We start from the raw sequence: 136188 nt of genomic DNA on the forward strand, positions 1-136188 counted from the left end.
TCTTAAAATGAAGTGGTAATCCTAACTGACCTAAGACAGGGCATTTTTACTAGGATTAAATGTCAGGAATTGTGAAAAACTGAGTTTAAATGTAGTTGGCTGAGGTGTATCTAAACTTCCGTCTTCGACTGTATGTTAAAATGAACAACTGCAAAGCACACTGGGTATTGTCATTGGCCTTGTTTTGAGTTCTTTAGAGTAATACTCAGCATGCTTTGCAATTGTAAATGTTTCCATCACATACAGGTTCAATTAGCAGACGCTCTTATTACACCACAGTGCCATCAGACTTTTTATACCAATTCAGAGTGAAAGGAAGACACAAAATTGTCAACCGCTTTAAAGAAACAGTATAGAAAGTAATGTTGAAGATACAAATGACAGCTTTCAAAAGTATCTTGTTACAAAATACATTGGAGTGTAGTTCAGCCCAGTGTAATACAAAATACAAAATACTCTGACGTAATTAAAACAAGTATTTCAAATACATGTAACAGAAATGCTGCCCATCTTTAGAAATACTGCCCATCTTTGTGCATGTGCACGGTGACTCTGCACTTCTTCCAAACAGCATGTCATTTCCAATATTCTCTAGTGTGACATTGACATAGTTTTTCATTCAGTTGCAATTTAGATAGATGAATACGTAAAAACCCTGTTTTATTTAGCAATAGCAGGCTAGCCTACCTTATGTGCCCTTCCACGAGGCTGGCTCATTTGAAAAATCAAATTCTGCTAGCCTATGCATAGCCTATTCTGCAACATGATTCATTTATGATTTATGTATAGTAAGTCCATACATTGTGGGCTAAGACTTTATTTATAGAGCACGTTACACTGTAAAACCATGTAACGTGTAACACGTTTGTAACCTAAATGTCAGTATTTACAAGTGAAAAATGTGACATTTAGATTTGCCAATAAGTGCTCGAGGCATTTAGAATTAAAGATTAAATATGCTAGTCAGATTTTTCCAGTCAGGTTCCAACCAGGAGAACACCAATATCTCCTTAAACCTTCAGATTTTAAACACTAGTGTTTATGTTCCCATCGTCTTGTTTAGAGTGAATTTAGTCATTAGAAATGTATGACTTTCCATTCCTTTTATTCAGATCAGTGTTTGGAATATCTGTCACCTTTAACTACATTTTAGCACAACTGAAAAGGATATTTGATTCATGACATCTTTTAATCTCGTGGTGTTGTTGTTACTCAAGTCTTGAGTTCATTTCCATTAACTCTCTTAGAGTGAAAATGACTTTCCCAGCATGCTTTGTTACAGGTAGATATTTTTTGAATAGTTTGTTTGGATTTTTAAAAAACAATGTTTTTGAATAGTTTGTTTCTCTGTTTCCTCATGCACATGGATGGATTAATTGATGTAATACTATGCAAAGGATTATTACTTGAATTTGTCTAAAACTAATCCAATCTGTAAGGGGTTGGATTTATTGCACCAGTTACTGATAGTTAAATCCTTCACCATAGCAGTCACGCTAAGTGCAGGTTATGGTTGATACATTTTTTAAACTTTTTTGAATATTTCCTCCTTCTGTCCTGATTTCCTCCCTCTGTTTGGATTCCGATAGGAATTACTAATAACTTCACAAACCAGCGTAGCGTGACTTGAGGGTCGGATGTTGCCAATGAGACAGGATTTCAGACCACAATATTGGGAATAACTAGGTCATAAGTAAGGGCCTTATGAAATGTGTAATATGTGGCCATAAAGGGTTTAATTAAGCAATAAGGCCTGAAGAGGTGTGGTATATGGCCAATATACCACGGCTAAGGGCTGTTCTTATGCATGAAGCAACGCGGAGTGCCTGGGTAATAGCTGTACCCAGGCACTCCACATTGCATCGTGCATAAGAACAGACCTTAGCTGTGGAATATTGGCCATACACCACAAACAACCGAGTTAATGTATTGCTATTATATACTGACTACCAACGTAATTAGAAGAATAAAAATAAGACATTTGTCATACCTGTGATACAGGGTCTGATAGACCACACCGTTCAGCCAATCAGCATTCAGGGCTCTAATTACCCAGTTTATAATTTTAATTAAAACACATTCAGTTCGGCAGTCACTTGGTGAAAGTTTCAGGAAAAGGTTACTTTAAATGCAACACCCATGTCTCCTTCACTAACAAGCACAGTCATGGGTGGGTATTGCTCACATTCATGTGAAAGGCATGTGAATGAAATATGCAAATACATCTTTACAACCTGTTAAAAAAATACCCTCAGTGTTTAAAAGTACACTATGTTTCTTAATGTGCATGCCAATGTGCATGCCAATGTGCATGCACGTACCCTGCTGCTACCGGTTTGTGAAATGTATATATTTGAAATGGGCTATATACTCCCTGTTTGCGACCGTTCCAATGTGTCAGAACGGCTCTTACTCACACCATATAAAGTTGTCACGCGCGCACATCCGCAACAGGCATGAGCACGGGATGACTCACGAGACCCGACAGGAGCCTATTTCTGGACGGTATATATAGAGCGATGCGCACATTGGGAGGCACAAACTTGAATTTAGCTTAGTTGACAGACAATAGTCAAAGTATATCTTCACTAATACTAGTACAGAAAGAGAGCCCCGTGTTCCGATTCTGGAACAGTAATTTATGTGTGTTCTTAACTAGACTGTTCTTGTTCATTCCAGTGTTGACTGTTTGTTTCTATTTCGAAAAACAATGGCAATGCGAAAATGCATTATAACACCTTTGCTATGTGAACTAATATATACTATATACTATAGGCCTAGTGAAAGTTGGATAATGCAATTAAGAAAACTGCCATTTTCAAAATAATTCAAAGAGGGGGAAACATACCTAAATATTTAATCAGTGCATACAACGACTAGGGAAACAGTCTAAACAAGTCATATTTTACGAGGCAAGTCAGTTAAGAACACAATCTTATTTTCAATGATGGCCTAGGACTGTCTGTTCAGGGGCAGAATGACAGATTTGTACCTTGTCAGCTCGGGGATTTGAACTTGCAACCTTTCGGTTACTAGTCTAACGCTCTAACCACTAGGCTACCATGCCGCCTAGCTAGGCTACCCTGTTGTCAAAGCATGAGCAGAATGTGACTACAGTACCAGTCAAAAGTTTGGACACACCTACTCATCCTACTCAAGGGTATTTCTTTATTTTGAAAACTATTTTCTACATTGTACAATAATAGTGAAGACATCAAAACTATGAAATAACACATATGGAGTCATGTAGTAACCAAAAAAGTGTTAACAATTCAAACCATATTTTAGATTTTAGATTATTCAAAGAAGCCACGCGTTGCCTTGATGACAGCCTTGCACACTCTTGACATTCTCTCAAACATTTCACAAAGACACAGCGGATGGAACCAAAAATCTCAAATTTGGACTCATCAGACCAAAGGACAGATTTCTACTGGACTAACTTCCATTGTTCACTTTTCTTGGCCCAAGCAAGTCTCTTCTTATTATTAGTGTCCTTTAGTAGTTTTTTCTTTGCAGCAATTTGACCATGAAGGTCTGATTCACGCAGTCTCCTCTGAACAGTTGATGTTGAGATGTGTCTGTTACTTGAACTCTGTGAAACATTTATTTGGGCAGCAATCTGAGGTGCAGTTAACTCTAATACATTTTTCCTCTGCAGCAGAGGTAACTCTGGGTCTTCCTTTCCTGTGGCGGTCCTCATGAGAGCCGGTTTCATCATAGCGCTTGATGGTTTTTGCGACTTCACTTGAAGAAACTTTTTAAAGTTCTTGACATTTTCCGGATTGACTGACCTTCATGTCTTAAAGTTATGACCGACTGTCGTTTTTCTTTGCTTATTGGAGCTTTTCTTGCCCTAATATGGACTTGGTCTTTTACCTAGTAGGGCTATCTTCTGTATACCCACCTTGTCACAGCACAACTGATTAGGTCAAACACATTAAGAAGGAAGGAAAATCCACAAATTCACTTTTAAGAAGGCAAACCTGTTAATTGAATTGCATTCCAGGTGACTACCTCATGAAGATGGTTGAGAGAATGCCAAGAGTGTGCAAAGCTGTCATCAAGGCAAAGGGTGGCTACTTTGAATAATCTAAAATCTATTTTGATTTGTTTAACACTTTTGTTGTTACTACATGATTCAATGTGTTATTTTATAGTTTTGATGTCTTCACTATTATTCAACAATGTAGAAAATAGTACAAATAAAGAAAAACCCTTGAATGAGTAGGTGTGTCCAAACTCCCGAGTGGTGCAGCGGTCTAAGGCACTGCATCTCAGTGCTGGAGGTGTCACTACAGATACCCTGTTTTGATTCCAGGCTGTATCACAACCAGCTGTGATTGGGAGTCCCATAAGGCGGTACACAATCGGCCGGGGTAAGCTGTCATTGTTTATAAGAATTTGTTCTTAACTGACTTGCCTAGTTAAATACATTATTTGTTTTAAAATCTGTGTGCACTGTGGTGGTCCTGATGGTGCATAGCAGAAGTGATAAAGACTGCTGATCATCAACCAAAGATGCAGCCTCTGCATTGCATGAAGCGTTATAATATACATAATATATATAATATACACTTATTAGCTTATTCTGGTTGAGAAACAGAATATCCTACATGACACCAATTCTTGCTCTCTCTCCATCAATCCAATGAGCTTCTAACCAAACAAAACTTGTCCGTCACATTTTTCACCAAACCATCACCTCCACTAATTACTGTGGTTCCATCTGGGCTGGTGTAAATAGAGATTTTTTGAGCCAGTTTACTACAGCAGGAAAATAATCCTGCAGCAACGGGAAATGTGGACTATAATTAATGGGCATTTTTTTCTGTATCGGCAAATCAACTCTGGAAATTACAAGTTTTTAAAAAATCCTTGAATACACTACAAGATTTCATTTTCTGCTGCACAACAAAAATTTCAGCAACAAGGGACTGATCAAATGAAGATCTTACATCTGTACTTGAGCTCAGAAATATAATGCTACCCCCCTGTACATCCCATTTCCTCTCCCAAAACATTGACATGTGTGTTATGTGCCGAAGTGTGTGTGACTCACGGGATATAAGATTTAAAACAAAGTGGAATGGAACGCACACCAGCTGAGTCACTTTGTGAGTAACACACTTGGAATACACCTTCAGCATTTAATAACAGCTTTGAACTAAGGATCTGTGCTTTCTTGAATGGGTGGTGGGTGTGTGTGTGGGTGTGTCTGTGGGTGGGTGTCACCACATCAGACTCACCATTGGGCGACCTCTCTCAAGCTTAGCTAGAGTGACACCTTCTGGTTATGCATTGGTTCTGCAGGCTACAACTAAGCCAAGGATGTTCATACTTAATTAAAGGTTCATTTTAATATCCAATATCTACAAGTACAGCAATATAACAGCGTGGACCTAAGTGAACCTGGGCTGCAACACTATAGAATTTTCAGATAGAAATAGATTGTGTAAAACAGATAAGACTGTTGGCCATGCATAATAAGGAATTGTAATGGTTCACCTCTGTGAGCGCTATGCAGTAGAAGCCTCCAGACCACTGGATTTCTAGGCTGGTCCCAGATCTGTTGGTACTATCTTGGCCATTGTTAACACTCAGTGCATCTCACCCACTTAGGTGAGTGAGGCTACAAGGCCTCCGGGTGTCAGGTTTGGACTGCCAACATTATGGAGGTAAGAGTGGTATGGGTGGGGTTAGGGGTCACGTGTTACAGGCTAGCTCAGGGTTGTGGCCAAGGTTGGAGGAAGCGCATCCACGGCAACAGGGCTATCTGCATCCTCCATGTGTTTCCTGTTGAGGTACTGCTATTCAGGGTGGGTCGGAGAGAAAGAAAGAGAGAAAAAGAGAGGGACATAGAGAGAGCAAGGAGAGAGAAAGAAAAGACTGACGAGGCCAAAACTGAGTTGTTTGTATTAAGTTTCTGTCTGAGAATGTATCAGTGTGAGTGTGTGTCAGTATGTCTATGCATGTGTGAACGTATTTGTGATACGTGTATGAGGGTGTGCATGCAGTGCGTGGTCCTTCTCTCCATTCATCCCATCATGCCCCTAAAGCGATGTGATCCGAGTGCCGTGGGTTTTGTGAGGTTGACCGTGTGTGTGTTGAGTTGGCTGCTATGTGTGTGTTGGGCTCCAACAGTAGTGGAGGCTGCTGGTACTCCCCCTGCTCCCCAGCAGAAAGCCCTCAGCCTGCAGAGAGCCTTCCTGGGGCTAGACAAGTGCAATGCCTGCGTGGGGACGTCCATCTGCAAGAAGCTCTTGAAGGACCAGATAAGGTAGGTATGTCTGTCTGTCTTACTAAGAATCAATAGCTGGGTACAATAGTGCTGATTTTGCTCTTGCCTCTCAACTATTAAATACTTGTAAGTCCCTTTACAGTGAGCTCAGAACACAAGGGATTGCATGTATGAATGTCACAGTCTTAGTGAATTGACGGTGTTATGACATAGACATCTGTAATAGTCTGCTGTCCCAGCTGAATGGTTGTCAGTCAACACCGGCGGTCATGATTCTGGGGGAAATCACACACAAACATATTTCCTGTGTGCGTAGTACTGTATATTCCTAACACACTTCAATGTTACAGTGTGGCAAGAGTCCCTGAGTGTAACGTCGTAAGGAATATTATGACAAAACATTTTCCACATACAGTAGTAAATGTTGATACACCCAAAACACACGGCACGCAATGTCCCAAGTCACCTGTCAAACTTCTGCCATCTGCCAGAGAAAATGGTTCAACTTCCATTGTTTCCAACGGATGTCGTGCAATGGCCAGGAAAGATCAACTGAGCCTCAACTGTGATCCAAGACTAACATAGACTAACAAGACGAACATAGAAAATATCAGGGTAATACATTTGTTTTCTGATTATGATTTTTACCTTATTCTTATGACAAGCCACCATATCGGCAACTGTTCAAGTGTCCAACTCAAGGTTTGGTTACATTCTACACACTGCTTTTCCTCTAACATACAGTATTTCAAAGTATACTTTGGGTGCATCTCAAATTGTCTTGAGTAGCTTCCCCACCGCAGCTTGAATCACCCCCTCATCTCCCCGCCTCAGGTTTGATTGGTGGATGTCCCCGGATACCACACTCCCATTGGCTGAGAAGCAGAGTTTCCCGGGGAACCTTACAGATGATTCATTAAGCTGGCGTCCTGTGGTCTTGTCGTTCCTCTCCTCCCCCCGTCTGCACTCGTCCTCCGACCGGTCAATCTGTCGCTCGGTGGGACGGCAGGGTCCCTGCAGCATTGAGGCCGTCCTCAGGGTCACACCCAGATTCCAGAGCTTGAACCAATCACATCTTTTGCTGCCCCATATTGTGAAGGTACGCATAGGTAGAGCAATATATATAGAGATATGTACACTATATATACAAAAGTATGTGGACACCCCTTCAAATTAGTGGATTTGGCTATTTCAGCCACAGCAGTTGGTGACAGGTGTATAAAATCGAGCACACCGCCATGCTATCTCCATAGACAAACATTGACAGTAGAATGGCTCTCTGAAGAGCTCCGTGACTTTCAACGTGGAACCATCATAGGATGCCACCTGTCCAACAAGTCCATTTGTCAAATTTCAACAAAGTGCTGTTATTGTGATGTGGATCGTCTACGAGCAACAATGGCTCAGCCGCGAAGCGGTAGGCCACACAAGCTCACAGAACGGGACCGTGCTGTCCTTGAGTTCCAAACTGCCTCAACATCAGCACAATAACTTTTAGTCAGGAGCATGAAATGGGTTTCAATGGCCAAGCAGCCACACACAAGCCTAAGATCCTCATGCGTAATACCAAACGTTGGCTGGAGTGGTGTAAAGCCATTGGACTCATTGGAAACGCGGTCTCTGGAGTGATGAATCACACCTCACAATCTGGCAGTGTGACGGATGAAGCCGGGTTTGGCCGATGCCAGGAGAACGTTACCTGACCCAATGTCTAGTGCCGACTGTAAAGTTTGGTGGAGGAGGAATAATGGTCTGGGGCTGTTTTTCATGGTTCGGGCTAGGCCCCTTAGTTCCAATGAAAGGAAATATTAACGCACAGCATACGATGACATTCTAGACGATTCTGTGCTTCCAAATTTATGGCAGCAGTTTGGAGAAGGCCCTTTCCTGTATTAGCATGACAATGCTCCCATGCACAAAGCAAGGCCCATACAGAAATGGTTTGTCGAGTTCAGTGTGGAAGAACTTGACTGGCCTGCACAGAGCCATGACCTCAACCCCATTGAACACCTTTGGGATGAATTGGAATGCCGACTGCGAGCCTGCCCAACATCAGTGCCCAACCTCTCTAATGCTCTTATGGCTGAATGGAAGCACATCCCCGCAGCAATGTTCCAACATTTAGTGGAAAGCCTTCCAAGAAGAGTTGAGGCTGTTATAGCAGCAAAGGGGGGGACCGACTCCATATTAATGCCCATTATTTTGGCATGAGATGTTCGACGAGCAAATGTCCACATACTTTTGGTCATGTAGTGTATACTGTAAATGACTTAGGGACTGGTAGGGGTGTGAATAGATGTTAACAGGTAGAGGTGTGGATGGGTACAGATGTGCAAACAGGTGAGTAAACTTCAATATTCTGTAACGTGGCACCCTCCTGAAACCTTGTACCTTGTGCTGTACCCCATCCAGGGTTTGGCACCTCCCCTGCTGCGCTGTCCCTCCCAGAGACTGCTGGACCGCGTTGTGCGCCGCTATGCTGAGGTGGTGGACGTGGGCAGTGTTCAGATGAAGCACTTCTCAGAGAGAGACAAACTACGGCTGCTCTACACGCTAGCTGTCAATCAACAGCCTCTCATACTGCAGGTGGTCCAGAGACATATATAGATACTCACAGCCAGTTTCCCTGACACAGATAAATCCTAGGACTAAAAAGCATGTTAAAATGTAGATTCTCAATTGAAAGTGTTTATTTTTGCAAGAACTAGGAATAATCTGTTTCCAGGAAACCAGCCCTTGAGTGCAGGCATAAATTCACTCTAGCATTCTAAGTGCAAAACCAGGAAACTTGTGGACATCGTTCTGTAATGGCTTTGGACGGATTTGGATGACTGATGTAATCAAGGTTGTTGGTTCACCAGTTACTGTATATAGCTTTACTTGAACAATACTGACAATAGAAAGGTTATAGCTATTGGTATCCTATAAATACACAGACCATGGAGATTCTGATACACAATAAAAGCAGCAAAGACCTCAGATGACTGTGTCTGAGAACAGAAGGAACAGTTCCCCCTGTAGGTGTAACCAAAACAAACAACCCAGCCCATGTTCCCCTCCTCATCACCAGATGTTCCCAGGCACCGAGGGCTGGCCATTCCCCCGCTACCAGGGCTCGTGTGGCAGGCTGATGGTGTGGGCAAGCTCCAGGCCTCTGTGGGGCCTTTATGGTTCCTCCAGGGAGTTAATCCAGAGGGTAGACGTGGCCTACCAGCTACTCCAGATCACCCAGGGCCTGGGCCACAACAGTCTGGGTTTCCTGCTCTACTACACCAGGCTAGAGGAGGATATGTTCGGCCTGCTGGATGACCAGCGAGTGTTCATCACAGATGCCAGCAGCATAGGGGTCATTGACCTGGAGCAGGGTGAGTGGAACAAATGGGTACTGGCTCTGTCGTTATCAGAGGATAGGGGGACTCCGCAAATATGGATGTGGATGATGAGGATTGTGTTGATGACGACGACAAGGGGTTTCACTTTCCCAAAGAACTCAAAGCTCTTTTACATGGGGTTGGGCTCACCTCATCCATAACAGTGAAAATACAGTATATGTTCATAACTGGGAGACAGAGATGTGATCAGAATAAATATTAATTTGAATATTCCTTAAAAGTATCTATCGTTATGAGCTTATTGTGTGGCTTACACAAGCATGTCTGTCTGATCCACTGCATTGAAACAAATCAAATCAAAGTTTATTTGTCACGTGTGCCAAATACAACAGGTAGAACTTACAGTGAAATACTTACTTACAGGATCTAACCAATAGTGCAAAAAGGTATTAGGTGAGCAACAGGTAAGTAAAGAAATAAACAACAGTGAAAAACAGTAGCGAGGCTATAAAAGTAGCGAGGCTATAAAAGTAGCGAGAGGCTATAAAAGTAGCGAGGCTACATACAGACACCGGTTAGTCAGGCTGATTGAGGTAGTATGTACATGTAGATATTGTTAAAGTGACTATGCATATATGATGAACTGAGAGTAACAGTAGCGTAAAGGGGGGTTGGCGGGACACAATGCAGATAGCCCGATTAGCCAACACACAAGCAGAGGGAGTTTTCCAGAAACATCACTGTACTATCAAGGTTCAGTCGTTTAATCATTACCAGCCAGATGTAGCTGATACAGGAAGGATATTTTTTACCCTGTTCCTCTTTTTAGAAACGGTCAATTAACACACTTCCTTTTTTTCCTGTTCTGCAAATCATTATATTGGGGTCACAAACAACAGTGCTCTTATCGGACAAGTTTAGGTAGAACCTCCGTTTCAAAACATTTTCCCCCTATTGAACACAACCCAGGTTTCTTTTGTGTGCTAGTAATCAGAGGCAATGGTGTCTCTTTTAGCTCTTCTACTGAGATGCTGTGTGCTGTAACAGAATTGTAATTACCTACAACAGACAAAAAAGCTCCCTGATAATGAGAGTAGTGGAGTTCCTTTCTTTATGAAACAAAGACAATATATTCCACTGTATCAGATATACAGATGCTCAGTGGGGACATTTAATGATGTCAGTTATCTTTGTATTGGTCAGGATCCTTGCTGTGGCATCATATAAAAGACTGGATTGGAATAACGTGGGCAATAGGCCCACACAGACTAGGGAAGTTTATCTCTATAACGACTGTCATTTTAGCAGTAAGAGGACTCAGTGGCAAACCTTGTTTGTTGATATTACAAACTAGGAAATGGATGCAGAGAAATTATACAGTATATGTATTAAAACGTATACACGGAGTATACCAAACATTAGGAACACTTTCCTAATATTGAGCTGCACTCCAACACTCTCCTCATCTAAAACATTTGATTTTGCACCTTCTTTAACTCTGCGTTGTTGGAAAAGGTCCCATAGGTTAACATTTCACTGTTAAGCCATGTTCATATTGGCAGTTTGAAGAGACTCAAATACAATTTTTGGCATATCTGATATAATTTGTTCTTTATCCTGCAGTCTGAACCGACAGGTTTGAAAAACAAAACTTATTTGAGCATTAAGGCCTGCAGTGTGAACAAGGCTTTAGTCTACATCCGTATGTGACTAATAACATTTGATATCACCTACACTTATCCAGTGTTTTTAGTAAGGGTCAAAGCATTTGGATACAGTCACACATACCCTCTCTCTTCCAGGGTTCCCCCCAGACCCTCCCTCCCAAACAGGCTCTGGCGGGGACATCTTCTCCTGCCTGGGTCAGGGTGCATCCCCCTGCCATCGCTCTCCTCCCTGCAGCTCTGTCCGCCCTACCCAGAGCCTCACTCTGCTCTGCACAGCACTCCTGCCCAGACTGCTGCTCACAGAGAGGGGGGCCCAGCCAACCAGGCTACCCATGGAGGGTGAGGCAGAGGCGGGGAGGTTGGCAAGAGACGTGCCCCTGTTGCTGGGTGTGTGTGCAGACCCTAGCCAGCCTGACTGGAGGATCATGGCAGCAGTAGGATCTCTGATGGACCTGCTAAAACCCATGAGGCCCTGCAACCCACGCTACACCTACAGGTACCCAGAGTGCAGATACAACCAAGACTACTGAGAGCTGACAGGACTACAATAACCATACTACCCTGCTACAGCCATAGACAATGTTAAGTCCACAGGTGCCCAGAGTGCACATATGAACTGTGATCCAGACAGTTGGTGGGACTGCAGAGCTTTGATATTAGACTGACAAAGGGACTCTGTGGAGTGTTGTGTGCTGGAATGACTATGCACTGAGCTGAATTGACTACGCACACAAAGGGGTTGGTGGTTCTGCATGGGCAGTGTATGTGAAGTCTGTAGTACTTAGCAGCTTGTAGTGCTTGCCTGCTGCTTGCCTGCTTTAGACCATTCAGGTAGTGAACCGGTCACAGCAGCTCTGTGCATCATAGGAGAGATGAACATGTAAAGAAGAAACATGAGAAGTTCCACATGTAAATAAATAACTTCTGTTAAATGATGCATAAAACATCTTTCAAACAATAAAAGCATGTCAAGGAGGGTCTCTGCACAATGCTTTGCTAAAGCAATTTTATTCATTTAGAAAACAGGAGGGGCCGTGTATAAAATGACATGACTCCTTCAAATTTAATGGCAGGAACTCTGAAGAAAAAAATTACAGCATTCCAACAAAGATTTTCAAGCAATAAATATGCATTTTATAAATAAGGTAAATTTACAACAAGATTAGAAATAAAATGAAAATCACAAATTAAAGTGTATTCCTTAAAAGTCTATGTGCAACTCATTTCTCTTGGTGACTTGGCTGTTTTTATCTCTCATTTTATTCCTTTCTTTACCTACAGAACCAAAACATTATTATGGTTCCAAAATAACAATAAAAGCTGTAAAAAATAATAATACATCGCTCTAACTCTTCACATTACAAAATGTTGTTTTCTTATTATTTTCTTGCCCAAAGTAGTATCTATCCTAACATACAAAAGACCAGCTATGCTAGGACTCATCTCAAGGGAAACAAACTTAGAGAAGGTGTATATCAGCCCACAAACAGAATTAAAAAAGGAACAATTCTGCAAGTCAGTAGTCTGTGTGACGTTGTTGCCAGTTATAACATAATATATACAAAAAGTCGCCAGTCACTATTTTTTGTCCATTTTTGTGGGTTTTTCTAGAGAAGTTACAGCTGAGCCAGGCAGCATTGGAACAGTCTGGTGGCAGTAGCTGGCAGGAGCAATGCCCTCCCCCTCCAGTCCTCTAGGGGGAGGACACCTCTGCTCTGGGCAGGTTGCATAGACACACAGCTTTTCACACAGCTGCCTTGTGGGATAGCTACAGAGAGCAGTGGAGGACTGCTGGCTTACTTCCTGAATATCAGAAAAGGGTATTCTGGTAGGTTTCGGGAGTCCAGGGAGGATTCTTATTGTCCTCAGAACAACAGAATGTTACCGTCAAGAGGAGGAAGGCAGAGGAGCGGCCTGTGGAGGGAGAGAGAGGGACGAGATTCATTTTGGCTATGTAAACAGTTAAACTCCTAAAGCCTTACTAGTACACTTTTACAAAGTGTGCATGATCATATACTCTTACTTGAATTAATGTGAATTCTGACTCACGAGTGTGTAGACTTACTACTTTCAATACTATCACATTTTAAGAGTGAGTCTTCTCTTCAATGATACCATATGGCAGTGACTGCAGACATTATGCAAGGAGGAATGATAGCCTAAGTGAATGTTGGCTCCTTGCACAATGCACATCTTCCTCGGTCCCTCTGGCTTGTCAATATGTTGTTTATGTCCATTTATTTTTCCACTTGTTTATGCCTCCATCCTTGGTACAGTAGCTAGTTAGCTAGCATGATTTGTACTGTTTCAGCATTTCTAAGCACACCACTTGACCAGCTATTAGATTAGAGGAAGAGAGAAGCAACATTAAATACTCCTCCTTGGTGGACTTTTAGGGAGATTAATGTAGAAAAATGTCATAATACCCGAACACTTCCCCTCTACATGCCTGTCACAGACTCAATGGCAAGGGAAACTTTGTGGGCTGGACCCAGAATTGATATAATGTTGCAAATTTGCTAGTGAGATCTCAAGACAGGTAGAGTAGAAGCAGAGTAGAGAAACAATGCGATTGAACGACAACCTGAACAAACCTTCATGCATGATTTATATAGGACATGTATTTATCAGGATATTTTCTGCTGGACAATTTATCCAGCCGTTTTTATTTGTCTGCTTCTATATATTTTAATGAGCCAAGAGTCGGCAATTACCAGCTAATGGAAACACCGGTGTAAACTATTTATGTGACGTGGTCATTAGCCTATTGGTCATCATAAAATCACTAGTGTCCTTGCTGACTTACGAGTGTGAACTGGTCGTAGACCTGTGTGAGGTCGTCCATCTTGTACTGCTCCAGCACCACAAAGTTGTCCAGGTTAGAGCTCCCCCTACGGGCACAGTCCTGACAGTGCACCACGTATGTCTTCCTGCTGTTGCTCTCACTGGTTACAAACAGCAGGTCAAACACCTCCACCTGCAGATGGAGGGAGAGGTGAGATTGTGAAAGGAGGTAGGTGTGCACGCGTTCACATGTGTGTATGTGAACGTTTAAAGGTTGATATGTTAAATCACTAACCAAATAATTTTTTTCTCCAAAATATGTTTAAATCACAGTGCAGTTATCACAAAACTACCACTAACAGCTCCCGATCATCATCACAAAGGGATTCTTTTTTTTACAAATAGGCCTACCTAACGCAACAATGGGAGTCTGGGTGCGCAGCACACGTGTTTAGATGGAGCGGTCGGATAGAAATTGAGTGAGACACGTAACGGAGAGAAATTAGAATGTAGGGAGAAGAAATGTGATTACGTGGCTAGGTTTCTTTTTTTTTGTGAGTCGCTAATGCTCATACAAGAGGCTTTTTGCTCCTTGCCAGATAGTCGCTATGAATAAAAATGCATTCTTAATTGACTTGCCTGGTTAAATAAAAGGTTAAATCAAAATAACAAATGGAAAGAACACTAGAGTCAATATGAATTAAAGGTTGCTTTCGGGACAACATTACAGCTGCCTGAAGCAGATTCCAGATGGCGCCTACTGTATGACTGCGGTAGAACTTCATTGCCCCAGAGAGGTCATACCACACAATACGAATTGACGTGGAATTTTAATTAAACGTTCTAACGGAAAAACACTTTTTATTGTTCCAGTTTTAATTTGAAGAAAAATTGTCTCTGTCACATCCCTAGTGTGTGTACCTCACAGATGCTGCAATAATGTGCGGGCTCGTCCCTGGTCCTGCCATGCCACACCAGCTCCTTGCCTGCCGCCTGCAGCAGCTCCCGCAGCATCTGACACTGCTTCAATGTCCGCAGCAGACAGTACCTAGCAGACAGACAGGCGCGTACAGGGGTGAGCTGTGTGTGTGGTGAGAAAGTGAGTGAGTCTGTGAGCGAGAGAGAACGAATGACGTGTGTGTGCGCATGTGTGACTCACTTGATCATCTGGAAGAGCTTGCTGTCGGACACTTTGATGTTCCTGGCCATGTTCCAGGAGAGGTGTATCATGGGGACGATGGACTTCACGCTTTGCAGCTTATTCCACTCATATCGCTCTACCGCCAGCTTATACTGGTATGCTGGAGAGAGGGAGACATGGAAGGAGAGGGAATGAGAGAAAATGGGATAAATGGGAAAGAGGAGCAGGAAGAAGAGAATCAAATGACAATTCAATTTCAAACTTCACTATGTCATTGCCACAAGTTGACACTGTCATACGCCTAGATTCCTGAAACAAGTCACGTGTCGCGAATCCCTACCTCACAGGAGAGGCAGAAATACCTTCTGGAACATGTGAACTTTCATATACCTTAATAAACGACTTGTATGGCATCTATAAATATGAATACAATTGTTATATTACGAGCCTAGTTTGTTTAGCCACGGAAAAGGGTCATGGATGGGCTAGACATGCCGAGAGATGAGTTCAGATTGGTCTGCCATGCAACATGCTTCTGTCTATAACATGAGCTGCTCAGTATGTGGAGGTAATCCTTTCTAACATGGCTTTTTTTAAAGATATCACAAAGAACTGTGATAATGTTGCCAATGCTCTCCACTTTTCACTTTCTGGAGGACTGAGTTTTGAAATCAGTGGAATGCCCATTGGAAGTAGAGTTTGATAGCTAAGGAGATCTAAAACACCTGTCTCTGGATTACATCTTCAAACTCCAACCATGGCATCCGTGACAGAGAGGGAGAAGCGTTCATCCATGAATACGGGTAAGAGAGTCTAGCTACATTTTCAGATATATTTACGTATATATACACGTTTCTAATTTTGCCAAATTAGTTTTCATTGCAAGTTAAAGCGTACTGTTAGCTAGCTTAACGTTTGCTGACTGGCTCGCTAGCTAACGTGTCTGATCTGTGTAGTGATCGCTGTCTACGTGTCTGATCTGTGTAGTAATATTAGTCATATCTCAGAGCCATTTGCATTGCTAGCTAGCTAACATTGAACCTATTTGGTTAGCTTTAGCTACCTGTAGATTCATGCAGGGTAGTAACGTTATGAGTTGGATTTATGGTTAATTGTTTAGCTAGCTAGCTACATGTCTAAACAAAAGACTCCACTATATAAGTAACCATTTCACTGTACCATTTACACCTTCTGTGTCCTGTTCATGTGACAAATAAACAGATTTTATTTGATTTGATATAGTGTGTGTTTAGAAGAGGCAGTAATGTGAAGAACAACATGACCAGCAATAAAGTCAAATTATGATATAACATTGGGCCAACGAGACAATGTCCTAGTTAAAAAGAATTATCCGGTAGAATACCTTGCTTTTATTTTGTCACACTCACAACCGCAAGCTATTTTCTGTAATTAGCTCAACCATTAACTTGTAATTAATGATCTTGTTTTGGATTTATTTTCCTGTAATAATTAATACAAATTAGCTAAAGTTAAGATGTTGTCAGCTATATATGGTCAGTATTTGAACTAGATAACTTGTTAGCTAACAAGTTTCAAACTAACCAAAACATTGTTTAGAAAGCCTCCTTGCCTCAATCCTGACTAGTCTCCCAGTCCCTGCCACTGAAAAACATTCCCACAGCATGATGCTGCCACCACCATGCTTCACCGTAGGGATGGTGCCAGGTTTCCTCCAGATGTGACGCTTGCCATTCAGGCCAAATAGTTTATTGGTTTCATCAGACCAGAGAATCTTGTTTCTCATGGTCTGAGTCCTTTAGGTGCGGGCTGTCATGTGCCTTTTTACTGAGGAATGGCTTCCGTCTGGCCACTCTACCATAAAGGCCTGATTGGTGGAGTGCTGCAGAGATGGTTGTCTTTCTAGAGCGTTCTCCATCGCAGCAGAGAAACTCTGGAGCGCTGTCAGAGTGACCATCGGTTTCTTAGTCACCTCCCTGACCAAAGCCCTTTTCCCTTGATTGCTCAGTTTGGCTTCCTGCCCAGCCCTAGGAAGAGTCTTGGTGGTTCCAAATTTCTCCCATTTTAAGAATGATGGAGTCAACTTATTTCTTGGGGACCTTCAATGCTAGATACATTTTTTGGTACCCTTCCCCAGATCTGTACCGTGACACAATCCTGTCTCGGAGCTCTATGGACAATTCCTTCAACCTCATGGCTTGTTTTTTTCTCTGACATGCACTGTCAACTGTGGGATCTTATGTAGGCAGGTGTGTGCCTTTGCAAATCATGTCCAGTCAATTGAAATTACCATAGGAGGTCTCCAATCAACTTGTTAAAACATCAAGGATGATCAATGGAAACAGGATGCACCTGAGCTCAATTTTGAGTCTCATAGCAAAGGGTCTGAATACTTATGTAAATAAGGTATCTTGTTTATTTTAAATTTGCAAACATTTCTAAAAAACAGTTTTTGCTTTGTCATTATTGGGTACTGTGTGTAGATTGATGAGGAAAAAGGTAATTTAATCCATGTATTTTTTGAATAATGTGAGAAACGGGGAGGGGTCTGAATACTTTCCAAATGACATTGGATGACAATAGAATGTTTGATGTCACTGCAACAACTGTATACAGACATGTCAATCGTAGTATAAACCAGCCTTTAGTCTAGAAATCTTTGGTTGTTTAGTACATGGCCTCACATGAATCCTTAAAGAGATTGGTGGGGCTAAGGCTTAAGAGGGTGTGAATGATGCTGAATAGGTGTAGACAAAGAAGAGCGCTCCAGTTGGTGTACCAAAACATTCAAGGTCCATTTTTCTCAAAAGTGGGGTTACAAGTTTATCAACTTTCAAAGCAGAATGACTTTCCCATTGTTTCTCAACTTGAGTGAATGATATATAATTTTCTAGATTGGAGTTTCTACTTTTATCCAATGTAAAAAAACAAACATTAAAAACGTTGCTACATAAGACCGAATCGAGCCGGTCGGTCATAGATCTCAATGTGTCAGTCCACGCCTATCAGCATCCATCCTTCATCTTTTAATGATGTCCCAACAAATTCTACGTAAAACCCATAAAATAACCGTGTATTCCCATATTAAACATATCCCTTTGTTCTCCATGTCCCTTCCTGGTCTTACCGGTGAGAGGTCCTACGTTCCAGGCGATATTGTTGCACCAGCCGATGGCCTGGACCCAGTGGACGGTGCCCGTGTTGAGCCACACCAGGTCTCCGGGACGCTGGATGAAGCGGTAGACGGGGACATCTGCCTCGTACAGGTCCTCCAGGTTGGGCCACCATGACCCCATCAGGAAGTTGATGTTGTTCCTGCAGGAGACACACACACGTCCGATATTAGAAACAGAGGATGCACATGGACACTCGCTCATTCTCTGAAGACCCCTACTTATACTCTGGGTAGTTCATGAATACAAAAATAAAAAATATATATTTTTACATCTGCAATGAATGAAAAGTCGGGATATTCCCTTTCCTTTAATTAGTACCAAGTGTACCACTTAAATCTGAGTTAAACTTGAGTTAAGACATCTCTAACCTTAGACTACACTGGCTATAAAGAGACAGAGGTAGAATATGAACTTTGTGTTGGGTTAGATGTAGGAGATTTTTGTTGACATACTTTTCACAGAAGTCGTTGATGATTCCCCAGTAATGTTCGGGCACTGCGAACCACTCACAGTCCCCCGGGCCAATGTTGATGTTCACTGAACAGAAATTATTGTTCTCCTGGTGACCTAGAAGACAAGACACAAATACCTTGTTAAACAAAACACGCGACAGTTACCACTAACAAACAGCATTATGTGTGTGGACCCGTGTGTGTGTGTCTCTGCGGCATGTGTGGCTCTCGCTGTGTGTGTCTAACCCGGAGTCCTGCTCCCAGGGACCTTCATGTAGAGCTGGACAGTGTTCATGCCCAGGATGGTGTGTCCTACGTGGCTGAGCAGGTTGCCAGCAGACACCACTCTGGCAAATGCTGGCAGCTTACTGAGCTCCTGCAGCTGCAGCTTCCACCTGAAAGGAGGTCACAGAGCAAGGGTCAGAGGTCAACACTACAGCACAGACACACACCGCTCCCAAACTGAGGGACCCTCTTTATGATACCAATGCACAGTCCTACCTAGGCCATACCCTTTCTGTGTTTGTAAATCTGAAGGGACTGGATAGGGGAAAGGACAAGGGTTGTTTTGGGACCAGGCCATAATCTGGTTCATATAAAAATTGTCACAATACAAAACATCAGTGATCTGTTTCATGAACAAAACCATAGTATTGGGTGGAACACTTACTTCCTCTCGTCAGACAGGTCGATGTTGGTGCCAAACTTGATGTGTTTGAAGGGCCCTTTCCTCCGCCGTGTCGCACTGTGGGATCATGGGAGATGTAGTTTAGACAGAGCAGAGAGATATCACACAATGCATGCCTACAGACAGACAGACAGACATAGAGAAAGACCGACAGAGACAGACATCTTACCTCTCTGCATTGGCTGCCTCTGCCTCCTGCTCCTTCTTCTTCTCATTCTCCTCCTGGATAATGCATTTAATATAGGTATATTTTGAGCATATCTGTTCATTGAGTTCAGTAAATGGAGTGCAACAAACATTCTAAGCTGGGAAGATATTCTCTTTAAGTGACAACTATGTCTGGAGTGACCATGTGAATATTCAGTGACAACATACCACTTAAAACTGTGTTTCTATTCAACAAGGCCTTGTACTGACTTTGTTTGGAGATGGTGGTGGTGGATTTGTGTATGTACGTGCATCTCCCTCTACTAACCCGTAGTGACTCCTGGAAGGACGAGGCCTGGTACTGGGCATACTTGGCAATGGTGGTGTGTGATTGGCTGCTCTGGCAGCGCCACATCTTCCTTGTGCCACTCAGGTCCCAGTTCTCGTCAGTGGGCTGAGACAGCTGGGTCCGTACCTCCACCAGGTGTTCTGGGTTAGCCTCTACCAGGGTCTTAGTGGAGAACAGACCCAGGTCTGAGAGAGGCAGGGGGGTGAAGGATGGGATGGAGGAAGGAGTGGAGGGAGAGAAAGAAGGGTGTAGGGAGAAGGGACAGAGTAAGAGAGGAAAGAAAATAGGGAGACCGAGGATGGGGATTGAGGGAAAGGGAGAAAAAGTGGAGTGGAAAAATGTTCAGAAGAACTAGCTTAATGAACTAAAAGTCATCCATCCAGTTATTAAGAGTGAGTTTCTAGTCTGTGAGTGGTGTGCTACAGTACAGTGATGCAGTTGCGAGCTAGCTGATGAAGTGAGGGAGCCAATAGCTTTCCTTGGCAGCCGTTGGCTACTTTACTTCGGATGCTATACATGTAATGACACTCTCTGCTTGCAGGTGGTGCTGTTGTCATACATGTTAAGTTGTTCAACACACAAACACACACATCCCCACCCACCCAAGCCTGTGAGAGAGTGAATGAGTGCAAGCACACACACCCTCACACAAGCAAATGAGTGCGTACAGACACACAAAGCTTTTCTGTCCTTAGGGGAGAAACATTCAAGTAAAATTCAAATAAGATCCCAATCAGGACTAGAACGATGACTAATGTTTGTTTTGCTAGAATGTGTAAGCAAAGTGTAATTCCTCCAGCAGGACTACCATCAGTGTGTAACTCACCCAGTTTGAGCGCCCCGGCCAGCCCTCTGATGACGGTGACAGGGTTGGAGGGGTTGGTGCAGAACTGATGGAGCGGAGGGAAGAACGCATCCCTCTTATTCTCCAGCTACACACCACGGGAGAGCAACACACACACATTAGACGTTTGACTTGCAAACTAGACCGTTCTGATGAAGTCTAAGACCTTTACCACTGGGGTTTTCCTGGGACAGCGATGGACGCAACTAAAAACTTCAGGATGAAAACCACATTTACTGTTGCAAGTAAAAAGTACAAAGCAATGAAATCTCAACAAAAACCCTTGTGGCTGTATACTCACATAGATGCTGGGTGTGGGGGGGTTGAGTTTGTCCTTTGGCAGTGAGGGCGAGGGGGGCGGAGGGGGTCTGGGAGGGGGACACTTTTCTAGGAGGACACTGCTGTTGGACAGGCCGTTCTTCCCCAGGTTCCTAAAGACGTAGGGGGGACAGAGAGAGAGAACACGTCTGGCTGCTCAATGACACTGAGATGAACAATGTTTCAGCTAATAGCAGCAGCACACGCCAACATAATGAGTCTGGAATCTAGACAGACATGCATGCATTGTGCAGCACAATTAAAACAGACCAGTGTTAGAACAGAACTGGAACCTGTACTTTGAGGCTCAGTAAGAGAAAGAACACTAGAGTAGCGGTTCACCAAAGCTATAGTCATACACAGAGCAGTATATGTGCTGTAGAATAACACCTATGGCTCAGGTTGTGTATACGTGGCTTACTGGTCAGGATCTCTACAGCCCTGTCAGTTACGCTCCTTGTACACACCATATATACCTCTTTCGGAAACATTCGCCACCTACCTAGTCATCAGCACCTCTCCAACCCACTGATAGCGTGACCTACAACAGAGCACACTCCCCACACTCAGTGGGCCCCAAATGAAGTATTTGGCTGCCCAGACCAGAACTGAAACAGGCCAGGCTAAGGGCTAACTGGCCAATACGGCCAGGCTGGGCTGCTACAGCACCAAGACCTTCAAGTTGCAACTCAAACCAAACAGTCAGCAGTGTCCCCCACAGTAAACTCTAAATGACACAGACGGTGAGTGAACTCTAGTTGACTCTAGTTCAGGGTATTCAAGTTGGGGTCACGGGGGAATTGCAGTGGGGTCGCCAAAATTGGAACAAAACATTAAGAGTACAGATTATTGTATGGGACAATATACAAGAACGCTAATTTGGAGAAAAAAAAAAAATGTAAATGTTTTTTTTTGTTTTTTTAATGTATTATCTTGATAGATGAAAAAAATAAATGGAAGGTTATTTGTTGATATGCAGATTTTAAGGTTGCGTCATTAGATTTGGAGTCAAAGGAAAAAAACGAGGTCCCTGCTGAAAAAGTTTGAACACCACTGCTGTAGTTGGTAAAAACACTACATTGCATTAGAACATGCAGCATTTGAAACATCCATCCCATAGCCATTGACTTCTTTCAAAAAAGCACACCAAAGGTTACAAATTAAACGTGACTGATGTGATAGAAGGATATGATGTCCTACCTGCATGCTTTGAGCACCTGGCTGGAGCTGGGGTAGATGGAAACTGAGGACCATGGGGCCAGGGCCGGCCTGCTGTGAGACACCCCAGTGGGCTCTACTCTCACTGGGCTCCGAGAGTCCTCTAGCCCCTTACCGTTGACCTGTGGGGTAGTGGTAGCGGTACCGGTGGTTCCGCTGTTGGACGGGCTGCTGATAAGGCTGGTAAGGCTGTTGGCTGTGAAGGGGTGGGGGTCGGCGCAGCGCGGGGGGGGGGTGGAGGCGGACATGGCTGAGAGGGGCGAGGAGGCCACAGAGCGTTCCGACAGGGGTTTGGGACGTCCGTGGTGGACACCCGGGTGGATGTTGTTGACCTTGATGTTATTGTCCATGGTGGCTCCTTGATTAACACCACCGTGATTATTATTATTATCATCATCGTGGTTAGTAACATCCTTATTACTGGCTTTTCCCATGAGCAAGGCTGAGAGCTGAGGATTGTCTGAACTGAGCGTGCCCGGAGAAGGAGAGCCGGGCTGGGATTGGCTCCACGAGCTGTCTGTGGTCACCGCCCCCTGCTGGATGTGATTAGCCAATCCCTGCATAGGGGCAGTGGTACCGGGACTAAGCGGTGTCCCTGTGGTGGTAGCCAATCCACTGCTGCTTCCTGAAGGCGTGGTCTCTTTGGTTTGGGCCACTGAGGTAGTGGTGGCGGAGTGGAGGGGCAAGGAGGGGAGGTGGTTGGGGGCACCGGCCCTCTGTGGCAAAGAGGAGAAGGAGGAAGAGGAGGCAGGGCAGGGCCCGGTAGAATGTCCGACCTGATTTAGAATTTGAGCACCGGATCCAGCGGCCTGGGAGGAGGATGAAGAGAAAGGGTGTTCTCCATTGGGACCTGCCGAATGTGAACCTGGACCTTTGTGAAGCCCCTGGATAGAGGGGGACAAAAACAGACTGATCAGTGATGAGGGAGTGACAGACCAAGTCAGAGCAAAATAAATGATACGTTTCAGTTTTAAATGATCCGGTATGAATTAGTAAAAGAATCGACGCGATTTGATTTGATAACGGCTTGATCCCCCCCCCCCCCCATCTCAAAATGTAATGGTTTTGACCGTTTGGAAGTTTAGTGAGCTTCTTTTCTCCTCCCGCTTTGCCATGCAGTGCGCCTCGCAAAAGTGATTGCTCTTAATGAAACTATCAACTTTACCCTGTATGTCAAAAAATTACCATATACACCTGCTCTTTCCATGACAGACTGACCAGGTGAATCCTGGTGAAAGCTATGATCCCTTGATGTCACTTGTTAAGTCCACTTCAGTCAGTGTAGATGAAGGGGAGGATACAGGTTAAAGAAGTATTTTTAAGCCCAGAAACAATTGAGAAATGGATTGTGTAGGTGTGCCATTCAGAGGGTGAATGGACAAGACAAAAGATTTAAGTGCCTTTGAACAGGGTATGGTGGTACGTCCCAGGCACACTGGTTTGAGTGTGTCAAGAACTGCAATGCTGCTGGGTTTTTAACACTCAACTGTTTCCCGTGTATATCAAGAATGGTCCACCACCCAAAGGACATCCAGCCAACTTAGCACAACTGTGGGAAGCATGAGTTGACATGTGCCAGCATCCATATGGCATCCCAAGGTGTTCCTAATGTTTGGTGTACACTGATTGTTTAAAGCAAAACAATCAAAACTATTGCGGATGCTGAACCTGAACAATCAAAATCAAATCATTTGTAAGCCCCGTTCAGCAGGTATCGCCAGATGAAAGTTGTGCCTCCGGTAGCTTACTTTTATAACACCATTTTCAATTGAGCAACAAGGTCCGAGCAGGTGTGGTATATGGTCAATATACCACGGCTAAGGGCTGTTCTTATGAACGACGCAACGTGTAGTACCTGGACACAGCCCTTAGCCATGGTATATTGGCCATATACCACAAACCCCCAAGGTGCCCTATTACTATTATAAACTGGTTACCAGTAATATTAGATCAGTAAAAATAAATGTGTTGTCATATCCATGGAATACAGTCTGATATACCACAGCTATCAGCATTCAGGGCTCAAACCACACAGTTTATAATAATCCATTGCTAACAATAACCTAGCAAATTACATTAGCTGTCACTCAACTAATTAAGCTTAATATCAAGCTAACCATTTCAGCATTTGAATGCTTAAGGTGCCGCACAGATGTGCAAGATCAGGAAGAGGATGCCTACCTCGCGTTGGTCAGTGCACGAAGCTGGGAACAGTGAGCAGTTTGACTAGGCTACTGATATTACCTATGGTTATTTGGCATGCAAAGAAATGACTTGTAGATCAATGACTGTTAACAGTTATATGCTTAGTTTAAGACTGAAGAGGAGGCTGCATAAATTGTCACAAAAGATGAGATATTTTCAAAACAATTTAATGAATCGGTAATTAGTAACATTTGAATAGATTTTCGACCGATGCATACTACATTTGGATCGGTTTGGTGTCAGTGGACCGATGCGGTATTATCTTCAACATTTGAACTGAGGGCCAATGTATTATGGTGAAATGTTACATCCTTACAAGATAGATACAAACAGTTAGCAAACAATATAGAACAAGAGTGAAAGTGAGAGAGAGACAAAGAACTCGTCAGAATTAAAGAGAGACCGAAACAAAAAGATATGTACCTGAGTGGAGTTGGTACGTTGCTGGCTCTTCCAGGCCTCCTCTACATTACTGGTACTATTACTGCTGTGACTGGTGTTGTTGCTGGTTGGGGTACTGGGGTTACTGGTACTAGTGGCATTGCAGTTGTGAGGTAGACAGTTCTGCTGTAGGTAAGGCACGTTTCCATTACTCCCGCCACCTCCCGGTAAAGTCCCTGCACCCGGTAGACCGGGAGTGCGATTATTGCCCACAGTTCCCCCCTCTGGATTGCCTAGCTGCCCAAGGGGACTTGAAGATAAAGGTGTGTTGGCCATTGGCTGAGCAGTACAGGGGGGACGGATTGTGGTTTGACTGACGGGTGAAGTCCGGGAGAGGGGGTGAGGGGAGGGGAGGGAGTTTGGGGACAGCGAGGGGCCGTTGGGTAGGGTGGGCCGCAACTGTCCTGCTGCCTGCTGTCTCACCTAGCCAATTAAAGGGGTGATGGGAGAGAGACAACAGTTTGAATACGGTTTATTATAAAATGTGTGGCGTTTGCTTATATGTGTGTGTGTGTGTGTGTGTCTGTACCTGATGTTGATGCTGCTGCATGAGGGAGAACTGTTTTTCCAGCTGGTCCAGAATCTGCATCTGTGGTGGTTTCAGACTGGCCCGGTTGGTCCGGAGCTGATCCAGGAGCTAGAAGAGAATGGAAAGGTGCAGGCATTTAGAACCATTGATAACTATTTACATTCTGAAGTGTTTTGCTTATGGCTTTTTATGCTTACTATTCAGTACGCAAGTTGCTTTATACTGCAAAGTTGCTTTGGAGAAGGGCTGTAGAGTCTGTAAAATGACTCACATGTAACAAATACAGTTCAGGTCTGACTCATTTGATTAGAATCAGACACTGGTATGGTTTGATTGGAAGAGCAGAACCCACCTGTAATTTCTGTGGTGTTAGGTACCAGCTGGGGATCTGGTGTTGTACCGGGTGGTTTGTCCACAGGTCCACAGCACCCTGTGGGATCAGAGAGAGAGATACTTGGCAATAAAGCTTGTAACAATTTAGGCATAATTCCTATTTGCGTTCATAAAGCTGGTATAGGGTCAGTTGGTGTGACAGAGATTTGGTTCTTGGTTCTAACATTAGGCTAGGTTAAGGACCAATGTTACCTCTAAGCTGTACGCAGCTGCCCCAGAACTGCCACGCAGAAGAAAAATCAGCCCGCGCAGAGAAGCACAAGATTGAACGTTCTAGTTTCCCCCCTTAGTTAACACCTTCAACGTTTCCCTTTACTGTGAAAATTGTGATCGAATCAACACAATGTTAGCCACGTTCAATGCAACATACCGAAGCAGAACAAACTATACAAGAGATTTTCTTGTAGCCAGAGCGCATTGGAGTACGATTATATTACATTGACTCAGGCCCATACACAGACCGGTGCGCCATAACCAAACAGAGCTGCAGAATCCCTATATGCAAATAGACCATTGCCACATATGGATCTGTGCCATTTACTTTGAACTGGACTGTGTTTACAGCATGAGTGGTCATGAATAAATGTGCTTAAATGCACTTGTTTCGAGATCAAAGCAATTGCTGCATGTAGCTAGGTGTGTACATTTGTTCATATTCTTTGCTAGTAAGCAAGTTATTAGCCCAGATATAGCTAATTTCTAGACAGCAATGGGGGAGTGGTTGCTTGCTACAAGAGCACAAAACATGTGCATTTCTAGCCATCTTTGAAAAGCAAGTCAGGTAAAGAGCTTTTTTACTGTAAGGGGCAGTGTTGTATTTTGGGGCAGGCTTGAATAAGCTAAGTAGCCAAAAGTCAAAGGTTAGCATCATTTGTCAGATTATCTAATAATAATATGGGAATAATAATGTATTTTATTTTGAAAAGTGGTTTCAACAACATTTTCAGTCACCGCCTTGTCTGAATGACAAGTGGATAAACAGGTTCATGTCTATCCCTACATGTTTTCCCCCCAAAAGTCTCATGGAATGTAGGCCAAGATTGAACACCACATATTGGCTGCTACTGTAGACTGAATGATAGAACAGCTATTTCCATGTTAATATGTTATGGGATGCATTTTCGCCATAGTTTTTTAATGGTAGGCCAGTGATAGGCCTACATTATGATCAAATAGCCACAATGGCCTTCACTGTTTTAACTATAACTTAAAGCGGGTACAGCCTCAGTGTTCACAGTAAACGTGCCAGAAGTTGCACAGAATTTTCACAACGTTCAAGTTTGCGCTCAGCAGACCTGGAATTTGCTCAGTGGCAAAAACTGTTTGAGGGAACATTGTTAAGGACTGAACCATACCTTAGCCGGGCTGGCGGTGCGTTTTCTCTTGGCGGGGCTGGCCTGACCGTCTGTGTGGCTGGGATGGGGGGAGACGTGCGTTTGGCCCTGGCCTCCCTCACCACTCTGGTGGGACTTAGACGCCTGGGGGAGAGGCAGGAGAGGAGGGTTATGGGGCCGAGAGGGAGAGGCAGGAAAGGAGGGGGAGGATGGTTCTGTTACTATGTGTAGAGGGTTTGGTCTAAGAACAGACACCAAAACCCCGACGACAACCTTATTGATACGTCTAATCAGAAATCTCAGAGCCAACAGTGTGTGTGACAGTCTTGTCTTTTTTTCGTGGCAGGAGGAATGAGATGAATTTGATATGGAACGTAAGGAACTTAAATATTTGGGTTACCACCGTTTGCCATCAAACCTTTGGTGCCAAGGTAGTTTAAAAGTCAAACGGTCGTCCAAGAAAAACAAGACATGGCAGGCAAGTTGAGAATTCATCAGATATCATTCAGTCACTAACATATAACAATTCCATATCAGAAGTTTCCATTCATTCTGTGCATGTGATATCAAACAGAGTTGATGGGTGAGTGAGAGTAGCATTGACTGATGACTTGTATTGTTGTATTAGGAACCACACAGAGAATTTCATCTACTAGATCTACTATATGTGAGGTTAGTGTTAGTGAGGGCGATTCTCGTCTCAACTCCTTCGCTTTTTCTGCACTGATGCAAACGCTTCTAGACAGATGAATGCAAATATTGTCTGTGGGCATCCACTGTTTTTCACCTATTCTGAGTTTTCCAATCAGTGCCAATGAGAGGAGAGAAAAGGAGGAAAGGAGAAGACTATTGAGATGCACCAGGACAGGACAGGCAGTAGCAGTAGTAGTAGTAAGGATTTGTTAGCTGGGTGTTATCGGTCTCTAGTGGTCTCACCTGCTGCTGCTGTGTCTGTGACCCTGGGCTGCCTGCTGCAGTGTTCAGGCCCCCCTGTCTGGAGGTGAGCTCAGCGGGGATGGGCAGGCTCCACGCCTCCTCAATACTAGGAAGCATTTTAGTACCCTTCCCCCCCGCAAGACTACCTGGCTGAGGGTTACACAACTGAGCCTATAGGAGGAGGAAATGGCGTAAAGACACATTTCAGTACTGGTTTACGGTATGGTAGGACAATCCAGTGGCACTACGTACTGAGCACTTTGTGGAGTATAGTACTTTAATACTTTCTACTAAGTCAATCAGTTATAGTATAGGTACTCTTCAATACAGCCTCTTCAGAGATGATATAAAGTCAAATGAAAATAATCACTCAAAGAATGGTCAATGCCATGAGATTGTCTTTACGATTACTGATGAGAATGTGTAGTATCGCATCAATATGAATCAGTGTTCATATATCAATGAGTCAAACCAAAAATCACAGAATTACGTCACAGTCCATAAAATCAACAATAAATAATTGTACAAAATAGAGCTCTTAAAACACTTGCATGATACACCACAACACAACAAAGCACAAAACAACCCAACACACACCACAACATTTAACAGAAAAGGGCCAGCTGAAATCTTTGGTTACTGGTTGGTTGGTGTGTGCATGTGTGTACATCTCTGCATGTGTATCCCTCCCTCCCTGCCTGCCTACCTGCAGCAGCTTAATGCGGTGTGTGAGGGCGGCGGTGTTAGTGCAGGACTTGCTGCGGGTGGCGTTGATGTAACACTTGATGGCGTCGTGCGGCTGCCCGCAGGATTCATAGAGCGTGCCCAGGTCCATCCAGGCGGCTGCGTGGCTGTGGTCCAGCTGCACTGCACAAATGTAGGCCTGCAGTGCATCCATAGGCTGGTTCTGCTGCTGGTACAGCACACTAGGGGAGAGAGGGAGGGAGAGAGAAAGTGAGAAAGAATGAGTGACTGGGGAGAAGGGGGCAGGGTTTTTAGTGTACCCTCTCCCTCGGGTGGCCACACCCAAACTCTATCCATACTTCACTTGCTAAGGACCTCTAACTCCCTCTCTGCCTCTCCTGTTGCAGTGTGGAGCTGCAGGGTCCCCTAGGGTCCAAACCAGCCCCTTAGAGGGCCCCTGAGCTGCAGTTTCCCTTGAGACGGTACAGAACCAAGACTGTAGATATAGGCTAATACTGCTGTTACAATCCTATTGCTATGGCCAACACCCACATCCACTCCAGTGTTTCCCCTATATGCATTTAGCATATAGGGGATGGTAAAAAGTTTCAGTGTAAACTTCAACGATTAAAACCTTGACAGACAGGAAGAATCTAAAATTCCATAAATGTCATGGCATGGGGCCCCCAGTGATTTATTTATACTGCTTGAAATCACTCAGATAACATAAGAACACAGCATAAGCCATGGGAAAATGTGTAGAATTTTAGGAAACTAGCTTTAAAACGGCAAAATTGGGTCTCTGCATCCAAGAGGGCTTTTAAAACTGTGCCATTGGCCACGCCCACAGCCGGCAAGCCCCCTCCCCAACTTTGCCACCGCTGCTGAAAAAACAACCTGTGAAACACTACACTCCATCAGATTATCCTTCATGACTTCTCCAAGGGTCCTACAGCCAGACAGTTGAGTATACGCTGGCTGCAGTGAGTCAGGTCTTACCCTAAGGAGCACCAGGTATCAGCGCTGGCTGCAGTGAGTCAGGTCTTACCCTATGGAGCACCAGGTATCAGCGCTGGCTGCAGTGAGTCAGGTCTTACCCTATGGAGCACCAGGTATCAGCGCTAGCTGCAGTGAGTCAGGTCTTACCCTATGGAGCACCAGGTATCAGCGCTGGCCTCAGACTTGTCAATGGACTGTCTGTAGGAGATGAAGGCATCCTGGACTTTCCCAATACTGGAGTAGCACCTGGAGAGAAACACACAACATGCTTGGTTACTTATCAACATGAGCATGAATACAAAGATACAGTCAGAGAGACATCATGGCAGAGACATTTCTACGTTGGCTGGGTAACACAACCACAAAGTGGCCGCTCCGGTGGGAGAAATCAATATGAGAATATCACAACACTGGCAGGTAAGTAATACTGTGAAACCTTATCATTCCACGACTGCTGCATATATTATGGACATTTTCAGAAATTCCAATGAAAAAAAAATATAGATACAATTTCTATATGTAGCATCCTCCACATGTATTGGTTTGGTTAAGCAGTGCTGAAGAGAACCTCCCCCGACAGTTTTTTGTATTCTCGTCAAGACCAGTATGTAGGGGATCGAGGCATTTCTTCCACACATGCTACTTTAGGTTAGCACTAGCCCAACCATGTCAACTGTACCCTAATGATTCATAATCAAATGGATCAAATAAGTCTAAGTCATAATACAATTATGTAGATTAGCAGAAAGGCAAACTGAAATAAAAAAATAAATACAATTAGAGCTATTCATCTGTAGGTTTCTGTGTAACAAAAATGAGCTTCCCAGTGAGAAGTGAGACTGATCAATAATCAATAATCAGTGTGATCAGAAAAGTAGACAACGAAGCTCTGAAACGGCTACTGTCTAGGCCTGTAGAATGTAGAGAAACAGGTGAGACTGGGGCTGAACCCAGTAGGAGAGAACAGACAAGTCTGGTGAGCTTTGCTGTCTTATGGGCAGAGTACTACTCAATACACTGCTGTTGAACCTTACACACCTACTGGAGGGTAACTAGAGCCAGTAGAAATTCACTATGAAAGAAAATGTCAACAAAAGAAAAGGAAAGCCTCTTACCTGCCGAGGAAGTACCAGGACTGTCCAGAATTGGGGTCTGCTTCTAGCGACTTCTGCAGACACTGGATGGCATAGCTGTCCTTGGAGCCTTTGTCCCCTAACAGCTCCACTGTGTGATGCATCCAGCCTGGAGGAGACCAGACGAGTTAGGAGGATCCAACAACTGCCACCACTAGTCTGGGTGCAGGGCTAGCCTTCTGCTAGCTGGTCAACAGCACCACTAGCTAGCAGCACCCTACACTTCACTGTCTGCAATAGTAACTCTCACCACCACTGATCCAGCAGGTCTTTCTGCTAGTCTATTACCAAGGCTAGCTAGATCGGATAACAATGGTACAGCTGGAGTGACTAATATTACACTAATATTCACTATACACTGGTATAGTACTACACTGTCAGGCTCAGAGATACTGCTCTGTCTGTCTGGTGTGTAAAAGCTCCAGTCTCATAAACGGACCAAATGGCTTGTCTGTCTAGAGCTTTCTAAAGAAGAGGGAGGGAGAGAGCAGAAAGTGGGAGGGAGGGAGAGAGAGGGAGATTCCTCCTCCATACACACACCAGCCATGTCTTCAAAGGCCTAAACAAGTCCCCAGGGGCTCCCTCCCCTCTCCACACACACACACACTTCCCTAAGGACGGGCATACACACACTTCCCTAAGGACGGGCATACACAGAGACATACACACACTTCCCACTCGCTCCCCTCAACACCTGTGGCGAGCCTTGCTGGGAGGTCACCATGACAACCCTGGCAGAGCCGCCGTCAGGGCAGAAAGAGAGAATGGCCGTCAGGGCAGAAAGAGAGAATGGCTTTACGACCGAGGGAACATTCTTAACCAGGGAGGATGGCAAGAAAAAAGACTGTGTGTTTGGAGAGGACGACATTGGAGAGGTGTGTGTCTGTGGTTGTGTGTAGCATGGGGGTTGGGGTACACAAACTAACACCTCCATAATGAGCTGTTGCATCGGACACTGGAGGATTGGGAGAGACTTGGGAAAACAGGGAAGGGAGCAGAGAAGAAGTGGAGATCTGGGAAAACTGTCCAGCTGGGAATACCGTGCACAACATATCCCAGAACACAATGCATGATGCAACCCTGTGTTATCAACCTTATACACCTAGTTCATATTAGTACCATCAACAACAAATACAAAGTACTATATCTTTAGCAATGCATTGTACATGGTATTTAACCTAGACTATTTTGAAGGGGCACAAATGTGGTCAGTAACTAACAACTAAATATATAAAAACACACCACCTATAGACACTGCTCTACAAAATTCTAGCAACCAATTTATATAGCTTGAAAAAGATGAGTGTTGCACTTTCCCTTTTGACTATAAAATGTAAAAGACAGCACTTTTCATATCAAAACCTTCCAAAAACAAACTAGGATACGTTTTTCAACATATTCAACAAAACCAAAGGAAATGATAGGTTGTTATGAAAATGACATGGGAACAAGTAACGCATTTTCTTTCAACAAATGACAGTCTGACAAAGTAGTATATACGAGAGAGACTGAAGGACTTACCCAGTTGTTGCAGTGTAGTAGCCTTCACCTGTGCAGGAATATTCTCTGTCTGTAGTAAACTCTCATATGCTTCTTTTGCTGCTCTGAATTTCTTCTGCAGAATGACAAGGGGGGAAAGAGAGAGAGAGAGAGAGAGAGAGAGAGAGAGAGAGAGAGAGAGAGAGAGAAGAGAGAGAAGAGAGAGAGAAGAGAGAGAGAGAAGGGTTGATTTAGCCAGAAAGAAGGGTCAGTATGTTTTATGGTCTCACTGGTCAGACACAAAGAAGTCTGGACACCTCCTCAGACCAATCCAACAATGTGAGGCCTTTCAGACTGACCACACACACACACACGACAGGGGGAGGGTCAGTCTGGGACAGGACAGGCCAGACTTAACACGTCGGACAGGTTTTAAGTGGTGTGTGTGTATGCGTTAATCATCCCACCTTCAGTTTTTATCTGGGGAAACCTGAGAAGCCACACTGGACAAAGATGTGTTTATTTTTCTAACTGACCTCGAGTCTGATCTAGTTGTGTGTGTGTGTAGTTTGGAGGTCTCTGTTCTTATCTTCTTTTACTCCATCACTAGAGCGACCTGCCTCCATGTCTGCAGCCTCGAAAGCCCTCGACACACACACACGCACAGCAGTCTGGCCCTGGGCTCTTCCTGTCTGGCCACCATAAAACCCATGTCAGGGTAAACAAAGTTACTATAGGGCAATACACCCAGCACCAGGTTCTAATCCACCAACCATTACCAACTCAACACGAGAGATACTGTGTACCCTTTAAGGATGAAACAGTTACCGGTATCACAAACCACGGTAAATTTACCCACGATTAGTATTACAGTCACAAATTGTAATTATTATTAAAACCGTGTTTGGTTACCACGGGTTTGAAATGCGCACAGTAAATACTGTCCAGCATCAACCACAGTCAGCAACAGTCTGACGCAGGCGCAGCATGCAACGTGGGTTTTGTTTCGTGTGAAAACATGGCGGAAGGCAGTGACATCGGCTCGGGAGATTCTTCAGCCTTCTACGAGGACCAAATCTGAAGTGTGGTCGTATTTTGGGTTTTACAAGAGTGCTGAGGGAAACATAATCGAAGATGGTCACCCTGTCTGCAGAACATGCAAAAAATATATATTGCTGCGAAGGGGGCAAAACTTCTAATCTCTTGACTCATCTTCGTGATCACCACCCACTACTTTATAGCGAATCCACGGTAAGTTAACTTTTAGCTCAATGCATGATGTGGGAACTTTGAAACGGCAGAAAATGTCATGGTTAGTCTGTCTAACTTGCTAATAGCTTGTCTATAATGTAAACTGAAGCTTTCAGTGTCACCTACTGTTGTAAAAACACTACACGTTGTTCTGCTGCTGTATGGGTCGTGTGTCTGCAGACTCTATTCTCCCATTGCACACAATAACACCTTATGTAGTTTAGTTACCCAACCAACATATTTTGTTAATTTAAAATCCATCAGACGTCGACTTGGTTGTAAAAGTGTTCCAACAGGAGAAACACTATGGACTCCTCCTCCTATACAAGACTCATGTTTTTATGTTGATTGTTGGGATCATTGCAAATACTATCACTGTCTTCTTAAGACTCATTTGTATTTATGTAAATTGTGCATGGGGTCATTGCATATACTCAAATGCAACACAGAAGAATAATAATAATAAAACACCAATAATAATAATAAATTTGCTATTCCCTTGTTTACAGAGTGGGTATGCAGCAGGCAAACCCAGTGACGCTACTGGTCCCTCATCATCTACAGTTGTGACACAGACACTCAAGCAAGTATTTAAAAAGGCAGGCTGCTTAGGCACCCACATCAAAAAAATGCTCAAGACCTTAGTGCAGCCCTTTCATATTACATTGCAAAGGACATGATGCCATTTCAAATTGTTGAGAGAGCTGGCTTTCTGAGGCTGATGAAGATTGCCGTGCCTGACTACAATGTGAATGCTGCTAATTTTCCTTTTTTATTTGACTTGCTTACTTAAACTATGTGAAATTCGAATTCATTTTTTTTTAGCCTCATCTATTCTGTGGCTGCATGAAATAAAAAACATAACGTTAATTCAGCAATTTACGTTTGTTTACTTAATTTTTGTTCCCCGATGAAACAGTAACATCCATTACTGTAGGTAGTTAGTGTTGTCACGATACCAGAATTTTGACTTCGATACCAGGTTTAGTATCACAATAGTCTATCATGATACTCGATACCAAAATGATACCATGGGAAAAAATAAGGCATATTAGCCAGTCACACAATGGCACTTGATCCAGACAGATTATATATATATATATATATATATATATATATATATATATATTTACATCCAACATTTTTCAGGTGCTGCTATGTATGTGTTAATGAATCAATTATACAATCGAATTACAGAAATTACCATTATTTGAATAGTAAATCTCTATTGATTAACTGGGTAAATCAAGATGTAGCCTTATCCACAATACAGTTGAATGCATATTCAATAGGAGTGTGAACATGCATTTAGTTATTGAGCTTGTCTTGGCTGATTTCATGGGGCTACATATGACAAACAATCAGTTTCCCTTCCATTTGTGACTTATTTTGTACTGTTGAACATTTGCAAAGAAGTAGCTTATTCATTGCGCAGCCTGTTATTCATGAGGCAGTCAGTTTGCTGAGGCAATAAATAATCTTTGGGAGAGACATGAGAGAGAGAGACCAAATTAGCATATTTTGCATTATGGATTGCATATTATAACAAATAAACTACTAGGGTGGATTGATGTTAGCTTTAGCTTTCAGCTAGCAAGGAAAGTTAGCCTACAAAAGCTGGAAGCTACCGGTATCTTCTTCTATTGTAAAGTGTTCTAACCTGTAAGGTTATTTTTTTGTTGCAAACAATAATTAACAGTTTCGACATTTGTACACAGCATTCGTACATGCTGTGTTGCATTATTTAAGTGTGTTAACTTGTGTGCAGCATGACTGCAGCCCAGACTCCCAGTGCAGGCTAGCAATGAGTAAAGGCGTCCGCATGCTTCCCAGCCGAAACATTTCGTTAGAGTTTGTGTATATATTATGATGACATTTTGTGACGTTTTGTTCGTTTTGAACTTTGAGGGTTTTTTCGGCTGTTCGGGCATACAATTATTTTTCTGGAGGCAAACCGAATTCTACACCCCTTCGTTGGTGATTGGTTAACAGTAGGGATTCTTCAATAAAGTTGTGTTGTCATTCAATGAGAGACGACTAACATCTTAGTTAGTTGTAAAATTGTGTGACTAAGATCTCTTCGCCAAAAACAGCAAAATGAATGACAGATTTCGTGAGTTATCTTGCTACGGCATCTCAAAATGGACAAACCGTATTATTGCTGCTTTTTTTCTTGTTTTTCAAGTGAAAGTCTTTTAAGGGAGTTTACGAGCATACTCGTTCGGCTAGGCGCCAGACAAACTGAATCATGCTGACGCCTTAAGTGGATCAGGCATAGTGTAGCTATGGCGAACCGGACATAGCTCACTGGCGAACCGGACATCCCCACAGCCCCCTCAAGGGGTGGGGGGTACGAGCTCTGGAGGCTCATGCGCCTGTCACCAATGTATATTTTAAAATGTAGCAAATAATTTTGACAGTAACCCTGTAAAAGTAATTTTATTCATAAACATCTTTAATTTCCATATGTACTAGAAAGCTAAGAGTTTGCTTCAGGAATGTGACTGAAAAACTGCCCCGGGCCTTGAAAAATAAATAATTAAACTGATAGAAATTATAAGGGGGATATCAGCGAACAAATGCTATGGTCAAGGTTACGACGGCGCCAGTGCAATGAGTGGAGCTTACTCAGGTTTTCAAAAGCTCATATCAGACCTAGAGCCTAATGCATCCTATGTAGTTCTTTATGAGTTTTAGTTTAGAAAACAATCACTCCACACAAGTGATAGTTTCAGGGATGGAAAGAAACAGCTTGATTGCCATAGCAACAACAAGGAAGCTGGGCAGAAGCGAAGAGTGCTTCAAATACAGCAGTACTGCAACATCTGTAATTAAGCCTCGTTCTCCTTAATTGCTGGCCTCAACACATTAAGAAAATAGATTAACTGTATAGGAAGCTCTGGGGACAGGTCGTCTTGATACTGGACCACCAATAAGATGTAGATGCAAACAGATTATCATATTTAGCGGACAGTTCTGGTTTGCTTGAACCTAAAAGCGATTTGGGATTTTTGTTCATCCTGGTGAATCGGCGTTTGAGTTGTGTGGTTGCAATATCAACAGTCCATTATCTCTGGTGTATCTTGGCATGCATCATTCAAGACAAAGTTTAAAATGTGTGCAGCGCAATGGACGTATAATGCACAATGTCTCAGGAAAGACTGTCTGGGTTGGCAATACTCAGTATAATAAACAGTTGGGCCTGCAACCTGGACCCACAGGCTGTGGTGAAAACATTTGCACAAAAAAAAGAGGACTTCAGGAGACCCGGGGAGTCTGGAGTTAAATCAAATTAAACTTGTTTCCCTCATTGTTAGGCTATTTGATGTGTAATGTTTATAAAACGTTTATAAATAACGCCTACATCGTAGCTGAAGTATAAATTTGGGTGGTATCGAGATTTTCATATCATCATACCTTCTCTCATCCCGGGATTTATGGTATTACAGGTTTAGTACTCAAGGGGCGTCAGAAAACGAAGAAAAAAATCCCAATTGGGTGTCTATTACCAGAATGCTAACCATATTGGCAAAAGTAATCGCGTATTTCCATGGAGGCTGCTAGCTAAATATGCTAACGAGCGCAAATGTAAATTTAAAATGGCAAAGAAAGGCAATTCAGCTCACATATATAGGTAGGAGCTACTGAATGTCATTTTTGGTGAGTTTTGATGTTTTACAAGCAAATATTGTGCAAATGAACAAAGTTTTGACGTATGCTTGTCTGAAGGAAGAACAGTACTGGCTCTGGAGCAGCATGTGTACAGGCTGTGTCTGTGTGGAGTCTGGAGGAGAATGGGGGGGAAGGAGCAGACTGGCGAAGAACAGAGAGGAGACAAAAGGATAGCAGTGGCAGCTGTGAACAGAGAACTCATCCAAAGCGCGTTGACTTCTCAAACACGGCAGAAGGGTAATACAATATGATGCTGCATCACCTTATGAATTCATCCACTTTGATAACACAACCCCTAAGTTTAACCTGCTAGTTAACGCAGAAGTCTGCGTTTTTTTAAGCAGGAAAAAAAAAGATCATCCATATGATACCGCTTTGTAAACGCAGATCTAAAATGCTTCTGACAGTGCTCTGGCTGAAGTGTAGCTACTTTTATACAGTACTTATCTAGGTGTAGCCAGCCTACTTTTCTCGGATGAATTGCAAGATTAACTTTAAGCAAAACATTAGGAAATGTAGCTGGCTACATTCTTTATATGATAAAAATAAGAAATATGATGGTCATGCATTGTTTTCGCAAAAAAGACCTTGCTCCCAAAAAAAAGATTCCAGGTCGCACAGTTAAATATTTAGGAACATATGCAAGGAAAATGTAAAGCCCTGTATGAGTAAAAAACTATAGTGAACCAGCAATCGTAATGTTTTAATTCGTTTTCTTACCGCTAACATTTGAATACGTTTTTCTATGAATTTTAAGATGGGTTTAGGCCAGAGTTGCAAAGCTTGGTGACCCTGGTGATATTTCAGATGTTTTTATGGGTGAGCTGGTTGGTCATTGTATCCAGCTGCACCCCGATAATTCCTGGCCTAAATGGATGTGGACATTGTGACCACGCTCCAGTCTAGATACATCTTTCCTTGTTGTTATTATTATGAAACATGAGCAGCATCTGATGCAGCTTCATATGAAATGTAATCTCCTTGGTGTCCGCATCATAAAAATTACAGCAGAGGAGATGTAGCATGTACACAGCCATCCCTGTTTGTTTTTTTATCACATATGTACACAGGTGAATTCAGAAGTTAGCTGATTTCTTTTGATTTTCCCATGATTTCAAGCAAAGAGGCACTGAGTTTGAAGGTAGGCCTTGAAATACATCCACAGGTACACCTCCAATTGACTCAAATTATGTTAATTAGCCTATCATTTTCTGGAATTTTCCAAGCGATTTAAAGTCAACTTAGTGTATGTAAACTTCTGACCTACTGGAATTGTGAAATAATCTGTCTGTAAACAATTGTTGGAAGAATTACTTGTGTCCTGCGCAAAGTAGATGTCCTAACCGACTTGCCAAAACTATAATTTGATATATATTTTTTTAATTTTACCTTTTATATTTAACCAGGCAAGTCAGTTAAGAACATATTCTTATTTTCAATGACAGCCTGGGAACAGTGGGTTAACTGCCTGTTCAGGGGCAGAACAGATTTGTACCTTGTCAGCTCGGGGGTTTGAACTTGCAACCTTCCGGTTACTAGTCCAACGCTCTAACCACTAGGCTACCCTGCCGCCACAATGATCCCAAACACACCGCCCGGGCAACAAAGGAGTGGCTTCGTAAGAAGCATTTCAAGGTCCTGGAGTGGCCTAGCCAGTCTCCAGATCTCAACCCCATAGAAAATCTTTGGAGGGAGTTGAAAGTCCGTGTTGCCCAGCAACAGCCCCAAAACATCACTGCTCTAGAGGAGATCTGCATGGAGGAATGGGCCAAAATACCAGCAACAGTGTGTGAAAACCTTGTGAAGACTTACAGAAAACGTTTGACCTCTGTCATTGCCAACAAAGGGTATATAACAAAGTATTGAGATAAACTTTTGTTATTGACCAAATACTTATTTTCCACCATAATTTGCAAATAAATTCATTCAAAATCCTACATGTGATTTTCTGGATTTTTTTTCTCATTTTGTCTGTCATAGTTGAAGTGTACCTATGATGAAAATTACAGGCCTCTCATCTTTTTAAGTGGGAGAACTTGCACAATTGGTGGCTGACTAAATACTTTTTTGCCCCACTGTAAACAACAACACTCAATGGCTCAGAGTGGAAGTGAGAGGTTACGTAATTGACTGCTGACACATGTCACTTGTATCAATAAATCACTATCAGAAAATGTTTTGTGTGGTAATTATTTATACATTTACTGTTTTATTCACATGTTTTAAAGTTCTATTGACAAATCATGCATTCTGATTTTTGCATAGATTATAATGGGCACATGTAATTTTTTGTTGTTGAAGTTTGTACTGATTATGATGAGCTACAAAGCATTCTTGGTTTCACGTAATCGTCTGTGGGACCAAAGATGTTATAACAAAATGAGGTGAGTAAAGGTTCACTCATTTTTTGAGAACTTCCGGATATGAATGGTGGGATGTGAACGATGGTAGACGACACACCCAACATACATACTATAAACAGACCAAACGCATCTTGTCTTCTCTTATTATATTTGGTTACCGTGAGAGAGAAAAAAGCATGGCAGCACGCAGAAACTACCCATCGCAGGATTACTTTCCATTTCCAGAGAGTGTTTTACTCAATTGTGTTTTACATTCTACAGGGACCACTGTAGAATGATCACACCCGTGTGATGGTACGTGTGAATAGGTTAACACCAAGAATGGAATTCATTGCCCTTGACAATCAACCGTTCCCTATCGAGCACCTTGAGCACAGGCACACACTACCAAGTAGGCACTATTTTTCAGATGTTGCCCTACCGAAACGCACATCTATGAGCTACTTGCTATGGGCGTCACTGCTATTAGCTTCACGGCTAACATTTGGACCAGCGATGTCAGCCCCGTGAGCATGCCGAGTCTGACAGCACAGTGGGGCGACACGGATTTTGTACTGAGGAAAGCCGTATTGCAACTTGAAAACACAAACACACTCCTAGCGCCATTCGAACAACCGCGTATGCAGCAGACGTGATACCCTCTGTCATGGCATTGATACGCCTGCTCAACATAACTGCAAACACAGACTGTGGGGTTAAAACTTAGAAAAGTACTCAAGGCTGTGAACAAGCGATTCGGTGGCATTCTCTCTGAGCCTCTTTAATTACTGTGTCGCCAGCATGCTCAATGCTAGGTACAAGGACCGCTACTTCGATGCAGACCAGAAACAGGGTTCATGTGAAATGTTACAGACACAGCTGGACAAGATGTACACCGAGGAAGAGAGACCACAGATAGACAGAGCGGAAACTTCACTCCTTGACATGTATGATGAAATCCTGGTTGAGAATGAACAATGAAACAGCACAGTAGAGGTCGACCGATTAACCGGCATAGCCGATTTGTCTTGTTTTTCGAAATTATAGTTTCCAGATTTGACCATATTAAGGACCAAAGGCTCCTATTTCTGTTTTTTTAAATAATTAATTCTATGATTTGATATAGCAGTCTGACTAAGCGGTGGTAGGCAGCCGAAGGCTTGTAAGCATTCATTCAAACAGCACTTTACTGCGTTTGCCAGCAGCTCTTAGCAATGCTTGAAGCACAGCGCTGTTTAGGACTTCAAACCTATCAACTCCCGAGATTAGGCTGGCAATACTAAAGTGCCTATAAGAACATCCAATATTCAAAGGTATATGAAATACAAATGGTATAGAGAGAACGAGTCAATGCGTCATAATTCCTATAATAACTACAACCTAAAACTTCTTACCTGGGAAAATTGAAGACTTGTGTTAAAAGGAACCCCCAGCTTTCTTATGTTCTCATGTTCTGAGCAAGGAACTTAAACATTAGCTTTTTTACATGGCACACATTGCACTTTAACTTTCTTCTCCAACACTGTTTTTGCATTATTTAAACCAAATTGAACATGTTTCATTGTTTATTTGAGACTAAATTGATTTTATTAAGTTAAAATAAGTGTTCATTGTTCATTCAGTATTGTTGTAATTGTCATTATTAAAAGTATATATATTAATCCTTCTGTAGCTCAGTTGGCATTTTTAGTGGTCCTCCAAATGTATGCACACATGACTGTAAGTCGATAAAAGCGTCTGCTAAATGGAAAAATCATAATCGGTATCGACATGGAAAAATCATAATAGGTCGACCTCTACAGCACAGCAAGTAAGTGAAATAAATAGGTTTCGATTATTTTTACTGGTAATGGGGACATAGGTAAATGCCAACAAAATTACTTTTTGGTCCGTGTGTGTGTGTGAACTATTTAACTGTACTAGAATGCTTAAAAGCGCAACATTTTAAAATATCAGTATAGTTTTTTTGGGCAAGGAAAATATTGGGTATTGGTATCGGCCAAAAATGTAATATCGGTGCATCCCTAATAGAAATATATAGAGATGTATATTTACTAAGGAGAAAGAAGCCATTCATTTTATGGGGCATACTCAACCGACCCACCACCAATATGTAGCACCCACTTGAGGTAAAAACCTGGCTGCTACAGCAGTGCAGCCTTTACTACCAGCACTAGAGAAGAGGAGGGAATAAGGATGGATTTCTTACCTGAATCTCATATAAATGAGCGATGTGGAACTGAACTGTGAATAGAAAAAGAGAGAGCAAGAGATATAAACTGATACACAGGACAGGAGAATAATCACTTACATAGGGTGCTCTCTCACATTTCCCCTAGTGATGCAACCAAAACAGAAGCTACAGCAACAACTGGTAGAAATTAATGATTGAAGAAAAACATGTTTTTACAGAGAGCTATAGCAAATGAATCCATGTACTGTTTTCTGTATCCCTGTGGGGAAAAGATGGGTGCAGACCAAAGTAGTCTGCATGGTGTGTGGTTACAGATGGGAGAGGGGGAGGTTAGGTCCCCTGTGTGTGTGTGTGTGTGTGTGTGTGTGTGTGTGTGTGTGTGTGTGTGTGTGTGTGTGTGTGTGTGTGTGTGTGTGTGTGTGTGTGTGTGTGTGTGTGTGTGTGTGTGTGTGTGTGTGTGTGTGTGTGTGTGTGTGTGTGTGTGTGTGTGTGTGTGTGTAGATGAAACTGCTCACATGTAAGTGTGTGTCAGAGTCTCAGCTCTGCCGATGTACTTTATGCCGATCCCCCCTAATGCTGTCTCCTAGGCAACCCAGTCTTAGGCAGGCGTTCGGAGTGTGTGTGTGTGTGTGTGTGTGTGTGTGTGTGTGTGTGTGTGTGTGTGTGTGTGTGTGTGTGTGTGTGTGTGTGTGTGTGTGTGTGTGTGTGTGTGTGTGTGTGTGTGTGTGTGTGTGTGTGTGTGTGTGTGTGTGTGTGTGTGTGTGTGTGTGTGTGTGCGTCTCCTTGACAACCCCCGTCTCAGGCAAACGGGCTGTGGGGAAATGGCATGACAACTGGGAGGAAATAATCAAATTATAAAAATATCCAGCCGGCATTCTGTGGCCTTTTCTTTTTGTGGTTAATACTGAGAAATGGTCAACTTGACAATGTCATATTTAATAATCCAGCAACACATCAGCTCGCCTACCTAAATCAACATGCTGGGAGAGAAAAGGAGAGAGAGGTAAAGAATTGGGGTTTCAGTGATGGTACCAAACAGGAGAGGAATGCTGTTTGTGCATGCAGAGAGAGAAATGGGGGTGTAATGTTACTTACTTTCAGCTTTGGACAAAGTGCAGGGGTTGGAGTCAATCAAAGCCAGTTGAAAATGCTGGAGACAGAGAGAGAGAGAGAGAGAGAGAGAGAGAGACAGAGAGACAGAGAGACAGAGAGACAGAGAGACAGAGAGACAGAGAGAGAGAGAGAGAGAGAGAGAGAGAGAGAGAGAGAGAGAGAGAGAGAGAGAGAGAGACAGAGAGAGAGACAGAGAGAGAGACAGAGAGAGAGACAGAGAGAGAGACAGAGAGAGAGACAGAGAGAGACAGAGAGAGAGAGACAGAGAGACAGAGAGAGAGAGAGACAGAGAGAGAGAGAGAGAAAGTCATCGTTGGAGGGTTTCCATGCAACTTTGTTCCTATATGACGGTTAGGAAGGTTCAGCATTTTACACGAAAGACACACACGTCTGGTTCCTCCAGGCTGACAAACGTCTGCTTAAAAAGTATAACGTGAAACTGATCCAATGGATGGTCTAACGGGGCAACAGACAGAGTGCATACACAAAGACAGGGTTGCCAATGGCAGTGGTTGTCAAACCTCTCCATGGGGACCCGCAGACAATTCACGATTTTGTTGAATCCCTGAACTAATCAGCTTCACCTAGTCAAGGGCTTGATGATTAGTTGTGCTATACAAAAAAATCAGGTGTGCTATAGCTGTGGAATAGTTCAAATACATAGAACGGCTGAGGGTCCCACAAGGAGAGGTTTGAGAACCCCTGGCCTATGGGACTAGCCTCCAGGATCCTGCTGCAACGTCTCCTCAACTCTCTGTGGGTGATATCATTTTCCCAACTCCCCCTAGTCTAGCGTTTGTAAATCTGAATGAGACTGGATAGGTGTAATCAATATTGCGATAGCCTCACCTAACCTTCCAGAGGGCTCCTTGACATATAATTTTTTACCTATCCAGTCTCTTCAGATGTGCACCCACCAGGTGAAGGGGAGGCTAGTCACTCAGACAGACACACCAGCAGCAGACATAGCGGAGCAGCAGCTTTTCACTGCAGCAGAAAGCAGCCCTTTAAACACACACCACACATACCTCAACGACCCCATTACACTGCAGCAACATGACAGAGAGGGCGAGAGAAACAGGGAAGGGGGGGGATAACAGAGGCGACCTGCAGAATGTCCTCATCCTCCTCCAATCCTTCATCTCACCGCATCATATGTCCATTCATTTTCTCCAAGCGGACATTCCTTCTGTTCATCCTTGGAAGGACAGACTTAATCCTCCCTCTACCCACACTAGTAACTCTCTGTCTGTCACAGATGACAGGACTCAGGAGCAGCCTGGACACTAATGCTCACGCTTGGCGGATGAGAGTTTAGCCTGGATGCTACTGCAAATGTTAACTTGTGGCTAACCGTTAACCCCACCCAGGGTTCACAGAGAGATTAACCCAGAACACAGAGCCAGGTGGTAGGTCAGGGCCACCAAGCTTTCCAGTAGGGAAGCCAAGTCTACACTCATTGCTTTGGGACAGGATGGAGATCTGAATCACTTTGATCCTCATCCTGCACTGTCGGGTGACACCTCAGCAACAAACGGCCCAATCCCAACTAATAATCCCTGCTAGTCAGCCAAGCAGAAAGCCATCTGCAGCAGACAGTCTAGTCAACCAGTCAGTTAGTCCAGCCAGCTGGATAAGAGCAGTAGTTCCCCCTCCTGTACTTGTGGCAGGCAGCAGGCTCCAGTCTCAACATGTAGTCTCTACTGGTTTCAGTTGCTTGTTCTGGTGGCTGCAGCTCTTAGAGAATTTTGCTAACCCTGATGTCCTTGCCGTGTCTGAATCCTGGCTCAGGAAGGCCACCAAAAATTCTGAGATTTCCATACGCAACTATAACATTTTCCGTCAAGATAGAACTGCCAAAGGGGAAGGAGTTGCAGTCTACTGCAGAGATAGCCTGCAAAGTAATGTCATACATTCCAGGTCCATACCCAAACAGTTCGAACTACTAATTTTTTTAAATTACTCTCTCCAGAAATAAGTCTCTCACTGTTGCCGCCTGCTACCGACCCCCCTTAGCTCCCAGCTGTGCCCTGGACACCATTTGTGAATTGATCGCCTCCCATCTAGCTTCAGAGTTTGTTCTGTTAGGTGACCTAAACTGTGGTATGCTTAACACCCCGGCAGTCCTACAATCTAAGATAGATGCCCTCAAGCTCACACAAATCATCAAGGACCCCACCAGGTACAACCCTAAATCTGTAAACAAGGGCACCCTGGTAGACGTCATCCTGACCAAATGGCCCTCCAAATACACCTCCGCTGTCTTCAACCAGGATCTCAGCGATCACTGCCTCATTGCCTGTATCCGCTACGGATCCGCAGTCAAACGACCGATCACTGTCAAACGCTCTCTAAAACATTTCTGTGAGCAGGCCTTTCTAATTGACCTGGCCCGGGTATCCTGGAAGGATATTGACCTCATCCCGTCAGTTGAGGATGCCTGGTCATTCTTTAAAAGTAACTTCCTCACCATTTTAGATAAGCATGCTCCGTTCAAAAAATGCAGAACTAAGAACAGATATAGCCCTTGGTTCACTCCAGACCTGACTGCCCTCGACCAGCACAAAAACATCCTGTGGCGGACTGCAATAGCATCGAATAGTCCCCGCGATATGCAACTGTTCAGGGAAGTCAGGAACCAATACACGCAGTCAGTCAGGAAAGCAAAGGCCAGCTTCTTCAGGCAGACATTTGCACCCTGTAGCTCTAACTCCATAAGGTTCTGGGACACTGTAAAGCCCATGGAGAACAAGAGCACCTCCTCCCAGCTGCCCACTGCACTGAGGCTAGGTAACACGGTCACCACCGATAAATCCATGATTATCGAAAACTTCAACAAGCATTTCTCAACGGCTGGCCATGCCTTCCTCCTTGCTACTCCAACCTCGGCCAACAGCCCTCTCCAGGTTCTCCTTTACCCAAATCGAGATAGCAGATGTTCTGAAAGAGCTGCAAAACCTGGACCCGTACAAATCAGCTGGGCTTGACAATCTGGACCCTCTATTTCTGAAACTATCTGCCGCCATTGTCGCAACCCCTATTACCAGCCTGTTCAACCTCCCTTTCATATCGTCTGAGATCGGAAAGGATTGGAAAGCTGCCGCAGTCATCCCCCTCTTCAAAGGGGGAGACACCCTGGACCCAAACTGTTACAGACCTATATCCACCCCGCCTATCTAAGGTCTTCGAAAGCCAAGTCAACAAACAGATCCCACCGTACCTTCTCCGCTGTGCAATCTGGTTTCCAAACCGGTCACGGGTGCACCTCAGCCACGCTCAAGGTACTAAACGATATCATAACCGCCATCTATAAAAGACAGTACTGTGCAGCTGTCTTCATCGACCTTGCCAAGGCTTGACTCTGTCAATCACCATATTCTTATCGGCAGACTCAGTAGCCTTGTTTTTTTTGATGACTGCCTTGCCTGGTTTACCAACTACTTTGCAGACAGAGTTCAGTGTGTCAAATCGGAGGGCATGCTGTCCGGTCCTCTGGCAGTCTCTATGGGGGTGCCACAGGGTTCAATTCTCGGGCCGACTCTTTTCTCTGTATATATTAATGATGTTGCTCTTGCTGCGGGCGATTCCCTGATCCACCTCTACGCAGAGGACACCATTCTATATACTTCCGGCCCGTCCTTGGACACTGTGCTATCTAACCTCCAAACGAGTTTCAATGCCATACAACACTCCTTCCGTGGCCTCAAACTGCTCTTAAATGCTAGTAAAACCAAATGCATGCTTTTCAACAGTTCGCTGCCTGCACCCGCACGCCCGACTAGCATCACCACCCTGGATGGTTCCGACCTAGAATATGTGGACATCTATAAGTACATAAGTGTCTGGCTAGACTGTAAACTCTCCTTCCAGACATATCAAACATCTCCAATCTAAAATCAAATCTAGTCGGCTTTCTATTCCGCAACAACGCCTCCTTCACTCACGCCGCCAAACTTACCCTAGTAAAACTGACTATCCTACCGATCCTCGACTTCGGCGATGTCATCTACGAAATAGATTCCAATACTCTACTCAGCAAACTGGATGCAGTTTATCACAGTGCCATCCGTTTTGTTAATAAAGCACCTTGTACCACCCACCACTGCGACCTATATGCTCTAGCCGGCTGGCCCTCGCTACATATTCGTCGCCAGACGCACTGGCTCCAGGGCATCTACAAGCCCATGCTAGGTAAAGCTCCGCCTTATCTCAGTTTACTGGTCACGATGGCAATACCCACCCGTAGCACGCGCTCCAGCAGGTGTATCTCACTGATCATCCCTAAAGCAAACACCTCATTTGGCCGCCTTTCGTTCCAGTTCTCTGCTGCCTGTGACTGGAACGAATTGCAAAAATCACTGAAGTTGGAGACTTTTATCACCCTCACCAACTTCAAACATCTGCTATCTGAGCAGCTAACCGATCGCTGCAGCTGTACACAGTCTATCGGTAAATAGCCCACCCAATTTTACCTACCTTATCCCCATACTGTTTACATTTATTTACTTTTCTGCTCTTTTGCACACCAATATCTCTACCTGTACATGACCATCTGATCATTTATCACTCCAGTGTTAATCTGCAAAATTGTAATTATTCGCCTACCTCCTCATGCCTTTTGCACACAATGTATATAGACTCTTTTTTCCGCTACTGTGTTATTGACTTGTTAATTGTTTACTCCATGTGTAACTCTGTGTTGTCTGTTCACACTGCTATGCTTTATCTTGGCCAGGTCGCAGTTGCAAATGAGAACTTGTTCTCAACTAGCCTACCTGGTTAAATAAAGGTGAAATAAATAAAAATAAAAATACAAATTTAGGAAGCATGTGAAGGAAGACATGATCTGGACCTCAAGCCATCAACCCTGGTCTTGGGAGAGCTACAGGCTTTTGTTCCAGCCCAGCTTTAACTAACACACCTGATTCATCACAACGTTCATTAGGCATCAGGTGTTAGTTCTGGGTCCCCAACCGATTGTGTTTCTTTGTTCGTGTATTTGCATTATTTTTTTAACTTATTTTGTACAACTTTGCTGCTCCCGTCTTTTATGACTGATAATAACTTCTGGACATCAGGACTGCGATTACTCACCACAGACTGGCAGAATCCTTTTTTTCCTTTAACGAGTCTGACGAGCCCGACGCAAACGATATACAATGTACTGCTTTCTCTAGAACAGGCCCAGATCCCTGTGATTTGCGTGAAGAGGAGGCAGAGAAAAGGGGGCCAAAGGGTGGGCTGCCTTCTGAGAATTCGTAGGTAATCGAATAAATGCCCACTTCCTTCCATTCTGCTAGAAAACGTGCAATCTTTGGAGAATAAAATAGATGACCTACGTGTAAGATTAAGCTACCAATGTGACATTCAAAATGGTAACATCTTATGCTTCACGGAGTCGTGGCTGACCAAAGACACTATCAACATACAGCTGGGTGGTTATACGCTCTACAGGCAGGATAGAACAACGGCGTCTGGTAAGAAAAGGGGCGGTGGATGATGTATTTTTTGTAAATGACAACTGGTGCACTATATCGAAGGAAGTCTTGAGCTGCTGACAATTTTGTATTTTTTATTTATTTCACCTTTATTTAACCAGGCAAGCTAAATAAGAACAAGTTCTCATTTGCAACTGCGACCTGGCCAAGATGAAACATACCAGTTCGACACATACAACAACACAGAGTTACACATGGAATGAATGAACAAAACATAGTCAATAATACAGTAGAACAAAAAGTTTTTAAAAAGTATATATACAGTGAGTGCAAATAAGGTCAAAGGGAGTTAAGGAAATAAATAGGCCATGGTGGCGAAGTAATTACAATATGGCAATTAAACACTGGAATGGTAGATGTGCAAAAGATGGATGTGCAAGTAGAGATACTGTGGTGCAAAAGGAGCTACAGTGCCTTGCGAAAGTATTCGGCCCCCTTGAACTTTGCAACCTTTTGCCACAGGCTTCAAACATAAAGATATAAAACTGTATTTTTTTGTGAAGAATCAACAACAAGTGGGACACAATCATGAAGTGGAACGACATTTATTGGATATTTCAAACTTTTTTAACAAATCAAAAACTGAAAAATTGGGCGTGCAAAATTATTCAGCCCCTTTACTTTCAGTGCAGCAAACTCTCTCCAGAAGTTCAGTGAGGATCTCTGAATGATCCAATGTTGACCTAAATGACTAATGATGATAAATACAATCCACCTGTGTGTAATCAAGTCTCCGTATAAATGCACCTGCACTGTGATAGTCTCAGAGGTCCATTAAAAGCGCAGAGAGCATCATGAAGAACAAGGAAGGTCCGAGATACTGTTGTGAAGAAGTTTAAAGCCGGATTTGGATACAAACAGATTTCCCAAGCTTTAAACATCCCAAGGAGCACTGTGCAATTGATAATATTGAAATGGAAGGAGTATCAGACCACTGCAAATCTACCAAGACCTGGCCGTCCCTCTAAACTTTCAGCTCATACAAGGAGAAGACTGATCAGAGATGCAGCCAAGAGGCCCATGATCACTCTGGATGAACTGCAGAGATCTACAGCTGAGGTGGGAGACTCTGTCCATAGGACAACAATCAGTCGTATATTGCACAAATCTGGCCTTTATGGAAGAGTGGCAAGAAGAAAGCCATTTCTTAAAGATATCCTAAAAAGTGTCGTTTAAAGTTTGCCACAAGCCACCTGGGAGACACACCAAACATGTGGAAGAAGGTGCTCTGGTCAGATGAAACCAAAATTGAACTTTATGGCAACAATGCAAAACGAAAACGTTATGTTTGGCGTAAAAGCAAAACAGCTCATCACCCTGAACACACCATCCCCACTGTCAAACATGGTGGTGGCAGCATTATGGTTTGGGCCCTGCTTTTCTTCAGCAGGGACAGGGAAGATGGTTTAAATTGATAGGAAGATGGATGGAGCCAAATACAGGACCATTCTGGAAGAAAACCTGATGGAGTCTGGGGTCTATATCACGGGGTCTATTCGATGCTAATGCAGAACACCACAGGATGTTTTTGTGCTGGTCAAGGGCAGACAAGTCTGGAGTGAACCAAGGGCTATATCTATTCCTGGTTCTAATTTTTTTTTTTTAATGGGGCATGCCTATTTAAGATGGTGAGGAAGGCACTTTTAAAGAATAACCAGGCATCCTCTACTGTCGGGATGAGGTCAATGTCGTTCCAGGATACCCCGGCCAGGTTGATTAGAAAGGCCTGCTCACAGAAGTGTTTTAGGGAGCGTTTGACAGTGATGAGTGGAGGTCGTTTGCTCGCAGACCCATTACGGATGCAGGCAATGAGGCAGTGATCACTGAGCTCTTGGTTGAAAACAGCAGAGGTGTATTTGGAGGGTGAGTTAGTTAGGATGATATCTATGAGGGTGCTCGTGTTTACGGATTTGGGGTTATATCTGGTAGGTTCATTGATTAATTGTGTGAGATTGAGGGCATCAAGCTTAGATTGAAGGATGGATGGGGTGTTAAGCATGTCCCAGTTTAGGTCACCTAGCAGCACGAGCTCAGAAGATAGATGGGGGGCAATCAAATCACATATGGTGTCGAGGGCACAGCTGGGGGCAGAGGGTGGTCTATAACAAGCGGCAACGGTGAGAGACTTGTTTCTGGAAAGATTCATTTTTAGAAATAGAAGCTCAAATTGTTTGGGTACAGACCTGGATAGTAAGACAGAACTCTGCAGGTTATCTTTGCAGTAAATTGCAACACTGCCCCCTTTGGCAGTTATAGCTTGTCGGAAAATGTTATAGTTAGGAATGGAAATTTCAAGGTTTTTGGTGGTCTTCCTAAACCAGGATTCAGACATGGCTAGGACAGTGAATAAAACAAACTTAGGGAGGAGGCTTCTAATGCTAACATGCATGAAACCAAGGCTTTTACAGTCAACAAATGAGAGAGCCTGGGGGAAGGAGTGGAGGTAGACAATGCAGGGCCTGGATTAACCTCTACATCACCGGAGGAACAGAGGAGGAGTAGGATAAGGGGACGGCTAAAGGCTAACAGAACTGGACGCCTAGTACATTCAGAACAGAGAGTAAAAGGAGCAGATGTCTGGGCACGGTAGAATATATTCAATGCATAATGTACAGACAAAGATATAGTAGGATGTGAATACAGTGGGGGTAAACCTGTGCATATAGTGATATTGAAAGAGATATTGTCTCTAGAAATAGCATTTAAACCAGGTGATGTCACTGCGTGTGTGGGGGGTGGAACTAAATTGTTAGCCGAGGCGTGTTGAGCAGTGCTAGAGGCTCTACAGTGAAATAAAACAATAGTTACAAACCAGAACAGTAATCGACACGGCATGGTGACGTTAGGGAAAGGCATGCGTAGCCAGGTGATCATACAAGCCCAGTGCGTGACTTCAAGCAGCACGGGGCCAGCAGGCTAACAGAAAGGCCTTCGAGGGATGACGCGACGGAGGGAAGTCTGTTGTGGCCCCCTCGTGCAGTTACATCAGTGGATGGATCAGCAGGGCTCGTGTGGTAACCAGGCCAATTGGCAAAATATGTATAGAGGCCGAAGAAATATGTCCGAAGGGCCTCTTAAGTCAGCAGTCCAATGTGCTTAAGATAGCTAGCAGACTGCAGATTAGCGGCTGTGCGTTCAGGGGTCGTTAGCTGTTATAATTCCAGGTGGAAAAAAATATGAAAAAATATCGTAATAAAAATGTTTATAACAAAGAAAATAGGTTCAGAGCTTGCGGTAGGAATCCGGAGATATCGAGAAGAATAAGGCTGACTAGCTCTGGTTTGAGTCATGCTGTACAGACTGGCGAGAGTTGTCCGGGATAAAGGTAGCTGATGACCGCTAGCAAAGGATAGCTGACTGCTAGCTAGTGCTCTAGACAGCTAGCATTCAGGGGACGTTGGCTGCGAAGGTCGGAAGGTGAGAAGGTTCAGAGCTTGTGATAGGAATCCGGGGATATGGAGAGAAAAAATAGGTCCGGTATGCTCTGGTTGAATCGCATTGTACAAACTGGCGAGAGCTTTCCGAGCTAAGGTTAGCTGATGACCGTTAGCTGGCTAGTTAGCTGGCTAGTTCATGTTGGAGAGATTCCAGTAAGAGGGGAAGAAAAACTTTAGAGAAAAAGCAGGTCCAAATCACATTGGGTGAGGCGGGTTGCAGGAGAGTATTTTGAAATAAGGGTTTAGAAAAATATAAAAAGATATGCGAAGAAAAATATATAAAAATATATATACATGGGACACGACAAGATAAAGCACAAATACGCCTGACTGCTACAATATCTTGGATATTTAACAATTACAACAAATGACAATTACAACAATACTGAATGAACACTTATTTTAACTTAATATAATACATCAATAAAAGCAATTTAGCCTCAAATAAATAATGAAACATGTTCAATTTGGTTTAAATAATGCAAAAACAAAGTGTTGGAGAAGAAAGTAAAAGTGCAATATGTGCCATGTAAGAAAACTAACGTTTAAGTTCCTTGCTCAGAACATGAGAACATATGAAAGTTGGTGGTTCCTTTTAACATGAATCTTCAATATTCCCAGGTAAGACGTTTAGGTAGTAGTTATTATAGGAATTCTTGGACTATTTCTCTCTATACCCTTTGTATTTCATATACCTTTGACTATTGGATGTTCTTATAGGGACTTTAGTATTGCCAGTGTAACAGTATAGCTTCTATCCCTCTCCTCGCCGCTACCTGGGCTCGAACCAGGAACACATTGACAACAGCCACCCTCGAAGCAGCGTTACCCATGCAGAGCAGGGGGAACAACTACTCCAAGTCTCAGAGCGAGTGACGTTTGAAACGCTATTAACGTGCACCCCGCAAATTAGGTAGCGATTTCACATCGGTTACACCAGCCTAATCTCAGGAGTTAATAAGCCTTTGGTCATTAATATGGTCGAATCGGGAAACTATCATTTAGAAAACAAAACATTTATTCTTTCAGTGAAATACGGAACCGTTCCGTATTTTATCTAACGGATGGTATCCCTAAGTCTAAATATTGCTGTTACATTACACAACCTTCAATGTTATGTCATAATTACGTAAAACTTATTAGTTCGCAATGAGCCAGGTGGCCCAAACTGTTGCATATACCCTGACTGCGTGCAATGACCGCAAGAGAAGTGACACAATTTTACATGGTTAATATTGCCTGCTAACCTTTCTTTTAGCTAAATATGCAGGTTTAAAAATATATACTTCTGTGTATTGCTTTTAAGAAAGGAATGGATGTTTTTGGTTAGGTACACGTTGGAGCAACGACAGTCCTTTTTCACAAAAGCGCACCGCATCGATTTATGCAACGCAGGACACGCTAGATAAACAAGTAATATCATCAACCATGTGCAGTTATAACTAGTGATTATGATTGATTGATTGTTTTTTATAAGATAAGTTTAGTGCTAGCTAGCACTAAAGGTGGTTAAAGCATTGGACTAGATTGAATCCCTGAGCTGACAAGGTAAAAATCTGTCATTCTGCCCCTGAACAAGGCAGTTAAACCACCGTTTCTAGGCAGTCATTGAAAATAAGAATGTGTTCTTAACTGACTTGCCTCATTAAATAAAGTTGTAAATAATAATACAAATAAAATCGGCGTACAAAAATACATATTTCCGATTGTTGTGAAAACTTGAAATGGGCCCTAATTAATCGTCCATTCCGATTAAATCGGTCGACCTCTACTACAGAGGGTAGTGCAAACGGCCCAGTACATCCAGGACCTCTATACCAGTGGGTGTCAGAGGAAGGCCCTAGAAATTGTCGAAGACTCCATCCACCCTAGTCATAGACTGTTCTCTCTGCTACCGCACAGCAAGCGGCACCGGAGCACCAAGTTTAGGTCCAAGAGGCTTATAAACAGCTTCTAACCCCAAGCCATAAGACTCCTGAACATCTAGTCAAATGGCTACCCAGAATATTTGCATTGCCTCCCCTCTTTTACACCACTGATACTCTCTGTTGTTATCATCTATACATAGCCACTTTAATAAATCTACCTACATGTACATATAACCTCAAATAACCATTGCCCCCGAACATTGATCCTGTACCCCCTGTGTATTGTCTCGCTATTGTTATTTTACTGCTGCTCTTTAATGATATGTTACTTTTATTTCTTATTCTTATCTGTATTTTTTAAAGCTGCTTGTTGGTTGTTGGTTAGGGGCTACTAAGTAAGCATTTCACTGTAAGGTCTACACCGGTTGTATTCAGCACGTGACTACTATTTGATTTGCATCCTGTGATTTGTGTCCTGTCTTCTACAATGTCTTCTCGCCATCTCATCAGCCTGTGACTTGGACACACGTACAGAGCATAGCTTACTGCATTAGAAAGGACATACTGTACCATACGCAGACACGGACTTTTAGTCTCTACGGGTAACGCAACACTGGAAAATGGAGGCAAGAGAATGTAACCCAAATCAAAGCTCCTGCAGCAAGACCAGGCACAACACCTCATCATAACATGCTGCTGCAGACAGAGGTGGCAGTCTTAAAATAAACATAAGGTATCACACACAGTTAAGAACCATCGGCCTTGCAGCAGAAGCGGTCAATGTCAGACATAAAAATCAGGGCAGCTCAGCCAACCTCCCTCCCTCTCGCTCTCTCACGCCTCAGATAGCAGTGGCTCACTCCCTGCCAGCCCTAACACACACAGTCATTACTGTCACACACACACACCAACCGAGAAGTGGGAGATTTAACTGGGTCAAACACACACATATCTTCAAAGCCACACACACCTAATCAATAACATACACACTGGTCATCGAGAATATATCACCACATCAAACACAAATGCAATACATTACCTACCATACATGCCAAGCCTTTTGTGCGGTTACAGGAACTCCCTTAAACGCCATTACATCCTCCAGTAGCCCTCTTCTTCTCTCCCTTTCCCTCCCTCTATAGCTCTATCGCTCCACTACCAGGCAGATAATGCAGCAGGATTGTCAGCTTGCCTTTCCTCCCCCCTCTCTCTCTCTCTCCACTCTCTCCGTTCTCTGTGTCACTGATTCCTATTGAGCAGACGGCAGCACTAGAGAGGAGAGAGATGACAATAACTCCAGGCAGGCAGGCAGACACCCTCTCTCCTCTTCCTCCCCCTCTCTCTCGCTCTCCTCCAGCTGAGAATCTGCTCTATGGTCACACAGGAAGGAGGATTCTCATCACCTGACTAATATGCACCAGTCAATTACTCTCATCCTCCCTCTCACTCTCTGGGTTCTGCCTTTCTCACAGCTTACATTGTGGGGTAGGTGTGAGTTGTAGGTACAGTAACAGCTGTTGGTAACTGGCAAGACATAAATTCTATGCAAAATGGCTGAGTGTTTCCATAGGTTGGCTCATTGATTTCTTTTACATGAAAATACTAACAGCATTTCTAAACTGTTACTATGGCTAAGCCTTTTCTCCATCCAGAAAACGCCACTGCCTTCCTCCCTCGTCCCCCCGCTCTGTCTTGAAGGAGGAAAAGCAATTGTCGCTAAGGCCGTATGCTTTGAGGTCTCCACCCCTCCCTTCTCTCTCTCCTCCTTTACACGCTCATCACTCAGCCTCCCTTCTCATTCCTCTTTTCCCTCTACCCATACCCTCTCCATCTCTCCTCCCTACCCTATTATTTTCTCTCTCCCTCTCTCTGCTCACACCTCCTCCTCCTTCTCTCCATAGATAACTGGGCCAGTGTGTGTGTGTGCACGCCTGTGTGGCTGGCAGGGTGCCGTAGAGCTCAGTGGGGAGTGTATGTGACTAAGGCAAGGGAGGACGTGCAGCACGTGTAAAGCCTGTTCAGTTGAATACGGCTTCTTGTACACACACACAGTCAGCAGCCAATCAAGGGCAAACCAGGGCAGGACCAAAAACACTAGACACCTGGCTCTTTCCCCTCCTCTCCCAGGGAAGGGTGTCCATCCTGGTCCATCTCACCAGTCTGAGAGAACCCATCCTGTGTACAATCTCCCCATGGCTCTTAGTCTCTCAAGACAAAAAGGGTTGCCTCCCACAATGTAGGAGCTTAACATGTCTGTATGTATACAACATTACTTTGGAATAGAGGAAAGGGCACAAATAGGAGCTAGCAAGATTGAGATCACAGATGTTATATTTAATGAGTGCCTTTCGCAAGAGTCTCATTTGCATGAGCTTCAGCAATATACCGTATAACAACAGTATGATTTTAGATATATAGATGTTATTGTGAAGTGTAAACGTCTAGGAGTAACAACGGCTCAGCCGCGAAGTGGTAGGCCACACAAGCTCACAGAATGGGACTTCCAAATGCTGAAGTGCATAACGTGTACAAATTGCCTGTCCTCAGTTGCAACACTCACTACAGAGTTCCAAACTGCATCTGGAGAGCACGTCCGCAAAATAACTGTTCGTCGGGAGTTTCATGAAATGGGTTTCCATGGCCGAGCAGCCGCACACAAGCCTAAGATCACCATGCTCAATGCCAAGCGACAGCTGGAGTCTTGTAAAGCTCGCGGCCATTGGACTCTGGAGCAGTGGAAACGCGTTCTCTGGAGTGATGAATCACACTTCTCCATCTGTCAGTCTGATGATGATGCCAACTGTAATGTTTGGCGGAGGAGGAATAATGGTCTGGGGCTGTTTTTCCATGGGTCGGGATACACCCCTTAGTTCCATTGTTGGAAAATCTTAATGCCACAGCATACAAGCATTTCGCTACACTCGCATTAACATCTGCTAACCATGTGTATGTGACCAATACAATGACATTCTAGATGATTCTGTGCTTCCAACTTTGTGGCAACAGTTTGGGGAAGGCCCTTTCCTTTTTCAGCATGACGTTGCTCCCGTGCACAAAGCGAGAACCATACAGAAATAGTTTGTTGAGATCCGTGTGGAAGGACTTGACTGGCCTGCACAGAGCCCTGACCTCAACCCCATCGAACACCTTTGAGATGAATTGGAACGTTGACTGCGAGCCATGCCTAAATCGGACAACATCAAACCGACCCTTAAATAATTAGCGTAAACAATAAATCAATCATTCCATTTTGGCAATTGCATTCACAAATTCATGCAATTGTTTTTAGTCTTTGCTGTAATAATAATGTTTTTAGTCTTTGCTTCCCGCTCAGCCCAGTCAAAACTGTTCGCTGCTCTGGCCCCCCAATGGTGGAACAAACTCCCTCACGACGCCAGGACAGCGGAGTCAATCACCACCTTCCGGAGACACCTGAAACCCCACCTCTTTAAGGAATACCTAGGATAGGATAAGTAATCCTTCTCACCCCCCCCCCCCCTTAAGATTTAGATGCACTATTGTAAAGTGACTGTTCCACTGGATGTCATAAGGTGAATGCACCAATTTGTAAGTCGCTCTGGATAAGAGCGTCTGCTAAATGACTTAAATGTAAATGTAATATAGGTTTAACCAAAACAAAAAAACTCTTGTACGCTAAATGTATTTAAATGTTGTTTACATTGTTCCAAATGGTCAGATAAATTATATTGTAATCTAACAGCACCTGTTTGGGACACAATATGCAAGCAGCTCCTTATCTTCTCTTACTTGATCTCCAGTATTTTCCACAACTAGTCAAATTTATTCCACACATCTGACTCTCCCTTTAACTCCTGAGAAACCAGTAAACAAGCCCCGTTTCATGTTAAATGTTCATGTTAATCCATTTTGCTGTCACGTGTTACGGTGTTCAGAGCTTGTTATAACCAATTTTTTAATGTGATTGTGATATGCTATAGGTCCGGCCCTATCGATGCATACACGTGTCACGTAGTAAAGAGAGCAAAGGTCAAGGGAAAAGGGAATGTTTTTCCTTAACAAACAAGGCATTTTGGTAACAGAACTTTTCAGTCAGAAATTATTGTAATTGTGTTGCAGCTTCAGCAACACGATAAACATAATGTTCTGTGGTGGTCGCTGCAGCAGGTATGAGAGAGGGAGAGGGTGATAAACACTGTTGATGTTCTGTGGTGGTCGCTGCAGTAGGTATGAGAGTACGGGTGCTAGTCACAGTCACTCGCTGGTCATTTATTTTATTTTTCATTATTCTTTTTTTTACACAACACAGCAAGTCTGTGATCGGCACAACCAAATCAATTGCAGTAGGACTCCATCTAGTCATTTGTGTCTCTTAATTATTTAATCAAACAGTGTGCTTACAGCATCAGACAAGCTCAGTGCATATAGTTGATTTGATTAAAACACATAGGATGCATATATATGGAAAAATACCCGTTTAAAATGTTCAATCAATCATTTGGTCGAGAGAACAGACCGTCACCAAAGATGATTTTTTAGTAAGGGACAGCTTAGTCCCCGAATAAATAAATAAAATCAATGTCAACTGAGTTGTCTGTTCTTTCGAAAAATCGATTGGTCTGCATTTTAAGACGTGTATTTTATATATACTGAACAAAAATATAAACGCAACATGTAAAGTGTTGGACCCATGTTTCATGAGCTGAAAAAAAAAAGATTACAGAAATGTTTCACACACACAAAAAGCTTATTTCACTGAACTTATGTGTACACATTTGTTTACATCCATGTTACTGAACATTTCTCATTTTCCAAGATAATCCATCCACTTGACAGGTGTGGCATATCAAGAAACTGAATAAACATTAGATTAACCTGTTGAGTGTAGGGGGCAGTATTTTGATGTTTGGATTAAAAAAACGCACCTAAATTAAACTGGCCCAGAATCTAGAATATGCATATATTATTGTCAGATTAGGATAGAAAACACTCTAAAGTTTCCAAAACTGTTAAAATATTATCTGTGACTATAACAGAACCGATATTGCAGGAAATCCAAACCGGAAGTGCTGTTTTTCCTGAAATCTCTCTGTTCCAATGCCTACTGTCGCTCCATTTCAAGGGATATCAACCAGATTCATTTTCCCATGGCTTCCCCATGGTGTGAACAGTCCATAGACATAGTTTCAGGCTTTTATTTAGAAAAATGGGCGAGAAAGATCAGATTGAGTCATTGGATGGCTGGGTGCCAGCAGCGTTTGCATGCTCGAGCAGCTTGGAGCAGACATTTTCTCGCTCTCTCCTATTGAAGAAGCTACAGTCCCAGTTGAAATATTATCGATGATATATTGTAAAAACAACCTGAGGATTGATTATAGAAAACCTTGACATGTTTCTACGAACTTTACGGATACTATTTGGAATTTTCGTCTGCCCGGTCTTGATCTCTCGAGCCTGTGGATTTCTGAACATTACCTCCATTTGGTTGGCGTGTTTTTGGATATAAAAATAATCTTTATGGAACAAAAGGAACATTTATTGTGTAACTGGGAGTCTCGTGAGTGCAAACATCCGAAGATCATCAAAAGTAAGCGATTAATTTTATTGCTTTTCTGACTTTCGTGACCAATCTACTTGGCTGCTAGCTGTTTGTAAAGTTTTGTCTACTGAGAGAGATGTCCTTACATAAACGCTTGGTATGCTTTCGCCAAAAAGCTTTTTTGAAATCTGACACGCCAGGTGGATTAACAACAGGCTAAGCTGTGTTTTGCTATATTGCACTTGTGATTTCATGAAAATTTAATATTTTTAGTAATTTAATTAGAATTTGGCGCTCTGCAATTCAGCGGATGTTAACGAAAATGATCCCGGTAACGGGATGGGTGCATCAAGAAGTTAAACAGCATGATAAAACACAGGTGCATCTTGTGCTGAGGTCAATAAAAGGACTCTAAAATCTGTCATTTTGTCACACAACACAATGTCACAGTTGTCTCAAGTTGAGGGAGCGTGCAATTGGCAGGAATGTCCACCAGAGTTTTAGCCAGAGAATTTAATGTTAATTTCCCTACCAACATCATTTTAGATAAGTTGTTCTGTCTGTAAAAAAGCCTTTTTGTGGGGGGGCTCATTCTGATTGGCTGGGCCTGGCTCCCAAGTGGGTGGGCCTATGGCTGCACCCCTGCCCAGTTATGTGAAATACATAGGGCCTAATTTATTTATTTCAATTGACTGATTTCCTTATATAAACTATAATTCAGTAAAAATGGTTGCATTTATATTTTTATCCAGTACACATAGTTACATAGAACTATAAGAAATTTAAGATTTGTCCAATTCTATCCAGCTCATGGCTCCAGCTATGCATGTGGTTTGCTAACTTGCGATATGTCAAGATCAAGGTTCTTTGGTTACAGCAGAGATATTCAGTCTCGTCCTGGATCAAGATCCCTGTTGCGTAAACAGTTTTGTGCATAAAAAAATTGAAATTATATATTTTGGGAAATAGCGCCCCTTGTGTGCACATTCAGTTATACAGCATACCCCTGTATGGTACAAAAAAGTTATGACTATCAAAATCTGGACAACACCCAACCCTATTGTGGATACCATTTTTATGTCTCGGTGTCCAGTATAAGGAAGTTAGAGGTAGTTTTGCGAGCCAATGCTAGTCTATGGATATTTGCTAGCATGCTAACTTCCTTCATACTGGACACAGAGACATAACATTTTTATACACAAGTCGGACTTTGGGAAAGTAATATCCCAAAGTATTCCTTTACTCCCAGACATAGTGCTGTTGCTGCCCTAGGTCTGGGACTTCAGAGAGAACATGGCTCCTCTGACCACTTTCAGTAGCACATGAATCAGACGCAAACATGTGTATCCATCCACAGCCAACCCAGCTATGTAGTGAAGCTACAACAGGTATTTACAGTAAGTCACAATCTAGTACTGGGAAGTATGGGAGCAAAGGAAACAAAACATGAGGCGGACTGTATTTCTTCACATTTGTTTCACTTGCAAGCTATAGCACATAATATTTTACAAAAGTACGCTAAAGGGCCATAGAGAAAAGTCTGCTTCTTGTTTTCTTTATTGCCAAGGAAAATAATCTGGTATTGTAGTATCGCGATATGGGTATTGTGACAACACTACTGTCTAGGGTGATGGAATTCAACATGCTGGGAGGGAAAGCTGCAGCTGAAGCGGCCTTATTTGGACAGATCCCTCAGGACTATGACCATTAGCAAATATACTGCATGCAAACCATAGTTACAGCCTTGGCTGGCTGTAAAAGACTACTCAGAAACAGTCAAAAGCAGACAGACTACTACAGCTAACCCTTCTATGAGCTCTACTGGGAATAAGAGCACACCTATCAAATGCACATGCACATGCACACAGCTAACACCTATCAAATGTATGGCAGCTCCGACACTGTCTGGGTCAGAAGCCCTCAGGTTGGTGTGTGCATTTCTCTGTCTGGTCTGGACAAAACAAAAGTATACATTCACAAGGGAATAGAAACAGAGAGCCACCCTGGCTTATAGTGTCAATGGCACAACACAGGTCTACACACCCGCCAAACAACACACTATTCTTACACTTAATCCAGCAGGGAAGATAGCCTGTCTCATATTTTACCATAGGGTCATAGAGGACCTGTTTTGAACAGGTAGAAGAGAGGCTGCTCACCCCATTAGTTACCGAGGGCGGGGCCTGTTGATATTTACATGACATTTCAGTCATTTAGCAGACGCTCTTATCCAGAGTGACTTACAGTAGTGAGTGCAATGATTTTCATACTTTATTCATACTGGTCCCACATGGGAATCAAAACCACAACCCTGGCATTGCAAAGGCCATGCTCTACCAACTGAGCCACGAGGGACTGGGGCACTAGGTCACTCCTGGTCTGGGAGGGCTGCTGTGTGTGCAGGCGATGTCTATAGGGGTGTGTACAGTGCTAGCTATGCTACATACCTAGGCTTATACTGTGCTGTAGCAGTTATAGTAGTAGCAGCAGTAGTACCAATAGTAGAAGTAGAAGCAGTTGTACTAATAATAGTAGTACTAATAGTAGTAGTATTAGCAGTACATACCTTTAGACTTGACTCATAATCGGTGTTGCCTTTAAACATGAGGCCCAGTCTCATGTGGATCTCCGTGGCTCGGGAGAAACTGGGGTCAACATAGAGCACTTCCTGAAACGCTTTTATCGCCCTGCACACACACAGAGACACAGGAGGAGAGGGTTAAACATAGGGTGGAACAAAACATGACACATTAAAAAAAAGACTTTCATTCACAAAAGCAAAAATGTGTGGAAATAACCTAAGGGTGCTTTTTTTCATGGGATAAAAATAGAGCGAGTAGCTATGGCAAAGAACTAAAGGACTGTTGATTCTGAATGCTAGAGCATCCCTGAATTGTGTGGGTGTGTGTGAGTGAAAGAGCAAGCACCGCTGTCACCAAAATTACCCCCACCCACAACCACCCCGATATAAACCAAAAAAAATAAGACACCCCATATAGACTACAAAACAAACATACTCCACTCTACTACTCCACCCCTCTCCTATACAAATACACACGTTACAAATAAACACCAACTATAACAACGTACACAAATAAATACACTCACAGTGCGGTTGTGAAAACAAAGGCTATCGTATGTCACCACGGAGGTCTGCCACAGCAAGAGAGACTACAGTAGAAACACTGATCTCACTGCTGAGGCTGCCTGTGCACTGCTCGCTCGACACGCACGCACACACGCACGCACGCACACACACGCTGCTGTGCTGAAGCAAAGCACTCTGAACCCATTGGCCTCTCTCCCCCTCCTATCCCTGTTCCAATCCTTCCTTCCTCCCGCTCTCGTTCATTTGTTCCCTCCAGAGAGCTAGGCGCTCCAGCTTCTCTAGGCTGGAACAGATTGGCAGAGACACAGAGCAAACGGCAGACAAGCTAACAGAGAATACCTTCTACAGGACAGACAGATAAGAAGCAGAACACTAAACAATACCAAGTGTTCTCTGACTGAACCCCAATTATACCAGAGTTAAGCTATTAGTGACAAAGTGGTGTTATTTTATGAATCTGACGTAGGCCATATCACCCACTGCTCTAGCCCTGTAGCTCTCCAGGAACAATGTTGGTGACTAGGACTGGGAATTCCCAGGGAACTAACGATAGATTATAACTATACTTTGGTGCCGATACGGCATGTATTGCCATACACGGGGCTGCGCACAATTGACCCAGCGTCGTCTGGGTTTGGCAGGGGTAGGACATCATTGTAAAAAAACATTTGTTCTTAACTGACTTGCCTAGTTTTTAAAAAAGAATAATAATTGCAATTCGATACTGTGATTCTATTGCGATTTGATGTTCCAAACATATTGCTCACCATGTCTGCTGCAGAGAGATAAGAGAGAGAGAGAACCAAAATGGTGCAGGTAGTCAACTAGCGCAAAAATAATATCCCGATATATAACTGTCAATTCCCCCCCCCATCTCTATTGGTGACCACTTCTCTGGCCCTATGAGGTAACATTACATCTTTCAGCTCTGAATTCCTCGGATGTCTCTAGCTGGTGATGTAACATGTCCTACATTGAGGGAGAAACCCAAATGACCCGCTTCTCTGTATCCCCCTCCTCCCCAATGTGGAACTCCCTTCCCCTGGGAGAGAGAAGGGCTATACTATATACAGTACCAGTCAAAAGTTTGGACACACCTACTCATTCAAGTGTTTTTCTTTCTTTTTAGTACTTTCTACATTGTAGAACAATAGTGAAGACATCAAAACTATGAAATAACACAAAAAGTATTTTAGATTCTTCAAAGTAGCCACCCTATGCCTCTTGGCATTCTCTCAACCAGCTTCATGATGTCGTCACCTGGAACGCATTTCAATTAACAGGTTTGCCTTCTTAAAAGTCCATTTGTGGAATTTCATTCCTTCTTAATGCATTTGAGCCATTCAGTTGTGTTGTGACAAAGTGGGTATACAGAAGATATCCCTATTTGTTAATAGACTAAGTCCGTATTATGGCAAGAACAGCTCAGATAAGCATAGAGAAATGACAGTCCATCACTATTTTCAGACATGAAGGTCAGTCAATCCGGAAAATTCAATAACTTTTAAAGTTTCTTCAAATGCAGTCGAAAAAACCATCAAGCGCCATGATGAAACTGGCTCTCATGCGGACCGCCACAGGACAGGAAAACCCAGAGTTACCTCTGCTACAGAGGATAAGTTCATTAGAGTTACCAGCCTCAGATTGCAGCCCCAAAAAAGCTCCAGAGTTCTCCACATCAACTGTTCAGAAGAGACTGCGTGAATCAGGTCTTCATAGTCGAATTGCTACAAAAAAAACACTACTAAAAGGACACCAATAAGAAGAAGAGACTTGCTTGGGCCAAGAAACACAAGCAATGGGCATTAGAACGGTGGAAATCTGTCCTTTGGTCTGATGAGTCGAAATTTGCGACTTTTGGTTCCAACCGCCGTGTCTTTGTGAGACGCAGAGAGGTGAATGGATGATCTCTGCATGCGTGGTTCCCACCATGAAGGATGGAGGTGGTAGTGTGATGGTGTAGGGGTGATTTGTTGGTGACACCATCAGTGATTTATTTAGAATTCAAGGCACACTTAACCAGCATGGCTACCACAGCATTCTGCAGTAATACGCCATCCCATCTGGTTAGCGCTAAGTGGGACTGTCATTTGTTTTTCAACAGGACAATGACCCAAAACACACCTCCAGGTTGTGTAAGGGCTATTGACAAAGGAGAGTGATGGCATGCTGCAACAGATGACCTGGCCTCCACAATCCCCCGACCTCAACCAATTTGAGATGGTTTGGGATGAGTCGGACCGCAGAGTGAAGGAAAAGCAGTGCTCAGCATGTGGGAACTCCTTCAAGACTGTTGGAAAAGCATTCCTCTTGAAGCTGGATGAGAGAATGCCAATTGTGTGCAAAGCTGTTATCAAGGCAAACTGTGGCTACTTTGAAAAATTGTAAATATATTTGGATGTTTTTAACCACTTTGATTACTAAATGATTTTTTTTTTTACCTTTATTTAACCAGGCAAGTCAGTTAAGAACAAATTCTTATTTTCAATGACGGCCTGGGAACAGTGGGTTAACTGCATGTTCAGGGGCAGAACGGCAGACTTGTACCTTGTCAGCTGGGGGGGTTTGAACTCACAACCTTCCGGTTACTAGTCCAACGCTCTAACCACTAGGCTACCCTGCCGATTCAATGTAGAAAATAGTAAAAATAAAGTAAAACCCTTGAATGAGTGTGACCAAATGTTTGACTGGTACTGCTCAGTGATTTCTAACAAGTCAATTCATAATTCATAATTTCTCCCTGCTAGAGCAGCTGGTCAACTGTAAGTGCCGTTATTGTTAAGTGAAAATGTCTAGGAGCAACAACGGCTCAGACACGAAGTGGTAGGCCACACAAGCTCATGGAACGGTACCGCCAAATGCTGAAGCACGTAGCTCGTAAAAATCGTCTGTCCTCGGTTGCAACACTGGAAGCAACGTCAGTACAACTGTTTGTCGGGAGCTTCATAAGAACAAATTCTTATTTTCAATGACGGCCTAGGAACAGTGGGTTAACTGCCTGTTCAGGGGCAGAACGACAGATTTATACCTTGTACAATGTTCCAATATCTACTGGAAAGCCTTCCAAGAAGGAATGGAGGCTGTTATAGCAGCAAAGGAGGGAACCAACTCTATATTAATGACCATGATTTTGGAATGTGATGTTTGACGAGCAGGTGTCCACATACTTTTGGTCATGCCGTGTATGTAAACTTGGCAGGCTGACAGCACTGGAGGCACTCAAGGTCAAGGCAGGGGAGAAGAAAGGGGGGGGGCAAGGACCAGAACTAGGGTTGGTGTTGGCTAGCTCGTGTACACCTATCCAAACTGAAAAAGATCTCCTGGTCAAAAAAGTTGCACTTAAAACAATGGAGCACTCAAAAGTGTGCAAATATCTACTTACTGTTATAGATGAATGCCTCACAAGCTAATGGAATGGCTGGAGTTGACCGATGCAAAACACATTTCTTTTTAATAAGGCCTAAGCATCTCATCATGCTCGTGGTATACATTGCTAATGGATGGGCTCCCCAATGAAATCATCAAATCAAGCTATATTTATATAGCACACTTCAGATGTAGAATGCAAATGCAATGTGCTTTACAGGGGAAAAAAACATTTAAATAATGAAAATAAATGACATTTTTACTACGCAACAAACATCAGGGGAAAAAAAGAAGAAGGACAAACGAAAAAACACGAAGGAAAAGTAAAGCTAAAAAGATGTGTTTTAAGATCAGTTTCAGCCCTGCTCAGGTTCTCTGGCAGGCTATGCCTCTCCATGCCTCTTAGTCCTAGGCTTTGGGATAGTTAAAAGGCCAGTGCCAGAGGACTTGAGGGACCTACTGGGTACATAACTTAAAAGCATGTCTGACTTGTATTTAAAAACCCAATAGAAGAACCTTAGATCTAAAACTCAGGCAGCCAGTGCATTACCCATTACCAATAACACTTTTTGGAGAAAAGCAAAACAAAAATAGCCTGATCGGATGGCTTGACTGTTGGCTTTATAACATTTAGATCCAATATGGCTCCTAATCATGGCAGTAACATTAGCTGCATTATTCTTGATAAAACAACAAACATGTAGATGCATAATGACTGCCTAGACAACATTTAGATTCAAGATGACAGCCAGTTGCATGAAAGACACATCCTCGCAGTATTACTCCCTATGGAAACTAATAGAGGGGGCCTACCTTCTCTGTCCTGCCTGGGCCTCTGAGGAGGGGGGCTGCACTGGCCTAGACAGGGAGAAAGGGGACCTACAGTAGTCAATATCAGGCAATGCCACAGACACCTAGCAGCACTACACAGCCTCAGCAAAGCACTTACTCAACAAGGACCCAAGTACAGTAATACATACCCCATCACAGGTATATGGGGGAGGGAGGGTATTTAGTTACTACTCCTCTGGTGCAATGTAGGAAATCACTTTTGAGATTTGAATTATTCAGTTAGTAATTTATATAGTAGCACCTCTCCTACTAGCTGCTTGAAAATGGAAAAACAGTGTATATTCTCTCGCTCCAAAACCATCGTTTTAATTCCTTAGTCTAAGACGTTGGGGAGTTTTATTTAACTAGGCAATTCGGTTAAAAGAACAAATTCTTATTTACATTGACGGCCTACCCCGGCCTAACCCAGATGACGCTGGGCAAATTGTGCCCGCCCTATTTGAGTCTCAATCACGGCCGGATGTGATTGTGATACAGAACCAGGGACTGTAGTGATGGTCAGTGCGTGAGTTGGAGTGGGCATTCTATGTTGTGTATTCTTGGTTTTGTATTTCTGTGTTTGGCCTGGTATGGTTCCCAGTCAGATGCAGCTGTCGATTGTTGTCTCTGATTGAGAACCATACTTAGGCAACCTGTTTTCCCAATATGGTTTGTGGGTAGTTGTTTTCTGTGTCTTACCATACAGAATTGTTTTGGTTTTCATTTATTTCTCGTTCTTTTGTGTTCGGTTATATTTCATTAAAATATGGACACTTACCATGTTGCGCATTGGTCTGATCTTTCCTACTCCTCCTCAGAGGAGGAAAACCGTTACACACACACTACAGTTACGTTTTAGAACACCTACCCATTCAAGAGTTTATTTGTACTATTTTCTACATTGTATAATAGTGAAGACATCAAAACTATGAAATAACACATGGAATCATGTAGTAAACAAAAGTGTTAAATCAAAATATATTTCAGATTCTTCAAAGTAGCCACCCTTTGCCTTGATCATAGCTTTGCACTATCTTGGCATTCTCTCAATTTCTGTAACTCCTTCAAGACTGTTGGAAAAGCATCCAGGTGAAGCTGGTTGAGAAAATGCCAAGAGTGTGCAAAGCTGTCATCAAGGCAAAGGGTGGCTATTTGAAGAATCTCAAATATAAAATATATATTTTCATTTGTTTAACACTTTTTTGTTTACTACATGATACCATATGTGTTATTTCATAGTTTTGATGTTTTCACTATCATTCTACAATGTAGAAAATAGTACAAATAAAGAGAACCCCTTCGGTAGGTGTCCAAATATTTGACCACACACACACACACACACACACACACACACACACACACACACACACACACACACACACACACACACACACACACACACACACACACACACACACACACACACACACACACACACACACACACACACACACACACACACACACACACACACACACACACACACACACACAGATAGAGAATGCATTCGTTAAGAATTCAGACCCCTTGACTTTTCCCACATTTTGCTACGTTACAGCCTTCTTCTAAAATTGACTAAATGTTTTTTTCCCTAATCAATCTACACACAATACTAATAATAATTTATTCAAAACAAAACGACTGAAATCACATTTCCATAAGTATTCAGAGCCTTTATTTAGTACTTTGTCGAAGCACCTTTGGCAGCAATTACAGCCTTGAGTCTTCTTGGATAGAACGCTACAAGCTTGGCACACCTGTATTTGGGGAGTTTCTCTCATTCTTCTCTGCAGATCCTCTCAAGCCCTGGCAGGTTGGATGGAGACCGTCTCTGCACAGCTATTTTCAGGTCTCTCCAAAGATGTCCGGGTTCTGGCTTGGCCACTCAAGAACATTCAGAGATTTGTCCCGAAGCCACTCCTGCGTCGTCTTGGCTATGTGCTTAGGGTTGTTGTACTGTTGGAAGGTGAACCTTCACCCATGTCTGAGATCCTGAGAGCTTTAGAGCAAGTTTTTATCAAGGATCTCTCTGTACTTTGCTCCATTCATCTTTGCCTCAATTCTGACTAGTCTCCCAGTCCCTGCCGCTGAAAAACATCCCCAAACCATGATGCTGCCACCATGTTTCACTGTAGGGATGGTGCCAGATTTCCTCCAGACGTGAAGCTTGGCATTCAGACCAAAGTGTTCAATCTTGCTTTTATCAGACCAGAGAATCTTGTTTCTCATGGTCTGAGAGTCTTTAGGTGCCCTTTGGCAAACTCCAAGCGTCTGTCATGTGCCTTTTACTGAGGATTGGCTTCTGTCTGGCCACTCTACAATAAATGCCTGATTGGTGGAGTGCTGCAGAGATGGTTGTCCTTCTGGAAGGTTCTCTCATCTCCACAGAGGTACTCTGGAGCTCTGTCAGAGAGACCATCAGGTTCTTGGTCACCTCCCTGACAAAGGCCCTTCTCCCCCGATTACTCAGTTTGGCCGGGCGGCCAGCTATAAGAAGAGTCTAAGTGGTGCCAAACTTCTTCCATTTAAGAATGATGGAGGCCACTGTGTTCTTGGGGTCCTTCAATGCTGCAGAAATGTTTGGGTACCCTTCCCCAGATCTGTGCCTCGACACAGTCCTGTCTCAAGAGCTCTACGGATAAATCCTTCGACCTCATGACCTGGTTTTTGCTGACATGCAATGTCAACTGTGGGACCTTACATAGACAGGTGTGTGCCTTTCCAAATCATGTCCAATCAATTGAATTTACCACAGGTGTAGAAACATCAAGGATAATAGAAACAGGATACACCGGAGGTCAACTTCAAGTTTCATAGCAAAGGGTCTGAATACTTATGGAAATCTTTTTATTAAAAAAAAATATTTCTAAAAACATGTTTTCGCTTTGTCATTATGGGGTTTGCGTGTAGATTTATGAGGAATTTGTTTTATTTAATCAATTTAAGAATAAGGATGTAATGTAACAAAATGTGGAAAAATTCAAGGGATTTGAATACTTTCCGAATGTACTGTATGTATTTTACACACACACACACACACACACACACACACACACACACACACACACACACACACACACACACACACACACACACACACACACACACACACACACACACACACACACACACACACACACACACACACACACACACACACACCTCTTTTTTGGGGGTAGGCACAAAACTACATTCATACTTTCATTATTTTATTTTACCGGTAACCTTCAGACAAGTCCCGTGACTTCTGGACGCAATAGAACAAAACGGAGAACACCATCATGTTTGTGTGTATCGCCCCATTCCATAGAGTGGTTGTTCGTAGGTCAAACCATTTGGACGCTACAGACGTTTTCGTGAAAAGACCGTTCACCCGCAGATGCGAAGTGCGACACTGGCGGATTGAGACGCATCCAATGCCAAACTGATATCTCTAGCTTAAACTGAAAGAATTTTATGGACATTTTCTTGTTATGAAACTTATATTCAAATCGACTTTGGGGGGTTAAATACCAGCTTTAGCAGTGGGCGAAAACAGTGAGAGACAACGATGGCCGTGAACTGGATTACACACACAGAGCACCCACTGCAGTGTCGACAGCATCAAAACAAAGCCACCCCTGTCAAGACTGTGTGCACATGTGAGTGTGTTAGTTTGCAGAGAAATACATCCCGCCACACACAACAGAGCATATCATACTACATCCTCTTCCTCTCCCCACACTTTAACCTTTCATGACTATAACCTGAGCATGTACAGTCGTGGCCAAAAGTTTTATGAATGACACAAATATTAATTTCCACAACATTTGCTGCTTCAGTGTATTTAGATATTTTTGTCAGATGTTACTATGGAATACTGAAGTATAATTACAAGCATTTCATAAAGTGTCAAAAGTTTTGATTAACAATTACATGAAGTTGATTCAAAGAGTCAATATTTGCAATATTTTTCAAGACCTCTGCAATCCGCCCTGGCATCCTGTCAATTAACTTCTGGGCCACATCCTGACTGATGGCAGCCCATTCTTGCATAATCAATGCTTGGAGTTTGTCAGAATTGGTGGGTTTTTGTTTGTCCATCTGCCTCTTGAGGATTGAACACAAGTTCTCACTGGGATTAAGGTCTGGGGAGTTTCCTGGCCATGGACCCAAAATATCGATGTTTTGTTCCCCGAGCCACTTAGTTATCACTTTTGCCTTATGGCAAGGTGCTCCATCATGCTGTAAAGGCGTTGTTCATCACCAAACTATTCCTGGATGGTTGGGAGAAGTTGCTCTCGGAGGATGTGTTGGTACCATTCATTATTCATGGCTGTGTTCTTAGGCAAAATTGTGAGTGAGCCCACTTCCTTGGCTGAGAAACAACCCCACACATGAATGATCTCAGGATGCTTTACTGTTGGCATGACACAGGACTGATGGTAGCGCTCACCTTGTCTTCTCTGGATGCCCCAAACAATCGGAAAGGGGATACATCAGAGAAAATTGCTTTACCCCAGTCCTCAGCGGTCCAATCCCTGTACCTTTTGCAGAATATCAGTCTGTCCCTGATGTTTTTTCTGGGGAGAAGTGGCTTCTTTGCTGCCCTTCTTGACACCAGGCCGTCCTCCAAAAGTATTCGCATCACTGTGTGTGCAGATGCACTCACACCTGCCTGCTGCTATTCCTGAGCAAGCTCTGTACTGGTGGTGCCCCGATCCCGCAGCTGAATCAACTTCAGGAGACGGTCCTGGCTCTTGCTGGACTTTCTTGGATGCCGTGAAGCTTTCTTCACAACGATTGAACCGCTCTCCATGAAGTTCTTGATGATCCGATAAATGGTTGATGTTGGTGCAATCTTACTATCAGCAATATCCTTGCCTGTGAAGCCCTTTTTGTGGAAAGCAATGATGATGGCACGTGCTTCCCTTGCAGGTAACCATGGTTGACAAAGGAAGAACAATGATTCCAAGCACCACCCTCCTTTTGAAGCTTCCAGTCTGTTATTCAAACTCAATCAGCATGACAGAGTGATCTCCAGCCTTGTCCTCGTCACCACTCACACCTGTGTTAACGAGAGAATCTCTGACATGATGTCAGCTGGTCCTTTTGTGGCAGGGCTGAAATGCAGTTGAAAGTTTTTTGGGATTCAGTTCATTTGCAAAGAGGGACTTTGCAATTAATCTGATCACTCTTCATAACATTCTGGAGTATATGCAAATTGTCATCATACAAACTGAGGCAGCAGACTTTGTGAAAATGTATATTTGTGTCATTCTCAAAACCTTTGGCAACGACTGTATACAGTGAAGGATTTCCTTTCCCTGAACTGTCACCAAAGTTCATCATCCCAAATCCCCTGAAGCACCAACAGGCTCTTGTCTCGCTGCATATAACATTTTCAAAGTTGGCTCATTCTATTTTTGCTGTCAGCAGTGTTCTAGGCTATATTTGCTGTCAGCAGTGTTCTAGGCTATATTTGCTATAAGCAGTGTTCTAGGCCATATTTGCTATAAGCACTGTTCTAGGCCATATTTGCTATAAGCACTGTTCTAGGCCATATTTGCTATAAGCACTGTTCTAGGCCATATTTGCTATAAGCACTGTTCTAGGCTATATTTGCTATAAGCACTGTTCTAGGCTATATTTGCTATAAGCACTGTTCTAGGCTATATTTGCTATAAGCACTGTTCTAGGCTATATTTGCTATAAGCACTGTTCTAGGCTATATTTGCTATAAGCACTGTTCTAGGCTATATTTGGCCTAAAAGTGGCAGAAGCAGTAAATGGCAACATTCTTCGAAAAACAAAACGTCATATAAAAACCATGACAGTACTGATAGGCTGAATGCTTGACTGACACAGTAATTCCGACAAGATAACAGGTAGCCTATTCCTCAACAGTCACTCACACCAGTCAGGTAAGGGTTAAATGCAAACACACAGTAAAGAACATACAACAGCTAGACAAATGTATTGTATTACCACACAATTTCAGGACTAATTTCAAAGCCCATGAGGTCATTACATGCTGAAATAGTGAAGCAAATATAAGTCTCTGGTCTCTAGCCAAAACAATGCACTAGAGTGCAATGGAAAATACTCAGGATGTGCAGCTACTTACCACTGAAATGCGTTGTAATGGAAGTAAACCATACCAAGGCCATATAAAAAGGCAGCATTCTGAAAGAGGGGGAGAAAACAATGAGTGGCAGAAACAGCACCAGAGCACTTATTTCTCAAACATCAATGTTTTTTTGTTTTTTTAAAGATGCCGTGACTGAACAACACTAATTACTCACTCAAGTTTAAACAACATAGACCATGAAACCAACCAGATCCCTAATAACATTAAGTCCTGGTTGAGCAATCTCACTGGAAAGTATCAGAGGTTCAAAGGTCAATGGCTAACACGTAAACATCTCTCTGTGCCAGTTCCCTGTGGGGAGTCTGCGGGGGGTTAATCTGCTGCTCCAGTCACACCTGCCCAGGTAGAGAAACATACCTGGTGAAACAAACCTACACACCTCAACACTGTCACTATATTACTGCACCAGATATGGTTTAGTTAACATAGACAGAAACAGTAGCCCCCTCATCCCTGAAAGGATTCAAGTGTATTCTACTGTATGTCCATAGGGTAACTGGTAGAGTAGAAGCCCAAATACATACTTCGGTTCATTTCAAATGAGTCTGAAATTCACCTTTCAGGGGTAACTGTTGTGGCCCAGTTTCATATAACAAACTGTAGTAATAGTCAGAACTGAAACCGGTAGAGATGTTAAATCTCTAACCACATCACCTCCTACTCAGACAAACACACAAATCAAGTGAAAAACCAATTGCACGTTCAATATCAATCAGAGGTAAATACTGCACATAACAACGCCATTCAGAGCGCTTCACTACCAAAATACGAGAGAGAGCATGAGAAGACTCACTGCACCGTCTATGAAGCTTGGACTGAGGAGAGAGCAGGACAGGAAGGAAGGAACAAACTAATTCTGCTTCCACCAGCCATCAAAAGTGTTAAGTCTAGAAAAATCTGAGTTTTAGAAAACCCCGTTCTCTAAAACGCAGCTATTCTCAGCTCTTTCTAGACTTAAAGGGTGAGAGTGAGACAATCAGTGAGTTGAGAAACAGAGAGGAAGCATAAGTCAGAGTAAGGATGTTTCTGAAATCCTGTTAGTCTATGCTACATATTCATTCATCTCATGTGCATTTTGAAGTCGGTAGTTTACGTACACTTAGGTTGGAGTCATTAAAACTCGTTTTTCAACCACTCCACAAATTTCTTGATAACAAACTATAGTTTTGGGAAGTCGGTTAGGACATCTACTTTGTGCATGACACAAGTCATTTTTCCAAAAATTGTTTACAGACAGAATATTTCACTTATAATTCGCTGTATCACAATTCCAGTGGGTCAGAAGTTTACAGAAGTTGGCTGCCTTTAAACAGCCTGGATAATTCAAGAAAATTATGTCATGACTTTAGAAGCTTCTGATATCATTTGAGTCAATTGGAGGTGTACCTGTGGATGTATTTCAATTAATACCTTCAAACGCAGTGCCTCTATGCTTGACATCATTTGAAAATAAAAAGAAATCAGCCCAGACATCAGAAAAAAATTGAAGACTCCACAAGTCTGGTTCATCTTTTGGAGCAATTTCCAAATGACAAAAAGGTACCACGTTCATCTGTACAAACAATAGTACGCCAGTATAAACACCATGGGACCATGCAGCCACCATACCACTGAGGAAGGAGATGCATTCTGTCTCCTAGAGATGAACATACTTTGATGCGAAAAGTGCAAATCAATCCCAGAACAGCAGCAAAGGACCTTGTGAAGATGCTGGCGGAAACAGGTACACAAAGTATCTATATCCACAGCAAGGAAGAAGCCACTGCTCCAAACCCGCCATAAAAAAGCCAGACTATGGTTTGCAACTGCACATGGGGACAAAGATCGTACTTTTGAAGAAATGTCCTCTGGTCTGATGAAACAAAAATAGAACTGTTTGGCCATAATGACCATCGTTACATTTGGAGGAAAAAGGGGGAGGCTTGCAAGCTGAAGAACACCATCCCAACTGTGAAGGACAGGGTGGCAGCATCATATTGTGGGGCTGCTTTGCTGTAGGAGTGACTGGTACACTTCACAAAATAGATGACATCATGAGGAAGTAAAATTATGTGGATATATTGAAGCAACATCTCAAGACATTAGTCAGGAAGTTAAAGCTTGGTCGCAAATGGGTCTTCCAAATGGACAATGACCCCAAGCATACTTCCAAGGTTGTGGCAAAATGGCTTAGGACAACAAAGTCACGGTGTTAGAGTGGCCATCACAAAGCCCTGACATCAATCCCATAGAAAAGTGGTGGGCAGAACTGAAAAAGCATGTGCGAGCAAGGAGGCCTACAAACCTGGCTCAGTTACACCAGCTCTGTCAGGAGGATTGGGCCAAAATTAACCCAACTTACCGTGGGAAGCTTGTGGAAGGCTACTCGAAGCGTTTGACCCAAGTTAAACAATTTAAAGGCAATGCTACCAAATACTAATTGAGTGTATATAAACTTCTGGCCAACTGGGAATGTGATGAAAGAAATAAAAGCTGAAATAAATCATTCTCTACTATTATTATTGTGACAGTTCACATTCTTAAAATAAAAGTGGTGGTCCTAACTGTCCTAAGACAGGGAGTTTTTACTAGGATTAAATGTCAGGAATTGTGAAAAACTGAGTTTAAATGTGTGTGGCTAAGGTGTATGTAAACTTCCGACTACAACTGTATCTATCCCATGAGAGACAGAGAGACCCAGTTAAGTTCAGTCAATGTTTTAACCATTTCTTCCAGAATGCTCTCCCTCTTAGTTCAACCTGCCATCCTGCTCCGGTTTCAGCCCTTCCTTATGCTGGTCTCAAGCCCCAGCCCTCTCTCCGAGGCAGCTCCCTAACCCCAGCCCTCTCTCACAGGCAGCCCCTGCCCCAGCTCCCTAACCCCAGCCCTCTCTCCCAGGCAGCCCCTGTCCCAGTTCCCTAACCCCAGCCCTCTCTCCCAGGCAGCCCCTGCCCCAGCTCCCTAACCCCAGCCCTCTCTCCCAGGCAGCCCCTGCCCCAGCTCCCTAACCCCAGCCCTCTCTCCCAGGCAGCCCCTGCCCCAGCTCCCCTAACCCCAGCCCTCTCTCCCAGGCAGCCCCTGTCCCAGCTCCCCCCAACCCCTCTCCAAGGCCCAGCCCCTAACCCCAGCCCTCTCTCCCAGGCAGCCCCTGTCCCAGCTCTCTAACCCCAGCCCTCTCTCCCAGGCAGCCCCTGTCCAAGCTCCCTAACCCCAGTCCTCTCTCCCAGGCAGCCCCTGTCCCAGCTCCCTAACCCCAGCCCTCTCTCCCAGGCAGCCCCTGTCCCAGCTCCCTAACCCCAGCCCTCTCTCCCAGGCAGCCCCTGCCCCAGCTCCCTAACCCCAGCCCTCTCTCCCAGGCAGCCCCTGTCCCAGCTCCCTAACCCCAGCCCTCTCTCCCAGGCAGCCCCTGTCCCAGCTCCCTAACCCCAGCCCTCTCTCCCAGGCAGCCCCTGTCCCAGCTCCCTAACCCCAGCCCTCTCTCCCAGGCAGCCCCTGCCCCAGCTCCCTAACCCCAGCCCTCTCTCCCAGGCAACCCCTGTCCCAGCTCCCTAACCCCAGCCCTCTCTCCCAGGCAGCCCCTGTCCCAGCTCCCTAATCCCAGCCCTCTCTCCCAGGCAGCCCCTGTCCCAGCTCCCTAACCCCAGCCCTCTCTCCCAGGCAGCACCTGTCCCAGCTCCCTAACCCCAGCCCTCTCTCCCAGGCAGCCCCTGCCCCAGCTCCCTAACCCCAGCCCAGGATAGATCCCCCAACTCTCACCCAACTCTGCAGCAGTGAAACCCAACACTCTCTGCCCCCGTCACTGTCAAACCCCCAACACATAATTTCACCCTCCAATGGGTACCACTGCAGACTGAAACTTTAACATCCATCCATCTCTTATCCACCCACACTGGGAACAGGGAGAAGCCACACCACCAGAGAACTGGTGGCTGGCCTGGCTAGGTCAAAATGTCTAACCAAGTTTGACCTATGAGGTGACCCAGCTACTGGAGAACAGCTGCCCTTGTCTAACTCCATTCTTTATTATCATCACAGTTGTTTTATGCCAAGAGAACCAGGGGTCATCAGCAGTCAACAGCTAGACGTACTTGGATACATGCTGTTTAAGTAGCAACTCACCTTCCAGTAGTCCGACTGTAAACTGTAGTATCTCTGGTATGCAGATAATGCTGAGAGAGAAAGAGAACAGTTACTGAAGACAAATACAATGGGGTTACAATAAGTTTACATTTCACCATAACACAGATTATTTCCATTCAATCTTGTGGTGCCACTACCTCAAGCAATATTGGACTGAATTTACATTTACATTTCTGCTCAGGGCATTAAAATAAACTGTTATTTGAAGTTAACACTCCCAATAAACACGCATTCCAAAAAACACACAAATGAAATGTTAAGAATACTAGAGAGACATCTTCAGGCAACTCCGTCAGACTTTTAGTCATAGAAAGCCTCGAGCCATCTACAGACAATGGCAGTGGAATTGCATAACGGCAGAGGAGAGAATGCTCAGACGATCAAGTGTGACAACAGAGAGAGCAGACCACGCCACATTAGGGGTGTGAACATTTAAATGAAATTGAGATCTTTAACGCTAAGAAAAACCCATAACTGAAGAAAAAAAATAGTGTTTGTTTTTTCACAAAATTAAAATCACAGTGCACTGGTCACAAAACATATTTCCTGTGTTAGAACCTAACTAGACGATAGGCTATGAAGGCCTGGAGTCAACACCGGGAGTCGACGTGCCAGGAGTAGAGGAATCTATTTTATTGGAGTCGACGCTCCGAGTCTTCGTTAAAAGTTGGAAAAATAGAAAAGAAAGGCAAGCAACAGCAGCAAAGTCCTGTATGGCAATACTTTGAGAAGTTAAATGAAAAGGAAATGAAAACTTTGAGATGTGGAAGTGAGGTACAGTAAAGGTAGTACATGTGCAATGCTTAACCATCTGAAAGGGACACACCGTGAGACCTAAACCGTTGCTGACAGCAGTGCAGAAGCATTGTGAATTCACGTGGAATTTCATGGATTTCTCTTATCGTTTTAACCAGAAAACCAATAAGTAAACGGCTGTTTAAACGTTAAAAACATTTTTACATTTCTTACATCAATACTCCACATGCAAACATGACAGTCTAGTATATCAGTCTTTTTGTACATAGTTTGTGGAGATTAAAGAGCGAAGGCGTGTAGTCTGGCTGGCGGATGCTGCTGCTTTAAATCCCAATGTCAAAACACTACATTCTGCCAAACATACAATTACAAAAGCATTGCTGTTACATTAAAGACAAAACTAAAAGGGCTGCAGTAGCCTAAATTGATTCGCTGAATGTCAGCTGCAATTCAGACATTTACAGCAAATTGGTACAGCTTAAATTCAGGATGTGATCAGTCAATCAACTCAAATGTCTGGTGTGGACCCTGTGTGTGTGTGTGTGTGTGTGTGTGTGTGTGTGTGTGTGTGTGTGTGTGTGTGTGTGTGTGTGTGTGTGTGTGTGTGTGTGTGTGTGTGTGTGTGTGTGTGTGTGTGTGTGTGTGTGTGTGTGTGTGTGTGTGTGTGTGTGTGTGTGTACCTTTTGGATAGTCCTGCAGGAGGAGGTTGAAGTGGCCCAGCTGGCAGAACATCTCTGGCTCTACCTTCCCTTCTGCCTTCAGGATGGCAGAGTCATAGCAGCTTACAGCCTGGAGAGATGGGAGAGGAAGGTTACATTTGAATCATTTCAACACCCCTTAGCCTATTAGACGGTGGCCTGAGGAAGGTCCACAACTTTCAGAAATCCACACCTAAATCTAGGCCTAAGTCTCCACAAAAAAAAAAAAAACTTCTGTAATGCCAAGAAATAGTGATGATTGCAAGAGGAACTTCAAAACAATAACAGCCATCCAATCATTTACAAAGAGCAACACGCAAGTCCATCGCCTAGCTTGAATATCACTGAACCATATGATTGATCCTCTCATAGAATAGATACAGGTATATGGCAGAGGATGACCCAGACACACATAGCAAACGGATGTCTTTTTCAGCGGCCACACAAATCGTCCAGATAGTTAGAACCACAGAAAATCAAAAGAGGGAAGTGAGTGTGTTTGTTTGTACCCAGTTTTGCTAAGTGAGTAACTCCTAGAAAACAGCCAGTGTGCTAGAGGCTGGAGACTCACTGGGTGAATAGGAAGGACGCGCAACATAAGCTTATCATCATCACCAGGACATAGCCTCGCCACTCAGCCCAAAGCATGTCATAGAACGAGAGCAGTCTGCCTAAGCCATTTCAAATCATTCAAATCCTACAACTTGATATGAAAACGACATTTGCATTCATTAGATTTGTTATCCCAGTGCAGCAGCAATTGTATTCCAGGAACATAGAGTAAAGCTGTGGTTATGTGCTCCTCCTTTAACCCAACATGTCCAGCGTCTACTGACACTGCAGAGCAGGTACTGTATTGACTAGGGAGTAGAGGTTGACCGATTAACCTGTTGAGTGTAGGTGGCAGTATTTTGATGTTTGGATGAAAAATGAAACTACCTATTTCTCAGGCCCAGAATATAGAATATGCATATAATTGTCAGATTAAGATAGAAAACACTCAAGTTTCCAAAACTGTCAAAATATTGTCTGTGAGTATAACAGAACTGATATTGCAGGCGAAAAACTGAGGAAGATCCAACCAGGAAGTGCTGTTTTTCCTGAAACCTCTTCCATTGCATGCCTTCCCTCCATTTAAAAGGGATATCAACCAGACTCCTTTCCCTATGTCTTCCACATGGTGTGAACAGTCTTGAGACATAGTTTTAGGCTTTTATTCTGAAAGATGAGCGAGAACGATCACATTGCGTCAGTGGATGGCTGAGTGCCAGCAGAGTTTTGCATGCGCAACAGCTTGGAGCAGACATTTTCTCTCTCCCTCCTATTGAAAAAGCTACGGTCCGGTTGAAATATTATCGATTATTTATTGTAAAAACAACCTGAGGATTGATTATAAAAAACAGTTTGACATGTTTCTACAAATTTTACAGATACTATTTGGAATTTTCGTCTGCCCGTCATGACCTGCACGAGCCTGTGGATTTCTGAACAAAACGCACCAACCAAATGCAGGTTTTTGGATATAAAAATAATCTTTATCGAACAAAAGGAACATTTATTGTGTAACTGGGAGTCTTGTGAGTGCAAACATCCGAAGATCAAAGGTAAGCGATTCCTTTTATTGCTTTTCTGACTTTCGTGACAAATCTACTTTGCTGCTAGCTGTTTGTAATGTTTTGTCTGCTGAGAGAGATGTCCTAACATAAACGCTTGGATAGCTTTTGCTGTAAAGCTTTTTTGAAATCTGATACGCCAGGTGGATTAACAACAGGCTAAACTGTGTTTTGCTATATTGCACTTGTAATTTCATGAAAATGTAATATTTTTAGAAATTTCATTTGGCGCTCTACAACTCAGCGGATGTTGACGAAAATGATCCCGCTAACGGGATGGGTGCGCCAAGAAATTAATCAGAATGGCCGATTAATTAGGGCCGATTTCAAGTTTTCATAACAATCGGAAATCAATATTTTTGGACGGCGATTTTGCAGATTGCTTATTATTATATTTACACCTTTATTTAACTAGGCAAGTCAGTTAAGAACACATTCTTATTTTCAATAACGGCCTAGGAACGGTGGGTTAATTGCCTTGTTCAGGGGCAGAACGACAGATTTTTACCTTGTCAGCTCTGGGTTTCAATCTTGCAAACTTACGGTTAACTAGTCCAACGCTCTAAGCACCTGCCTCTCATTGCACTCCACGAGGAGCTTGCCTGTTAAGCAAATGCAGTAGAAGCCAAGGTAAGTTGCTAGCTAGCATTAAACTTATCTTATAAAAAACAATCAATCAATCTTAATCACTAGTTATAACACATGGTTGATGATATTACTGGTTTATCTAGCGTGTCATGCGTTGCATATAATCAATGCAACGCAGGGAGATGATTTAACAAAAGTGCATTTGCGAAAAAAGCACAATCGTTGCACGACTGTACCTAACCATAAACACCAATGCCTTTCTTAAAATCAATACACAGAGGTATATATTTTTAAATCTGCATATTTTGGCTAAAATAAATCCAGGTTACAGGCATTATTAACCAGGTGAAATTGTGTCACTTCTCTTTCGTTCATTCCACGCAGAGTCAGGGTATATGCAACAGTTTGGGCAGCCTGGCTCATTGCGAACTAATTTGCCAGAATTTTACGTAATTATGACATAACATTGAAGTTTGTACAATGTAACAGGAATATTTAGACTTACGGATGCCACCCGTTAGATAAAATACAGAACGTTTCCCTATTTCACTGAAATAATAAATGTTATGTTTTGAAATTATAGTTTCCGGATTCGACCCTATTAATGACCAAATGGCTCGTATTTCTGTGTGTTATTATGCTATAAATAAGTCTATGATTTGATAGAGCAGTCTGACTGAGCGATGGTAGGCACCAGCAGGCTCGTAAGCATTCATTCAAACAGCACTTTCGTGTGTTTTGCCAGCAGCTCTTTGCAAGCACAGCGCCGTTTATGACTTCATGCCTATCACCCTAATGGCTGGTGTAACCGATGTGAAATGGCTAGCTAGTTAGCAGGGTGCGCACTAATAGCGTTTCAAACGTCACTCGGTCTGAGACTTGGAGTGGTTGTTCCCCTTGCTCTGCATGGGTAACGCTGCTTCGAGTGTGGCTGTTGTCGGTGTGTTCCTGTTTCGAGCCCAGGTAGAGGCGAGGAGAGGGATGGAAGCTACACTGTTACACTGGCAATACTAAAGTGCCTATAAGAACATCCAATAGTCAAAGGTACAGTGGGGAGAACAAGTATTTGTTACACTGCCGATTTTGCAGGTTTTCCTACTTACAAAGCATGTAGAGGTCTGTAATTTTTATCATTGGTACACTTCAACTGTGAGAGACGGAATCTAAAACAAAAAGCCAGAAAATCACATTGTATGATTTTTTTGTAATTAATAGAATTCTGTGAATAACACTTGTATCTTTTATCAATGTTTATTATGAGTATTTCTGCAAAATCACCGGATGAGTTGGAATCAAAACATTACTGAACATAACGCGCCAATGAACACTGAGATTTTTAGATATAAATACGCACATTATCGAACAAAACATACATGATGTCCTGAGTGTCATCTGATAAAGATCACCAAAGGTTAGTGATTAATTTTATTGTAACGGTTTTCGACGTCTGAAGAGGAATTGGACCAAAGCGCAGCGTCGTAAGTGTTCATGATTTTTATTTACACTGAACACTAAACAAAAATAACAAAGCGAATTATCGAAACTGAAACAGTCCTGTAAGGTGCAAAACACCTGGCTCTAAGGTCAGGGCGTGACATTTATCTCTATTTCTGTACTTTTGTGACTTATCTTTGGCTGGAAAAATGGCTGTTTTTTTTACTTGGCGGTGACCTAATCATATGTTGTGCTTTCGCTGTAAAGCATTTTTTAAATCGGATACGATGGGTAGATTAACAAGAATTTTATCTTTCATTTGCTGTTTTGGACTTGTTAACGTGTGAAAGTTACATATTTCAAAAAAATATTTTTGAATTTCACACGCTGCCTTTTCAGCGGAATGTTTCGAGGGGTTCCGCTAGCGGAACACCTGCCCTAGAAAGGTTCAAAGTAGAGGTCGACCGATTAAGATTTTTCAGCGCCAATAGCGATTATTGAAGGATCAAAAAATCTGATACCGATTAATCGGACAATTTTTTAAAATGTATTTGTAATATGACAATTTCAACAATACTGAACACTTATTTTAACTTAATATAATACATCAATAAAATCAATTTAGCCTCAAGTAAATAATGAAACATGTTCAATTTGGTTTAAATAATGCAAAAACAAAGTGTTGGAGAAGAAAGTAAAAGTGCAATATGTGCTATGTAAGAAAGCTAACGTTTCAGTTCCTTGCTCAGAACATGAGAACATATGAAAGCTGGTGGTTCCTTTTAACAGGAGTCTTCAATATTCCCAGGTAAGAAGTTTTAGGTTGTAGGAATTATAGGACTATTTCCCTCTATACCATTTGTATTTCATTAACCTTTTGACTATTGGATGTTCTTATAGGCACTTTAGTATTTCCAGTGGAACAGTATAGCTTCCGTCCCTCTCCTTGCCCTTACCTGGGCTCGAACCAGCAACACAACGACAATTAGCGTGCGCTAACTAGCTAGCCATTTCACTTCGGTTACGAGCCTCATCTCGGGAGTTGATCGGCTTGAAGTCATAAACAGCGCAATGCTTGACGCACAACTAAGAGCAGCTGTCAAAAACGCACGAAAGTGCTGATGGAATTCATATTTACGCACCTGCTTCTGCCTCCCACTGCTCAGTCAGATACTTGTATGCTCAGTCGGATTATATGCAACGCAGGACATGCTAGATAATATCTAGTAATATCATCAACCATGTGTAGTTAACTAGTGATTATGATAGATTGTTTTTTATAAGATAAATGTAATGCTAGCTAGCAACTTACCTTGGCTTACTGCATTCGCTTAACAGGCAGTCTCCTTGTGGAGTGCAACGAGAGAGAGGCAGGTCGTTATTGCGTTGGACGAGTTAACTGTAAGGTTGCAAGATTGAATCCCCCGAGCTGACAAGGTTAAAATCTGTCGTTCTGCCCCTGAACAAGGCAGTTAACCCACCATTCCTATAAACTACAGGTATAATATTCACACAATCAATGTCTCAATTGTTTCAAGGTTTAAAAACCTGTATCCTCCACTTAATCTACACTGATTGAAGTGGATTTAACAAGTGACATGATTAAGGGATCATAGCTTTCACCTGGATTCACCTGGTGAGTCTGACATGGAAAGAGCTTGTTTTTTTTTACACTACATGTATATTGTTTTTGCATTGCCCCTTTCAACTTAAATATGTTAAAAAAAGAACAACTAATTCGTGCTTGTCTTATGTCTATAAATATGGGTGTGGTAAACTTCCTGTGAAATGACCTGACAAGGATCCTAGCAGGGTGGAAACGTCTGTTTATTAATAAAAGGTACGTGGTGGAGCTTATGAGTGTGCAGGCTTCATTTCTTTTACACTGAACAAAAATATAGATATGCAACAATTTCAAATATTTTACTGAGTTACAATTCATAGGAAATCAGTCAAATTAAATTAATTCATTAGGCCCTCATCTATGGATTTCACATGACTGGGAATACAGATATGCATCTATTGGTCACAGATACCTTAATAAAAAGGTAGGGGCGTGGATCAGAAAACCAGTCAGTATCTGGTGTGACCACCATTTACCTCATACAGCGCGACATCTCCTTCGCATAGAGTTGATCAGGCTGTTGATTGTGGCCTCTGGAATGTTGTCCCACACAATGGCTGTGCGAAGTTGCTGGATATTGGAGGGAACTGGAGCAGTCTGTCGTAAACGTTGATCCAGAGAATCCCAAACAGGCTCAAGGGGTGACATGTCTGGTCAGTAAGAACTGGGACATTTTCAGCTTCCAGGAATTGTGTACAGATCCTTGCGACATGGGGCTGTGCATTATCATGAAACATGAGGTGATGGCGGCAGATGAATGGCACGACAATGGGCCTCGGGATCTCGTCACGGTATCTCTGTGCATTCAAATTTCCATCGATAAAATGCAATTGTGTACGTTGTCCCGTAATGCCTGCTATACCATAACCCCACCATGGGGCACTCTGTTCACAATGTTGACATCTGCAAACCGCTGATTATTTTGACCACGTGTCTGCCTGCAAGCGGAACATCTTTGCAAGTGTGTCAGTGTTTAGGCTACCTGCCCCTTCCAAGCATAGGATACTGTACTGACGTTACAAAGTGATTCAGAAGACGGGGAGAGAGATTTTTTAATTAGCTAGAGAAGAATGAACTTATTCAGTGCTAATTAATGATACTGTAGGCCTAGTTGTCACACATGTCACTTTAGATTCATTAACTACAAAAACCTTGTTATCTAGCTAGCTCAAAGGACATTCAAAGTTCTTCCATAGAAGTTGCTCCTCCTAGGTATAATTATGTGGACCTAATTCAGATAATCTGTCAGAACAAAATGCCCAGTGCTTCAAGCCTCTTCCTCAACCCTCGCTCGCCCTCTTCCCACCTGCAACATTTTTGTCACATTTTGCGCAATAGGCTAGTGTAGCGTATCACGCATGTAAACAACCAGCTTGCCTACTTTATCCACACTGATTGGTGAAGTAATTCAATTAGCTAAATATATATATATATATATATATATTTAAATTCAAAACCTGGTGGATTTCACAGGTTAAAAAAGGAACCGAAAGAAGAAAAAAGTTGTTTTATATTTTGGGGGTTCGAACCGGTTCAGCACTTTAATTTGCTGGTACGAACAGTGGAGTGGAACAAAACAAAAAACAATTACTGGTTATGTTAAGATCTAAACCATTGTGAAATAATTTAGGTTCCAACCTCTGCTTTAAACACAGTGGTCCCCCAGCCAACCCTGGTCCTGGAGAGCTATGTGGTGGCAGGATTTTGTTCGAGCCCAATAATAAACACACACCCAGGTTTAGTATTCAAACATCTGCCAAATGTCCAAACAAAGAGAGTGTTAGTACAGTACTAGGGTTGAATGGCGGGAACCCGGTTACCGAGATTTACCGCCCAAAACGACTCCCTTTACCCAGGATAAATAACAGCGAGAAACTGGTCAATTATAATAAATTATTTATATGAACAGCATTGCGTGAAATAGAACTGTTAAATTACATCTAAATCTGGCTTCTCTATGGCCTTTGCATGATGAATCACCACTCAGGGTGGGGACAAAGAGACCATCTCAGAATGGAGCGCAATTCACACTTCATGTGTAGACCTAGCATCTTATCATGGCAACTTTTTCTTGTGACAGGTAACATAGTCTACTATACAGTAATATAAAGACTGAATAAGCGTCTAATTTACCCATCTCCATCTGGCATTTGGGGGTCACCTTGTTTTGTAATTAAGGAATGATATTTTTTTGTATTGCAACTGCAGTTTTAGAAAAGCATGTGACTTGAATATCGTTACTTTAATATCAGTACACGCGCGAGCACTCTCTCACAGCCTGTCTCTCCATCAACTCCTTTGAAATTTCATCCAGAGTTTCAAGTTCCTTAACAAACTATCATTGTCCAAACACACCAAGACAGTCATGAAGAGGGCACAACGCATTTTACCCCTCAGGAGAGGGGTAAAGGAGATGTGTCAGGGGTCCCAGATCCTCAAAACGTTCTACAGCTGCACCATCGATACTATACTGACCAGTTGCATCACCGCCTGATATGGCAACTGCATCTGACCGTAAGGCGCTACAGAGGGAAGTGCATACAAGCCCAACACATTACCGGGGCCAAGCCTCTTGCCACCCAGGACCTATATACTGGGCGGTGTCAGAGGAAGGTCCAAAAAAAAAGTCTCCAGTCGACCAAGTCATATACCGTTCTCTCTGCTACCGCACGGCAAGCGATATCGGAGTTCCAAGTCTAGGTCCAAAAGGCTCCTTATCTTCTACCCCCAAGCCATAGGACTGCTTAACAATTAATTAAATGGCCACCTGGACTATTTACATTGATGACACCCTCTTTGTTTTTACACTGCTGCTACTCGCTGTTTATTATATATGCATAGTCACTTTACCCCTACCAACATGTACAAATTACCTCAACTACTAACCTGTACCCCCGCACACTGACTCAGTACCAGTACCCCCTGTTTATAGCCTCATTATTGTTATTTTATTGTGTTAATTTTTCTTTATTACTTTAGTTTATTTAGTAAATATTTTTTTAACTCTATTTCTTGAACTGTATTGTTGGTTGTTTCTTGTGCAATACACTGGACTCTCCTTAAAAAAAACGCTCCTTAGATATTGGAGTCCCATGCAGTAAAAGCGAGACAGGAATAGCTTGTTGGACATAATTTTCTTACCATTTCTAATAGAAATAGACTATTCAAAGTTAAATACAGAAGCCAATAGATCTCACAGGTAGTTTGAATGAAGGCCTGGGAGGGGCTTAGGGGCCATAGGTGCCGTGTACCGTACTGGCCTGAAGTCCTCGGAGAGAGAACAAAGAAATACAAAAATATACACACACACACACACACACGTCACAGTTTGGATATACCTACTCATTCAAGGGTTATTCTATATTTTTACTATTTTATACATTGTAGAATAATAGTGAATCAAATCAAACTTTATTTGTCACATGCTCCGTATCCAAGAAGTGGATACTTTTATTTTATTTATTTCACCAGGTAGGCCAGTTGAGAACAAGTTCTCATTTACAACTGTGATCTGGCCAAGATAAAGCAAAGTAGTGCAACAAAAACAACACAGAGTTACACATGGGATAAATAAGTGTAGGCTTCACTGTGAAATGCTTACTTACAAGCCCTTAACCAACATTGCAGTTCAAGAAGAAAATATTTACCAAGCAGGCTAAAATAAAAAGTAATAGTAAAAGGTAACACAATAAGAATAACGAGGCTATATACAGGGGGCACCGGTATCGAGTCAGTGAGCAGGGCAGGGGTACAGGCTAGTTGAGGTAATCTGTACATGTAGGCGGGGGCGAAGTGACTGCATAGGTAACAAACAAACAGGGTTCTAAGCTGCCGGCTTGGGGGTAGATGCTGCCGTCTCTGAAAATTGTGTGGGCTTTCCTCAGACACCGCCTATTATATAGGTCCTGGATGGCAGGATGCTTGGCCCCAGTGATGTACTGGGCCGTTCACACTACCCTCTGTAGCGCCTTACGGTCAGATGCCGAGCAGTTGCCAAACCAGGCAGTGATGCAACCGGTCAGGATACTCTGGATGGTGCAGCTGTAGAACCTTTTGAGGATCTGGGGGCCCATGCCAAATCTTTTCAGTCTCCTGAGGGGGAAAAGGTTTTGTCGTCCCCTCTTCATGACTGTCTTGGTATGTTTGGACCATGATAGTTTGTTGGTGATGTGGACACCAAGGAACTTGAAACTCTCAACCCACTCCACTACAGCCCCGCCGATGTTAACGGGGGCCTGTTCGGCCCACCTTTTCCTGTAGTCCACGATCAGCTCCTTTGTCTTGCTCACATTGAGGGAGAGGTTGTTATTCTGGCACCACACTTGACAGTTCTCTGACCTCCTCCCTATAGGCCGTCTCATCGTTGTCAGTGATCAGGACTACCACTGTTGTGTCGTCAGCAAACTTAATGACGGTGTTGGAGTCGTGTTTGGCCACCGCTGTGAGTGAACAGGGAATACAGGAGGGGACTAAGTACACACCCCTGAGGGGTCCCAGTGTTGAGGATCAGCATGGCAGACGTGTTTTTGCCTACTCTTACCACCTGGGGCAGCCCGTCAGGAAGTCCAGGATCCAGTTGCAGAGGGAGGTGTTTAGTCCCAGGGTCTTAGTTTAGTGATGAGCTTCGTGGGCACTACAGTACCTCCAACCACCTCCCCAAATATGCCCTAATAAAGGCTAGCCTACATGAAGCTTACCCTTTCTGCCTGTCCATCCATTGGCATGAAGAACCTAAAAAAATTAAAGAGTTCCTCTCTATAATAGGAACTTGTGCATACATGGTACGGTTCAGTAACCAAACAAATCTTTCCAATTTAAGGCAACCCTTTTCTTCTCTACCTCTCTTTATGGAGCGGGTCCAGAGCAAACACTAGCGCTTTGTTTTCTCTCCTTAATTATCAGCTAAAAGCATGCCATGTGTCGAAGCCAAGAGGAGAGGGTTTAAATAAAAGGGGAAAAGGAGGAAGGTTCCGTGTCGCGCTGGCTGGATCCCCAGTGGTCCGAATCCCCGTAAGTGACATGTTTTTAGTTTCAGCAGCAGCAGAAGCATAGCTCTCTCTGCTCTGCATCAGCAACATTTATACTCATTATATCAGGCATTATTCATAACATCAAAGTCTCACAGAGTGACTCATTACCTAACCAGTCAAATAAATATGAATGTACCAGTGTTGCATTATGAAGATGACAGAGTTAGGTTAATGGTTTTCAACTTGGTTAATTGACTAAACAAAATCTCAGAATACATATACAAAAAGGAGAAGTACACCAGAAAGTAACAGGCCTGTGTCTTTCATCAGCCATGCGTCTATACATAGTAGTGTGGGGTAAATCGGTGGTCCACAAACCTCCCTTCCCCCGTGACCACACTGGATATTATTTGAGCTTTTCGCAGTTATATGATGGTGCAAGTCCAAAGTGAATGGGACATGTTCATATATATATCACAAACACAACACAAACATGACTGCAAAGAGTAGTTCATATAAAGACGCCTCTTTTAAAAACAAAGTGCTTAGCGCGTGTATAGTCGGTGCGTGAGCTAGCTGGCCCCAAGTGTCCCACCAACAAGAGCCCGAGCTCTGACATAATACTCGTCTGCTGCAGAACTAATCTTGGATTTGTTTCTTAAAATGTATGACATAATATGGTGGCGACTGGAGAATCAAAAGGGTAAAAAAATTACTAGACAATCGGCAAACTACTTTGGTTGGGGTTGTGGTGATAGCCACATGTTGATGACACACTGGAGACATAGCTAGCTACAACCTTAGCTAGCTACAACCTTATCTAGCCAATTTAGCCAGATACCTACTAATCCCTAGTGTTGTGGTGTAAAGTACTTAAGTAAAAATAATTGGAAGTACTATTTAAGTAGTTTTTGGGGTTGTTGGTATCTGTACTTTACTATTCCTTTACTACATTCCTAAAGAAAATAAATTTACTTTCTACTCCATCCATTTTCCCTGACACCCAAAAGTATGTTACATTTTGAATGCTTAGCAGGACAGGAAAATTGTCCAATTCACACACTTATCAAGAGAACATCCCTGGTCGTCCCTACTGCCGCTGATCAGGCAGACTCACTAAACATAAATGCTTCATTTGAAAATTATGCCTGAGTGTCTAAGTGTGTCCTTTGGTACCTGTAAATAAAAATGGTGCCGTCTGGCTTGCTTAATGTAAGGAATTTGAAATGTATACTTACGTATATTTTAGCAATTACATTTACTTTTGATACTTAAGTATATTTTAAACCGAATATTTTTTAGACTTTTACTCAAGTAACGTTAGTATATTACTGGGTGACTTTCACTTTTACGTGAACCATTTTCTATTAAGTTAACGTTATCTTTACTTTTACTCAAGTATGACAATTGGTACTTTTTCCACCACTGGTGGCTAACGTTAGTTAATGTTACATTACACAAACTACCGACGGATAATCAAAACAGCAGCGAAAAACAAAACGTTGTTTGTTACTCATCTTGCTTCAATGCTTAGCAGTTAAATAATATCATGCTAATATATTAAATTTAGTTATATATATATATATATAGTAGACAACGTAGCTTGTTAGCTTTATATGGACTAGCTAGCTAACGTTAGTTAGCCAACTCCTCTCCCACCGACCCCGCCATCTTGGGCTGATCCGCAGCTATTACTAGTGACTTATTACGTTAAATAAACAAAACAACATACCATTCGAGCAAACCTGACACCAATGACCTGCCAATATATGAGACAGGACATGTACGGTATGCTAACAGCAGCTAGCTAAGTATACACGGGTTATTCAGCTACACCGGACAGGACGCTCCAAACTTGGGCCGTGAAAACGTTCATGGTCGCGAGCTGTCCATCGTTGATTGCAGCGCGTGCATAATGTTACAACTTGCCAGGGCCACTATTTCAGCACCAAGTGAAGTTGGTGACATTGGGACGGACATTAGAATGATGATTTCCTGACCAACTCATTGCCTTCCAGTTAGAACCAGTCTTGCTTGTTCAGCTGTCAAAAGTGTGCAGCCACCGGCCAGCAATTCCCCCCAAGAATTAACATAGCCAGCAACATAAATTGTGGTAATAATATTAACTGGCTTGCTACCATGTAATTCCAATGCCAGATCTATCCTATTGTGATATACTATAAGTGCATGACTGGTGATAGTCAACATAAAACTATTCACACTGGATAGGGCATGATGTAATCTTCACTCACTTGCTAAATCCGCTTGGCCCCTTGCTAATGGAATGGGATTTTAGTTAAGTTTAGTAAATATCCAGCTTTCAAGCAGGGTTTTGTGAGGTCCCTGGCACTTATTCCAGATGATATGCAGGGATCAAGAGTGCTAGCGGAGACGGGCGAACTGGTCCTATCTGTGACATACCTTTAACAGTAAGGCCTTCGTTCTGGCGCCATCTTCATGAAGCCTCTGAAATCCAAACAGTGAACTGCAAAGTATAGGACAACACAGGCGGTTCCGTATTACTTTGGGGATATATACGTCGTTTTTTAAGAATTGAATGCACGAAAACTCACCACAGAAAAACATATACAAAAGAAGTGCATTGTTAATTCGCGAACCTGTCAATTTTGACCAAGCTTTCTCTCTCCTGCGATGTTAGCTTCGGAAAGTCCTCTTCTATTTCATTCGCTTTTCCCGCCGCCATTTTATTTTCCTCATCACCAGCAGCGCCGAGACTTCGAGCAGTAGCAGAGGCAGCAACGTCGAGCGACACTCCGCACGATTTCATGAAAAAGCAACAGGGAAGCGGCGACAAACTCCACCAAAATATAATAAGAACGAAAGTACACCACCTTATCCAGCACTGAAATCGTAGCTTAGCCGAGTGATTGCCAAATCCTCAAGAAAAACAAGACCCGTCCAAAAAAGCCTTCTTCTCGCATGGTTGTACACACAATACTACATGTATTAATTGCCAATTAATGCATGGAGTAGAGTTGATGCCGGATTTTACGATATGGCGTTATTTGGTAATATCATAAACTTCCCCCCACAGAACAGCTCAAAGTTGTTGTAATTGTCACACAGGCGAACGCACGCCGCCACCGTAAGAACGCCCTCTCCTCTCCGTAACCAATGAATGTATCTGTGTGTTGTCATGTGACCTGATCAGACACACTTTTATAACAAACCATCAACTTCACGCATCTCCTCAGCTTCTTTGGATTGGTTTCCCGTGTTGTATTATGATTTACTTTATATGTACTTTGAAGTATATTATTGGTTAAGGTATCTGAGTGTTTCTAGTACGAGACGGGGTACAGGTCAGCAAATTCAGTTTCCAAGGATCACTAAAGTGTTGCTATTTGATGGGATTGAGTTGTTATCAGCTTGTTATAACAGTGTAATAAGTGATTTACAAAATTATAGCACTATTCACTATTAGTATGGCTGTCATAGTTGTATCTCATTGTCTATTATCACTGTATGTATGGGTTCTGTTCCTATATTTATATCAAACATCCCTAATATATAGACTTACACTAAAATGTGTTATACTCACGTATAAACCTCTTATCTTAAAGTGTAATATACATTTTTATAAACATACCTATCCTATTCACTATGACTGCTTGATGCTAATAGGTTCACATTAGTTTACCTTAACTGACAGCAAGCAATCTCTCATAATCAGCCCAAGACTGTCCTGTCCTCAACAACATTCCCCACTATCCGTTACCTAAAGTGTTTATGCATAGACATGTATGTCTTCGCAAAATGCCATTGTAGGAAAGATATCTTCAGACATATGCCAATGGCCTAATGCTGGAATACTCATATGGGAGCTGACAAAACATGCCCATCACAACACAACAGGCCTTGGGGATTTCGGGCTGTTTTCAATGTTCAACTCATATGGCATAAGGTGAAGGATTGGGTATTGGAGGAAGAGCTGATCTTTGATCTGGTATATGGGGAGCCTTGATCCTGCTGGATGTTGTTCTTGTCTCCTCCAGAAGATATGGCTTCGTCAATCAGACATGATAACTCAGAGCATAGGTCACTTTCCTGTTTGATTGGAATATCCACAACTCTGCTGCCACAGATTGGCTGGGCTGTAAATATGTCATCACTGTCATAGTGGCTGAGATAGATGGCCACCTGTCACTGTGTTGGAACAGGAAGCAGTGAATTATGAGGGACAAAGGAAGGGGTCAAATCAAACTCCTGGTTTCAATTAAGCATAGTGGTTATCAAACACATAGGCAGCAAGCCCAATATTCATAAGCCTACCAAATCTGAGTATTATTTTACCCAAGATTCAACTTTACATAATTTAGCATTGTAGAAATACTGTAGAAACACAAGATAACTTTTGTACTTGGAGTCAGTCTGATAAAATGTGTCAGTTAAATTGTTTGTTTGCCGAAGGGATGAAACACAGACTCTGGATTTTGGCTTTTAATAAAAAATGAAATAATAACCGATCATGCAGTCATAGAATAGGCCTAGTTACATAAAGCTCACCCTTACAGAAAATCACATGATTTCAAGCGAAATTCCTCATGTGAAATTGTATTTTTGGATTACAACATGTGATGACGTTTTCACATGTGTAGTTTAATGTTATCACATTAAATTTACATTAAGTACCAAAGGCTATATTATTTATAAATGACTTAGATGATTGTAAATGTGAATTACAAAAAATAAACATTAAAACATTCATCAGAGTAATTTAGGCTACAGACATTACTCAGCTATTATAGCTAGGGAACCGAATCTGCTCCTCAATCGCAGACTGAAGTAGCCTATTCTGTGCATATGTATAATTTGTATACAAATGGGCACATTTTTGGTTAAAAGTTACACTTTTTTTTTAAAGTCAGTTTTGTTTTGTGAGGAAACCTAAATTCATGACAATTGCATTGAATGATAAACTGCATTGAGACTTTCCAATAAGGTTATTTAAATAAGCATGATATTTTTATAATCAATGCATGAACTTAAAATGTTTGACTGTCTGACAAACTATGCAAACGACGTATCCCATGACCATCCTATCATGCCTGGGACAGCATTTGTCAACATTACATGTCAGAGCACTCCAAAATGGCGGATCGTGAAAAGGGTAAGTGGCCGCACTCAAACCAAAAACGACCTTTATGTTTCGATGTTTGGACAAATGATTGCATCTTAAATGTACTTAATCGTGCATTAAATCATATTCAAACGTACTCGCAAAACAACTGTTTGACCTATTCTCTCGGTCTCTGATCGCACTCCAGCGGTGTGTTTCCATGTATCAACGTCATAGGTTCTATGAAGATGATTATGATTGGCTAGTGGCTACAATAACGCTTTGCTACTTTACATTTTAGAATTATATTTCCCCACATACGCAGATTGATTCTTATGTCCAAATATGTCTAGAAATGTTAGATTCTATCCTCTTTTCCTCCTACATGATTTACATTAGGCGACTTTTTTGTAGACTCCCACTTACGAAAACGAAACAGAATTGGCAATGGCATATGGCCAAATTAACCACATTTCTGATAAGGATTACAAAAAAATACTTGTACAGCTGCTAATTATTTTCCCTTTGTACATCAAGCTCAACTTTGTTTGTCTCCCAAGACCCAGAGAATGAAGACGACACATGCGAGGTGATCTACCTGACAGAATATGCCAGACGTCAACAATGGTGGGGCCGCCTATTTGGTGGGAACAATTCGGGTCCTATGTCTGAGAAGTATTCGGTGGCCACACAAATAGCACTGGGGGGAGTGAGTGGCTGGTATGTCATGCAGGCCCTGCCAGGGTTTATTGATTATGCTAAGCATCCTCAGGACTGTTCTTTAGTATCATGTGATTTCTCTCACACATGTTATTCAATGCTACTGTGCTTTCTGCATGGTATGGTCAAAATACAAAGGCTTCTTCTGTAGATTATGATTTTTTCCATGTATAGTGCAGAGCACTTTTGGGGGATAGGGTGTCATTTGAGTTTTGCATTGTCTCTCACTGGCAGGTGTGCAGGATATCTTTTCCAGAAGGTGGGGAAGATTGCAGCCACCGCTGTAGGTGGAGGTTTCCTGTTATTACAGGTAGGAACTCAACACAAGGTTTTGATTTATAGTGTAAAAGTCTAAATGAGTTCTGTCAGCTGGCCACCCACTGCAAATAGGAGCTTGGACATGGATGCATCAATGAATAACACATCTGAATGTTTCATAAACACATTTTATAGGACTGTCTGAATATCATTATTAGCCACAATACTTATTGTCATGGATTACAGTACATTATGTTTTTGTTCTGGGTCTTTGTCATCCTGAAAATATAAACTTTCTATTCCTATTCTAATCTCCAGATAGCCAACCACAGTGGCTATGTGCAGGTGGACTGGAAGAGAGTGGAAAAGGATGTCAACAAAGCCAAGAGACACCTGAAGAAGAATGCTGACAGGGCTGTACCAGAGTTTAACTCACTTATTGACCAGGTAGCCCACTGTAGCTGGTAATCATAACATGTCTAACATTTAATAATGCAGAATTGTATTCATCCTACAAGGGGCAAAGCAATGTGATTTTAACTACACCTACCAACATAATATTGACTCTGCTTAATTGTACATACTACTAATTCAATTGATGAAATGTGCATATTTATTTTTTCTTTCTCTCTTGCAGTCCACAGAGTTTGTGAAGACAAATGTAATCATCACCAGTGGATTCTTTGGAGGCTTTTTGCTTGGTCTGGCATCCTAAGATATAAAAATAGAGACCTGCAGTTTATTAAGACTTTTTTTTGAGAGGTCTTGTCTGTCGTGCCCTTCTTAAATGGTGGTGGGAAAAACAAGAACAGATGCACAATATATCAAAATGAGCCAAAGTGTAATTACACAAACCACAAAAGGGTAGTGCACTTGTAAATACTCTGTTATGTGTACCTACAGTTACACAATACCTACCCATGTATGTACCATGTAAATGCTAAATGCTTGGTTTTAGTGCCACTTGAAACTGTAACCAAGATTTTCTGCTTCTCCACCGAATAAACAAAACCATGTTTCTTGTCAGGCTTCAGCTCTGATTCAAGAAAATCGGGCGTGACCTAAAAGGAATCAGTGGGTCTTGTGGGAAATACTGGTCTACAAAACAGTCCATCAACACTCTGTAAGAGCACACAGGTGTTGTGATCCTGTACATGGGATCTAGTGGTCCTGTCCCACTCAGACTCATGTATTCATCATATGAAAAGATAGAAACATACACTCATTCAATTGCTTTGAGCGGGTGCTGGAGATCAAAGTGTGTACGTACATGTATGTAAAACGGATAGGAAGACGCCACAAGTCGCTCTGGATAAGAGCGTCTGCTAAATGACTTAAATGTAATGTAACATTGCAATCTAAGCTGTATTTATTGAGATCGACCTTTGGGGTCCATCAGACTCCCATGCATCCCGTAGAAGTATACGTACAGTGTACTGTTGCATTGATTACAGGTACACACCTTATTGGGTTGTAATTCTGGACCTTATTGATTACATTTGGGTCCAGTTCTTTTCCAGTTCATTTGTTTATATTGTTATTTTTGTCAATAGTCCTACACCGCTAGTATACTCAAGTCATGCAGTGCATCATGTTGCTCAGGAAACTATGCATGACATGTCATTTTCATTGTATGCATTAATTCTTCAGTCACGTTATATTGAGTGATTTAGGATTACTATGACAATATATTATTTTGTCTTTACAAGCAGTGCAATATTTGCTTAGAGGTAGTGTAGCCTCTTCTCTTTCACAGAAAAGCTATTTACCTTTGTTATTGAATGACAGTGTTGTTGTACTTTGTGTATATATCCTTAATAAAGGACAATGCAGCAATCATGGTTTTCACTTTTAATTTCAGATGAAAGAATGTCTGTGTCCTTCCTACAGCTATGAATTTAGGGTGCAGTTAATTGCCTGTCCTACTATTTGAGTAAAATTACCTTAATCTGCCAGATTTCATCTTTCAAGTTAGTCATCATTATTATGTCTAGCTTGTGTATTATTCATAAAATGTTACAATGTAGCAAAATGTTTCTGCAATATTAAAATTTTCTTAGAATGTTGCTAAAATGTTGCAACCCTGGATTCTGACGCTGCACTGTTGCCGGGCAACGCAAGATAACAGCACGCTCCATGGCAACCTCAAACGGGAAGGACGAAAGAACTTCTCACGAGTTGGACGGAGGGAAAAGTATATTTATATCCCAATTTATGCCACTATGGCACTGCCGATGCTGCCTGGAAATTCTCTCAACAAAAACGTAAGTTTTGTGCAATGTTTCCTGTTAAATTAGTGGATACATTTGAGATGATTTGGATTATTGACCCCAGTTAGCCCATTTTGCGAATTGAGACGAATAGAACAATGCATAGCTATGCTAGCATGCTACCTAGCAGCATCGTCCATAGATTGTGCAAGTTCATTGCATTAAAATGCATTCCTGTTTGCTGCAAGAACCTTAAGAAAACACATTGAATATGACGAATTCCTGCTTTTCTGACATTATCCTCTAAACTTAAAGGTTAAATAAATAAAAATAAAATGTCTCTGCATATGGCTCTAGTCTTTACTTGACTGACTTGTGACATCCTTTCATCCAGTTTGGGAAAGACAAATTCCACAAGTCCCAGCATTTTGACTATTCCAACGGGGTCCGTATGATGGTGGGCTCAGGGAAGCCAGGCATTGGAGGGGAGTTGCTGTTGGGCCAGAAGTCTCAACCAAACTATTCTGTCTTCCCCAATGGAGAGGGCAGTGACACGCCATCATGGGTGGCCTTTGACAAGCAGGTCTGTCATTGAATGTTTGTTGTGCTTTCCAAATAATCTTTGAAAGGTGCAGTAGATTACAGACACACAGACTGACAGACAGACAGATAGACAGACTGAGTTGGACAGACTGCTCCGTTCTCACCCTCCCTCTCCCTCAGGTGCTGAGCTTCAATGCTTTCTTCCAGGAGGCTGTGCCTCAGAAGCGAGAGGAGAAATACCGCGTCAGGAAGTGTAAGATCTATTTCTACCTGGAAGACGACACCATCCAGGTGGTAGAGCCTGAATTAAAGAACAGCGGAATACCACAAGGTGAGGTATTTTAACCTAGGTCTTGAGCAGGTAAATTGCTGATTGAGATCTACCTGAATTTCTACCCCCTATTCAAACAGAAACCAGTACTTGCAAAAAGACGGATGATTACAGGAAAAGCCTTCTATGTTAAAGAGGTTTAACTATGACAAGATCAAAAAAAAAAATAATGTAATCGTTTTTTTCCAATTTTCAGGAACGCTGATTCGCCGGCACCGCATCCCACTGCCCCCTCCAGATGATGAGTGCTTCTACACGGTGCACGACTTCAACATCAACCAGCAGATGGTGCTGTACTCACGCACTTTCATGGTCACCGACTGTGACCCCTTCACCAGAAACTTCCTCAGGAAGATGGGGGTACGGCTCAACCCCCCCACCTCCACTCCCCTGGACCCCTACAGCAACCTACGACAAGAGGTGGGATTAGAGAGGAGGGGGAATGAGGGAGGAAAAGAGGGATAACAGAGAAGGTGACATTATGGATTTAGTGGTACCATCTTCTGTGTTGAACATAGTGCTTTGCTATTGATCTAATGCCAAGGTGCCAGCCTGAGAAACATGTCACACTGAGCAGTGTAACGGCGTTCTTCGTTTGTCAAAAGAGAGTCGGACCGAAATGCAGCATGGTTGTTACTCATGATCTTTAATGAAGGAAAGTGACACGATACATGAAATAACTATTACAAAATACAAAACAACAAACGGAACGTGAAATCTAATTACAGCCTATCTGGTGAAACTACACAGAGACAGGAACAATCACCCACGAAATACAAAGCGAAACCAGGCTACCTATATACGGTTCCCAATCAGAGACAACGAGAATCACCTGACTCTGATTGAGAACCGCCTCAGGCAGCCAAGCCTATACAACACCCCTAATCAGTCGCAATCCCAATAATACAAAAACCCCAATACGAAATACAACAACATAAACCCATGTCACACCCTGGCCTGACCAAATAATAAAGAAAACACAAAATACTAAGACCAAGGCGTGACAAACAGAAACTACTCAGAAACTACAGCTCGCTGCACAGATGCCACCTGTCAGAAAACAATGACTGACGTCTATTTATCGGATATTATCACAATTACATGACGTCTATACATACAGACACTATCTGTAGCTACCAAGCTGTATACTGTAGACTTTATGTATTGATAAAGTATACAGTATTATCAATAATCTGTCTGTGTATCCACAGATGGAGAAGAGTATGAAGCCTCTTCGTCCATACGAGAGGCTGGACACGCTCAAGCAGTTCCTGGACCACGACCGCAATGTGCTGCGGTTCTTCTGCCACTGGGACGACTCAGAGAACATGTTTGGGGACCCGCGCGAGCTTACCCTGCACTACTTCTTGGCCGATGACACCATAGAGATCAGGGAGGTCATCTACCCCAACTCAGGCCGGGATGCCACCCCCAAGTTTCTGCACCGTAGCAAGCTACCCAAGGTTAGATGGGAAATGTGTGTACAAAGCAATGGTTCCCAAACTTTTTCACTCGGGTTACCTTTTCCATAATTGGGGTGCATCCAGCACGAGGTGTTTTTTGTTGTTGCCATTTTAAAGCAAAGTTCCTGCTTTCTACACATTTTGTCATATCCTATGTGTGTTCATGTGATATCTGAGTGACTCAGACATTACAACAAAATCAATGGGCTACAAAACCTAACTACAAAATGTTACTTGACATGGGATAGTTGATCTGAACATTCCTGATAACTGACTGTATAAATAGCTCTCTAACGTCTGCAATGACAAGAGGAAAACTGTTGATGCACTGCCGAATTTCGAAATTGCACCTTTAGCATTCTACTATTACAACTTTCAAGAGTAAGTCAAATCCATGATTGAGTTTAAAATAAAACATTAAAATAAAAATAAATGATTTTTTAAATTTTTAATAGTGCTCCCCACAGTTTGGGAACCACTGCCTTATGTGAGCAGAAAGCTTACAGACACTTTCCGCTCCCACTCTGTCAGCAGAATTTACTTTCAGTGTCAGGTTTCACACCCCTCATTTGCATAGGGAGTGACGTGTCACATTTTCTGGCCTATCCAGACAAATCATTGATTTGCTCTGCCTCTGAGCAATGGAACTCAGCCTGGGAGACTGCATAGGAGAGGGGACAGTCTAGCGAATCCAGCAGCTGAGTTTTTATCTTGCTGTGATATTCTCAGCCGGATTTAGAACTCTCAACATGAAAAAAGACTTAATAATTTTGTAGAATTGAAACATGACCACTTTGTTTTGGTCACAGAGGTACGAAATCACTTTGTGAAAGCTGAAGTTGTAACGAGTCTTCAAATATTTGAATGTTGTCTCTGTGTCGCTCAGAGGATGCTTGGCAGAAAATGCTCTGTTGTCAGTTATATGAAATTGGGCCAAATTTGTAGTCACTTAATATTCTAATATTTATTTTACAGTTATAATAAAGGTGAAATATTATATTAAGTTGTTTATAATTTGATTGTTACTCTTTTTAGAAAACGTGTCAGTAATTTCAAGCCTTATATTCATATGATTTTCTATATTTTTATAATATTTGTACTATGTACTTGAGCTTGTGTCCTCAAAAGTGATTACTTTTCAACTATTTATACCATAAAGGTTCGTTCCAAACCTTTCTAAAACTATGCAGCATTACAAGTTAGTGTGTATGGCCATCCCATTAAAAATGATTACTTTTGGGGATGTCTATTTAGGCGGAAATCTACATTTTGCCTTAACGTTCAAGGGGAAATTAAAGGAAGGGCAGAAGATAGGAAATCTAAACTACCATTGTTTCGCTGCTTTGAAGCATTTGTATCAGGGGAGTGATGTGTTTTGGTTGAAGTATAGTCAAAAGAGGAAAGGTGCCTCTCTTCCTCTTCTGCTTGAATGGCTTTGGCCTCCACCCCTCACAGAGCTCTCCTCCACTCTGACAGGTCTGCAGTAACATCTAGCCTCCCTGAAGCATCTTTCCTCATCTCTTCTCTAGTCACTGTTCAGACACTAACTCATCGTTCCTTTCCAGTTGTTTTATTTTTGATTGTCATGCTGTTTGCCTTTCTATAAATGTCATCCTGAAAGGTTGCATCTGAACCTCCTAGCCAGTTGGACATAACGATTCTCCCCAGATACAAATTAAATCTGTCCCTCAAGACAAATGATGATGTTTTGGTCAGTCTATGTTCTTTCTCTTTCTCCCTGTTATGTTGCTTCCATGACCAAGAACCAGGAGGCAAGTACCAGCCAATCTGTGTGCTGTGGTTATGGTGGTGGTTTGGTGTAGTGTGGTTTGGTTTGGTGTAGCGTGGTGTGGTTTGGTGTAGTGTGGTGTGGTTGGTGTAGTGTTTGGTGTTGTGTCGTTTGGTGTAGTGCGTGTGTGGTTGGTGTAGTGTTTGGTGTTGTGTGGTTTGGTGTAGTGTGGTGTGGTTTGGTGTAGTGCGGTGTGGTTGGTGTAGTGTTCGGTGTTGTGTGGTTTGGTGTAGTGTTTGGTGTTATGCGTTTTGGTGTTGTGTGGTTTGGTGTGGTTGGTGTAGTGAGGTGAGGTTGGTGATTGTGTTTGTGTGTTGGTGTAGTGTTTGGTGTTGTGTGGTTTGGTGTAGTGCGTGTGTGGTTGGTGTAGTGTTTGGTGTTGTGTGGTTTGGTGTAGTGTGGTGTGGTTTGGTGTAGTGTGGTGTGGTTGGTGTAGTGTTTGGTGTTGTGTGGTTTGGTGTAGTGCGTGTGTGGTTGGTGTAGTGTTTGGTGTTGTGTGGTTTGGTGTAGTGTGGTGTGGTTGGTGTAGTGTGGTTTGGTGTAGTGCGGTGTGGTTGGTGTAGTGTTCGGTGTTGTGTGGTTTGGTGTAGTGTGGTGAGGTGAGGTTGGTGTAGTGTTTGGTGTTATGCGTTTTGGTGTTGTGTGGTTTGGTGTGGTTGGTGTAGTGTGGTGAGGTTGGTGTAGTGTTTGGTGTTGTGTGGTGTGGTTGGTGTAGTGTGGTGTGGTTTGGTGTAGTGTGGTGTGGTTTGGTATAGTGTGGTGTGGTTGGTGTAGTGTTTGGTGTTGTGTGATTTGCTGTAGTGCGTGTGTATGTGTGTTTTAGCTTGGCATGCGTGTTTCTATACCATGTAAGTGTGTGTGTGCGTGTGTGTTTCTGACTCTTCTCCATTGGTGTGTTTTCTCCTCTGTTCTCTCCTGCAGCATGCTCCCAACCCCAAGCATCAGCCCGGAGATATCATAGACCGTACGGTGCTCAATGTCTTTGGTCCAATGGGCCAGGGAGGACGCTACATCCTGGACAGCCTCAAAGTAGGTGCTGTTGCGGAGTCTTTTTAGAGACAAAAATGGACAAATTTGTCCATATTGAATGCTATACGGAAAATAAGCCTAGGGTTTATGTGACTGTAAGGGATGTTGTAGAAACAGCCGTTTGTTTCCAAAGGTTTTAACTCTGTTTCTTTGAGTGTGTACAGGATCAGTTTGATCCAGCATATTTTACTGCAAGATGGGAGCTTACTCTCTGCTCTCTCTCTTCTCTCTCTCTCTCTCTCTCTCTCTCTCTCTCTCTCTCTCTCTCTCTCTCTCTCTCTCTCTCTCTCTCTCTCTCTCTCTCTCTCTCTCTCTCTCTCTCTCTCTCTCTCTCTCTCTCTCTCTCTCTCTCTCTCTCTCTCTCATCTCAGACAGGTGCGGTCCATGAGCAGTTCTATAAGGACAGTGACCTGACTCTGGGGGGCATGGTCAATGTGTGGGGACGCAGGGTGGTCATCTGTGACTGTGACAACTTCACCAAAGAGTTCTACCGCTCCAAATACGGCATTGGTGAGACACACACACACACACACACACACACACACACACACACACACACACACACACACACACACACACACACACACACACACACACACACACACACACACACACACACACACACACACACACACACACACACACACACACACACACACACACACACACACACACACACACGATGCCATATCCCACACCCAAGTCCATCACCTGCGGTTCTGGTGTATAACCACAGGGTGTCAGTATAACTATAATAAACTGTAAGTTTCACTACCTTGATCATTCAAACTCAAGTACCCCTGTTTTGCAATGTCAATGTTATTTAGCTGTTTTCAGTGCCACTGTCAAGTATTTCCCATAATCTGAAAATGTTGTACATTTACCCTTAAATGCTCTCCATATCCCTAATTCAGATTGTGTCATTCAGATTTAGTGAAGGCTCCATTTGTGACCTGTTGGAGATTAATATAACATCATTATAATCATTTTATTATTTTTATTATTATTACATTTTTTTATGCAATTCTCTCCATTGTATCAAAACCATGTGAGCCCTACAATAATCCATGACAATCAATCAAATTGTGTTTATATACTGTATGAAACACAACATTTACAACATTTGTCTCAAAGTGCTTTACAGTAACCAGGCCTGGATCAACAATGGTGGACTTGGGTGATAGAGTGGCATTTGCAGCACTGACATTATAGTTAACAAAGTTTTGGAATTATAGATTTCAGATGTATAATATTTTCCATGTGCTCAAAGTGAGGATAACAGCCCCAGGCCTAACTGTCTCTCTGGCCCTGACCAACACTAGATACCAGTGATCGCCCCGCCGCCAGCCATTTGGCCTCCTTGAGCGAGAAGCTTTCAAATGAAGCCGATATCAGCATGATTCATGCACTTGTGTTTTCGGCAACATATCTGACGCTTTGCGCCATCATGTCCGCTATCTGTAGATGGGAGGGTTTTGGGGGGGGTTCAACCAGTCTGCAGTAACCAAACTCTTGTCTGTGGGCGTTAGACTGCCAGTCCCCCCCCCCCATGTGTTTTTAGGCTAGGTTAGGTTAGGCTGGCTATGGGGGGGTTCTCTGTATTAGTCACAGCCGATCAATGATGGAGAGGCCTGTTGGGGACCTCAGGGGGTCAAAGGTTATATAGGTTACTGTTACCCCTGTTGCCTTCTCTTTACATCTCTATTCTTTCTCCTTCTTGCTCTTCTCTTCCTTCAACTGTTGTTGTCTCTCTTTATTGATCTATTTATCTGCCCCCCCCCCCCCCCCGTCTCTCCTTGTCTATATACTGTATATATATATTTATACACTACCGGTCTAAAGTTTTAGAACACCTACTCATTCAAATATTTTTCTTTATTTTTACTATTTTCTACACTGTAGAATAATAGTGAAGACATCAAAACTATAAAGCAACACACATGGAATCATGTAGTAACCAAAAAAGTGTTAAACAAATCAAAATATATTTTATATTTGAGATTCTTCAAAGTAGCCACCCTTTGCCTTGATGACAGTTTTGCACACTCTTGGCATTCTCTCAACCAGCTTCATGAGGTAGTCACCTGGAATGCATTTCAATTAACAGGTGTGCCTTCTTTTTTATGTGGAATTTCTTTCCATCTTAATGCGTTTCAGCCAATCAGTTGTGTTGTGACAAGGTAGGGATGGTACAGAGAATATAGCCCTATTTGGTAAAAGATCAAATCCAAATTATGACAAGAAAAGCTCAAAAAGCAAAGAGATACGATAGTCCATCATTACTTTAAGACTTGAAGCTCAGTCAATACGGAAAATTTCAAGAACTTTGAAGTAGCCATTCTATTTCCAACAGTCTTGAAGGAGTTCCCACAGTTTCAACTGTTCTGCCTTATTATTATACGACCATGCTGGTCATTTATGAACATTTGAACATCTTGGCCATGTTCTGTTATAATCTCCACCCGGCACAGCCAGAAGAGGACTGGTCACCCCACATAGCCTGGTTCCTCTCTAGGTTTCTTCCTAGGTTTTGGCCTTTCTAGGGAGTTTTTCCTAGCCACTGTGCTTCTACACCTGCATTGCTTGCTGTTTGGGGTTTTAGGCTGGGTTTCTGTACAGCACTTTGAGATATCAGCTGATGTACGAAGGGCTATATAAATACATTTGATTTGATTTGATATGCTGAACACTTGTTGGCTGCTTTAACTTCACTCAGCGCCTCATCCCAAACCATCTCAATTGAGTTGAGGTCGGGTGATTGTGGAGGCCAGGTCATCTGATGCAGCACCGTCACTCACCTTACACAGCCTGGAGGTGTGTTGGGTCATTGTCCTGTTGAAAAACAAATGATTGTCCCACTAAGCGCAAACCAGATGGGATGGCATATGGCTGCAGAATGCAGTGGTTGCCATGCTGGTTAAGTGCGCCTTGAATTCTCAATAAATCACAGTGTCACCAGAAAAGCAACCCCACACCATCACACCTCCTCCTCCATGCTTCATGGTGGGAACCACACATGCAGAGATAATCCATTCACTTACTCTGCGTCTCACAAAGACACGGTGGTTGGAACCAAAAATCTCAAATTTGGACTCATCAGACCAAAGGAAAGATTTCCACCGGTCTAATGTCCATTGTTCATGTTTCTTGGCCCAAGCAAGTCTCTTCTTATTATTGTTGTCTTTTAGTAGTGGTTTCTTTGCAGCAATTCGACCATTGAAAGCCTGATTCATGCAGTCTCCTCTGAACAGTTGATGTTGAGATGTGTCTGTTACTTGAACTCTGTGAAGCATTTATTTGGGCTGCAATTTCTGAGGTGCAGTTAACTCTAATGAGCTTATCCTCTGCAGCAGAGGTAACTCTGGGTCTTCCTTTCCTGTGGCGGTCCTCATTAGAGCCAGTTTCATCATGATGGTTTTTGCAACTGCACTTGAAAAAACTTTCAAGCTTCTTGAAATTTTCTGGATTGACTGACCTTCATGTCTTAAAGTGATGATGGACTATCATTTCTCTTTATTTATTTGAGTTGTTCTTGTCATAATATGGACTTGGTCTTTTACCAAATAGGGCTATCTTCTGTATACCAACCCTACTTTGTCACAACACAAATGATTGGCTCAAATGCATTAAGAAGGAAAGACATTCCACAAATTAACTTTTAACAAGGCATACCTGTTAATTGAAACGCATTCCAGTTGACTACATAATGAAGCTGGTTGAGAGAATGCCAAGAGTGTGCAAAGCTGTCATCAAGGCAAAGGGTGGCTATTTGAAGAATCTCAAATATAAAACATATTTTCATTTGTTTAACACTTTTTTGTTTACTACATGATTCCATATGTGTTATTTCATACTTTTGATGTTTTCACTATCATTCTACAATCTAGAAAATAGTACATATAAAGAAAAACCATTGGATGAGTAGGTGTGTCCAAACTTTTGACTGGTACTGTATATACATACACTACCGTTCAAAAGTTTGGGGTCACTTTGAAATGTTCTTGTTTTTGAAAGAAAAGCAAAAAAATTGTCTGTTAGAATACCATCAAATTGATCAGAAATACAGTGTAGACATTAATGTTGTAAATGACTATTGTAGCTGGAAACGGCAGATTCTTTATGGAATATCTACATAGCCATACAGAGGCCCATTATCAGCAACCATCACTCCTGTGTTCCAATGGCACGTTGTGTTATCCAATCCAAGTTTAGCATTTGAGAAGGCTAATTGAGCGTTAGAAACCCCTTTTGCAATTATGTTAGCACAGCTGAAAACTGTTGTGATGATTTAAAGAAGCAATAAAACTAGCCTTCTTTAGACTAGTTGAGTATCTGGAGCATCAGCATTTGTTGGTTCGATTACAGGCTCAAAATGACCAGAAACAAATAACTTTCTTCTGGAACTTGTCAGTCTATTCTTGTTCTGAGAAATGAAGGCTATTCCATGTGAGAAATTGCAATGAAACTGACAATTTCATACAACGCTGTGTACTTCTCCCTTCACAGAACAGCGCAAACTGTCTCTAACCAGAATAGAAAGAGGAGTGGGAGGCCCCGGTGCACAACTGAGCAAGACGACAAGTACATTAGACTGTCTAGTTTGAGAAACAGACGCCTCACAAGTCCTCAACTGGCAGCTTCATTAAATAGTACCCGCAAAACATGTCTCAACGTCAACAGTGAAGAGGCGACTCCGGGATGCTGGCCTTGTATATATAGTGTATATATATCTCTTTATCCATTTCTTTGTCCTCTCTCTCAGAGGACTTCAGCCCAGTACAATACAAGGCACCTCTGGCCCCTAAGCCCCCCAGGCCTGTACCTCCCTACAATGGCTTTGGCTCTGAAGAGGACTCTCTGTGCTCCTGCCAGGGCCTGCTGCCCAAACCCCCACAGAAAGACTTCCGCAAGCTCATGGAGAAAGACAGGTGAGAGTCAAGAAAGCACCACTCAGGAGATACTACTTAGGATAGGTCACTACAGTTCAAGTCAAAGCGCCGTAAGACATTGTCGTTTGTAACTTATCTCTCATAAGTTTTACTCTTTAAAAAAAAAACTTGATTCATTCCCCTCTGTACTTTATTTGGAAAATGATGCTAAAATGTATAAATTAGGCTCTATACTCCAGCATTTTGGATTTGATATCAAATGTTTTATGAGGTGACAGTACATATCTGTTTTACCATTTAGAAAGGAATGCACTTTATGTGTCTAGTCCCCCCATTTGAAGAAGTCAGTATTTTGACAAATTCACTAATAGTGTATTAATATTGTCCAAAGCTCAGTATTTGCTCCCATATTCCTAGCACACAATGATTACATCAAGCTTGTGACTCCAAACCTTTTGCAAATAAGAATAGAGGATGCTTCTGAACACCTCTACATTAATGTGGATGCTGCCATGATGATGGACAATTGTGAATAATGATGAGTGAGAAAGATCATACCACACCAAAAAATGCTAACCTCCCCTGTTATTGGTAATGGTGAGAGGTAAGCTTTTTCCCTGTAACTTTCTCACTCATTATAGAGTCAAATTGACAGATTACAAAACCAAATTTACACATTTTAGCTTCACTTCACTGCCTTACAGCCTAAATGGGAGAGTTACATTGTAGACACTTGACAGTAATATGTATGCTTCTTAGATGCTGTATCTACTGTAAGTGTCTAAATATATGTTAACTCCTCCCGCTGTGTGTGTGTGTGTGTGTGTGTGTGTGTGTGTGTGTGTGTGTGTGTGTGTGTGTGTGTGTGTGTGTGTGTGTGTGTGTGTGTGTGTGTGTGTGTGTGTGTGTGTGTGTGTGTGTGTGTGTGTGTGTGTGTGTGTGTTGTGCGTGCGTGCGTGTGTGTGTGTGAGAGAGTGCCTGTCTGCTTGTCTGCATGCGTGCGTGTGTGTGTGTGTTTCCCCCTACCAGGCAGGGCCTTGAGAGCAATGTGCTGAGGTTTATGGGCAAGATGGTGACTGAAAATCCCATCGACAGAGATAGACTCTTCATAATCTCCTTCTACCTCAGTGACGACACCATCTGTGTGTACGAACCGCCTCAGAGGAACACCGGTAGGGACCAGTCTATTAGTCGACACTTCTAGAATACCCATAAGAGTCAAGTAGACATTCTAATAGGGATTACTTTATTTAGTGTCTCTCCTCCTCCTCTCTTCCGCAGTACTTTGACAGGTTGAGATCATTTCTTCCACATATTCCACACATAAACATCCCCCTTTTTGCCCCCCCCTGCTCCAGGTGTGTTGGCGGGTAAGTTCCTTGAGCGTGGCAGAGTGAAGAAGCCTGGTCAGGAGCTGTTTAAGAGTGAGATGTCCCAGTATTTCAGTGCCCAGGACCTGTATGTAGGAGCCAGGATCAACCTCAACAACCAGGGCTTCCAGCTGATCGACGCTGATGAGTACGCCTTCAACTACATGGAGCAACACGCTGAGGAGGTGGGATGCACTTTCTCCTCTTTTTTTCTTGTTTCTTCTCTTTTTCTCTCTCCTCTCCTCATCTCGTCCTCTCCTCTCTATCCAGTTCCCCAGGGCTAACATGGGCTCCATTATCAGTAAGATCCGCTCCATCCCTGAGGACAAACAGAATGAGATTAAACAGTTCCTCACCCTCAGTGACCCTGGAAACACTGGACTGATCCCCTACGAACCCTTCAGGTAGTACACTCCTCTTTCTTCTCTCTCTAGATAGCCTTTACAGTATGTTTGGGTGTTTTCTGATTCAGATCTTCAGATCCAGAACAAATCCAGATCCAAATGAGATTGAGGCCAGGAACTAGAGCCCCAGTACCAAGATTTAATAGTCATCAAACTATGGTGTCCATAAGCAGTTTATAAGCAGACCCTTGAAGCAAATGTTTCTGGTTGTGTGTGTGTGTGTGTGTGTGTGTGTGTGTGTGTGTGTGTGTGTGTGTGTGTGTGTGTGTGTGTGTGTGTGTGTGTGTGTGTGTGTGTGTGTGTGTGTGTGTGTGTGTGTGTGTGTGTGTGTGTGTGTGTGTGTGTGTGTGTGTGTGTGTGTGTGTGTGTGTGTGTTTGCCAGGGGCCTGCTGGTGGGTCTGGAGTGTGGTCTGTCGGAGCACGAGGTGATGATGCTCGGTCGTTGTTTCTGTGAGCGCCAGCAGCCCGAGGCAGAGGTGGGTCTCATGCTGGCTGTGGCTCAGGACCACCTACGCAAGAAACACTTTGAGAGCTTCTCCGACATGACCAGAGCCTTCACACACGAGGACCGACACAGGTAGGGAGTCACACACACACTCAGGCACAGACATACAGGGACGTGGACACGCAGGTACACACACATGTACACGATTGGGGAGTAACGGATCACATGTTTACAGATACATGTTACACATAATTTAGAAAAACTAGATGATTACTTCTAGGATTACTTTTAAAATCAGAAAGGATGTTTGCGTGAGTGTTTTCTGACACCTTTCTGTTTTCTCAAGTGCATTCGAATCAGTATAGAACATTTTTGCAATTTTAAGTTGGTTCTGCCTGAGCAAGTCTGACCACAAATCAGAGACCACTATGATGAACCACCAGGAGCAGGAATAGGCTTTTGTAGGCTACAGTCAAAGCTATGCCTTCCAATGGTGCGAATGCTGTCAGCATTCAAAGATGATCCAACTTGAATAAACGCTCGGAGGTCAGGATGACATCAGTGTTGTAGTCTACGGCGATACGGATACCACTTATTCATATCTAGATAGCGCATTGATGTGAATCACCATGCTGCTCTCTCATTTAGCTATTTGCGCCTTACGGATTGTGGTTGTTGTGGATGGATGTTCACAAATCTAAACGTGTATTTGAACCCAATAATGGTTGAATTGAAGACATTTAAACTGCCTATTAATCATTGTTTTTGTGACCAGTGGACAGCCAGTGAAAAATGCGTTCTTGCTGCAGTGCGGTTCCCAGCCATATGGAATAAAAGTTTAAGAGAGTTCCTCCCTTGTTGTGCTCCATACTGTCAAAAACGACTTTAATTTAAGAAGACCACGATTAGGGCTTTTATTGCTCAATCTAATTAGTGCTGATTCAGAAATAATTATTCCATAGCCTACCACCAAGATCTGCTCATGCTCAAACTCGCACACTTTTGATAGACTTCAACAGATGCAAATTACACTACCTAACCAAAAGTATGTGAACATCTGCTCGTCGAACATCTCTTTACAAAATCCATTAATATGGAGTTGGTCCCCCTTTGCTTCTATATCAACCTTCAGTCTTCTGGGAAGGCTTTCCACTAGATGTTGGAACATTGCTGCGTTGGCTTCCATTCAGCCACGAGCATTAGTGAGGTCGGCACTGATGTTGGGCGATTAGGCCTGGCTCGCAGACAGCATTCCAATTCATCCCAAAGTTGTTTGATGGGGTTGAGGTCAGTGCTCTGTGCAGGTTAGTCAAGTTCTTCCACAGCAATCTCGACAAACCATTTTTGTATGGACCTCGCTTTGTGCACGGGGGCATTAAATGTGAAGCGCTCCAAAAACACTTTTACTCATGTGAAATGTCACTGTGATTATTATTATCTGACCCTGCTGGTCATCTATGAACGTTTGAACATCTTGGCCATGCTTTGTTATAATCTTCACCCGGCACAGCCAGAAGAGGACTGGCCACCCCTCATAGTCTGGTTCCTCTCTAGGTTTCTTCCTAGGTTCTGGCCATTCTAGGGAGTTTTTCCTAGCCACCGGGCTTCTACACCTGCATTGCTTGCTGTTTGGGGGTTTAGGCTGGGTTTCTGTACAGCACTTTGTGACATCGGCTGATGTAAAAAGGGCTTTATGAATACATTTGATTGATGGAAGTGTTCCAAAAACACATTTTCACAATATTTCACATGTGAAATGTCACATTTGAAGTGTTCCAAAACCAAGTTTTCACATGATTTCACATGTAATATCACGATAAGATTTCCAAAAACAAGTTTTCAAATGTGAAATGTTACATGTCAATTGTTCCCCAAAAACATTTTCACATATGAAATGTTCCAAAAACACATGATATCACATGTGAAATTTCACATTCAACGTGTGAAATCATGGGATTTTCCACATGTGAAATCATGTAACCAGAAATTACACTGTTAGCAATTGCTGTTAGTTTTGTGGGAAATATTTGTCATTGTGTTGTACATTTATATAGAAATACGATACTGTATTAGTGTTTTGCTAAACAGTGCCTTCGGAAAGTATTCAGACCCCTTGACTTTTTCCACATTTTGTTAGGTTACAGCCTTATTAAAAAATGGATTAAAAAATATATATATCCTCATCAATCTACACACATCACCCCAAATGTCAAAGCAAAAACATGTTTTTGGACATTTTTGCTAATTTATTCTAAATAAACAACTGAAGGTATTCAGACCTTTTACTCAGTACTTTGTTGAAGCACCTTTGGCAGCCATTACAGCCTTTGAGTCTTCTTAGGTATGACGCTACAAGTTTGGCACACCTGTATTTGGGGAGTTTCTTCCATTTTTCTCTGTAGATCCTCTCAAGCTCTATCAGGTTAGATGGGGAGCGTTGCTGCACAGCTATTTTCAGGTCTTTCCAGAGATGTTCAAGTCCTGGCTCTGGAAGGGCCACTCAAGGACATTCGGAGACTTGTTTCACAAAGCCATTCCTGCATTGTCTTGGCTGTGTGCTTAGGGTCGTTGTCCTCTTGGAAGGTGACCCTTCGCTCTGTCTGAGGTCCTGAGCGCTCAGGAGCAGGTTTTCATCAAGGATCTCTCTGTACTTTGCTCTGTTCATCTTTCTCTCTGAGAGTCTTTAGGTGCCTTTTGGCAAACTCCAAGCAGGCTGTCATGTGCTTTTTACTGAGGAGTGGCTTTCATCTGGACACTCTACCATAAAGGCCTGATTGGTGGAGTGCTGCAAAGACGATTGTCCTTCAGAAAGGTTCTCCCATCTCCACAGAAGAACTCTAGAACTCTGTCAGAGGGGTCATCAGGTTATTGGTCACCTCCCTGACCAAGGCCCTTCTCCCCCGATTGCTCAGTTTGGTGAGGCGGCCAGCTCTAGGAAGTCTTGGTGGTTCTGAACTTCCACTGTGTTCATGGGACAACCTTCAATGCTGCAGACATTTTTTTGGTACCCTTCCCCAGATCTGTACTTCGACACAATCCTGTCTCGGAGCTCTATGGACAATTCCTTTGACCTCATGGCTTGGTTTTTGCTTTAACATGCACTGTCAACTGTGGGACCTTATATAAACAGGTGTGTGTCTTTCCAAATCATGTCCAATCAATTGAATATGAAAAAGTAAAGGAGAGCCACACACTCTTTCGACTCATGGTCGAAAGCCATGCGTCCTCCGAAACACAACCCAACCAAGCCGCACTGCTTCTTAACACAGCACGCGTCCAACCCAGAAGCTAGCCGCACCAATGTGTCGGAGGAAACACCATACGCCTAGCGACCTGGTCAGTGCACACTGCGCCCGGCCCGCCACAGGAGTCGCTAGTGCGCGATGAAACAAGGATATCCCTACCGGCCAAACCCTCCCTAACCCGGGCGACGCTAGGCCAATTGTGTGTCGCCCCATTGACCTCCCGGCCTGGGGGAAACAACTTTTAATGTAATGTCTAACTCTATTTTGTCAGTAAAATAACAACAACAAACTGTATTCAGAAATTCCAATTATGTTCAATGCTGTAAAATCAGAAATTTGTTTTCCTTATTGAATTGACTGGAACTTAAATGGAATTAACCTCAACATTGGTTAGCACACTTGGGACGCAGCCACACTTGGGATTTGAACTCACAACTTCTTAGATGACAGCAACCTGAATTCCCTTCTTTGTCACCAGATCTGTGACAATGACAGCGACCGACCACAGATTTATTGGCAAGAATACATTCCTCCACTTTCCTAAAAGTTTCCCGGGATCAAGTCAATAATTGTGTGATTATCCAACAACACCAAAGAAAGAAGTAGCAGTGTTCTGGGACACTTGACATAATTAAAAAAAAATACTAGGCAAGTCAGGTAAGAACAAATTCTTATTTACAATGATGGCCTACCCCAGATTACGCTACGCCAGTTGTGCGCTATGGGACTCCCAATCACGGCCGGATGTGAGTCAGACTGGATTCGAACCAGGGACTGTAGTGATGCCTCTTGCACTGAGATGCAGTGCCTTAGACCGCTGCGCCACTCGGGAGCAAAAGGGCTAGATTTAAGCATAAAAAGGTAATAGCCGACACCTACATAGCTGGTCCTTTGGCAGTGTCAGAGCTATAACTACGTTACGGTACCGTGTTGTTCCCTGGTGTACAAAAAGGTCAAGGGTACAGAGGTACAAATAGGAACTCACATGGTATTGGTCGGTACCTTTTAGAGTACATGTGCAGATAATCTAGTATAATGGTACATTTTTCCACCCAATATTTTACATTTTAATGCTGCGTTCATAACCATGTGGGAGGTGGTCATTTACCAGTTGTGAAGTCGTAAATACCAGTTGGATGCTTTCAACTTGTTGAGAAACACTGATTGGCTAATGGTCAACAAGCTGCGTAAACCATCATCTAAAAGTACAGGTATCATTCTTGTAAACAAATTATAGTGTTCAAAAACCATATTAATACATAGCTTTTTATTAATAATGTTTTGTTGTTGCATTTAACTCAAAAATGCTTAGTAAGGTAATTTCCTTAGTCAGAGGTCAGCATGTGAGAGAACGGGGAGCTCAGGATGACGGACGAGTTTCCCACCAGCAATTACCAGTTCGAGGGCTGTTCAAGTGTATTTTTCCTAGTCATATGTGGTAAATTCCCACTTTCCACTTGGTTACAAACGCAGCATTAAGCTAGGAAACTCAGAAATGTCTGACTCGCCAACTGGTTGGAGTTGATCACGTTCAGAACAGAACATATGAACAGAATACAACACAGAAGATTAACTGGGATGACATTCCCTTCCATGGGAGACCAAAAAGAGTTGGCTGAAAGCCACACCTCCAATAAGCTACACCTGCACTCTTCTGATAGGCTTCCCCTGCTACAGTATGCTGCCAATCAGAAAGTGATGCCCATGTTGTCAACAGAAGAGTCCGTGAATGCACAGTAGATCACTGGCATGGATTGCTAGTGGCAGCAAGTGTCCTGTGAGTTACTGGTAAAATGACTGTAAATATTACAATAACTTACTAAATAGTCATTTCCAGGTAAGAAATGAGAAATTCACATCAACAAGTTGCCAGGTCGCAGTTGTAAATGAGAACTTGTTCTCAACTGGCCTACCTGGTTAAATAAAGGTGAAATACTGGACAATGCACAATAAACTATTTGCAGTGCGGCTCATTACTGACACTTTCTCTTACAAAGTTTGAAACATTGCTGCACTCCCAACCATGAGGTTGCAAGTTCAAATCCCCAAAGAATTCATGTGTATTTCACGATGTCGTGTCGTTGAGCACTGCTACTTTTACATTGGTGGAGATAATTGGACAATTATTTACTTGATTCTGGACAGCTTTAAGCATAGTGCAGAAATGCATTCTTGCCAATAAGTCTGTGGCTCATATCTCTTTCATGCTCACAGATCTGGTGGTGTAGCTGCACTGTAGCAGGACATTTCAGGTTATTAGCAACCGAGAGGGTATGAGTTTCAATCCCATTTTGGCTACGTCCCAATTGTGGTCACAGTACCAGATTTTACAGTAATTGAAATAAGAATACAGCAGAATACTGTCCATTAGAAATAACACCATGTTTTTATATATATTTACTTCATTTTTTCTGCAACTTTAGGCAAAATGCAGAAGTGTATTCTTGGCAATAAATATATACCATATTTCCACAATGTCCACATTATGCAAGCAGCATCATATTCATTTAGCTGTAAAATGCTGCTGTAAAAATACAGCATTGTATTCATGGTATCACATGTTTCACATGAAATTATGTTTTAACATGCTCACATGTTATCATGTGTAGTTCCATTTTATCGCATTGAGATTTTGCCTCCCCATGTTGTCCCATTTATTTCACATGAGATTGTGTTTTAACATGTTGTCACGTGTAGTTTTACGTTATCACATGTTGCTTTACATGTTGCTTCACATGTTGTCACATGTTATCACATTAACTTCACATTAAATCACGTGATCAACATGAGATCACACAAGAAGAACGCTAACCTCCCCTGTTATTGTAATGGTGAGAGGTTAGCGTGTTTTGGGGGTATGATATTTGTGCATCTGTGACTTTCTCACTCATCATTATTTATGATTCATTCAGGATTATCCGTAATCAGGGTAGCATCCACATTAACTATAAGTGTTTAGAAGCATATTCTATTTTTATTTACAAAAAAAGTGACTCCAAGTGACTCCAAAATGACACAATACATTATTTACCATTCATTTCTATTGGGCAAAATAATCAGAAAAACAGCCAAAACAAACAGCAAATGCATCCAACAAGTTGTAGAGTCACAAGCTTGATGTCATCATTGTGTGATAGGAATATGGGACCAAATAATAAACTTTAAAAGTGAATGTACAAAAAGTTTACCTGATATAGATGAAAATTCCCTCAAATTAAAGCTGACAGTCTGCACTTTAACCTCATAGTCATTGTATAATTTCAAATCCAAAGTGCTGGAATAGAAAAAATGTGTCACTGTCTCCATACTTTTGGAGCTCACTGTACATGTATGGGTGTGCACACACACACTTTCTCACACACACACACACACACACACACACACACACACACACACACACACACACACACACACACACACACACACACACACACACACACACACACACACACACACACACACACACACACACACACACACACACACACACACACACACCGATCTCGACAAAGCATTTCTTTATGGACCTCGCTTTGTTCACGGGGGCATTGTAATTCTGAAACAAGAAAGGGCCTTCCCCAAACTGTTGTCACAGATTTGGAAGCACAGACTCGTCTAGAATGTCATTGTATGGTGTACCATTAAGATTTCCCTTCACTGGAACTAAGGGACGTATCCCGAACCATGAAAAACAGCCCCAGACCATTATTCCTCTTCCACCAAACTTTAAAGTTGGCATTATGCAATTGGGTTGGTAGCGTTTTCCTGGCATCGGCAAAACAGAGATTTGTCCGTTGGTCTGCCAGATGGTGCGTGATTCATCATTCCAGAGAACTCGTTTCCACTGCTCCAGAGTCCAATGGCAGCGAGTTTTACACCACTTCAGCCGACGCTTGGCATTGCGCATTATGATCTTAGGCTTATGTGCTGCTGTCGGCCATGGAAACCCATTTAATGAAGCTCCCGACGCTCCAAAGGCAGTTTGGAACTCGGTAATGAGTGTTACAACCGAGGGACAAGACGATTTTTACGTGCTACGCGCTTCATCACTCGCCGGTTCCATTCTGTGAGCTTGTGTGGCCTACCACTTCGCAGCTGAGCCGTTGTTTCTCCTAGACATTTCCACCTCACAATAACAACACTTCCAGTTGACTGGGTCAGCTCTAGCAGGGCTGAAATGTGACGAACTGACTTTTTGGAAATGTGACATCCTATGACAGTGCCACGTTGAAAGTCACTGAGTGCTTCAGTAAGGCCATTCTACTACCAATGTTTGTCAATGGAGATTGCATGGCTGTGTGCTCGATTTTATACACTTGTCAGCAATCGATGTGGCTGAAATAGCCAAATCCACTAATTTGAAGGGTTGTCCACAAACTTTTGTATATATAGTGTATATACCCCATACCCACACACACAGAGCCACACAGGCAGGTACCGTCACGGCCCGCCATCAATCAGTTGGCCAGCGGCCCCAGATCCTTAGCTGCTTGAGTAGCAGCAATTAGTTCCAGCAGTGTGTGAGTGGAGCATTGGAACCAGATGATCCCCACAGACCTGCATATTATGTAGCAGTCACACACACACACACACACACACACACACACACACACACACACACACACACACACACACACACACACACACACACACACACACACACACACACACACACACACACACACACACACACACACACACACACACACACACACACACACACACAGAGTAGAAATGCGGCATAAAGGAAATTGATAGCTAGCCACGCCACAGGGTCAATCAGCATAGCTTGTTTATGTGGCCATGTAGTTACCCTGGGTTAGTTTCAGATTTGTCTAAAATGTCCTCCCTACCCAATGCCCCTGTAATGAAGACGGTATGTCATAATGTCAAGGACTGGCTCCAGACTACTCAAAAGCACAGGGAAAACAACTGTGGCCTCACACACACACACACGCACATGCATACACGTGCACACATGTGCACACACACACACACACACACACACACACACACACACACACACACACACACACACACACACACACACACACACACACACACACACACACACACACACACACACACACACACACACACACACACACACACACACACACACACACACACACACACACACACTCAAGCCTTTCATCAATGATGATTTCTCATCTGTGCTTGCCTAATATCCGTGCTTGTCCGGTCTGGTGTGTGTATCCAGGACTGGTCATCTCTCCACCAAGGAGGCCAGGACCATCTGTAAGGCCTTCCAGCTGCCACTGGCTGAGGACCTGTTGAGGGCCCTCCTCAAGAAGTAAGAAATTAGATCTGAAAGAAAGAGGAGTAGCACTGGGAGTGGAAGTGTGCTTAAACAACAGTTCATCAGAGTGCTGTGGTGTGTCCAGGTTTGATGCAGGCTCTGAGGAGATGGACTACCATGCCTTTCTGGCAGGGATCAACTGGAGAGAGAACCCTGCTCCCCCTGTCCTGCCTGACGATGTCCTGAAGGTGAGAGACTCAGTGGGTCATTTAGCATGAGAGAGATTTAGCGTATGGCACAGAGCCAGCTAAAAAGATCCATCTGCACTTTTTATTGTTTATTTCACATTTCACTTATTTGGCAATGTAAACATATTTTTCCCATGCCTATAATGCCTCTTGAATTGAGAGAGAGAGAGCACTGTTTGTGAATCAGTCTCTTCGCGTGTGTGTGCATGCCCGTGAGCTTGCATGTGTGTGCGTGTGTGTGTGAGAGCCTGTGCGTCTGTATTGTCTCTGTCATTCTCTCTTCGTTCTCTAGCAGTGTACTTTCACTGGTTCCCAGCTCCTCTCTTCCTCATGCAGTCTAAAGCCCAAACTAGTCAGGGATCCTCTGGTGGGGTAAACTGCCTTTCTAAACCTGCTCCACAGACCCACGTGAGAGGAGTGACAATGGCTGCCGTGACTTTGCCTCTTCACGTCCTCACATTTTTTCTCACTCTGATAACATCAGAAGAGTTGCCTATTTCTGCTTGAGGACTTGCTTTGTGTTGATTGGCCCATCATCCAGGCTCTGTTATTTTCCTGATTGTCTTCTGCTGATGCCTGGGATTAACCTGTATCCGCCTGGGACTCTTGTCTCTGTGGAGCTAACACACTGTTTGAACAATAATGCACATGCTTTTTTTAACCACTAACATTGCACTATTTTAATGCCAATGCTGTAATGTTTTGTGAATGTATTTGGCGTGCATAGCCCTTGTCTACCTCCACATTCAGGGACGTTACTAGTGTGCCAGTGATTTCATTTTGTATATCTAACCTTTATTTAACCAAGCAAGTCAACTGTCATCCCCAATGAGGGCCTAGTCCAGTGTCTTGTCTTGTCTTGTCTTCAGCCCTTTGTCTTGCTGTTGTTGAATTGAATCAACTTTATTGATTGTCCACAGTTTAACGTGGACTGGAGTAGGGAAGCCAGAGACCCAGAGGTGAAGAGCATCAACTACTCTGTCCTTCTGGAAGACGTGTTCGGTAGTGTCAACACCAACTCTAACCAACCCAACACTCTAACCAACACTCTAACCAACCCGACACTCTAACCAACCCAACACTCTAACCAACCCAACACTCTAACCAACCCAACACTCTAACCGACACTCTAACCAACCCAACACTCTAACCAACCCAACACTCTAACCAACCCAACACTCTAACCGACACTCTAACCAACCCAACACTCTAACCAACCCGACACTCTAACCAACCCAACACTCTAACCAACCCAACACTCTAACCAACCCAACACTCTAACCAACACTCTAACCAACCCAACACTCTAACCAACCCTACACTCTAACCAACCCAACACTCTAACCAACCCAACACTCTAACCAACCCAACACTCTAACCAACACTCTAACCAACCCAACACTCTAACCAACCCGACACTCTAACCAACCCAACACTCTAACCAACCCAACACTCTAACCAACGCTCTAACCAACCCAACACTCTAACCGACACTCTAACCAACCCAACACTCTAACCAACCCGACACTCTAACCAACCCAACACTCTAACCAACCCAACACTCTAACCAACCCAACACTCTAACCAACACTCTAACCAACCCAACACTCTAACCAACCCTACACTCTAACCAAACCGACACTCTAACCAACCCAACACTCTAACCAACCCAACACTCTAACCAACGCTCTAACCAACCCAACACTCTAACCAACCCGACACTCTAACCAACCCGACACTCTAACCAACCCAACACTCTAACCAACCCAACACTCTAACCAACACTCTAACCAACCCAACACTCTAACCAACACTCTAACCAACCCAACACTCTAACCAACCCAACACTCTAACCAACCCAACACTCTAACCAACCCGACACTCTAACCAACCCAACACTCTAACCAACCCGACACTCTAACCAACCCAACACTCTAACCAACCCAACACTCTAACCAACCCGACACTAACCAACCCAACACTCTAACCAACCCAACACTCTAACCACCCCAGCACAAGGACAGAGAGATAGCAAGGAGTACCAGCAGATCATCATCCTATGAACTCAATCACCTCGCTGCTCTCTGTGTATATTTTCACTTTCAATTAAAGAACATGGATTACATTTGCAACCAAACATCTGCGCTTTTAACATGTGTGGGAAACGGTGTGTACACTTGAATTGTGTTATGTGTAAAACAAAGACCCTTAAAAACAGTATACTGTGTGTGTGTTCGCGCGCGCACGTTTTACTATACTTGTGAGTGCCAGAAGTCCTCATAAGAATAGTAAACCAACAAAAATTCTGAGAAGTGAGGAAATTTTGCCAGAACTCACTTGTAAAAATGCTATGTTAGGTTTAGGGGCTAGGGTTAGAATTATGGTTAAGGTTAGTGATTAGGTTTAGGGTTAAGAGTTAGGGTTAGGGGTTAGAGAAAATATAATTTTGAATGGGAATCAATTGTTGGTCGCCAAAAAGTCCTCACAAGTATAGTAAGACAGTGTTTGTGTGTGTTAGGGAGAGGGCCTCAGAGACACTGTGAAAGATAGGAGGCGTTAAACCAGAACCATATTTCTTCCGCAGGCAGACAGGCACACGCATTCATTATGATTACACTGGATCCTCTGTATCCCCTCTAAAGTGCTGAGTTGATAAGAGGGGAAATGGCCTGAGAAGGGATCCACCATGCTTAGGTTAAGCTTCTGGCAGGGCAGAGGCATCCACACTTAGCCTACAACCAGGAAGGCTACATTGCCTTGAGAAAGTATTCATGTTGTGTCACTGGCCTACACACAATACCCCATAATGTCAAAGTGGAATGATGTTTTTAGACATTTCTTTTTTTTATTCATCAAAAACTAAAAGCTGAAATGTCTTGAGTCAATAAGTATTCAGCCTCTTTGTTATGGCAAGACTAAATAAGTTCAGGAGTGAACATGTGCTTAACAAGTCATAACAAGTCACATAATGAGTTGCATGGACACACTCTGTGTAATAACAGTGTTTAACATTTATGAACGATTCCTCATCTCTGTACCCCACACATACAATACGGTCTCTCAGTCAAGCGGTACATTTCAAACAGATTAAACCACAAAGACCAGAGGTTTTCCAATGCTTCACAAAGGGCAACTATCGGTAGATGTGTAGAAATAAAAAGCAATGAATATGACAATGAATATCCCTTTGAGCATAGTGAAGTTATTCACTACACTGTGGGTGTTTTATCAATACACCCAGTCACTACAAAGATGCAGGCAATCTTCCTAACTTATTTGCCGTTGTGGAAGTAACCACTCAGAGATTTTACCATGAGGCCAATGGTGACTTTAAAAAAGTTTCAGAGTTTTATGACTCTGAAAGGAGAAAACTGAGGATGGATCAACTTTGTAGTTAGTCCACAATACTAACCTAAATGACAGAGTGAAACAAAGGATGTGTACAGAATAAAAATATTCCAAAACATCCTGTTTGCAATAAGGCACTAAAGTAAAATTGCAAAAAAATGTGGCAAATAAATTAACCTTATGTCCTGAATACAAAGCTTTATGTTTGGGGCAAAACCAACACATCACTGAGTACTACTCTTCATATTTTCAAGCATGGTGGTGCCTACATCATGTTATTGGTATGCTTATCATTGACAAGGACTAGGGAGTTTTTTAGGATAAAAAGAAACAGAATAGAGCTAAGTGTAACCGGTGTGAAATGGCTAGCTAGTTAGAGGGTTGCGCACTAATAGCGTTTCAATCGGTGACGTCACTGCTCTGCAAGCGCCGCCCACAGCTTCTGTGGAGCGATGGGTAAATGTGGGAGGCACTTGTTGATGTGGTCAGTGGGTCCCTGGCTCTAACCTGGTTCGAGCCCAGGTTGGAGTGAGGAGTGGGACAGAAGCAATACTGTTACATAAGCACAGGCTAAATATACACTAGGGTTGCTTAGATGACATTGAGTGGCCTAGTTACAGTTTTGATTTAAATCGGCTTAAAAATCTATGGCAAGACTTGAAAATGGCTAACTATCAATCAAGCAATCCAATTTATTTATAAAGCCCTTCTTACATCAGCTGATGTCACAAAGTGCTGTACAGAAATCCAGCCTAAAACCCCAAACAGCAAGCAATGCAGGTGTAGAAGCACTGTGGCTAAGAAAAACTCCCTAGAAAGGCCAGAACCTAGGAAGAAACCTAGAGAGGAACCAGGCTATGAAGGGTGGCCAGTCCTCTTCTGGCTGTGCCGGGTGGAGATTATAACAGAACATGGCCAAGATGTTCAAATGTTCATAGATGACCAGCAGGGTCAAATAATAATAATCACAGTGGTTGTAGAGGGTGCAACAGGTCAGCATCTCAGGAGTAAATGGCAGTTGGCTTTTCATAGCCGATCATTCAGAGTATCTCTACCGCTCCTGCTGTCTCTAGAGAGTTGAAAACAGCAGGTCTGGGACAGGTAGCACGTCCTGTGAACAGGTCAGGGTTCCATAGCCGCAGGCAGAACAGTTGAAACTGGAGCAGCAGCACGACCAGGTGGACTGGGGACAGCGAGGAGTCATCAGGCCAGGTAGTCCTGAGGCATGGTCCTAGGGCTGGGGATACCTGGGGATACCCCCAGACAGGGCCAAACAGGCAGGATATAACCCCACCCACTTTGCCAAAGCACAGCCCCCACACCACTAGAGGGATATCTCCAACCACCAACTTACCATCCTGAGACAAGGCCGAGTATAGCCCACAAAGATCTCCCCCATGGCACAACCCAAGGGAGGGCGCCAACCCAGACAGAAAGATCACGTCAGTGACTCAACCCACTCAAGTGATGCACCCCTCCTAGGAACGGCATGGAAGAGCAACAGTAAGCCAGTGACTCAGCCCCTGTAATAGGGTTAGAGGCAGAGAATCCCAGTGGAGAGAGGGGAACCGGCCAGGCAGAGACAGCAAGGGTGGTTCGTTGCTCCAGTGCCTTTCCGTTCACCTTCACACAAGGATGAAAAAGAAGAAGAAAAAATATAAAAAACACTCCTGGGCCAGACTACACTCAATCATAGGACCTACTGAAGAGATGAGTCTTCAATAAAGACTTAAAGGTTGAGACAGAGTCTGCATCTCTCACATGGATAGGCAGACCGTTCCATAAAAATGGAGCTCTAAAGGAGAAAGCCCAGCCATCCAGCTGTTTTCTTGTGACCGTAGCGTACTTGTAGGTATGTACAGCAGGACCAAATCTGAGAGATAGGTAGTAGCAAGCCCATGTCATGCTTTGTAGGTTACCAGTAAAACCTTGAAAATAGGCCCTTGCCTTAACAGGAAGCCAGTGTAGAGACGCTAGCACTAGAGTAATATGATACATTTTTGGGGTTCCAGTCAAAATTCTAGCAGCCGTGTTTAGCACTACCTGACGTTTATTTATTGCTAGCAATGATCAACAACCAACTTGACAGAGCTTGAATAATAAAATAAAAAATATGTGCAAATATTGTACAATCCAGGTGTGCAAAGCTCTTAGAGACTTACCCAGAAAGACTCACAGCTGTAATTGCTGCCAAAGGTGACTGTATTGACTCAGGGGTGTGAATACTGATGTAAATGAGATATTATTGTATTTCATTTTCAATAAATGTGCAAGATTTATGGCGTACTGTGTGTAGATGGGTGAGAAGAAGAAAAATATTTTGAATTCAGGCTGTAACAACAAAATGTGGAATAAGTCCAGGGGTACTTTCTGAAGGCCCTGTATAGCCCTGCTGACTGTACCATTCTCAAACCCAAAGTGTTTCTTTCACTCCTGCTCAAGGATTTAAAAGTGTTGGGTTGTTGTAACCATGGTTTTCTGGATTTTCCACATATTTCTCACACCTGTCCACCGTCTTACGGGAAAAACCACATGACTTTCACACGTGATCATGTGATCCTATGTGAAGTTAATGTGATAACATGTAAACACAACATGTCATAACATGAAGCTGCACATGTGAAAACATGATCTCATGTGAAGTAAATGTGACAACATGGGGATACAACATTTCAACATGTGATATCACGAAACTACCCGGGAAAAACTGACCTCTTCTGTCTCTTCTGTTTTCACATGTAAAGAAAACTGCACATGTGAAACAGTATATTTCAGGTGTTTTTTTTGTAAGGGAAGTAATTAAATGCTGTGGGATTTTTAAGGTTAGTGGTAAATTTCACATGATTACACTTTGTGCTGACATTCAATATGACCACACCTGAGATTTCAAGTCACAACCTCTGGATTGAGGGGTATACAGATCTTTCTGCAGTGCCACGAAGTCTGTAGCATTCACAGAAGTCACCTACAGATTCATGACCTATAATACATCTCCGCACTTAGTTAGTCTAATAGAGTTCAGCTGTTGAAATACATTAAACGTTGTTTCCACTCAGTAGCTGGTAACTTACTATAAAATAATAAACACATCTAAAGTAGCCTATAAGTTTATATGTAATTGCAAGTGAGGCATGCCAAGTTGAATTGCAGGATGGGCCAAAAAAGTAGCCCACCCAAGTGCATTGTGATTGACACACGTTAAAATAAAAAACAGAAACAGCTTATTTACTAAATAATTCAGACCCTTTGCTATGAGACTCGAAATAGAGCTCAGGTGCATCCGGTATCCATTGATCATCCTTGAGATGTTTCTACAACTTGATTGGAGTCCACCTGTGGTAAATTCAATTGATTAGACATGCTTTGGAAAGGCACACACCTGTCTATATAAGGTCCCATAGTTGACAGTGCATGTCAGAGCAAAAACCAAGTCATGAGGTCGAAGGAATTGTCCGTAGAGCTCTGAGACAGGATTGTGTCGAGGCACATTTCCGGGGAAGGGTACCAAAAACTTATGCAGCATTGAAGGTCCCCAAGAACACAGTGGCCTCCGTCATTCTTAAATGGAAGAAGTTTGGAACCACCAAGACACTTCCTAGAGCTGGCTGCCTGGCCAAACTAAGCAATCTGGGGAGAAGGTCCTTGGTCAGGGAGATGACCAAGAACCCGATGGTCACTCTGACAGAGCTACAGAGTTCCTCTGTGGAGATGAGAGAACCTTCCAGAAGGACAACCTCTGCAACACTCCACCAATCAGTGGACGGAAGCCACTCCTCATTAAAAGGAACATGACTGCCCTCTAGGAGTTTGCTAAAAGGCAACTAAAGGACTCTCAATATTTTCCGGTCTGATGAAACCAAGAGTGAATTCTTTGGCCTGAATGCCAAGCGTTGTGTCTGGCGGAAACATGGCACCATCCCTACTGTGAAGCATGGTGGTGGCAGCATCATGCTGTGGGGATGTTTTTCAGCGGCAGGGACTGGGAGACTAGTCAGGATCGAGGGAAAGATGAACGGAGAAAAGTACAGACAGATCCTTGATGAAAACCTGCTCCTGAGCGTGCAGGACCTCAGACTGGGGTGAAAGGTCTCCTTCCAACAGGACAACAACCCTAAGCACACAGCCAAGACAACACAGAAGAGGCTTTGGAACAAGTCTCTGAATGTCCTTGAGTGGCCCAGCCAGAGCCCGGACTTGAACCCAATCAAATATCTCTGAAGAGAACTGAAAATAGCTGTGCAGCGACGCTCCCCATCCAACCTGACAAAACCTGAGAGGATCTGCAGAGAAGAATTGAAGAAACTTCCCAAATATAGGTGTGCCAAGCTTGTAGCGTCATACCCAAGAAGACTCGAGGTTGTAATCGCTGCCAAAGGTGCTTCAACTAAGTACTGAGTAAAGGGTCTGAATACTTACATAAATGTGATTTTTCCGTTTTTTTATTTTGAATACATCTGAAGAAGACTCAAGGCTGTAATCGCTGTGTAAATGTGATATTTCAGTTTTAAATTTTAATACATTTGCAAGAAAATCTAAAAACCTGTTTTGCTTTGTCATTATCTATGTATTGTGTGTAGATTGATGAGGACAAAATAACAACAATTGAATCAATTTTATAATAAGGCTATAAAGTAACAAAATGTGTAAAAAGTCAAGGGGTCTGAATACTTTCTGAATGCACTGTATATAGCAAAAAACACAATATCGTATTACTGTGGAAATGTACAGTAAACTGAAAAATATTTCCCCCAAAATGAACAGCAATTCAGTGAAATTTTATGTTATCACATGTTGAACCACAGGATTTCACTTTTTGGAACACTTCATGTGACATTTTACATGTGAAATAAAGTGTTTTTGGAGCACTTCACATTTTTTTTAAGTGTTTTTTAAACTACACATGGTCACGTTTTTCACATATGCAATTTGATTTGTTATCACTGTTCAGCTAAAGTATGACCCCACCTTGGAATCAAACTCATAACCTCTGGGTTTGAGTTACACTGACATTTCTGCTGCACAACAAAGTCTGAAGCGTTCCCATACACATTCATTACCTATAATACATCGCTGCACTTAGAAAATGAGTACCATCTGTACTGCTAAAAATCAAATCTAAGTTTATTTGTCACATACACATGGTTAGCAGATGTGAATGCGAGTGTAGCGAAATGCTTGTGCTTCTAGTTCCGAAAATGCAGTAATAACCAACGAGTAATCTAAACTAACAAATACACAACAACTACCTTATACATACCAGTGTAAAGGGATGAAGAATATGTACATAAAGATATATGAATGGGTGATGGTACAGAACGGCATAGGCAAGATGCAGTAGATGGTATCGAGTACAGTATATACATATGAGATGAGTAATGTAGGGTATGTAAACATTATATTAAGTGGCATTGTTTAAAGTGGCTAGTGATACATTTTTACATCAATTATTCCATTATTAAAGTGGCTGGAGTTGAGTCAGTATGTTGGCAGCAGCCACTCAATGTTAGTGGTGTCTGTTTAACAGTCTGATAGCCTTGAGCAGCTGTTTTTCAGTCTCTCGCTCCCTGCTTTGATGCACCTGTACTGACTTCGCCTTCTGGATGATAGCGGGGTGAACAGGCAGTGGCTCGGGTGGTTTTTGTCCTTGATCTTTATGGCCTTCCTGTGACATCGGGTGGTGTCGGTGTCCTGGAGGGCAGGTAGTTTGCCCCCGGTGATGCATTGTGCAGCCCTCATACCCTCTGGAGAGCCTTATGGTTGTGGGCAGAGCAGTTGCCGTACCAGGCAGTGATACAGCCCGACAGGATGCTCTCGATTGTGCATCTGTAAAGGTTTGTGAGTGCTTTTGGTGACAAGCCACATTTCTTCAGCCTCCTGAGGTTGAAGAGGCGCTGCTGCGCCTTCTACAACGCTGTCTGTGTGGGTGGACCAATTCAGTTTGTCCGTGATGTGTACACAGAGGAACTTAAAACTTACTACCCTCTCCACTACTGTCCCATTGATGTGGATAGGGGGGTGCTCCCTCTGCTGTTTCCTGAAGTCCACGATCATCTTCTTTGATTTTTGTTTGTTGACGCTGAGTGTGAGGTTATTTTCCTGACACCACACTCCGAGGGCCCTCACCTCCTCCCTGTAGGCCGTCTCGTCGTTGTTGGTAATCAAGCCTACCACTGTAGTGTCGTCTGCAAACTTGATGATTGAGTTGGAGGCGTGCATGGCCACGCAGTCGTGGGTGAACAGAGAGTACAGGAGAGGGCTCAGAACGCACCCTTGTGGGGCCCCAGTGTTGATTATCAGCGGGGTGGAGATGTTGTTACCTACCCTCACCACCTGGGGGCGGCCCGTAGGAAATTCCAGTACCCATTTGCACAGGGCGGGGTCGAGATCCAGGGTGATGACGAGTTTGGAGGGTACTATGGAGTTAAATGCTGAGCTGTAGTCGATGAACAGCATTCTCACATAGGTATTCCTCTTGTCCAGATGGGTTAGGGCAGTGTGCAGTGTGGTTGCGATTGCGTCCTCTGTGGACCTATTTGGGCGGTAAGCAAATTGATGTGGGTCTAGGGTGGGTCTAGCTATTTTAGTTATAATTTATTCTGACTACTCTCTCATCATTGATTACATTTACTTATTTCAGCAATTTGAGTGTTTTTCTGTCTAATGTTGTTGGGGCATATTATTCTGCTTTAATGTTACACCTGAATCACTATAATAATAATAATAATAATAATAATATATGCCACTTTTATCCAAAGCGACTTACAGTCATGTGTGCATACATTCTACGTATGGGTGGTCCCGGGGATCGAACCCACTACCCTGGCGTTACAAGCGCCATGCTCTACCAACTGAGCTACAGAACACACTATCCTGATTCCTGACCATGCTGATGAATGGTGCACCATGGTGCTACCCTAGAGTACGCTGGAGTTGAGTTTACTATAATGACAAGAGGAACACATTTAGCAGACTGTCTTTACACTATCCTGATTCCTGACCAAGCTGATGAAGGCCATTGTTCAGATAAGTGCTGAGTTGTACACCATATTTTAATATATACCGGTATAACTGTATTTTAATGTTTGGTTTGTTAAATGTCCTATGCAACTCCAGCGCAGTGAGTTTTTATTTTACCTTTATTTAACCAGTCAAGTCAGTTAAGAACACATTCTTGGGAACAGCGGGTTAACTGCCTGTTCAGGGGCAGAACGACAGATTTGTACCTTGTCAGCTCGGGGGTTTGAACTCGGAACCTTCCGGTTACTAGTCCAACGCTCTAACCACTAGGCTACGCTGCTGCCCCTTATAGTTTACTTCTGTTTGCTACTTGAGTCATTTCTCCCCCTCTCCTACTGCTAACCACACCAAGCCCTGCATCACTCAAGGAGAGAGCAGGTTCTCGACCACAGAGTCACCAGCACTTTCTTGCTGTTCACTCCACATGGTCAGATGGATGCAACAATGTCAGTGACCTGCTGCTTTCCACAAGCCTTCTAGAATCATACTTAGTTTGAGTATCTTACTGTCTCCAAACTACTGTCATCTAGTTTATTTTCTTAGCAAGGTGTTGGGAAAAATAAATTGTGTTAATGCTAATCGCTAGTTAGCTGGCAAGCTAAATATACGTAGCTAGTTAGCTAATTACGGCCTGCTACCAGTGCAGGCCTAGATAAGATACTGTTGTACAAAAATGCTTATCAGAGAGGAATAGGTAAGCATGAATATGTTGGTTAGATAGTTATCTATATGACATAAGAAATCATGTAATGTAACATAATTAGGGTCACCTGGAAACACAGACCAACACTTTGGTTCCTACCGTAAAAAAAAATATTTCTCACTGGCTTATTAATTCGTTGTCAAACAACAATGTACTCAAGCTGCTTCTCCCACTACATTCCAAGTATAGAATTATAGGCACACTATGATAAATATACTTGTTATTCTTGAGCATATTTTTGACAAAGCTGAGATTTTAAGTCCAAAGTGTTGGAATACAGGCGAAAACAGTTATTGACACAGACATGGTGGCATTGCAGGAAGGTTGGAAGGATGTGAGTTTATATCCCAGGCAAGGATATGTTGAATCATAATTACTGTATAAATAAACATACACAACGTAATCATGTATGTCAATTGAAAACACTGTGTGATGTTCTAGGGGCATCTTCATTACTCATCTTTGTTTGCAGGGCATCACCTGTGAAATATCATCACGTGTGAAGAGTTCCAAAACCACACGATTTGTCTTGTGAAATAATATAAATGTATTGATTTTCCACATGTGAATTTCATGTGTTTTTTTCGTACGGGCAAATCCATGAAGGGGGAATAAACGAGTACACATTTTGAGTAGAAGGGAGAGGTTCTGTCCTCTTCTCTTCTCAGTTTCAGTGCACTACCCTATTTGTCCCATGCCATGCCAATGCTACATGCCAATGCTACAAATGAACAACAGACTTTGGTTGAAAGAAATTAAGAAAAAGATTGTGGGAGCTGTACTGTTAGATTTCAGTACAGCCTGTGATATTAATCCCCATAGCCTGTTGTTGAGAAAACATACGTGTTATGGCTTTTCAACCTCTGCCATATCATGGATTCAGAGCTACAGTTGAAGTCGGAAGTTTACATACACCTTAACCAAGTACATTTAAACTAAATGTTTCACAATTCCTGACATTTAATCAGAGTAAAAATTCCCAGTCTTAGGCCAGTTAGGATCACCACTTTATTTTGAGAATGTGAAATGTCAGAATAATAGTAGAAAGAATGGTTATTTAAGCTTTTACTTCTTTCATCACATTCCCAGTGGGTCAGAAGTTAACATACACTCAATTAGTATGTGGTAGCATTGCCTTCAAATTATTTAACTTGGGTCAAACATTTTCGCGTAGCCTTCCACAAGCTTCCCACAATAAGTTGGGTGAATTTTGGCCCATTCCTCCTGACAGAGTCAGGTTTGTAGGCCTCCTTATTCACACACACTTTTTCAGTTCTGCCCACAAATGTTCTATGGGTTTGAGGTCAGAGCTTTGTGACGGCCACTCCAATACCATGACTTTGTTGTCCTTAGGCCATTTTGCCAAAACTTTGGAAGTATGCTTGGGGTCATTGTCCATTTGGAAGACCCATTTGCGACCAAGCTTTAACTTCCTGACTAATGTCTTGAGATGTTGCCTCAATATATACACATAATTCTCCCCCCTCATGATGCCATCTATTTTGTGAAGTGCACCAGTCCCTCCTGCAGTAAAGCACCCCCACAACATGATGCTCCCACCCCCGTGCTACATGGTTGGGATGGTGTTCTTCGGCCTGCAAGCCTCCCCCTTTTTCCTCCAAACATAACGATGGTCATTATGGCCAAACAGTTCTATTTTTGTTTCATCAGACCAGACATTTCTCCAAAAAGTATGATCTTTGTCCCCATGTGCAGTTGTAAACCGTAGTCTGGCCTTTTTATGGTGTTTTTTAATGGCAATTTTTTTCTGAGGTCTTGACTGATTTCTTTTGATTTTACCATGATGTCAAGCAAAGAGGCACTGAGTTTGAAGGTAGGCCTTGAAATACATCCACAGGTACAATTAGCCTGTCAGAAGCTTCTAAAGCCATGACAACATTTTCTGAAATCTTCCAAGCTGTTTAAAGGCACAGTCAACATAGTGTACGTAAACTTCTGACGCACTGGAATTGTGATAGAGTGAATTATAAATGAAATCACCTTTCTGTAAACAATTGTTAGAAAAATTACTTGTGTCATGCACAAAGTAGATGACATAACCGACTTGCCAAAACTTTAGTTTGTTAACAAGAAATTTGTGGAGCGGTTGAAATACGAGTTTTAATGTCTCCAACTTAAGTGTATGTAAACTTTCAACTTCAACTGTATACATCTAATGGAAGCTTCCCTAATGTTAAACATGTAAAGTGTGGTGTCCCACAGGGCAGCTCTCTAGGCCCTCTACTCTTTTCTATTTTTTTACCAATGACCTGCCACTGGCATTAAACAAAGTATGTGTGTCCATGTATGCTGATGGTTCAACCTTATACACATCAGCAACCACAGCTAATGAAGTCACTGAAACCCTTAACAAACAGTTGCAGTCTGTTTTGGAATAGGTGGCCATTAATAAACTGGTCCTGAACATCTCTAAATCTAAGAGCATTGTATTTGTTACAAATAATTCCCTAAGTTATAGACTTCAGCTGAATCTGGTAATGAATGGTGTGGTTGTTGAACAAGTTGAAGAGACTAAATTACCTGGTGTTATGGTCAAAACACATAGATTCAATAGTTGTACAGATGGGTAGAGGTCTGTCCATAATAAAGAGATGCTCTGCTTTTTTGACACCACACTCCACAAAGCAAGTCCTGCAGGCTAGTTTTATCTTATCTTGATTAATGTTCAGTCATATGGTCAAGTGCTGCAAAGAAAGATGTAGTTAAGCTGCAGCTGGCCCAGAACAGAGCGGCACGTCCTGCTCTTCATTGTAATCAGAGGGCTAATGGTAATACTATGCATGCCAGTCTCTCTTGGCTGAGAGTTGAGGAAAGACTGACTGCATCACTTAATGTGTTGGAAATTACAAATTGTTTGCATAGTCAAATTACACACAGCACTGACACACATATTTACCCCACCAGACATGGCACCAGGGGTCTTTTCACAGTATCCAGGTTCGGAACAAATTCAAGGAAGCATGAAGTATTATACAGAGCCATGAGTGCATGGAAATCCCTTCCATCTTATATAGCACAAGTGAACGCAGACCTAGTTTTAAAAAAAACAAATAAAGCAACACCTCACGGCACAAGGCCTCTCCCCAATGTGACCTACTTGTTGTGTGTATGTAATGACGTGCATGTGTAACTGACACACACACACACACACACACACACACACACACACACACACACACACACACACACACACACACACACACACACACACACACACACACACACACACACACACACACACACACACACACACACACACACACACACACACACACACACACACACACACACACACACACACACACACACACACACACACACACATGTTCATGTTTTTAAATGTATGTAAATTGCAAAGTATTTAGTCTGTAATGTATTTTTCGTTATGTGTCAGACCCCAGTAAGACTAGCTGTAGCCATTGGCGTCAGCTAATGGAGATCCTAATAAAAACAAATCAAATTACCATGACATTCTTAGGGTCTGGGGCAGCCTGTTTGCTGGTCGTCAATGGGGAATTGTGTGTGGTGTTGGGGGGGGGGGGCAACAGGTTAATCAGCAGGTTGGTTGAAATCAAAGCCTTCATCTATGTCACTGATCAATTTCCCTTGTCCGGGGATAACTGAACAATTCGCTAATTAACCATCCAATCCCCCGCCTCTTAAACAGGGAACAAAGTGATCCCAATCCATCCCTCTTACACACACACACAAGCTCACACACACACGTGCGCAGCAAACAAACACACAAATCTCCCTCTGTAACACAGGCACATGACATCACCCAGGGCATTATCGGGTCTTCACTGTCTGCTTTCACACCTACTAAAATATTAACCTTCCCGAGTCACACACATAATCCTGCCCGCTGCCGCCAAACGCCACCCCATAAAACAAAGGCTGACGTTGCTGGGAGGGAGGGGGTGAAAAGGGGGAGGAAGGGAGAAGGGGAGGCTTGAGCGCATACTTGGCCTTTTATGCCTCCCGAAACAGAGTGTGAGGAGGGACAATATTCCTCACCCCCTCTCTCCCATCGCACCATGTAATGCAGTAACCGGACCAAAGACAAAGTTACCAGGACATAGAAAATAGCGAGAGAGAGAGAAAGAGAGCGCAAGAGAGAGGGGGGAGAAAGACAATGAAGGGAAGTGAGAAAGAAAGAAAGAAGGTTGAGAGAAAGAGAAAGAGAAAAAACAAGGAGAAATGGGAATAAAGAGATGGAGTAAGAGAGTAAGACACACACACAGGGAGAGAGACAGAGAGAGAGAAGACGGAGAGTCTATAGGACCTGTGACTCAGATGTCAGTATAGCTGCTATGTGACCCTGACCTAATAATCCAGTTAAGTGCGGTGATGAGACAAGAAGACCTCCCCCACACCCACACACCCCTGGCCCCTCAACCCCTACCCCTCTCTCTTCATCTCCCAGTAGCCTGTGACAACATGCTCATTGCCACCCAACTTTATCCATCTATTTCATCTCTCGAAACACTGTGAGGAGGGACAAAAGTCCTCATCCCCTCTCTCCCATTGCACCAGGTAATGCAGTCCCTGGACCAAAGACAAAGTTACCAGGACATAAAAAAGGCCTAGGCCATAGTCTAGGTTTAGACCCTAGAAGTTACCAGGTTACTCTTTGGTGTGACCTGAGAAGTAGGGATGGAGAAGACAGGAGAAGACAACTGGGTGGCGGGTCTTTCCTCGTTCTACTAAATGAGTGTGTAAAGTCTTCCTGTCCTTGTTACACTTTACTGTCGTCCTGCTCCCTCCCTCCACTGACTGTAAAACACTGTAAAAACCCATGCGCCGGACAAGGTCCTAAAAGTCTCTGGGGTTAAAATGTCTCCTGTGAACCTGTAAGTGTGTGCGCATGCACCTGCATGCGCGCGTGTGTTAGCTACATGTGCAAACAGAGGAATGCTTGCTTGATGCTACCAGGGCCAATATTGTAAAGACTGAATTGTTACAGACCCCAGTGAACGATAGGGAAAAGTATCCTAGTATGTGTGTTTAATGACAGACTCTTTAACAGGAGATATGCGACAAGCACAAGGACATTCTGTGTTCAAGCTGATTCTCACTGACACCTTGCCCTCTAACAGTGGATAGGTCAAAGGTCGAGGCATAGGCTAATCTATTTGACATATAATCTGACATACAGCCATGCATGTAGAATATGCAGGTACCGTAACTAGTTACAAAAAGATTAGATTACAACCTGATGAAGACATTTTCTTTGTGGTGGGTATTAAAAAACAATGAAGTTTCAACCAGCATTCAACCTGACCATGGTATCACAAAACAACAAATTTTGCCCTTAGGGTAACTGCATTAACATTCAATACAACAGGCCCCTGCTGGACAAGAGATGACAATGTTTTTAGTTGAATGCAGATGAAGAGAAAGTTGAAGAGACTTTAGGAGACTGGTTTTGGCTGCTTCATAATCCCTTCATTCTTGTGATTCCTCAGTACCTATAGGTGTTGGCACGCAGAGCAAGGCGGGGAGGATAGGGAGGGGTGGAGGGGTCGGATTAAAAGCCGACTTTCAAATGGTCAACCGATGACCCAGGTGCACATGGGGAAATAGTTACTCTCTCTGTCTCTGAATCTCTCTCCCTCCCTCCTCTTTTTCAGAATATTTCTTTCTTCTCCGTTGTCTCGCTCTGAATAGCTCATCTCTCGGGACATCTGCATGAACTGCTGTGTGGAGATAAGGACTGATGTGTGCGTGGGCCTGTGTGTTTGTGTGCATCAATGATGATCAGCTCAACTCAGAGAAAAGGCTCAAAAGAAAATAAGTCAAAATTCCATACTTCTTCGGACAATTCTACATTTCTTTGATGTCATCCATTTACTACCTCCGCCTAAAAGGTTCTGAACACTTGTTCAGCAGAAGTCTATTCCCCAACTCTCAGCCAAACCTGGTACAGTCATCAAACATACACACATGCATGCACACACACATGCACATGCACACACTCACACACAGGTTGTCTTTGGCAGGGAACATACATTATTCTAACTGCTAAAATGAAGAGAAGTTATTCTACACCGGCTGTAAATTAGTTCTAGGGGACTATTTTCATTCGGACTTTAATTCCCGGCGGAACTCATTTTGGAGGCAAACAGGCCTGTTTTTCTGTTGCGCACCGGTCTACATAAATCTCACAAAATTATGGGGCCTTTCCCTTTTTTCATGTAGCTTGAAACAAGGCTGGAAATTAATCTCCTAAATGAAGACTGAATGTGTTTCTCACGCAATAACACCAACAAGAGGCTCTGGACAAACCTCCGGGCCTACTGCTGCTGCTGCTGGGAGTTAAGAGAAGAACAGACTGATCCAGTGAAGAGAGAGAGAGAGAGAGAGAGAGAGAGAGAGAGAGAGAGAGAGAGAGAGAGAGAGAGAGAGAGAGAGAGAGAGAGATTTTTTTTTTTTTAACGTTATTTAGTTATAAGTTTGTTATAGTTTCATTTTCCATAATTTGATTTTATATTTATTACATTTCTACTATTGACTGTTACCATTTTATTGTTATTATTTTTGTATTTAATTTTGTATTATTATTTACTACCATTTTATATTATTATTTGCTATCATTTATAATTTTGTTACAATGTATATTGTATACATTGTTGCTTTGGCAATATTGACACAATGTTTTTCATGCCAATAAAGCAGCTTGAATTTGAATTTGAGAGAGAGAGAGAGACAGAGCGAGAGAGTGAGGGAGGGAGGGAGAGAGGGAGAAAGAAAAGACAGAGAGAGTTGGTAAGTCCTTAGGATCTGTGAATCAAGTGTCAGTATAGCTGCTATGTGACCCTGACCATATAATCCAGTTATGAGAGGTGATGAGTCAAAAAGCCCTCCTCAACACCCCCCCCCCCCAACCCACCCATCTTTACTGCTTTCCAACAAAAATTAAACACTTTGGAGTACAATGCCTTTATTCAATGTGGCACTGAGATTGAAATGGATTGAAATTTTAGGTGGAAGGGAAATCATTACCAGAGAATAAAAGTCCCCTATGGTACATCAACCAGCCCAAGTCCATCCATAGTGTGTCCATTCAAGGCCACCGTAGACCTGCTGAACACTGCCGTTCCCCCCGTCACCATTGGAAGACCGGAGGCAAACATGAAATTGTATTCTGGTTTTAGTGGAGGCCATGTTGGGACGATTTCACTGCTGAGATGGTTTTCCAGTTAGTGTGTTGTC

The 136188-nt window shown here is 42.8% G+C and overlaps 4 protein-coding genes across 10 annotated transcripts; 3 read left to right on the plus strand and 1 right to left on the minus strand.

Moving 5' to 3' along the window:
- The first annotated feature begins 5813 nt into the window (after window positions 1–5813).
- Window positions 5814–11825, plus strand: dipk2b (divergent protein kinase domain 2B). Its single transcript, XM_046363098.1, has 5 exons — window positions 5814–6280; window positions 7076–7340; window positions 8654–8827; window positions 9312–9606; window positions 11376–11825. Exons 1-5 carry the CDS (start codon window positions 5937–5939, stop codon window positions 11768–11770), a joined length of 1473 nt encoding a protein of 490 aa, XP_046219054.1. The 5' UTR covers window positions 5814–5936; the 3' UTR covers window positions 11771–11825.
- Window positions 11826–12213: 388 nt separating this feature from the next.
- Window positions 12214–91717, minus strand: kdm6a (lysine (K)-specific demethylase 6A). 5 transcript variants are annotated; one of them, XM_046363062.1, is made up of 31 exons: window positions 91219–91717; window positions 91022–91085; window positions 78354–78462; window positions 76897–76946; window positions 72775–72833; window positions 66651–66695; window positions 61929–62049; window positions 43024–43078; window positions 41944–41978; window positions 32512–32605; window positions 30973–31099; window positions 30005–30103; window positions 28881–29100; window positions 28175–28345; window positions 27260–27382; window positions 25864–25941; window positions 25512–25619; window positions 24965–25405; window positions 22319–23220; window positions 21102–21231; window positions 20783–20888; window positions 19936–20141; window positions 19630–19682; window positions 19443–19517; window positions 19019–19167; window positions 18773–18887; window positions 18272–18459; window positions 15184–15325; window positions 14946–15072; window positions 14047–14217; window positions 12214–13154 (listed from the first exon to the last, which is right to left on the minus strand). In XM_046363062.1, exons 1-31 carry the CDS (start codon window positions 91386–91388, stop codon window positions 13128–13130), a joined length of 4560 nt encoding a protein of 1519 aa, XP_046219018.1. In that variant the 5' UTR covers window positions 91389–91717; the 3' UTR covers window positions 12214–13127. The 5 variants fall into 5 exon arrangements, with proteins under 5 accessions (XP_046219018.1, XP_046219010.1, XP_046219027.1 ...); XM_046363054.1 differs by having other exon boundaries at window positions 66651–66716; XM_046363071.1 differs by lacking the exon at window positions 66651–66695.
- Window positions 91718–93634: 1917 nt separating this feature from the next.
- fundc1 (FUN14 domain containing 1) lies at window positions 93635–96495 on the plus strand. 2 transcript variants are annotated; one of them, XM_046335849.1, is made up of 5 exons: window positions 93635–93731; window positions 94241–94400; window positions 94635–94710; window positions 94977–95122; window positions 95296–96495. In XM_046335849.1, exons 1-5 carry the CDS (start codon window positions 93695–93697, stop codon window positions 95309–95311), a joined length of 435 nt encoding a protein of 144 aa, XP_046191805.1. In that variant the 5' UTR covers window positions 93635–93694; the 3' UTR covers window positions 95312–96495. The 2 variants fall into 2 exon arrangements, with proteins under 2 accessions (XP_046191805.1, XP_046191741.1); XM_046335785.1 differs by having other exon boundaries at window positions 94977–95105.
- Window positions 96496–96796: 301 nt separating this feature from the next.
- efhc2 (EF-hand domain (C-terminal) containing 2) lies at window positions 96797–119001 on the plus strand. Of its 2 annotated transcripts, XM_046335948.1 has the most exons (16): window positions 96797–96922; window positions 97263–97451; window positions 97592–97742; window positions 97939–98162; window positions 98954–99205; window positions 100969–100977; window positions 101916–102023; window positions 102395–102533; window positions 106786–106951; window positions 107942–108084; window positions 108271–108467; window positions 108553–108686; window positions 109069–109263; window positions 117598–117690; window positions 117782–117884; window positions 118805–119001. In XM_046335948.1, exons 1-16 carry the CDS (start codon window positions 96881–96883, stop codon window positions 118952–118954), a joined length of 2295 nt encoding a protein of 764 aa, XP_046191904.1. In that variant the 5' UTR covers window positions 96797–96880; the 3' UTR covers window positions 118955–119001. The 2 variants fall into 2 exon arrangements, with proteins under 2 accessions (XP_046191904.1, XP_046191971.1); XM_046336015.1 differs by lacking the exon at window positions 100969–100977.
- The last annotated feature ends 17187 nt before the right edge of the window (window positions 119002–136188 follow it).

The sequence above is a fragment of the Oncorhynchus gorbuscha genome, linkage group LG01 (genome assembly GCF_021184085.1).
Source record: "Oncorhynchus gorbuscha isolate QuinsamMale2020 ecotype Even-year linkage group LG01, OgorEven_v1.0, whole genome shotgun sequence".
Lineage (NCBI taxonomy): Eukaryota > Metazoa > Chordata > Actinopteri > Salmoniformes > Salmonidae > Oncorhynchus > Oncorhynchus gorbuscha.

Coding starts and splice junctions, on each gene's coding strand:
- dipk2b (XM_046363098.1), top strand. CDS start 5,937: ATGTATCAGTGTGAGTGTGTGTCAGTATGTCTATGCATGTGTGAACGT. Junction 7,341..8,653: donor TGCTGCCCCATATTGTGAAG/GTACGCATAGGT, acceptor TACCCCATCCAG/GGTTTGGCACCTCCCCTGCT. Junction 8,828..9,311: donor AACAGCCTCTCATACTGCAG/GTGGTCCAGAGA, acceptor CCTCATCACCAG/ATGTTCCCAGGCACCGAGGG.
- kdm6a (XM_046363054.1), bottom strand. CDS start 91,388: ATGAAATCGTGCGGAGTGTCGCTCGACGTTGCTGCCTCTGCTACTGCT. Junction 30,104..30,972: donor TCCTGGTACTTCCTCGGCAG/GTAAGAGGCTTT, acceptor GTTTCTCTCCAG/GTGCTACTCCAGTATTGGGA. Junction 18,888..19,018: donor CCCTGGGAGCAGGACTCCGG/GTTAGACACACA, acceptor CTTGTCTTCTAG/GTCACCAGGAGAACAATAAT.
- fundc1 (XM_046335785.1), top strand. CDS start 93,695: ATGTCAGAGCACTCCAAAATGGCGGATCGTGAAAAGG. Junction 93,732..94,240: donor AATGGCGGATCGTGAAAAGG/GTAAGTGGCCGC, acceptor TTGTCTCCCAAG/ACCCAGAGAATGAAGACGAC. Junction 94,711..94,976: donor GAGGTTTCCTGTTATTACAG/GTAGGAACTCAA, acceptor TCTAATCTCCAG/ATAGCCAACCACAGTGGCTA.
- efhc2 (XM_046335948.1), top strand. CDS start 96,881: ATGGCACTGCCGATGCTGCCTGGAAATTCTCTCAACAAAAAC. Junction 97,452..97,591: donor GGGTGGCCTTTGACAAGCAG/GTCTGTCATTGA, acceptor CCTCTCCCTCAG/GTGCTGAGCTTCAATGCTTT. Junction 102,024..102,394: donor ACATCCTGGACAGCCTCAAA/GTAGGTGCTGTT, acceptor CTCTCATCTCAG/ACAGGTGCGGTCCATGAGCA.